We start from the raw sequence: 121,306 nt of genomic DNA on the forward strand, positions 1-121,306 counted from the left end.
GGGGGAGCAGGGGGAAAAAGTAGCTCTACCTTGACCCCACTAACAGTTAGTGAAAAAAGGAAGAGAGAGTAAAAATTGTGCCCAGGCTCCACATTGTCCACAAGCCCCTCCCCCAGGAAGCCTTCTTGGACTCATCCCACCCAGTTCCGCTCCCTCTGAACCCTCTGCACCATTTCTCCTATCTCAAAGCTATGTGTCTGGCTCTAATCTGAGTCATGATGATGATGGTGGTGGTGATGGTGGTAATGGCAGTGGTGATGGTGGTAATGGCAGTGGTGATGGAACTGGTGGTATTGGTTGTGGTAATGGTGGTGGTATTGGTTGTGGTGATGGTGGTGGTGGTATTGGTTGTGGTGATGGTGGTAGTGGTGGTATTGGTTATGGTGATAGTGGTAATATTGGTTGTAGTGATGGTGGTGGTGGTGAGAGTAGTAATGGTAGAGGTGGTAGTGGTACTGATACGGAAGGAAAGTGCTGGGAAGGGAAGAGGGTGGTCCCTTTAAATGATACAGAGGCAGTTAAGGAAAGTGCTGGGTAGAGAAGGGCGTGGTTCCTGGCTAGGGCTCCACCCCCATGGATCTAGGTGAGGACAGATATTCCTGTCCAAATGTTGCATTTCCCAAGACCACCCTGGCCTGCCATGCTCCCACCCTGTGCCTATAAAAACCCCCAAATCCTAGCAGGCACACACACAGGTGGCTGGACATCAAGGGGAGCATGTCAGAGGAGGAGCACACGGGTGGCTGGATGTTGAAAGGAATGCACCGACAGGCCCTGGCATGATGGCAGGTCATAGACCATCGGCCAGCTGAACTAGGCAGAGTTTGGCTGAGGCAAAGTTTGGCTGGGAAATCAGAGGGAAGTGGCCCAACTGCAGGGGAAAACCATTTCCCTTCTGGCTCCCCCATCTGCTGAGGGCTACTTCCACTCAATGAAACCTTGCACTCCTTCTCCAAGCCCATGTGTGATCTGATTCTTCTGGTACACCAAGGAAAGAACCCTGGGATACAGAAAGCCCTCTGTCCTTGCGACAAGGTAGAGGGTCTAATTGAGCTGGTTAACACAAGTCATCTATAGACGGTAAAACTAAAAGAGCACATGGTAACACACGCCCACTAGGGCTTCAGGAACTGTAAGCATTCACCCCTAGACACTGCCATGGGGTCGAAGCCCATCTGTATGTTCCCCTAGAGGTTTGAGTAGCGGGGCAGGGCACTGCCAATCCCCCTGTCACTCCCTGTGACGGGGACAAGGGAACTTTTCCTGTTTCAGTACTCTGGGATGGTCAGAGTTGGATAGGAACTCCTGGATGGAGGGGAGGTTGACGGGTTACTACCTTCCTCTATGTCTCCCCACCAACTCTTTGTTTTTGTTTTGTTTTGCTTTGTTTTGAGACAGGGTCTCGCTCTGTCACCCAGGCTGGAGTGCAGTGGCATGATGATAACTCACTGTAGCCTTGAACTTTTGGGCTCAGGTGATCATCCCACCTCAACATCCCAAGTAGCTAGGACTATAGGCACACACCACCATGCCTGGCTAATGTTTTAATTTTTTGTAGAGATGCGGTCTTGCTGATTACTCAGGCTGGTATCAAACTCCTGGGCTCAAGTGATCTTCCCACCTCAGCCTCCCAAATTGCTGGGATTACAGGTGTGAGTCACCATGCCTGTCTCCTGACCCCAACTCTTTAATAAAAGCTATCTATTGAGCATCACCCATAAAATAGGTACATGCTAAGCACCTTCCATGTAATAACTCACTTAATCCTTCCAACAATCATGAGATAGGTACTAATATTTTAGAGATGAGATAGCAGAGCCACAGAGAGGTTAAATAATGTGCCCAAGGTCATACAGCTCACAAAATAGCAGAACCTTGGCCAGGCACCGTGGCTCACACCTGTAATCCCAGCACTTTGGGAGGCTGAGGTGGGAAGATTGCTTGAGCCCTGGAGTTTGAGACCATCCTGGGCAACATAGCAAGAACACATCTCTATTTTTAAAAAATTAAAAATTGGCTGGGCACAGTGGCTCAGCCTATAATCCCAGCACTTTGGAAGGCTGGGGCAGGTGGATCACGAGGTCAGGAGATCGAGACTGTCCTGGCCAACATGGTGAAACCCCATCTCTACTAAAAATACAAAAGTTAGCTGGGTGTGGTGGCACACGCCTATAATCCCCATTACTCAGGAGGCTAAGGCAGGAGAATCGCTTGAATCTGGGAGGCAGAGATTGCAGTGAGCCAAGATCGCGCCACTGCACTCCAGCCTGGTGACAGAGCAAGACTGCTTCTCAAAAAATAAAAATAAAAAATAAATAAAAATAAAAAATTAGGAGAGCCCAGACTCAGCCACAGCCCAACATCAGAGTCTCAGCTCCATCCCTGCTCTCTCTTCCTGTCTCCTGAGCAGAGCTCCCTCCATGGGGCAGAGCTGGTGGGTAAGTTGGGCGGGAGACTTTCAGGGGCTCCACTGTCTTGGGGTTTCCAGGGCTTGGCAGAGCCATTCTATCTTCCTGCCTCCACACGGGCCTCCATCCCTTAGCAGCTCTGACCAGGGGAGGTGGGATGGTGGATTGAGGGAGATGTTAGGCCACTGAGGGAGATGTTAGGCTCCTAGTGGCGCTAGTAGCAGTGGGGCGGGGCTCCGCCTGGCCCAGCGGGGCATCTCACTCCAGCTCCTCGCTGGGGCTCCCGCCCTTGGGAACTCCATCCTGCCGGCCTCCCTCCCTCCCAGGATCTCATTATATCCCTAAGAGAAACTGACAGCCTCAATATCTTACTTTGCAAATATAGTTTATTCCTTCAATAAAGCCGCCTTCGCAGGGGAATGTTTAAGACCCGCTCTCCCCCGAGAGCCTCATTTGAATTTCTAAAGTCTTCAGTAGGCTTCTCCAATGGGGCAGCTGGGTGAGGAGAACGCAGCAGCCGCTTACAGGGGATTCATTTCCTGTCTGGGTCTCCGCCGCCGCCGCCAATGGGGGAGCTGAACTGACAGAGAGGACTGCTGGCTGCCTGGATGCTGGTGGGCAGAGGACAGGGAGGCCTTGGCCTGAGTTTGTCCTCTGGTTGGGGCGAGGGGGTGCAGACCTGGCTCATGCTCACGTGGGTGAATCTGTGCATTCACTTGGGGGCCTCCAGCCTCCATTCCTGTAGCCCAGGTTCTTCCTCGAGGGCTCAGATCAGGGGCTCCTCCACGGGACCTCTCAGCCCAGGAGCTACTCTATGGGGTCCCCCTGCCCAGGGACCCCTCCGCTGTGTCTCTATACCGAGGGGCCCCCAGACAGTATCTCTCAGAGGCCCAGGCCACCGATCCCTGGGGATGGGGCCTCCTCCCTGACTGGACCCCCTCACTCCAGGGCAGCCCCCATCCCAGGCCCCCGTGGGAGTCTCTAATTAAAGGGCCGGCACGCCCCTTGGGGACTCATTAGGCCTGCTGTGCAGAGAACATTTAATCATTGCTCAGAGCATCGATTGGAAAATCAATTTCTTTGTCTCTCCGCACGCGGCGCTGGAGAAGTGGGGGGAGCGCTGACCTCCTTCTGCTGCCATGTAAAGTGCTGCACATTTAATCAGGGAACAGAAATCAATTAGCCACTTACGAGGCTGGCTTTAGTTACCGAGTCGGCAGGGCCTGCGCTGCAGTTTGACGCTGACAGAAGCGAATCTCAACGCGCTGGGCTGGTCAGCACCGGCCCGTCCCCACAGCTATCCAGGGCCCTCGGCTTCTCTTTCCCACGCACCAGCACCTGCCATCTAGACGGGCCCCCTAGACCCGCCCCACAGAACCCCTGGGAAGGCTCCCAACCCTCCAGCCTCCCTCACTAACCTCCTTTCCGGTGCTCAGTTCTGTCAACCCTGAGAAGCCACCTGGAGACTCAGATGCAAATCTCAGCTGTGCTGCAGAACGCGGAGACTGGTGCCTGTAATCCCAGCACTTTGGGAGGCCAAGCCTGGCGCATTGCTTGAGGTTAGGAGTTCGAGACCAGCCTTGCCAACATGGTGAAACCCCTCTACAAAAAATAAATACAAAAATTAGTCGAGTGTGGTGATGCACACTTGTAATCTCAGCGACTTGGGAAGCTGAGGCACAAGAATCGCTTGAACCCAGGAGGTGAGGTTGCGGTGGGCCGGGATCGGGCCATTGCATTCCAGCCTGGGTGACAGAGCAAGACTCTGTCTCAAAAAAAAAAAAAAAATTATATGGACATGGTGTTGCACACCTGTTGTCCCAGATACTGGGGGAGGGGGGATTGCTGAGCCCAGGAGGTCCAGACCTCAGTGAGCCGTTATTGAGCCACTGCACTCCAGTCTAGGCACCAAAGCAAAACCCTGTCTCAAAAATAAAGAAATAAATTAATTAATTTAATTTAATTATACAAAATAAACACAAACCTCAGCTTTTCTTCCTACTGGCTTCCATGATATCAGTGAAGTTTTGAACTGGACTTTCAAGCACACTTTGCTCATCAGATGGGAATAGTAATAGTTACCTACCTCACCAGCGTGTTCTGGAAATTCAATGTGATCATCTTTATTAAGCTCCTACCAAATCAAGCTCAATTGAAGAGAACTTTGAACTCACATCAGCAGGACCATGCCCTTCCCACCCCACAGTCAGCCAGGGCAGACGAGGGGATGGTGTGCGTGTGAGTGGGAAGGGGGACCTCTGGCCACTGTTCCCCTTCAGCACAAGGACAGGTGGGCCCAGTGTCCCCATTTGCCCACTTTCATTTCCCCACTGCCTCCTGGGGGTTGAGCCGGAAGCCCCTTTGCACCTACTCTCCACCTCCTATTTGTGCACCTCCTATAGCCACGCATGCTGGCTGCTCCCTCACCTGTGACTGTGCCCCCCTTCAGGCTTTCCAGTGATGTCTCACGCACCCAGAGTTACATACACCCAATTACACAGAGTTGGACGCGGTCTGCACGGCCCATTACACACAGTTTCGCAGTTTCTCCCACAGTTGCAGTCCCAGCCTCCTGGTGCTCACATGCAGCTGCGCACACAAGCACCCTCACCCAGTGCCACCCGCATGGGCTCACCTGTGGGCCCCCACCCCAGAGTTGCACACTGGTGGCACACACGCATGCACACACACGCACTCACACTGGTTCTGTAATAATATTAGACATGCCATTTCTTTTTCATGACAGTTCCAGTGGAGATGCTCAGAGCTGTCACTTGGATGAAAAATAATGCATAATCCTCGTCTTCCTTCCTTCCCTTCCTTTTCTTTCTTCCCTGTTTAATGAGCTCCTAAAAATATTCCTTGCCGTCTCGCTGAGGCTGTGGGCTAAGTATGAGTCGGGCCTCCCCCCCTCAACTGTCACCATCCTTGTTGTTTCCCTCAGCCCCCTGAGTGGGATGGGGGATGAAGGGGTACAGTGAGTCCTGGTGGTTGGCCCAGTGGAGGTCAGGCCAAGGGGCTCTCATCCAGGCCTCCCGAAGATCTCGGAGTCCCACTTGTCCCCTCTCCTGGCTAGCCCACTTGAGGTGGGGATGAGAGAAACAGAGACATGGGGGAAGAAAGATAGGCAGGAACCTCCTTTCGGTACCTGACCACCGTCGGCCACTCCCTCTGCAGCGCCTGACCAACTGCACAAGACCAACCTTACCTATCAGCCCTCCACCTCAAGAGGAAAAAGTCCCTCTCCACCCCCTTGCACACCTGGTTCATCCTCCCTCCCAGAACCCGAAGTGAAGGGGAATGGGAGGGACAGTCAGAGCCCCTCTGAACCGCCAGCTTCTCCCAGCACCTTATCTTGGCTCTGTTGGGAAAACTGCAATGCTCAGTTTCCTCCAGTTCATCCTTTAAGCCCTAGATCAAAGTCACCTCCTCCCTGAAGCCTTCCTGATTCACACAGGAGATATTTGTTCACTGCAGGTATCAACACACTTTAATAATAATAAAATTTATCAGCCAGGCATGGTGGCTCATGCCTGTAATCCCAGCACTTTGGGAGGCCAAGAGGGGGGATCACCTGAGGTCAGGAGTTCAAGACCAGCCTGGCCAAGATGGTGAAACCCCCGTCTCTACTAAAAATACAAGAGTAACCGGGAGTGGTGGTGCATGCCTGCAGTCTCAGCTACTCGGGAGGTGGAGATAGAGGCAGGAGAGTTGCTTGAACCCGGGAGGCAGAGGTTGCAGTGAGCCAAGATAGTGCCACTGCACTCCAGCCTGGGCGACAGAGCAAGACTCCATCTCTAAATAAATAAACAAATTAATTAATTAATTTACCAAAGAAAGCTATTGTGTGTGGTACCTGGTGGGAACTCTCTTTATGGGACTCTCGCCCCTATGTGTCATTTCCTTATTTACGTGGGTCACTCTCACTGGATCTGAGTCCCTCCAGGCTGGGGACCTTACTAGCCCACCCAGCTCTGGCTGAGTGAGAACTTGTATGCCCCGAGCTGTTGAAGGGACAGAGTCAGAGGCCTGAATGTTCATCCAGTTCCTGCCAACATTCACTGAGTCTTGGGAAAGGCAAAGCTCTCCCTAGGCCTTGGTTTCTCCATCTGTAATATGAGAGAGCTGGGTCAGGTGGTGTCTGAGAGCTCGGAGGTCTCTTGCAGCTCGGGTAATCTTCATTCTGTGATTCTCTACAGTGTCAAGCACAGTAAGGCTTTCTAATGCTTTTCACATCCCACCTTACTGGGTGCAAGGGGCTGGGTGGTACGACAAACAGGACAAGAAGCTCTCTGCACAGCTATCTGGAGCTTTGTTTTCCCAGCCTTTCCTCTGTCTCTCACTTCTTCCATGCCTGTTTTTTTGTTCTAGTCTCCTTAATTCCACTTGTATGACTTCCTTTCATTCTGTTCCTTTTCTTGCTTTTTCTGGGCCCGCATCCTACCCATTAGAGGCTCATAGCGAGTAACCCCCTCCACCTCCTTTCCTCTGCCTCCCTCCCCCAGCTCCACCTGCTTCAGAAGCCCCTCCCCGTGGCCTCCCCATCTCATCCCAGCAGCTCCAGTCCCGAAAGGTTAAGCTAATAGCAACTCCCTCCCCATCAGCTGCTCTTGTTTGCTCTACATAATTGCAGGAGATGGGGGCTGAGATGGGAGGGCCCTCTCAGTGGTTACGAGGTATAGGGAGGGGACTGTGCAGCTTTGTCCCTGGGAAGCGGGGCTGGGGGAAGGTGGTACTTACAGAAATGGGGTAGTGGGCTGTGTGGGAGCTGATCCAATGGGACAAGAATTGGGCAGAAGGCCATAGATGCCTACAGAAGGGGGAATGGAGTCCAGAGAGGGGCTACAAAAGAGGAAAATAATCATAACAGTGGCCATAGGTGGCATTTATCAAGCATGTACTATTTGCCAGGCACTGTGTCAAGCACTTTACTGGCTTTGTCTCACTGAATCTTCCCAACAGTCCCAGGAGGCAGGTTCAGCTTTTGGGAACATTATTTTTTTTCTTGTGCCCATTTTACAGGAAACTGAAGCTCCAGGAGGCTAAATCATTGCCTGAAGTCATGTGTTGCTAAATGGCAGAGCCTCAAGCAGAGACTGCTGTTAATCGCTCCTGCTCAGAAGGGCTCAGTGCTTGCAGGGACCTGGGAGGCCATTGGGCCTAGCCCATTCATTGTCCAGAGGGACAGAGGGAAATAGACTTGTCTAAATTCACACAGCAAGTTGTTGGCACAACTACGCAGAGAATTCAAGCCTGATACAGAAGGAGCTTGGATCATCTTCTGAGCCTAAGTCCCCCTGGAGACTTCCTGTGGATGGGTGCTTGGGTGAAGGGTGGCGATGTAGATAAGGCCAGCCCCAACTGGAGGAGGCCATGGTGTGCGTGGTGTGCGTGTTATGTGCACAGTAGAGGGGAGGCCCACCTGGAGAGCTCCACCTGTCTGCCAGGGAACAGCAGCCCTGGCCTTCTGCTGGTTTGAGTATCTCCAGTAATTCATCAGAAGCCTAGTGGAGCCCAGAGCAGCACACATAGAAGGTGGGGCAGGCTGTGTCACAGCCAGTGGGAGTGAATTTAGATCAACCCTGAGAATTTGAATCTGGAAGTCAGCATGCCTGGGTCTCAGTCCATCTCAGCTGCAGACTTGGGGCTGTGTTGGCCTCCACATTCCTGCCTCCCATCTCAGGTCCTGTCTCACTGGCACATCTGCTTCAATCAGGACAGCCTGCCTCTTGTTTTCCTCCAAGCAATGGACACTCTCAAGGCAGGTACTGCCTCCCACTTTAGATTTGAGGGCTTCCCAAAGCAAGGACTCTTATCACATTAGAGCTTCCAGGACAGTGATTGAGTCTCCTCCATCAGAGTAAACATTCACCTAAGGCTGAGATTGTGTCTCCCCCATCAGAGGCCCCCTCCAGCCTCTATCCCTGTGATCTGATGGTCACAGCAGCTCCAGCATTGGCTCCATCCTGAAACATCCACCCTACCCCCACTCCATCCCCATCTCACAGCAATGAGTTATCCTGTCCCTTCCCGGCTCCTGCCTGGGGACCCATGAGACTTCCCTTGCAGTGATGTGCTATTGGATGGGTTCAGCTCTGCCCAAGTGGCCCCCTTCCCTCTGCCTGGCCCCTTAGCAATGGTTGTCAGAGCAGCTACCCTCTGTCCTTTCGTAGTGAGCATCCATAGGCCCCTGGCTGGGTATGAACCTTTCCTACCACTCACACCACCAATGGGACCCTCATGACAATATAGTGGCAGGGCTGGGGGAGAGGGGTGCCTCAAAGGCCATCTTTCTTGAGAGGGGGTCTTCTAGGCTCTGCTGGAACACACTGCCTCTTGAAGTAGGGAAGCTCTCTCTTGTGGAGAACGACCTGCTCCTGGAGAAACTGTCCTCAGAGGAAGCCAAAATCCATCTCCCTGTGACTGTCCCATGGAAATCCAATGCTCCCGCTCATCTGTCTGCAACTCTGCTACTTGCCCAGTGCTGGGGTACTCCCACATCTGCAGCTCACCGCATGCCCGGGTGCAGGCCCCCAGCTCTGACCAGCCCTACAGGGGGCAGCTGTGAAGGGCCTGGCAGACGAGCAGGCGATCTCATTTGTATTCTGAGTGGCCAGGCTGGGCCATGGCTTTCTCCAAGATACCCCTATCCTCTCCCTCAGCTCCGTCTTTCAAAACTTCTCCAAGCAGCATCAATAATGGGAATCGATTCATCAATGAGCATCCTGGCCTCGCAGGCCGCATCCCCGCTGCGGAGCTTTGCTGCATCCCTAAGTACTTCAGCTTCTTGCCCACTCCATCCCCCATGTCCCATGCAGCACTTCTAGGGACCTGGCCCTGCCTTCCAGCCTGCCAGGATCCCAGGAGACCAAGCCTCCACCTCTGCCTCCGGACAGCTTTACTTTAGCTGAGCAAGGAGGATAGCCTGAGCCTGGAGGAAGACATGAGGGCAGGGAACCTGGGGCTGAGCTCAGAGCTGCTTGAGCCCTTCAAGCCCCATTCAGAGTGGGAGAGGGGGTGTCATGCCTTAGAGATGTGGGGACTGACCCCCTTATCCCAGCCTCTAAACACTGACGACCCAACATCAACCTCTTAACACTGCCTAGCCAAGACTGATCATCTGCCAAAGTACTGACTACACACTGACCCAACCCAACCTCCTAACAATGATGTCCCAGGCCCAGCCAACAGTGTAATGTCTCCCCAACCATCTACTGATCAGCTTGATAGCCCAACAGTAGTACGGAAGGACAACCAGAACCAACTGCCTGGCATGACCACCCATCACCGAGATCGCTACAACCAACATCCAATAATGACCTTCCCAACAGACCTCCCCTAGTGGACCACCCCAGATTACCTGTCCCTAACCATTCTCCACTGCCTGTCTATCCAACAAGGATCCCCCAATCACTGATCATCATGTCACTTCCTGCTGGACCCTTGTGTGTCACCAGCAGCTCTTCAGTTGGCTGCTGGCTACAGCTAGATTTCCTTGGCACTGGATGGAACTAATCTGAACCTCCTCCAGCTCCTAGGACTTGTCCAGTTGGCCAGTGGTTGAGCTGTTGGGTGTCTAGACCTGTCCCTCTCCTTCTCACCAGACCCTATCGACTCCTACCAGCCAGTACTGCCCAGCTGCACTAGAGTTGGGATGGGAAGAATTTTCTTCACTTCAGAGGAAGGAGGAGAGAGGGGAGGCAGAGGAGGCCTGGAAGGGCAGAGACGAGGCAGAGGCTGGGAGCAAGGGGAGGAGGAAAGAAGGAGTTAAGAAATGGCCAGGGCAGGTCAGGCACGGTGGCTCATGCCTGTAATCCCAGCATTTTGGGAGGCCGAGGTGGGAGGATCACTTGAGGTCGGAGTTCGAGACCAGCCTGGCCAACCTGGTAAAACCCTGTTTCTACTAAAAACACAAAAATTAGCTGGGCGTGGTGGCAGATGCCTGTAATTCCAGCTACTCGGGAAGCTGAGGCTGGAGAATTGCTCGAACCCGGGAGGTGGAGGTTGCAGTGATCCGAGATCACGCCATTGCACTCCAGCCTGGGCCACAAGAGCAAAATTCCATCTCAAAAAAAAAAGAGAGAGAGAGAGAGAGAAAGAAAGAAATGGCCAGGGCAGAAAGGAGGCTGAGAAGTGGGAAGGGGGTGCAGTTCTCAGCATGTAGGCCCTGCGTGCTGCCTCGGCCCCTCCTGACCCCTCCTGGCTGCCCCTACTTAATGGAAAGCTCCACAGAGACTCAGAGACTCAAGCAGAGCAACGGCTCCTGATCCCCCTTCATCAAGGACCGAGGACCAGGGCCATTTATTAGACGAGGGAGCAGCTGCTGTGAGCCCAGGGGCCGAGTGGCAGGAAATCACTCCGTCTCTGGAAGCTGTGGCTTGGCCCCGGCCTCCTGGGTTGGGAGGCTGTCTGTCCACCCTTGTGCTCTGTGGGATCCACCTGGGGATCTGCATGTGCTAACTGTAATCCCTGCCTGCTGCCAACCTTGGAGCCAGGCCCAGGAGATTCCACTCAGGGAGAAACCGGCTCCTGGACTGACTCTGACTTGCCATGGTCAAGTCATGTCCCTTCCCCAGGCCTCAGCTTCCCCATCATTCAATGAGGAGACTCAGTTCTTTCTCTGAGGAAGGATGCTGTCTCCGGCTGCCCTGAGGGGTGATCTCTGGGCTCTCTTTGTCCATAGGCCCCCTGGACTTGTCTGGAGTTGAAACAAGGCTGAGCCCAGTGGCAATGACTTCTGGATTCTGGGTCCTTTATCTGCTCTCTAGCCCCGCTTTGGGAACCCAGGGAGAGTCACCATCTGTTCGGGTGCTGGACTCACATCACCGGCTGAAGCCAGGGGGGCTCAGAAGCTGGAAGGCTGCTCAGGGCTGCTGGCTCAAGACAGAGGGCGAATGTGGGAAGCATGAAGGGCTTGGGGAGCTGAGTAAATTGGAGATGGGGGAGATGGAAGGCAGGCCAGATGTCAAGACGCTCACCCCACTTCCACTGGCCACCTCCAGACGATAGGGCAGAAACTCATAGAGTGATGCAAGGACTGTCCTCTATCATGAGAATGTTCCGAGTTGGTGGGAAGGAGATGAGATGTCCCAGTGGTTGCTCCCAGCTGCCGGAGTCTCTGAGACTTGGAGTCTAATGCTGACCAGGCAGCAGCTGCCTTCTCTGCTGTTTCCTGCAGGGGTGGGGACAAGGGAGATGGATAAGATGTGGCTCCTGATGGATGGGTCCTTTCTCTCCAGTGGAGGAGATGGGACTGTTGTCCAAGAAATCACAAGAGTACAGCATTCATTGAGCCTCTACGTGTAGATACACACACACAGACACAGACACACACACACACACACACACACACAAACACACACACACACTCAAAGACGGCAGGAGTGAGGTTGCTTGGTATAGACCACAGGAGTTTAAGGAAGGAAGAACTCAGGAGGCTTCAGACAGCTTGGAAGGCTTCAGCAGGAGTCAGGAGTTAGTCTGGGTCTTCAGGACTCCCAGGACACGGCTTCATGGAGAGGAGGGAAGGCATTCCAGGCAGAGGGAACAGCCCGGTCGAAGGCACAGAGAAGGGATGGTGGGAACATGGGCGATAGAACCAGCTCCAGGAGCCAAGGGTGCAAGCAGGATATGGAAGAAGTTGAGGAGGAGTGGTGGCTAGGGGACTTCTCAAATGCCCTTTTATTTTATTTTTATGTTTTAATTTTTTGAGACAGAGTCTCCCTTTGTCACCCAGGCTGGAGTGCAGTGGCACAATCTTGGCTCACTGCAGCCTCCGCCTCCTGGGTTCAGGCGATTCTCCTGACTCAGCCTCCCGAGTAGCTGGGACTACCAGCGTGCACCACTATGCTTGGCTAATTTTTGTATTTTTGGTAGAGACGGGGTTTCACCATGTTACTCAGGCTGATCTCGAACTCCTGACCTCAAATGATCCACCTGCTTCGGCCTCCCAAAGTGCTGGGATTACAGGCATGAGTCACCGCGCCTGGCCTCAAATGCCCTTTTAAGGCACAAAGATTATTTTCTGATCCCCACATATGAGCATATGGTATGATTGGTTGTGTGTGCTTAAGGGAGAAATGGGCAAGATGTTTGAAATGTGGGCCATTTTGGAAAAGCAGGCAATTTTGGCAGTGGAATCTTTTTCTTTTGCATTTTCCCAGCCCTTCCTAACTTGCAGGTCATACCGGGTGGAGCTGGGGGCCATCTTCCAGGAACCTGCATCCCCAGAGGTGGATAGAGGAAGGGTACCATTTCCAGAGGACACAGCCAAGGACCTCATACCTACATGAGGTGCAGGGCCCTGGGTGTCCTGCTTCCTGACTTTGCCTGCCTGCCCTAAACTAAGCTGCCCTTCCCACTTTAGTTCAAAACCAATCCTGTTCCTGCTGGTCCCAGGCCTCTGAACAGGATGGAAATCAATGAACAATTTGCTGCTATTTGTAGATCTCATTTCCCTGCTGGTCCCTCAACCCTAGCTGGTCCTGACCAAGTTCAGCCCTGCCCACCCTACTCAGTCAGATGCACTGGCACTGTGCCCATCCACTCGGAGTCCCGTGCTCAGTACTGAGGCTCAGTACCAGGGGAGCCGCAGCCCAGAGGCCCCTGCAAGGGGCCGGGCTCATCCTTTAGCTGGGACTAGAGGGTATGGATCCCTGAGAGCCTAGAGGAGATAAAGACAAAGCACAGACTCAGGAATCTGAATTGTTTTAAAAAAAAAAAAAAAAAAACCCTCCAAGGGATTCAAGGGAAGCTGGTGCAAGAATTGCTGGGAAATGAACAGCATTCCCACCTGCCAGCTGTGTGACTTTACTTACCTTCTCTGTGCCTCAGCATCCTCATCTGTGAAATGACAGCACCAAGAGCTCTGGCCTCAAGCCTCTGCCTGGAGGGTTAACAGAGGAAAAGTAGGCATAGGTCTTAACTGAAAGCCAAGCACTTAACAGGCATTCGTCAATGATTGATAGCAGCAAGTGAGACCAAGGGCCAGGAGCACCAGCACACTGGCCTTCTGCCTGGCCAGCCAGCCCCTCCTGGACATGCTTGGGGTCCCTGGGTGGGTAAGCTTGGTAACCTGTCCCAGAGCAGTGTGCCCATGCTGCACTCGAGGTCCACATTAGTCTCCTGGGTGATGAGTGGGAGAGGCTCCCAGGAGGATGAGCAGGGGTAGGCTGGGCCTGGTGGAGGGAAACAAAACTTTGACTCCCTAGGAGCTCCTGATCTGCCAGTCGGGATGATGCTGTTTGAGGAAGCTGTAAGGTGTCGCCTTTAGGAGGGGTAAGGGAGGAGTCCCAGCAGGAGGCTAGACACTTCCAGGGGTGGTCAGTCCCTCAGGTCAAAGGGAAAACCATAGAGAGCCTGGGGCGGTGGGGCCAGTAAGGCAGAGGGGAGCTGGATGCTTCCTTCCCACCGGGGACAGGTAGTTAATTCCAAATAACCACAATCTTTTCTATTCTTTGATATATCTCTCTCTGTGTTTCCTTGCCTGTATGCATGGTAAAGCTTTCTCTTCTTCAAAGGGGCCCCAGGTGCCCAAGACTCCCTTCCCACTACCTTGAGACACACAGGGCATAACAGTTACAGATGTGATCGAGTTCAGCTCAGCTTGCTTGGTTTCTTTTTTCAACTTTATTGAATATAATTTACATACAATACAATGTACACGTTTTAAGTGTTCAGTTTGATGAGTTTTGACAAATTTATAGACACATAACTACCACTACAATGAAGATATAGAGCATTTGCCTCATCCCAAAAAGCTCCCCTGTGCCTCTTCCCAGTAGTTCCCCACCCTTCCCCCAGCCCCCGGCAACCACTGATCTGCTTTCTGTCACTATAGATTAGATTTGTCTTTTCTGGATTTTCATATAAATGGAATTATGTAATATGCACGCTTGGTTTCTGGCTGCTTTAACTGAGCAGGATGTTGATGAGATTCATCCTTGTTTTTATGGCGGTAGTTTACTCTTTTTGTTGCTCCTAAGTATCCCATTGTTTGCACTAACAATCTGGCCACTTGCTGATGGACATTTGTCTTATTTCCAGGGTTTCAGTTGTTGTGAATAAAGCTACCATGAGCATGTGTGCACATACAAGTCTGAGTAAACATATATTTTCATTTTTCTTGGTTAAATACTTAAAAGTGGGATAACCGAATCTTGTGGTTATTGTATGCTTAACTTTTCAAGAAACTGACAAACTGTTTTCTGAAGTAGTTGTACTATTGTACACTTCTATTATCAGCGTGTGAGAGTTCCAGTTGCTCCACAACCTCATCGACACTTACCATAGTCAGTCTTCCAATGGCTGTGCAGTGTATCTAATTGTGGTTTTAATTTGCATTTCCCTGATAATGAATAATATTGAATATTTTTTCATGAACGCACTGGCCATTCTATCTCTTCTTTTGACCCTTTTACAATGGGATTGTTTGTCTCCTTCCTATTGAATTGTAAGAGTTTGCTGGATACAAGTTCTTTGTCAGATATATGTATTGAAAATATTTTCTCCCAGGATATGGCTTGCTTTATTTTCTTAGTTGTTTAAATCTTGATTCTAGGCTGGGCACAGTGGCTCATGTCTGTAAACCCAGCACTTAAGGAGGCCGAGGCTGGTGGATCACCTGAGGTCAGGAGGTTGAGACCAGCCTGGCCAACATGGTGAAACCCCATCTATACTAAAAATATAAAAATTAGCCGGGTATGGTGGCGCATGCCTGTAATCCCAGCTACTCAGGAGGCTGAGGAGTAGAACCACTGGAGCCCGGGAGGCAGAGTTAGCAGTGAGCCAAGATTGCGCCACTGCACTCCAGCCTGGGCAACAAGAGTGAGACTCTGTCTCAAAAAAAAAAAAGAAAAAAAGAAAAAAAGAATCTTGATTATATTAGTTCCATGTTGTGCATTCTTCAGCAAGTTACTTAGTCTTTCTGACCCTTTGTTTCCTTATCAATAAAATGGGGCTAAAAGTACCTAGCATATAGAAGTGTTATGACATTTAACTCAATTAATATATGTAAAATACCTAAGCCCAGAGGAGGTCCTCAACTCGTAGTGGTTATTACTGCTATTATTAGGCTGGTGCAAAAGTAATTTGCTATTAGTTTCAATGACAAAAACTGCAATAACTTTTGCAACAACCTAATATTTTCAGGCAGTTAATGGCCTCTCTTTCCCGTCTCCTGGATCTGGCCCTGATGGGGTGATATGTCTTTTCTGTCCACCTAGCTCCTGAGGATCCCATGGGCAGGCAAGGCAGGGGCAAGATGGGAATAGGATGATGACCTAAGTCATCCTGTGCCCATTCTGCCCAGACACACAAATTTGGGAACCACAGAGTACTGAGCCCAGGGGCCCACCAACCTGGAGCCTCAGAGAAAAGGAAAATGTCTCTGGGACCCCATACCTTCTACTTGTGGACCCATATGTATGCCACCCCATCACACTCTGCCTGGCACCTGCACAAACTCAGACACTTACATGGGAAGAGAAATGCAGTGATCACTCTACTCCCCAACCCCCACTGCCACTGGTCCGGAAGAGCCGGCTTACTGGCCAGACCATGTATAATTCAGAGGTTTGGCCCAAAATAGTTCTAGTCAGGCCCAGCTTCTCCAGTGGGGGTTAGGGAAGAAGCAGGAGCAGCAAAGGGAGTGGGGAGAGGCATCTCAACTTGGAGAAGATCCTAGAGTCTGCCTCCCGCCCTGGGTTCCTGGGCAGAGCCTGGGGGCCAGGGGAGCTTCAGAGCAGCCTAAAGCACTCACTTCCCAAATTCCCTCTCCCCCACACACATCCCCAAATCCTCCCACCCTGGGGAGACAGGGTCACCTGCAGGCAGCTGGGAGTACCAACAGCTGGCCATTCACATCTGCTGGGGCCTGGAGTCCCCACCTGTGTGTGTCAGGCTCCCCAACACCTCCCTAGAGCCCAGGCTGAGAGGGACACTGCTGAGTTCTCAGGCATCTTTGTCCCAGGTCTCCTGTCTTCACTTCACCAATCAATCAGTTGATAAGTCCACAAATATTTACTGAGCACACGTCTGGGCAAAGCTGGGTCCTAGGACATCAGAGGGCACCTGGCTGTGCATGGAGAGGCTCAGAACTTGCTGAGGAGGCAGGAAATTCACAGAAAGGACAAAGACTGGGTCAGAGAGGGACAGGCCATGGAGCTAGGGATGCAGGCAGGGAAAGGCTTCCAGCTGAAAGCCTGACTTGAGCTGGGCCTGCCCAGGTGAAGGCCTGGATTCAGGGAGATGGAAAGGCAGGTGGGAGGGACAGGGTTGGCTGGATGGGGGCGGAGGGTCTGAGGCTATCTGGATGTTAGTAAGAAGATTGGCTGATGGAACTGGAGTCACATGAGGAAGACATGGGGCAGGCCTGGCATGGCCCACAACCTTTGGTAGTTCAACGAGGATGGGGACTACACCATATACAACCCCCGGGGGTTTCCCAAGATTCTCCAACATGGTGTTAAGTGCTTTGCTTTGGAGTCAGCCTACTGGGATTCAAATCCCAAAATCACTATGTCATTGCCCCATGACTTTGGGCAAGTGACTTAAGGTGTGTTTTCTCATGTGTTAAATGGGGGTAATAACAGTCTGTACCGGCCGGGTGCTGTGGCTCACACCTGCAATCCCAGCACTTTGGGAGGCTAAGGCGGGTAGATCACTTGAGGTCAGAAGTTCAAGACCACCCTGGTCAACATGGTGAAACCCCTTCTCTATTAAAAATACAAAAATTGGCCAGGTGTCACTGCACGCCAACCTGGGTGACAAAGCTAGACTCCATCTCAAAAAAAAAAAAAAAAAAAAAAGTCTGTATCTCTTGCCTTGTTGAAGAGATTAAGTAAGAAGTGAACATATGTTGGGAGACCGAGGTGGGCAGATTACCATAGATCAAGAGTTCGAGCCAACATGGAGAAACCCTGTCTCTACTAAAAATATAAAAACATTTGCTGGGCGTGGTGGCAGATGCTTGTAATCCCAGCTACTCAGGAGGCTGAGGCAGGAGAATCGCTTGAACCCCGGAGGTGGAGGTTGCGGTGAGTCGATATCTTGCCACTGCACTTGGGCCTAGGCGAAAGAGTGACACTCCGTCTCAAAAAATATACAAAAAGAAGTGCACAAATGGTGCTCAGCCTAGCCTCCCACGTTCTTCCCACCTGCGTGGAGAGAGACACAGCAGCACAGAGTGTCTTCAGGACCTGGGTGACTGACCAGGAAAGAGTGTTACTGCCCAACAGTGAAGAGATGGTGTTGGTGAGCTGGGCGCAGTGGCTCACGCCTGTAATCCCAGCACTTTGGGAGGCTGAGGCGGGTGGATCATTTGAGATCAGGAGTTTGAGATTAGCCTGGCCAACATGGCAAAACCCTGTCTTTACCTAAAAATACAAAAATTAGCCAGGTTTGGTGGCACGCACCTGTAGTCCCAGCTACTCAGGAGGCTGAGGCACAGGAATCGCTTGATCCCGTGAGGCAGAGGTTGCAGTGAGCTGAGATCACGCCACTGCCCTCCAGCCTGGGTGACAGAATGAGACTTCATCTTAAAAAAAAAAAAAAAAAAAGGCTGGGCGCGGTGGCTCACGCCTGTAATCCCAGCACTTTGGGAGGCCAAGACAGGCAGATCACGAGGTCAGGAGATCGAGACCATCCTGGCTAACACGGTGAAACCCTGTCTCTACTAAAAATACAAAAAAATTAGCTGGGCATGGTGGCGGGTGCCTGTAGTCCTAGCTACTCGGGAGGCTGAGACAGGAGAATGGCGTGAACCTTGCAGTGAGCCGAGATTGCGCCACTGCACTCCAACCTGGGCGACACAGCAAAACTCCATCTCAAAAAATAAATAAATAAATAAATAAAATAAATAAATAAGACAGATGGTGCTGGTGGACAGAAAGCAAGAGGGCTTCCTGACAGAGGAGGTCTTTGAGCTGTGATTTCAGACAAGGTGCCTGATCCAGAACTCCTAGAGACAATGTGAACTGGTGGGCCCAGTGATATGGGGGCCATGTTATCCATGGGGCACCATACTTCCCATGACACCCTGGGAGTCACGGGAGGGTTTTGGTTTTGCTTTCCTGTGTTTTTTCCCTGCAGAGTCTGCACGAGGGTTGCTTCGACTCTAAGTTCTGAAAGGCTCCTTTCCTCCTCTCCAGTTCGGGCTCCATCCATCTCTTTGGGCCTCTGGCTCAGTCTCTCCATCACTCTGCCTCCACCTCTTTTGGTCTCACTAATTTTGTCTTTCCCTGAGCCCCTTTCTCCCTCTCTTCCTTGTTCCAAGCCTCTACAGGCTCTGATTCCATCTTCCCCACCTCTCCTTTGCGCTCTCTCTCTCTCTCTCTCTCTCTCTCTTTCTTTCATCTCTCCAGGGACCTTTGTAAAACTCTGCACTCTCTTCCTGGAGACTGGGGGCAGCTGGGGAGTGGGGACCAGAGTCCCCGCCTCTAGGGGACCCATGCCCCAGGCCCAGCTCTGTTGATTAGGGCTTTTCTTCAGAGGGCTAGAGACATCAATGACTGTTACAAGCCTCACCAATGCTGCTAATATTAGCCCAGGAAGGCAGCTCACTGATGGATTAGGAGAAATTAAGAATTCAAATTCTGTAATTTGAATTGGAGGGCTGCTGCTTGCTGACAGCTAATACTTCCCCAGAAATTAATGAGTGAAGGAGGGATGGCAGCACTGGTTTTCTTCTTTGACAATACAATTTCCCCCCCACCCCACCCCCGTGATCCACGCCTTTGAAACCCCCATCTCCAGGCAGGCACTTGCCTGAAGGACTGGGGTCCTGTTTGTCTCAGATCTTATTTGTGGATCCCAGAAACTCTTGGGAACTGGCCTCTCATTCCCAGCTGAGCCCTCTGCATCTGCCTGCTGGTGCCTCAGCATGAGGCCAGCTGGCTCTGGGAGAGGCGAGGTGAAGCTGGAGAAAGGACGGGGTCAGGGCACCGGCAGAGCTTGCTTTCAGTTCCCTCCTGGCTGCGTGTGACCCTGACAAAGGTCTGAACCTGTCTGTAAAATGGAAATTATAATTCCCCGCGTTAGGGGATGTTGGAGGCTCAGAGGCAAGCATCTCATGGCTACCTTCCTCTCTCACTGCTTCCCTTTCTCCCTGGGCATTTCTGCTGTTTGGTCCTTCAGAATTCCCACCAACCCCCTCTCAGCCAAACCACACTGAGACCTCCTTGGAACTGCCTCCTCCAGGAAGTCTCCCTGGGCTTTGTTCTATTGGGATTGACTGGCTGCTGAGTGCTCACGGCCTCGTTTCTGAACCATCTCTCCTGCTGTCCCAGAGTTTTAGATGATTTCTAAGAAGAGGGTGTCCTGTCTCCCAAACCAGATTGTTATTCTCCTGGAGGTGGCATTGGCCCTGTGCCTCAAACCCAACAGGTGCTCAATACCTGGCAAATAAATTGAACCAACACCTTCTGTCCTCTTTGTGCCTGCCTCACTGTCCTTCCACCCGTGCCCAGTGATGCATGTTGATGGCAGGTGAGTGCTGGTGCTGGGGTCTGGCCAGTCTTCCCTGCAGTCCCAGTGCCCATGTCTTGGGTGTGTGTGGGGGAGGGGTGGTGGGGAAGACACATTCCTGCTGTGAGTAGCACATTCTCCAAAATGGTACCTTCAAGGCATTATGTATATGTATGTATGTGTGTATATATATACACATACACACACACCTACATATATACACATTTATATATATTTGCCATATATATATATAAGTGGTGCCATCACAGCTCATTGCAGCCTTGACCTCCCAGGCTCAAGTGATCCTCCTACTTTAGCCTCTAGCTGAGACTATAGGCATGGCTGTACCCAACTAAATTTTTTTTTTTTTTGAGATGGAGTCTTGCTCTGTCACCCAGGATGGAGTGCAATGGTGAGATCTCGGCTCATTGCAACCTCTGCCTCCCAGGTTCGAGCGATTCTTCTGCCTCAGCCTCATGAGTAGCTGGGACTACAGGCACGCACCACCACACCCAGCTAATTTTTGTATTTTTAGTAGAGATGGGGTTTCACCATATTAGCCAGGCTGGTCTGGAACTCCTGACCTTGTGATCTGCCCACCTCGGCCTCCCAAAGGGCTGGGATTACAGGCATGAGCCACTGCGCCCGGCCACCCAGCTAAATTTTTAAATTTTTTAACTTTTTGTAGAGACTAGGTCTCCTAACATTGCCCAGGCTGATCTCAAACTCCTGGGCTCAAGTGATCCATCAGCCTCAGCCCCCCAAAGTGCTGAGATTACAGGCATGAGCCACCTAAGTGATTTTTTAAAAAAAGTGTTGACTGAGGCAGGAGGATCACTTAAGCCCAGGAGTTCGAAGTTACAGTGAGCAATGACTGGGCTACTGCACTCCAGCCTGGGTGACAGAGCAAGACTCTATCTCTAAAAAAATAAGAAATATTTAAAAAGTGTTGACTGGGCACTGTGGCTTATACTTGTAATCTCAGCATTTTGGAAGGCTAAGGTGGGAGGATTGCTTGAGCTCAGGAGGTTGAGACTAGCCTGACCAACATAGTAAGACCCCATTTCTTTTTCTTTCTTTTTTTTTTCTTTGAGATGGAGTCTCCCTCTTTCATCCAGGCTGTAGTGCAGTGGCGAGATCTCGGCTCACTGCAAGCTCCGACTCCTGTGTTCACACCATTCTCCTGCCTCAGCCTCCCGAGTAGCTGGGACTACAGGCGCCCGCCAGCACGCCCGGCTAATTTTTTTGTATTTTTAGTAGAGACGGGGTTTCAGCGTGTTAGCCAGGATGGTCTCAAACTCCTGACCTCGTGATCCGCCCATCTTGGCCTTCCAAAGTGCTGGGATTACAGGCGTGAGCCACCGCGCCTGGCCAGTAAGTCTCCATTTCTATGAAAAATTTAAAATATTAACCAGGAACGGTGGTGTGCACCTGTAGTCTCAGCTTCTCATGAGGCTGAAGCAGGAGAATTGCTTGAGCCTGGGAGGTAGAGGCTGCAGTGAACTATGATGGAGCCAATGCACTCCAGCCTGGGTAACAGAGCAAGACCTCATTTCTAAACAAAATAAACAATATTTTAAAAAGTGTTGACATGCTGTCTGTTAAGGTGTTGAGAAAAGGAGTTATAGAGAGCCCTGAGAAAGCCAGACCTCAAGACAATGAAGATGCGTCCTTCCTCCTGGCCCCTCAACTTTTCAGGCATACCTCACCCCTCCCCTCCTGCCCCAATCCCAGGCCCACTCTCACTCCTGGCACCTGGCTGAGCTCTGGCTCGGGGTGGTGAGGGACATCCTTAGCTGCCAGGCAGATGGGCTCTACAAGGCTCGGTGCCTACAAGCCCTTGCAGAATTGGCCACCAAAAAGTTGGTGCTGGACTTTCTAGCCTCATGGAGAGCCAGGGCACAAGGAGAACCAGCGCAAATGGCTTCCTTCGTTCCTGGGAGGGGTCTTGGGGGTCACCTAGGACCCTCTCTTTGACAGATGGGTAAACTAAAGCTCAGAAAGGTTAGCATATGTTCAAACAAACACCAGTCATCTGTCTAGCAGGGAGAAAAGGTGATCCCAGGAGCAGATAAATCCAAATCCCTTTCGAAGGCCCTCCTGGATCCTGGAAAATCAAATGTTCTTTCCAACTCTGCTTCCTCGGGCTAGCGTTTGAGCAAAAGTCTACTCCAGGTGGGCTGGGGGTGGGGTCAGAGAAGGGAAGGAGATTGGCAGAAAAGTAGTTTTCTACGTGGCTGAGGGGTGCTTTGGGCAGGAGACAGGCTTCTAGGAACCTGTCCCCTCCAACCGCCTCCATGACCCACTTGCCTGGGAAGCCTTTCCCCCCACACCCATTTTCTCTTTCCGACTGAGGCTTACCCTGGATGTAGGATGAACGTGGGGGGCCTGGGGAGAGGCAGGGGGCTGGGAAGCAGTCCTGTCTGCCTTTCGAACCTCATGGGCGGGTGGGGGTCCTGCCTGACATTCCCATGCTGCTCCCACCCCCGCGTGGCTCCTCTGATGCCCAAATCGCCTTTTCCCAGATCCAATTAAAACAGCATTTGGAGCAAGGTTGAAATAATCACATAATCATTTTCTCCAGTAAAGTTACTGGCTGGAGCCCGATTTGAAAGCTGAGCTGGTAATTGAATCTGAGGGGCAGCGACAGAAGAGGAGCTGGCGGGGAGCGATGAGGACTCTGTGGGGCCCAGAGGCTCCTGGCTATGATTACCCCTCCTACCACTGGTAATAGAAGGTGTTGAAACTCCCTCCTACTGTCCATCCCCATCTCACTCCCTCCATCTAGTCACAGACATCTCCTGGGGCTATAGAACTCCCAGACTTCAACAGGACAACAGGCCCAGAGCCCATGCCATCACACTTTTTCAGTTCACAGGCCAGATTGGGGAGGCCACCTGCCCATAGTCACCCAGAGAGGTCAAGCAAAGCCAGGAATCCAACCCAGGTCTCGGACTCTCCAGCCACTGCTTTTTTTTTTTTTTTTTTTTCCTACAGAATTTTGCTCTGTCCTCCAGGCTGGAATGCAATGGCACGATCTTGGCTCACTGCAACCTCTGCCTCCCGGGTTCAAGCGATTCTCCTGCCTCAGCTTCCCGAGTAGTTGGAATTACAGGCGTGTACCACCATACCTGGCTAATTTTTGTATTTTAGTAGAGACGGGGTTCCACCATGTTGGCCAGGCTGGTTTCGAACTCCTGATCTCAGGTGATCCACCCGCCTCAGCCTCCCAAAGTGCTGGGATTACAAGAGTGAGCCACCGTGCCCGGCCCAGCCACTGCTTTGATCTCCACTTCAGGTTTCCTGACTCCTGGGCCCTCCCCACCCTCTCCTGCTCTGCCCATCTTCCTCCACAATCTCCCAGGATTTCCTGGTCCCACCCTATCCTCTCTGTAGCGGGGAGGGGAAGGGACTATCTGCATGATATCTGGGCCAGCGGGCTGTGCAGCAGGGGTCCCTGCACATCAACAGCTGACATGCCCAGACTGCGCAGCCCTGCTTGATCCTCCACCATGTCCTTCCTCTCAGCATTCGACTGGGGGCTCAGACTATCTGCCATGTGTGGCTCATTCATTTCTTCCCTCCTTCCTTTCTTTCCTCCACTCTAAATACTCTCTATGTCCCTACTGCCTGTGAGGCCCTGAGCAGGGTCCTCCCACAATCGGGAGGTATAGACGGAGCGGCAGCTGCGCTCACGGGCCCCTGGCAGATATGAGCAAGTTAACACAACAAGAGGGGGCTGTCACCTGCAGCTGGGGGATGGGGCATCCTGGCTGAAGTGACCTCTAAGTTGACATTTCAAAGCTGAAGAGGCATGCATGACTCAAGACAAATGCAAAGGCTTGAAGCAGGAAACGCCCGGGTGTGATCCTGGGCAAGTTGAGGTCTCAGTTTCCTCATCTCTAGAATGAACTCCTGGCTCAGTTTGCCTCGTGAGATTCTGGGGAAGAACAAACATGGAGGTGTCTGTAAGATGGAAAATCCCACTTAACAGATGATTGTTTTTTGTTTTTTTTTTTTTGAGACAAGATTCCACCTTTGTTGAGGCTGGAGTGCAGTGGTATAATCACAGCTCACTGCAGCCTCAAACTCCTGGGCTCAAGCAATCCTCCTGCCTCAGCTTCCCCAGTAGCTGGGATTACAGACGTGAGCAACCTTGCCTGGCTAATTTTCTTTCTTAAAATTTTGTGTAGAGACAGGGGTCCTCCTATGTTGCCTGGGCTGGTCTTGAACTACTGGCCTCAAGGGATCCTCCCACCTCAGCCTCCCAAGGTTGAGGATTAAGGTGTGACTAGGTGCTGGAATTATAGGCGTGACCCATTGTGCCCAGCCAATGATTGTTGCTAATGGAGGGCATCTGTCCCCTATCCCAGACAAGGGACAGAGTCTGGGGGTGGGGCGGGTCAGTGGTCAGGGTGGTGAGGGAGGCTGGAGGTGGGAGGAATGAGAATCGAGGACTTGCTCTGCAGAGTCCTTGCGGCTATTCGAGATTGGAAGCCAGCAGCTGGATGGGGGTATTGTCTCACCACATGGCTGGGAGTTGTGGGAATGGAAGAAACCATAGGATTTGGCCGGGTGCGGTGGTTCACACCTGTAATCCTAGCAATTTGGGAGGCCGAGGCAGGCGGATCACCTGAGGTCAGGAGTTCGAGACCAGCCTGGCCAACATGGTGAAACCCCGTCTCTACTAAAAATAAAAACTAGCTGGGGGTGGTGGTGCGTGCCTGTAATCCCAGCTACTCGGGAGGCTGAGGCAGGAGGATCGCTTGAACCTGGGAGATGGAGGCTGCAGTGAGCCGAGATCGCACCATTGCACTCCAGGGTGGGTGGCAGAGCAAAGAAACCACAGGGTTGGTGGCTGCTGGCAGGGCTAAATCTGGTTCCTCTGGCCAGTGCCCAGCTTCCCCACACTCACTACCCTCTGGGCCTGGGGCACTCTAAGTCCCAGGAGTCAAGGTGGGACTCTGAAGGAATCTAGTCCCCTCCCTGCACCTCTCAGCCAATCAATATCTACTCTGCCCTCCCTGCCTTCAGCAGGGTCAGTGCCAGATGTGCCATCTTGGAACTGCCTGATTAGTTGAGGGAGCAACCCCTCTGCCCACCCCTCACCATGGAGGCTCTTGGAGAGACCTAGACATGGGCAAGCTTTGTGTCCTGCAAATGGCTCAGTGGCACCAACCACTGAGCTACGTGCCCTTGGGCCCTCATAAGACCATGCCTGCAGCCCCAGTGGCCTTCTGGGCACAGCTGGCCTCCTGGTCAGCAGCTGTAGGGGTGAACCACGGTTCTCATTAGAGCTTAATTAATCAATTGAGTTAATCAGACAGCTGTGATGTGCTGTGGTTGCAGATGGGGGTGGGAGAGGGAGAGAGTTGGAGTGTGAGGGACTGGTAAGGTGAGCTAGGGCTGGCAGGGCCTGGGGTGGCAGCAGAACCTGGTGGATTGGCAAGGGAGGAGGGCACTGGAAAGGAGGATGAATGATCCTGACAAAGGCCTGTGACGGGTTGCTCTGAAAGGTGACCTTGGCAAGGTGCCAGTGACCGAGCCTTGGGGAGGAGGAAGTAGGACCTCTCCCACCTCCAGCTTCCTCTCTCATTTTTTATCTTGTCACGTGTGTCTCCAAAGCTTTTTGAAATCCTCCACTGAATGGAGTGGGAAAAGGACACAAAGACAAAAAAAAGGTAGGTCCTTACATTCCCAGTGATCCCAGTCTGAGCAGGGAGGCCAGAGGTCTACTGGCAGCACAGAGAGAGACTCAGACTAAGAGATGGAGACAGAGACACAGTGTCTCTCCAGGTGAGCTGCTCAGGCTTGGACATCTGGACTGGGTGGATGATGGGCAGGAGCCAGAGGGACCAGAGCCAAGGGTGGGCGGGAGTCCAGTAAGAATATTTGGAGGAGGGGAGCGCCTGAGTGGGGTTTACAATATGATGTGCAAAATCTTGTTTCATCTATTTTTTTCTCACGTCCGACCTTGGTGTTACTTTGGGGTGGGGAGTGAGCAGGACCGGAAGTACAATGGTGGGAAGTGGATTCTGAGAGGACTCACGGACGGCCCGGATAGCTCTGCCTTCCAGGGGCTTCCATTTCCAGAGGCTTACCGGGAGTCTGAGGCTGTGAGAGAGAAAGATCCAGGGCCTGGGACATGCAAGGGGCTACGGGAGATGGATCAGAGGAGGGCAGGCATTTCTGATGAGGCTACCTGGCAAGGGTTCCCAGAAGCGGTGGCATTTGAGCCAGGCCTTGCAGAATGGATGGATTTCAATCAGCAGAATTGGGTGTGGAGAGGAAGAAGGATGTTGCAGGAGGAGAAACGGCCCAGGCAAAGGCAGGGAGGCTGGACAGCCTTAGGCAGGGCCAGTTGGCACAGTAAGTTGGGTTGGAAACAAGGTTGTTTCTTGTGTCAGGTGGAAAGAGTTTGATGGTGAAGGGCTCCTAGAATGCCAAACCAAGAAGTTTGAAAGGGAATTTGGTAGACACTAGGAATCACTGTAAGTCTCTAACTGGGAAGAATAGGCTGAAAGTTAGTTGTACAGAGAGGATGTCTACGGAAATAGTTCTTTGTAGAATGGAAACAAGAAGGAAGAAACCTGAAACAAGAGGAAAGAAAGGCCAGGTGTGGTGGCTCATGCCTGTCATCCCAGCACTTTGGGAGGCCGAGGCAGGCAGATCACGACGTCAGGAGTTCAAGACCAGCCTGGCCAACATAGTGAAACCCCGTCTCTACTAAAAATACAAAAATTAGCTGGGCATGGTTGTGCATGCCTGTAGTCCCAGCTACTTAAGAGGCCGAGGCAGGAGAATTGCTTGAACCCGGGAAGCAGAGGTTGTGGTGAGCCGAGATTGTGCCACTGCACTCTAGCCTGGGCAACACAGCGAGACTCCATCTCAAAAAAAAAAAAAAAAGCCGGGCACGGTGATTCAAGCCTATAATCCCAGCACTTTGGGAGGCTGAGACAGGCGGATCACGAGATCAGGAGATCGAGACCATCCTGGCTAACACGGTGAAACCCTGTCTCTACTATAAAACACACACACACCACAAAAAAAAAAAAAAAAAAAAAAAAAAGAAGAAGAAGAAAGAAGAAAGAAAGGCCGGCTGGGCACGGTGGCTGACGTCTGTAATCCCAGCACTTTGGGAGGCCGAGGCGGGTGGATCACTTGAGGTCGGTAGTTCGAGACCAGCCTGACCAACATGGAGAAATGCTCTCTCTACTAAAAAATACAAAATTAGCGGAGCATGGTGCTGCATGTCTGTAATACCTGCTACTTGGGAGGTTGAGGTGGGAGAATCGCTTGAACCTGGGATGGGGAGGTTGCAGTGAGCTGAGATTGTGCCATTGCACTGTAGCCTAGGCAACAAGAGCAAAACTTAGTCTCAAAAAAAAAAAAAGAAAAGAAAAGAAAAGAAAAGCCAAGTGCAGAGGCTCATGCCTGTCATCCCAACACCTTGGGAGGCAGGGGTGGGAGAATTACTTGAGGCCAGGAGTCCGAGTCACCCTGGGCAACATTGCAAGGCCCCATCTGCACAAAAAAAGAAAAAAAATTAGCTGGGTGTGGTGGCATGCAGCTGTAGTCCTAGTTACTTTCGAGGCTGAGGAGGGAGGATCACTTGAGCCCAACAGTTATAGACTGCAGTGAGCTATGATCATGCCACCGCACTCCAACCTGGGTGACAGAGCAAGATGTGGGGTAAAAATAAATAAATAAATAAATAAGAGGCTGGGCCAGGTGGCTCACACCTATAATCCCAGCACTTTGGGAGGCCAAGGCAGGTAGATCATCTGAGCCCAGGAATTTGAGACCAGCCTGGGTAATATGGCGAAATCTGGTCTCTACCAAAAATACAAAAAATTAGCTGGATGTGGTGTTGCATGCCTAGGGTCCCAGCTACTTGGAAGGCTGAGGTGGAAGGATCTCTTGAGCCCAGGAGGTTGAGGCTGCAGTGAGCCATGTTTGTGCCACTGCACTCCAGCCTTGGTGACTGAGGGAGATTCCGTAAAAAAAAAAAAAAAAAAAAAAAGTTAAATCCCAGATCTATTCCTTAGTTGCAGAGTCTGCAGAAGAAATAACTGAGGGGCTGGGCACCTCAAAGTGTAATCCCAGCACTTTTGGAGGCTGAGGCAGGTGGATCACCTGAGGTCAGGAGTTCAAGACCACCCTGGCCAACACGGTGAAACCCTGTCTCTACTAAAAATACAAAAATTAGCCGGGTATGGTGGCAGTGCCTATAATCCAACCAGTCGGAGACTGAAGCAGGAGAATCACTTGAACTTGGGGGGTGGAGGTTGCAGTGAGCCGAGATTGCGCCACTTCACTCCAGCCTGGAAAGAGTGAAACTCAAAAAACAAAACAAAAAAAGATATAACTGAGGGCTCACTGTGGCTCTCGGGACCTGGAAGGTGGGCTGGGGGCTTGGTCCTGGGGTAGCCTGGTGCTTCTCTCCACATTCCTTCCCAGGCAGGGCAATTGTGCAGCTAGGACAGGGAAGACCAGTGGGAAGTAGGGGCTGTGACCACTTGGGCACAAGATCAGCTGGCCCAGGTGTGAGAGATTCAGGTTTCCAGGTCCTCTTCTCTGGCTCCCAGCATCAGTAGAAAATGTCAGACTAGACCCACAAGGGCCTCCCTGCCAGCATTCGGCTGCCCTCGCATTGCCCCAAAATAGCCCTGTCCACTCCATCCCACAAACTCTCACGCCTAGAGCAGCTGAGAAGGAGGGCCTGGGTATCCTGGCCCCAACCCAGCGTGTCCAGCGCACTCACTGCTGGATGTGCTGTGTGGCTCTCAGAAAATCACACCCTCTATGGGCATCCCATCCTACCCTCTTTCTCCAGCCTCCCCCTGAAGTTGGAGGGTCCCTGCAGACTGTGGGAGCACAGCCAGCAATAGCCAACCAAGGGAGAGGCGGCCTTGAAAGGGGCTCCCTCCCTCTCTCTCTCCCTCCTCACTTTCTCTTTTCCTCTCGCACGTTCGTGGCTTATAAGCACGCTGTCTTTGTGCAGGAAACCTTTTTACAGCCTTTAAAGCAGGGTTGATCACAGCTATTCCCATTTGAGTGATGGTGCAGCTCCGAGAGGGGACTTACCTTAGATGCTACAGCCAGACTAGACACTGACTGGGAATGAGAAGTTCCCAAGCCCAGCTGTCAGGCTCTTCCCTGCAAACCAGCTGCTCTAGTTGCCAGGGAACTCCGGAAAGCGGAGTTCAGTGTCTGCCCCAGCCCAGCCCCTATCCTGGCGAACTGGCCATTAGTCAGTCGGCGGCCTCCCCCAGAGAGTCCCTGCTGGGGCACTGTAATGCCTCAGAAGCCAGAAAGTTGCTCCCACCCCCAGCAAAAGGGGGGCTCTGCCTTGTATTTCTCAGGGGTTCACTTCACCTTCCGCCTCCAGAGGTCCCTCCTCACTATCATGGGGGGCAGGGGTCGGGGCAGAAGCTCCTATCCTGCGGGCTTCTCATTCCAGATCTGTGCTGGCCCAATGTGATAGCTCCCGCCACATGTGGCTTCAGGGCACCTGGAATGTGGCTAGTGCCACGTGCTGAAATGATATTTTAGATATATTGGGTTAAGTTAAAAAATATTAAATTGAGGCCGGGTACAGTGGCTCATACCTGTAATCTCAGCACTTTGGGAGGCCGAGGTGGGTGGATCACCTGAGGTCAGGAGTTTGAGACCAGCCTGACTAACATGAAGAAACTCCGTCTCTACTAAAAATACAAAATTAGCCGGGCGTGGTGGTGCATGCCAGCAATCCCAGCTACTCAGGAAGCTGAGGCAGTAGAATCGCTTGAACCTGGGAGGTGGAGGTTGCAGTGAGCCGAAGTTGCGCCACTGCACTCCAGACTGGGCAACAAGAATGAAACTCCATCTCAAAAAAAAAAAAAAATTATATATATATATAATTTTATATATATATATATAATTATATATATATATAATTATATATATATATATATATTTAATTTGAAGTGTTTCTTTTTACTTTTTACTTTTTTTTTTTTAGACAGGTTTTCATTCTGTTGCCCAGAGTGCAGTGGTGCAATCACAGCTCACTGCAGTTTCAACCTCCTGGGCTCGAGTGATCCTCTCAGCTCAGCCTCTCATGTAGCTGAGACTACAGCTATGTGCCACCACTCCTGGCTAATATTTCTGTAGACGCGACGTATCCCTATGTTGCCCAGGCTGGTCTTGAACTGATCCTCCTGCCTCAGCCTCCCAAAGTGTTGGGATTACAGGCATGAACACCATACCTGGCCTGTTTTTACCTTTTAAAATGTGACTATTAGAACATTTAACAGTACATTGGCCAGGCACGGTGGCTCGTGCCCGTATCCCAGCACTTTGGGAGGCCAAGGCAGGCAGATCACCTGAGGTTGGGGGTTCGAGACCAGCCTGACCAATATGGGGAAACCCCATCTCTACAAAAATTACAAAATTAGCCGGGCGTGGTGGCACATGCCTGTAATCCCAGCTACCCGGGAGGCTGACGCAGAACAATTACTTGAACCCAGGAGGCGGAGGTTGTAGTGAGCAGAGATTGCGCCATTGCACTCCAGCCTGGGCAACAAGAGCGAAACTCCATCTCCAAAAAAAAAAAGAACATTTAACAGTACATATATGGGCTGGGTGCAGTGGCTCACTCCTGTAATCTCAACACTTTGGGAGACCGAGGTGGGAGGATCACCTGAGGCCAGGAATTTGAAACCAGTTCGGACAACATAGTGAGACTCCCATCTCTACAAAAAATACAAACAAATAAACTAACAAAAAATCCCCCAAAACTAGCCAGGTGCTCAGGAGGCTAAGGTGAGAGGATCACTTGAGCCCAGGAGGTTGAGGCCGTAATGAGCTGTGATTGTGCCACTGCACTGCAGCCTGGGCCACAGAGGGAGACCTTGTCTCTAAAGCAAATTAATTTAAAAAAAAATTTTTTTAAGTGCATAGGTGGCTCTCAGTATATTTCTACTGGGCAGGGCTCCCCAGATAGCAATAGCCCCTCAGCCCTGTCCAGTGTTTTGTATAATCTCATTTAAAAACTCTGAGACCAGTGGGATGGGGGACGCCTGCCTCTATTTTACAGACAAGGAAGGTGATACTCTATGAGGTCAGATGACTTGGTCAAGGTCATATAGCCAGGAAGGGGTGGAGGCCCAGGTTTTCCTGACTCTAGATCTGAGACAATCCATAGAGATGTACCTGCTTCCCATGGGCATCGACCCACACTGGATCACTCACTACCCCCAGCCCCTGCTGCAGCCACTGCCCCCTCCCCACACTCTAGGAATCTTCCACTAGAAACAGCCCCCTGACAAATTCCATTAAGATGAATGCCTCTTGGGCCTCTGTTGAAGCTGGAGTCTTGATTTGAGTTAGACTCTGTGGCTTACGATTCCCCGTCAAAGCTGGTACCTTTGCCCTGCAACTAAAGGCATGGCTCCTTTGTACCTGCTGCCACTCACACACATCAGGGTAGAAGAAGCAATGGCCACTGCTCCCTGGAACATGCCCATTTCTCTCCCACCCATGCTCCTCCACCTGGGTTCCGCCTTATCTAGCTACTCCTTGAAGATGGGCATATTCAGTGATGCTAGGGGACTGTTTCTTTAATTTCCCCCCGTCTGTCCCTGGAACGTGATAAAAATACCCAGCATTGATCTTTTTTTCTTCCCTTTCTGCCAGGGTAATGTTTACCCAGGTGTCAATCAGGAGAAGAATTTGGCTTCCTAATTTCTCTTCTCCTCCCTGGGGGCCGCACATCTCCCCGCCTCGCATGGACACTGAGCTGGAATCAAGGTTACTAATAATCCCCCAGCACACACAGACACCGAGAGCACATATATTAAAGTCACATATTGATTTATATTTTCGGGTCCCTCTGCCTTTCTGCCCAGCCTCAGCCTTTCTCTCTGCCAAGGAGAAAAAAGAATTACACAGCTATATTTATCGCCAAGATGTTTAGTGTAAAGAGCATTGTGTCCGAAGGTAATTCCCGTCCCCCCACCCTCTTTGGGGGTATTTAAAAAAAATAGTGTGACATTGCCTATCCATAAACATTTATCTTTTTGCTGTTCGTTCTTTCAATTTTCCCTGAGGGAACCAATGAGAGATTTAAGGTAGATTGTCAGAAGGACTTCCTGGCTTGACAAATGGTGGGCTGCCATCCCCAAAGAGGCTGGTGGGGTTGTTTTGCCAGCAGAGATAATCATGTTGCAGGTAGGGGTGGGGTGGGTAAGAGTGAGTGTAGAAGGCAGAGCAATGGATTCAGCAGTCTCTAGAGGTCACCCCAGGCTGGGTGTGGTGGCTCATGCCTATAATCCCAGCATTTTGAGAGGCTGAGGCGGGAGCATCACTTGAGACCAGGAGTTTGAAACCAGCCTGGGCAACATGGTAAGACCCTAAAAGAAAAAGAAAAAATTAGCCATGCATTATGATGGTGCACATCTGTAGTCCTAGCTATTCAGGAGGGTCACTTGGGCCTAGAAGTTCAAGGTTACAGTGAGCTATGATGGCTCTGCTGCACTCTCATTTGGGCGACAGAGTGAGATCCTGTCTCTAAAAAAATAAAAATAATAATAAAAGTTCGGACACCGTGGCTCACACCTGTAATCCCAGCATTTTGGGAGGTCGAGGCAGGCAGATCACGAGGTCAGGATATAAAACCATCTTGGCCAACATGGTGAAACCCTGTCTCTACTAAAATACAAAAAATTAGCCGGGCATGGTGGCACGCGCCTGTAGTCCCAGCTACTCTGGAGGCTGAGGCAGGGCAATTGCTTGAACCCGGGAGGCAGAGGTTACGGTGAGCCAAGATCACGCCACTGCACTCCAGCCTGGCAACAGGGCAAGACTCTGCCTCAAAATAACTAACTAACTAACTAAATAATAAAAGAGATTACACACCAGTTCAAATAGCACCTCATAATTACTGGCTGTGGTCCCATTTCACAGGTGGGAAAATCAAGGAGTGAGTTTGCTTCCCATTGGCAGGGAACTCAGACTCTGGATTCCATGTCAACCTTGCCTTTCCACCTGGACTCAGGATTTGATGGGAAAATAACTTTCCTCCAGGTGGGGCTGACTCCTGCACTGAGATCCTGGGGGCGGGATAGTTGGGGGTAGTGCTGGCGGGGGAGGAGCTTCATTCTTTAAAAACGGCTCTCAAAGCACTAAGCCTGAGGCTCACAGTCTTCCCCTAAACTCTCCTCCCACCCAGAGGCCCTGTCACTCTGGCAGAGCAGACATTTAAAAATGCCAGGCTAGGTAGGCATTTGACTCTAGTTCCCTCAGGGGCTCTTGGGATGGGAGCAGTGTTGAGCATGGGAAAGGAGACTCCCACACAAACTTGGCCCCATCTTCTTCATGCCGGTTGTGAGTTTCCTCCCCTCTCCCATACTTCACTGACTCCTCACAAATGCTCTGGGAGGTAGAGGGTGTCAGCCGCATTTTATACGTGGAAAACTGAGGTTAAGTACTTGACTAGCAACATGCAGCCAGGAGAAGGCAAAGCCTCAACTACAGCCCAGCTGTCCTGATTCCCCCCTGCCACAGGGCTGGCCTCCTGGTACTTAGCTTGGCAAGGGTCAGGAGCCCTTGGTGACCTTCTTCAGATCCCTCCCGCCTGCTTGCCTGGCTGCGGCCTTGGGATCACGGCTCTCTCACTCTCCACCCCTGGTACTGGAAAAGCGGCTTCTCTTTTGGTTGTGCCCAGATGCACTCGGGCTGGGGGTCAGGACTTTCCCTGATGGAACTTGACCAGGGTCCTGGGGCATGTCCAGCCCCTGCCAGGCACTCTGGGGATGCTGACTGCTGCTTTTCCTTTGGTATTTTTCAGTGGCTTGGTTGAGTCGCCTGGAACTCACTGTCCCTCACTTCATTCTAGAGCCTATTTTACCCCGTAGCGGGTGAGAACTAATATCTGTGGAAAGTCACTGTGTGCCAGCTCTGGGCAGGGTGCTGTCCCTCCATGCTGTTGACCCCACAAGGTGAAGTTTGAGCCCACATGTTATGGGGGGACTCCGAGGCTCAGGGAGCATAAGTAACTTACTCAAGGTCACCCAGCGGGTAAGGGGAGTTCCTAGGATAGGGCCTGGTCTTCCTGACCCCAAGTCCTTGCTTTGGAGCTCACTCCACCCATCTGCTGTCTCCATCAGACAAGCCAGGTGGGGACAGGGGCCAGACAGCACAGGGCGCGGCGGGAATCAGCAACGAGGACCCTCCCGGGGAACTTTTCCCATTGAAAATCTGTTCCCTCGCGGCCACGGGTGATGTATGGCTGGAGCTGATGAAAAACGTGCAGCGGAATGGAGGAGGGCGGCGCGGGCGGCCCAGGCGGGGGCAGAGTGGCATTGAGATTCCGCGGGGTGCGTGGGGCGGCGCGGGCCCTGACACCGGCCGGGTAATTGATCTGGAGGTGCCAATTTGCAGCAACTAAATATTTAGTTTCTGCCTTTGCCCGCTCCGCGCTCTGCTCAAACAAACTTCAATTAAAAGCGAAAAGCGAGGGGTGGGAAGGCGACTCGCCCGGGTCCCTGCGGTCCGATCGATGGCGCGGAGCCCGCGGGCTGGCGAGCGCGGCGCTCCGGGCGGGGACACGACGGACGTGGGCTGGGCGGGCGCCCTCTTCCGGATCGCCGAGCACCGGGCGCCCGGCCCGCGGGAGGCAGCGCCCGAGGGAGGGATGGCGGAGGCTGCGCCAGGAGCCCGGGAGCCGCGGCTTCAGCTCAGTTCATCTGAGCGGAGGCGCGGCCACCGTGTGCCGGGGGGGGTCACACACAGGGCCAACCCCAACACCTCCACCGCGGAGTGTGAGCCTGTGTACTAGGCTAGAGAACCCGGGGAAGGAGGGGTCACTGGGCGCTGACCCTGCTCTCCCCATGCACCTCTCCAAACAAACTTGCTTGGAGATTGCCTTGCTGTTAGGTGCAATCACTCAGGTCTTTCCTGAGAGCCACTTGATGCTGGGTGCACTGGGCTCCAAAGCCTGTCTGCTCTCCCATGTCTGTCCACTCCTCTGCTCTTGGGCTGGCCAAAGAGCTGCCAGTGAATCCATCCCAGGACCCACTTGGAGGGGACAGAATGGGAGGGCTCGGAATTGGGAGAAGCGCAGTGAGATCCTGAGGGGTTGGAGAAGGGCCTGGGAGGTGGCCACAGCTTGAAGCAGAGGAGGAGATTATTGGGTCACAGTTGCCTTTTTGGGGGTTCAAGACAAACAGCAACAATAGTTATTCACTGGGTGAAGTTAGCCCACGGGGAAGTTTCTCTTCCTCAAGGATCTTCCAGTCCTTTGAGGGTAGAGGGGAAGGGCTGGGAAGAAAAGCTCACCGTTGTGTGCGAGGCAGAGCATCTCTGGTCAGCGGGGTAGGGCAGCCTGGGGCACAGGAACAGTTCTGGGAGAGATGTGATGGGAGGAGGTGGGGCTGGCAAAGAGGCATCCAGGTTGGCATAGAAGGCAGAGGTAGATTCAGACCCAAGGAAAGAGGAAGGGAGCTGGGGTCCTTTCATCTGAGTGAAATTTTCTTGAGGGTCAGAGGCGGGAGCTGAGGCAGAGGAGCTGGGACAGTGAGGGCGGGGGACCTTGGCCTCTCCCACATTTCTGTGCCCTACCTTTTGGGGTGGAAGACTTACTTCTTCACCAGATGAGGCTGCTGCTAGTTCACTCAGCTGCGGGCTGTAGCCCCTTTCCTCCCCACTCCCTGTTGACCCCTTCCCCTGTCCTCCTAGGTACCCCCTTGGCCCACAGCAGGCTGTGAGAGCACAGGTCTTGCTTGTGTGGACCCCAGCCTCCAGGCCATCAGACGCCCACTCCTCGGTGCACAGGGCTCTGGGAGAGGGTGGTCCCGCTATTTCAGCTTCTATCCCTTTTGACACTAAGATGTCTCGCTTTCCGAACTCTCATCCACACTCAGCTCCCAGCTCAGTCTCTCTTAGTGGCTAGGGCTACCAATCTCCCCATCACAGGGATGGGGAGAAGCTGGATCCAGAGCTCCACATAAGGCTGAGGATGAGCCTAGGGCTGGACTGCCCCCCAGGAGCCTCCCCACCCTCCACCCCTCAGGGGTAGGGGGCTGCAGTACTCCCAGCTTTCTGCCTGAAGCCCGTTCCCAGCCTGCAAGCTGGGCACCTGCTCCCTTGAAATCCCTCCCTCCCTCTCCCTCCCTGAGCACTGAGCTGTGGAGCAGAATGATTTCCTGTAATTGGCCAGCAATCCGGCCGCCCGACTTGTTCTATCGACATGCTGGTTAGCTGGAAATTGTATTGGAATCTGAGTGACTGGGAGGGGAAGGAAAGGTGGGGAGCAAAGAAAGGTGGTTTGGGTCCCAGCTGGGTGCAGCCTCAGCTCTGCAGGTGGGATGAGGAACCACCAGCCACGTCTCTCCTGGAGGGAGCAGGAAAGCAACCTATAGCACCACATCACCTCCTTCCTTTTGCTCCTTCTCTCTCACCATGTCCGGGGGTCTCCCTGCCCACTCCTATATGCCCCCATGGCCTTAAGTCATCACTGCCATCGCATTCCCCCTTCTGCTCTGAGACTGTTTCCTTCTGACCTAAAGTGCCTTTGCGAGAACTAAGGGTGCTCTGCAGCACGCCTATCCTGCTCCCATTCAATTTCTAGCCATGGAGGCTCATCATGGAATGCCCCAAACCTTCCCCTGCCTCTGCCCTGCCTCCCATGAGGAGAGAGAGAGAGAGAATGAACATTTGAAGAAGAGTTGTCAATTACTAAAGAGCCAAAGTGTATAACAGGGGCAGTGCAGATAGCCGGACGGGCACTGTACCGGGAGTCCAGAAGCTTGGTAGTTATACCTGTTGGCTACTTGGGCCCCTTGGCTCAACCTCTGAGCCTCTGTAAAATTCTGGACCTGTCTCCCTCACACAGCTGGGAGATTTCAAGGGGATAACCGGAACATGCTTTGTAAACTGTGAAACTGCGAATGACCCTCGGACCAGGGGGTGTTTTAGAGGACTGCCTGTGCCCTTTGTCCCCCGCCAGAAGGTGTGTGCGTCTGCACCCTCGCTGGTGTCCTGACTGCTCCGCGCCAGGTGCTAAGGCCCAAAGTGAGGGAACGGAACGCGGAGGCTGCAGCGTCCCGTGGCCTTCGCGGTGGGTGGGCAGAGGGGACACATTCTTTGGCATCCGGGGCCCGCGGCCCAGGCTCAGAGTACTTGGGGGAACAACTCAGCTTTTAAGTTAGCGCCTGCAGTCAGGCAGAGCCTCCGCGCCCACCCGGCCCGCGCTCCCGCGGCCGCAGCTCGGCAGGAGTCTGAGGCCGCCCGCGGCCCGGGAGGACGACAGTTAGGCGGTTCGGCGAGGGCCCGCCGCGGAGGCCCGGCCCAGCCTGGGAGCGTGCTGCCACCTGCCGGCCTAACGGCAAGCCGCCGGCTCGGGCGCGGGCCTGGGTACCGGTGGCCCGACCTCTGAGGTTGCTGAGCCGCCTCAACCTCGTCCCCTTCGGAGAAAGTAGGCCTTGTTTTAAGGCCGCCTTGGACCCCCAAGGCCAGCAAGGGGACCCCAAGGCAGGGAGGCAAGAGGAGCTGGAGAGGGAGCTGTGGCGAGGCCCGGACAGGGAAGGGTCGAATCAGAGGTTTCTCCACACCTGCCATGCTCTGACATTCCTGCTTCAAGCTCAGCTCACTGGGTCAGGGAAGAAGTTAATTCTCTGGAACTTTACAGTTTGCTAAGGGTTTTCAGTGTCCTCCACTATGAAGCCTTACGATGTTTGAGTAGAAACTAAAGGCGGGGCCGGGTGCGGTGGCTCACGCCTGTAATCCCAGCAGTTTGGGAACCAAGGCGGGCGGATTACGAGATCAGGAGATCGAGACTATCCTGGCTAACACGGTGAAACCCCGTCTCTACTAAAAAAAAAAAATATATATATATATATATATATATATACACACACACACACACACACACACACATACATACATACATACATATACATACACAAAAAATTGGCTGGGCGTGATGGCGGGCGCCTGTAGTCCCAGCTACTCGGGAGGCTGAGGCAGGAGAATGGCATGAACCCGGGAGGCGGAGCTTGCAGTGAGCAGAGATGGCACCACTGCACTCCAGCCTGGGCGACAGGGCGAGACTCCCTCTCAACAACAAAAAAACCCTAAAGGCAGGAGGTCACATGGCAAGCGGAGCCAGAACCCCAGCCCGAGCCCCAACCCCAGGCTCCAGCTCCTCCTGACAAGAGGCTCAGGGCACAGAAGCGAGTTCAGAAGCCTGGCTCTGCAACCTGGACCAAATCCAGCTTTCTGAGCCTGGGATGGAAATAATCTGTGTTATGTTAACTATAGGGCCTTACACATCCAGCAGTGCCTGGCATACTGTGGATACAAGGAAGTGCCATTTCCTCAATTATTGGGGTGACAGGGCACTGCAGGGGTCCATACCTTCCCTCTCCTTTCCCCCTCCTGTAGGATCGCACCAAACGGAGGGAGCGGCAGGCTCCTGCCACCCGCATCCTGCCTGGCCACCCATCTGGCAGCCCACCACTGCCTTACCTGGCCCTTCTTTGCCCCTTAGGGGTTTGCAGGAAGTTAATGAGCTAGACTCAGCACAAGCAGCTCTGGGAAAGGGGGCACTAAGTATGGCCACCACAGCATTAGCATCCGTCACACTCATTTCTAGCCTTAATAGGCTTCTGGCTGCAGGATCAACACATCAGCAGGTCTGCAGGCCCTGGCAGGGAAGGCTGATGTCTGCGCTGGTCTAATTGGGATGGGGAAGGCAGATGGGGAGGCAGGGCAAGGTGTGAAGCTGCCCCAGCCCCTCTATCCACGTCTCACAAAGGTACCTTGGGCCTGGCTGCAGTCCTACTGGGACCCAGGGAGAAGCCTGATGGTGAGTGTACCTCCTGGGGCCCTCCCTCCCGCTGGGCTCTGGGAGGACTCCAGTCCGGTGTGGGAAGAAGCCAAGTCTGGGAACCTTGGTTGGTCTGGGGCATTTCAGATCACACACTTTATTAAACAACAGCGGGCCAGGCTGTGCACTAAGAACACAGAGATGAGTAAGACACTGTCCCTGTCCCCTGAGGGCTTACAGTCTAGTAGGAAAAACCAGGCAACTTTTGGCTAATTACCGTACTGTTGGATTAAGGTGAAACGTTGAGGGGGAGTTGGTATCCTAGACCACCTAACCCAGCCTGGGGCTTCAGACAGTGCCTGAACTGAGAGTTAGTTGTATGTTAAAAAAAAAAAAAGAGAGAGAGAGAGAAAAAAAGAAATAAAGAAAATAAAAGGTATCCCAGACCAGGAGCAGCAGGTTGAAGGCACAGAGGCAAGAAATAGCAAGCATGGTGCACATGGAGTACCAAGAGGTCCAGGTGAGGAGCAGGTGGGAGGCAATGAGCAGGATGTGAGAGCACTACACAAACCCTACATGGGGAGAGGGGTCTCCCAGAAGAGGCTGACCCTGCCTGCTACAGCGTTACCCACGAGAGAATCCTTGCTGGGTGCTGGCCGGGAGCTCAACCTAGGGGAGGGCCTTGTTGACTCTGTTTGAACATGGAAACCCTTGGTCCAACATGATTTTCCGTGGTCCACTGAGGAGGTTTAAGCCATAATGGGTTAGGTGCTCAGAGAGGGTTCAAGCCCAGTGAACCCTTTGCCTCCCAGCTCTGAGGAGGGCCACAGAGCCAGTACTCCCTACCCCCGCCCACAGAAATGTATAGCAGTCTCTGACTGCTGCTTTCACACACCATCACAGCTGCTGTTCTGTAGGTGGTGCTTGGGGAAGGTGGGAAGGAGAGCAGGCTGTTTCTTGACCTCAAACAGGATACACTCCAGAGAAAGGATGGCCTGGTACAGAGGCCCAGCCCCAGTTCAGAGGGTCCGTGTGTGTGTGTGTGTGTGGGTGGGTGGGTGTGGGTGTGGAGGGAGCTGGGAGGAAACAGGATGTGTACCTGCCTTCAGCCTCCAAGGAGACAGATGGAGGCCTGGGGCTCCCTGCCTTGAGTGCCTCGCTAGGCGTAAGGCAGAAGGTAGCGGGTGAGCAGGTAGAAGAGGCTGGCAATGGCAGCGAGCCCTGTGAGGACCCCGAGCCTCAGAGGCAGGTATTCCAGGGAGCGTTCCAACTCAGCGTGCAAGAGGATGACCTGGCGTTTGGTGACGCTCCACTCGCCCGAGTTGTCTAGGACATGGCGGGCCATGCGGGCCTTGTCTGTCAGGGGCAGCTGGGCATTGATGCGGGCCTCTGCGTCCTTGCGGTTCAGGCTGTTCCGCCGCATCAGCCGTGCCAGCTGTGTGTCCCGGTCACTAAGGACAGGGCAAAAGGGCACTGTAGGTCCTGCCTCCCTCTCACCCCAAGTTACAGGGCTAGGCAGCCCTGCCAGGCCCAGCCTGGAGCAGAGAGTATGGAGACTGGATCTTCCCTCCAGCCCTACCCTGCTCTGGGCTACTCAGGGTCCCACAGCCAGGGAGGGAGGCCTGGAAGCTCTCTGGCTGCCGCCCACCCCACTCCACTCACTGTGAGGACTCCAGAGCTCTATGGGCTACCAAAACCCCTTAATACAAACAAGGAGGGGAACTCTGGCCACAGGTTGTTTTGTTTTTGTTTTTGTTTTGCCATCTGGGGTCTTTTTGCTTTGCTACTAGACCTGAGATTCCCCAGTCATAAAGTGGGAAGATTTCATCACCTGGAACCGGCTACATCCTGGATCCCTGGATGGGTGACCTTTACTGAAAGGCCTATGCCTGTGAGCTAGACGCTTCCTGTGGTTCCCCTGGGGGCCTGGGCCTGCAGTATCAAAAATATCTCCTTGGGCCATCACAAAGACCCCTCTCCTTGCTGCTACACCCCTCCCCTGAACATTTAGAGTAAAAGGACTGTGCTGAGATGGTATCTGTTGTGCTTAATGCCACTGATCTTGTGGGACAGACAAGCCCAAGGTGCTTCAAAGAGGATCAAGGACATGAGAATTAGTCCCCTTAGTAGTGGGACAGGATTCAGCACTGCAGATTAGGTTGGACAATACCAAGTCTCCCAACTCCAAGAGAAATTTAAAGAATACCTCCTTCACCCACCCTGAGGTCACCATCTGGGTCCTTCCTCAGGAAACTCCCTCTCTTGCCTTGGGCTACAGTCAGTCGTCCGAGCGGGGTTATCTCTAACACCCCTCTAGCTCTAAGAGCTACTTCAGCCCCTCAATCAGGAGAAGAGCAGAAAGGGTTGCAGCAGCTGTTTTCTACCATTTGGGGTCTTTCTGCCGTGTCACTAGGCCTGAGTTTTCCCAGTTATAAAATGGAAGGGTTTGATCACTACAGTTTGGTTCCTTCTTTTTTTTTTTTTCTGAGACAGAATCTCACTCTGTCGCCCAGGCTGGAGTGTAGTGGCATGATCTTGGCTCACTGCAACCTCTACCTTCTGGGTTCAAATGAGTCTCCTGCCTCAGCCTCCTGAGTAGCAGGGATTACCAGCATGTGCCACCACGCCCAGCTAATTTTTGTATTTTATTTTTTTGTTTTTGAGATGGAGTCTCGCCTGCCCAGGCTGGAGTGCAGTGGCACAATCTCTGCTCACTGTAGCCTCTGCCTCCTGGGTTCAAGAGATCTTCCTGCCTCAGCCTCCCAAGTAGCTGGGATTACATGCGTGCAACACCATGCCTGGCTAATTTTTGCATTTTTAGTAGAGATGGGCTTTCACCATGTTGGCCATCCTGACCTCAGGTGATCCACCTGCATCGGCCTCCCAAAGTGCTGGGATTACAGGCGTGAGCCACTGCGCGTGGTGTTTTTTTTTTTTTTAATAAATATAGAGACGACGTCTTGCTGTGTTGCCTACACTGGTCTCAAACTCCTGGGCTCAAGCGATCCTCCCACCTCGGCAGTTTGGTCCCTTCTTAGGGATTCTGGGAAGCAGACCAAGTGAGGCCAGAAACAAGTGCAGCCACTCGCCATGAAAATGAACTACACAAGCTATAGATTTCCTCTGTTATGGATTCAGTGTACTGTTGCCATTGTGGGGCCAATACCTGCCTGGCTGAGAACAACTAAATCCAGCCTTCATCAGGGAGACCACATATCTGTGGGTTGGAGAATCTGGTGTGAGAATGGAGATGGCCTGGGGCTCCCAGTAGGTGTACGTCCTCCTGAAAGTGTGGCCCAGACCACAGAGCCTCCTGGATGTGGGGCAGCACCTCCAACAGCCCTTCCTGGGGCTCAGAAATGGTCCCATCCTAGTTAGTCTAAGGCTTGGTACAATTTGTGGTAATAGGATTTTTGCCCACTTATTCCACAATCGACAAATTTTTCAAAAACATGAAATTGGCTGGGCACAGTGGCTCATGCCTATAATCCCAGCACTTTGGGAGCCCAAGGAGGAGGATCACTGAACTCAGGAGCTTGAGACCAGCCTGGGCCACACAGCAAGACCCAATCTCTACAAAAAATAAAAAATTAGTCAAGTGTGATGATGCATGCTTGCAATCCTAGCTACTCAAGAGGCTGAGGTGGGAGGACTTCTTGAGCCCAGGAGGTTGAGGCTGTAGTAAGCTGTGGTCGTGCCACTGCACTCCAGCCTGAGTGACAAAGTGACACTCTGTCTTAAAAAAAAAAGAAAACAGGCCGGGCGCGGTGGCTCAAGCCTGTAATCCCAGCACTTTGGGAGGCCGAGACGGGCGGATCACAAGGTCAGGAGATCGAGACCATCCTGGTTAACACGGTGAAACCCCGTCTCTACTACAAAATACAAAAAAAACCTAGCCGGGCGAGGTGGCGGGCGCCTGTAGTCCCAGCTACTCGGGAGGCTGAGGCAGGAGAATGGCATAAACCCGGGAGGCGGAGCTTGCAGTGAGCCGAGATCCGGTCACTGTACTCCAGCCTGGGCGACAGAGCTAGACTCCGTCTCAAAAAAAAAAAAAAAAAAAAAAAGAAAACAGCATGAAATAATGTTTTGGTACAATCACACTTTGGGAGATGTCCTAAGTAACTTCAAATGCATCAGGGGTAGTCTCTCAGTTGAAGAAATCCACAAGGGAGTCCTTATTTTTGTAAAGCCTAGATCCCTTTGGTGAAAAGCATCACCACCTCTCTGGCATCTCTCGAGTTATACACCCATACCCACGAAAGCAGGGCATGAGTGGCACCCAGGACCCTGGCAAAGGCTCCTCTGGCTGGTGAGTGGGGCTGAAGGTTTCCTGGAGAGCACACATGATCAACAAAGCCCCACTCACCCACCAAAACCGATGGCCACCTCTGCTCTTGGCAAACAGACCAACCTCAAAGAAAAGCACAGGAAGGGTCGAGCACAGTGGCTTATGCCTGTAATCCCAGCACTTTGGGAGGCTGAGGCAGGAGGATCACAAGGACAGGAGTTCAAGACCAGCCTGACCAACATGGTGAAACCCCGTCTCTACTAAAAATACAAAACTTAGCCGGGCATGGTGGCGTGTGCCTGTAATCCCAGCTACTCAGGAGGCTGAGGCAGGAGAATCACTTGAACCTGGGAGGCAGAGATTGCAGTGAGCTGAGATCACGCCACTGTACTCCAGCCTGGGTGACAGAGTGAGACTCCAACTCAAAAAAAAAAAAAAAAAAAAAAAAGCAAAGCACAGGAAGGACAAACAGCCAGAGGTGGGCGCAGGGTCATCTGGCAACTGCACATGCAGGTGTCGGCCCCTGCTCTGTCTGTCTTCTCCTCTACACTCTAAGATCCTTTTTCTTTTATTTTTTTGAGACGGAGTCTCGCTCTGTCGCCCAGACTGGAGTGCAGTGGTGCAATCTCAGCTCACTGCAAGCTCCGCCTCCAGGGTTCACGTCATTCTCCTGCCTCATCCTCCTGAATAGCTGGGACTACAGGCACCCGCCACCATGCTCAGCTAATTCTTTTTTGTATTTTTAGTAGAGACGGGGTTTCACTGTGTTAGCCAGGATGGCCATGATCTCCTGACCTCATGATACCCACCTTGGCCTCCCAAAGTGCTGGGATTACAGGCGTGAGCCACCGCGCTCGGCCTTTGTGTTTTTTTTCTTTTTTTTTTTTTGAGACAGGGTTTCATTCTTGTTGCCCAGGCTGGAGTGCAATGGCGCGATCTTGGCTCACTGCAACCTCCATCTCCTGGGTTCAAGCGATTCTCCTACCTCAGCCTCCCGAGTAGCTGGGATTACAGGCACGCACCACCATGCCTGGCTAATTTTTGTATTTTTAGTAGAGAAGGGGTTTCTCCATGTTGGTCAGGCTGGTCTTGAACTCCTGACCTCAGGTGATCCACCCGCCTTGGCCTCCCAAAGTGCTGGGATTACAGGTGTGAGCCACTGCACTCGGCCTTTTTTTTGAGATGGAGTTTTGCTTGCTTTTGTCATGCAGGCTGGAGTGCAATAGTGCAATCTCTGTTCACTGCAACCTCCACCTCCTGGGTTCAAGCGATTCTCTGGCCTCAGCCTCCCAAGCAGCTGGGATTACAGGTACCTGCCACAACGTCTGGCTAGTTTTTGTATTTTTAGTAGAGACGGGGTTTCACCATGTTGGCCAGGCTGGTCTCGAACTCCTGACCTCAGGTGATTCACCCACGTCGGCCTCCCAAAGTGGTGGGATTACAGTCGTGAGCCACTGCACCTGGCCTCTAAGATCCTTTAAGAAAAAAAATGTTTTTATCCCTAGGTACAAAGTTCCAATTGTGCTACTAAGGCGAAGAGAATTTCAGGTCTTCGTGGGGTCTGCCTGACCTTAGGTGACAGCCTCACAAACAGGGAATGAAGAACCCAAAGAGGCTGCGGGTTTACTCACGTGAGGCAGCACGGCCCGGTGGGGGAGCTGAGAGGATGCCTATGTCCCTGCATTGGGCTCAAGGGATTCAGACTGGGCTTTCAATGAGAGCCCATGGGGACCCAGGGGGAAAGGCAAGGGAATTTTCAGGGCACTGAGTACTCCAGGCTACGCCTCCAGTGTGCTGGGAGCCTCCTATGCCTTAAGCTCCTGAGAGTCAACCTATGCCTGAAATACCGGCAGAGCCAAGTGCCCACCTGTGTGTCTCCTGTCCTTGTGGGTGGCATCCAGGAAGTTTCTGGGTGGCAGAGATAACCTGCAGACTCATCTCCTCTCTCACCCCACTGGGACAGGGACTCATTTTCCCTCACAGGTTGATCCTCCTCTGTTTGTCAAACCTGGATTCTGGTTGGCTCCATGTCCTGGGGAATTCTGAGAACAAAGCTCCTTCCTTAGCTGGGCTGTGACAGTCCCTTCCACGAAACCTTCTGCTCATAACAGGTGTTGCCAAAGGGTAACCCTGGACACATTCCGTAACTACCCCCTCTCTAATTTTATCTTCAGTAACTCAGGAATATCAACACCTGTCCTGACCACCTCCCACTGACAGGCAAACTGTGCAAAGTAATAAAAGTGCTACAGGAGGAAGAAGGAGCCACTAAGTAACAGTGTCCCAGGGCGAGGCCAGGCATCTGGGCTGAAGTACCTGCAATGGCCAGCAGGGGGAGCGCTCCCCAAACACTAGAGAAGCCCGGGGGCCATCCCTTTCCATACCTGCCCCCAGGATTATCTGCATGAGGCACAAAGGTTGGTTTGTGCCTGGGCACTGCGGCCCAAACCCCCATGCCTCCTGGCCGCCCCATGGGGAAAGGGCAAAGTGCAAAATGATGTGGGCTGTTTCCCAGATGCCCCAGTGGTCACTCACCAGTATACTACCACGGTGTGCTTCATATACTTGAGCAACTTCTTGGTCTCAAACAGCAGGGGGATATCCAGAATCACGTAGCGGTATCCTGGGGAGAGGTTGGAAAACCCCCAAGTTCAATTCTGCAAGCACATGCTGGGGACTGATGATATCCTGGGCCCTACCGTCCAAGGGGCCTTCCAAGGACACACATACCCTGACACTAGCCGGTTCCAATGCCGTGCAGAGCAGAAGACTGCAAAAAATCATTTCTGGATGGCTGATCAGGGAAGACCTTGTAGAAGGGCTGTCATTTGTGCTGGCCTTGAAAAGTAGGGGGCAGGTCTTTTGATACTTGAAAATGAGAAGGTGAAGATGAGGATTCCATGAATGAGGACCAGCACAGCACAAGAAGACGGAGATTCTACTGTGCGGGCTGAAGCAGAGGCCTCAGGCCATGTGAGGCAAGGAGGTGATCAGGGAAGGCACTAAGGGTTTAGTTCACCTTGATCTTAAATCTCAAGTTGTTATTTCTCAGAAAAAACAAACAAACAAAACACCCAAAAGATAGGTTCTCCCCAAAAAGCCGGTTGCAGGCCCAGCTCTGCTGACAAGAGCCAAGGTGGGCTGTCTCTACCAACTCTCCATGAGAGGCTCACATGGGGGCAGCACCAGCAGAAGGAAGCTGCTTCTCCCATCAGAGGCAGACCTACAGCCAGGGTAAGGCCTGGATCTGGAGGCAGAGGGGGCAGTTATGACTAATACTGTATAACACTCCCGCAGGGTAAAAGGCACTGGCTGGACCTCCTACTTTAAGCCAAGGCCAGTCAAGGGAGGCACCCCCACCCACTGTGAATGAGCACATCCCTAGGCTGCTGTGGGCTACACGCTCCTCGTTCTTTTTAGGTCAGTGACCCCTGTGCATGGGTACAAAGCTGGGAGGGCTCCAGGATAGCAAGGAGGGTAACGGACAGGGAAATGCTTCTCTGCCCAGAGACCCCTGGCCTGGCTGGGGCAGGAGACTGCACCCTTGGAGCATCCCACTCCAAACACTTCCAAGCACAGAACCAGACACACATCACATCAATTCCAGGGGTGTCACGGGCAACTGGCACTCAAAGTGATGCAAGGACAATAGGGGTAGGGGGTGGCAATCTCAGCTGCTTGGTTTCCTGTTCCCCAGGACCTGCTGCTCAGTAAGCCCAAGAGAAGCCCACAGTTGAACAAAGGGGTTAAAACCATGGGCTCTGATGATACACCTTGGTTGGTAGTCCCCCGCTTCCCCACCATGTGACCTTGGGCCCCCTTCTGTATAAACCTCATCTGTGTAAATGAGTAAAAAGAATACCTACTTCACAGGATGATAGTAAAGATGAAATGAGCCTTGAATACATGTGAACCACGCAGCACTCTTCACCAGTTCCTCGCTAGGTGCCCCAAAATGATAGTTACTGCTGCAGGGGGAGGCCAGCAGTGCGGTGCGCCCCCCAACTTGGAGCAGAAGCCAAGACAGACCAGATCCTCTCTGGGCCTCTTATCTCCCTTTCCTGCTTAGCTCCCATCACTTTCCTCTCCCCTCGCCGTCCTTTCTCCGGCCCCTCTGGGGAGTACATGGTCAGCTCTTTGGTTCACCAGCAAAGGGCTATTCAGCTGTCACATCCCTCCTGCTTGATAAGCTCTGCAAACCATCCTGACTCTATTAAGACATCCGTCTGCCTACACAGAGAAGTCCCCAACAGCTGGTGATCTTATCTGACGTTTGATTATACCAACTTTGACAGTTGTATTTGTTATACTCATCAGGGAAAAACTGGGACTGTGGAAGCCACAGCTGTCGTCCCCATTTTTCACCTTATCGAGCTGAAAAGGGCTCTCTGGCTTTTATTTAAGTGGTGGTGGTTGGGGAGGCGGGAGGCTGGGTGGATGACACAGTGAAAGAGCTTTGGAGCGGGTGACATTATCCGATGTTTAATTTCAGAAGGGGAGAGCCAGTGCCGCCTGGAAGCCCTGCAGATGCACCGCTAACTGGCCTGGGAGAGAATGCAGAAAGGGCAGGAATGAAAGGCAGACGACTTCACTCTGGGTGGGGGACAGGAAGGATACTGGTGCAGCATAGGAGGCAGCACAAAGAGTCCAGAGGGAGGACTCTCCTTGAGGGAGGCAGGGAGGAGGCCTGTGGCGCAGTGCTGAGAAGGAGCATACACATTGGTTCAGCAGGCAAGATGTGGGAGCCAGCTCCAGCCCGGCCGGGAGGGGGTTGGGGTCAGCATCATGGATGTCTGTTGAGTCATCCCTCATTTGGAGGCAGGTACTGGCCAGAGAGGGATGAGGGTGGGGGAGGTTGCCCACTCAAGGCATGACAGAATAAGGGGCTTGGCCATGGTCACAGTGTAAAAAGCTCCCCCAGCCAGGAACAGTGGCTCAAGCTTATAATCCCAGAACTTTGGGAGGGCGAGGCAGGCAGATCATGAGGTCAGGAGTTTGAGACCAGCCTGGCCAATAGAGTGAAACCCCATCTCTACTAAAAATACAAAAATTAACCAGGTGTGGCGGTGTGTGCCTGTAGTCCCAGCCACTCGGGAGGCTGGGGGCAGAAGAATCGCTTGAACCTGGGAAGGGAGGTTGCAGTGAGCCGAGATCGTGCCACTGCACTCCAGCCTGGGTGACAGAGTGAGACTCCATCTCAAAAAATAAAAATAAAAAAAAAACCCTCCCCCATACTCTTGTGGAAGTAAAGTCTCAGTGTAATGACTGAGAGTGGGGAGACAGGCAGCCAGGCCTTCAACTCGGAGGACCAGGCTGGAGGCCACATGTGCCAAAGGCTGGCAGGCAAATCTCCAGCAGCCCTAGGCCAGCCTTTTGCCAGTTTCCAAGCCACCACCCTCTATCCTCCCTCCCACTTCTCCTGGTGATTGACCCCATCCTGGAAAGTAAGCATCAGGCCACCCCTGTGCAATGCTGTCCTGAAGAACACGGCTTAGGCCAGGTGCTGTGGCTCATGCCTGTAATCCCAGCACTTTGGGAGGACAAGGTGGGAGGATTGCTTGAGGTCAGGAGTTTGAGACCACTCTGGCCAGCATAGTGAGACCTCATCTCTAAAAATAAAATAAAATAAAATAAAAAAGAACAGGGCTTGAACCGTGGCATATAGCTTGGAAGAAGGTTCTTGCCAACTGGCCCCAGGCCCCTCCTTTTCAAATACTCCCCTCTTTTCCATCTGGGCACTGCCTGGCTGTCCCCACACCTGCACCTAACTCTCTATGGAGCCCAAGCTGCAGAGGATAGTCCCCACATAGCACCCTTTCCCCACCCACCCTGGCCATCTTGGTCCCTCCCCAATTTGCAGTCTACAAACTTGCTTTCCCAGATGGCTCAGCCAGACCCGAACCTGCCCCTGACTGCAGTTTACATGTGTGATAACTGACAGTCACTGACCTGGACCCTCAGTCTTCCTAACATGCTCACGTTGGAATTTTTCTTTTTCTTTTCTTTTTTTGAGATGGAGTCTTGCTCTGTTGCCCAGACAGTCTGAGTACAGGGTGCAATCTCGGTTCACTGCAACCTCCACCTCTCAGGTTAAAGCGATTCTCCTGCCTCAACCTCCCAAGTAGCTGGGATTACAGGTGCACACCACCATGCCCAGCTAATTTTTGTATTTTTATTAGAGACAGGGTTTCACCACGTTGGCCAGGCTGGTCTTGAACTCCTGACTGCAAGTGATCTGCCTACCTCAGCCTCCCAAAGTGCTGGGATTACAGGCACGAGCCACTGTGCCCAGCCTCATGTTAGATTATTATCCCCGCTGCACAGATGAAAAAGTGAGCTGAGGGCTAGATCACTCAATGAGGTCACACAGCTAGAAACTGTCAGGGTTGGGATTTGAACTCAGATCTATGGCTCCATTATTCACCAGCTCTTATTACTCCCATCCCTACTGGAAAAACCAACTTACTTCCTGGGCTCATGGCTCGAAAGCCTCATGTGTCTCTTCTCTTTAAACTGCCATCCTCCTTAAGAGCTGAGGGCACGTGCTTCTTTCCTCTGGGGCTGGTACGGGGCTCTGCGTGGAGGGGGTGCCAGTAAGCAGTATGAACTCATCAGCTGGGATAACCAGCTCCCCTACCCTGGCCAAACTTTCTGCAGAGGAGAAGGGCCCTGGCCCTGGAAGGAGAGGGCGTTGCCCCCAACCCTGCCCCAGGCCCCAGCACTCACCCCGGAGGAAGTACTTGAAGGTCTCCTTCATCATCTCCTTGCGGATCTCAGGGTGGGTGATGGCGTTGAGCAGCTGCCGCCGGTCAGGTTGGTTAAAGATCAGATCCCCCAGGACCTTGCGATTTATGTCGCCGTTCTCCAGCAAGACCTCAGTGCCGAAGGCCTCTACGATGCGCCGGTGGGCAGGGTATCCTGGCTGCACAACTGTGGCAGGAGGAAAAAGCTGGGTCACTCCCTGGAGACTCAGGGCCAGCCAGAGGACCTCAGTGACCAGGGGCAAAATGATAGGGGAACTTGGGTGCTTCTTTCAGGTGGAGCAAAAGCAAAATGAGGGGAGAGAAAGCAGTGAAGGAAGAGCAGAGTGCACACGATCCCTTGTGCTGGTAATGGGGCAGAGCTGGGGGGTTTCTAAAAAGGGAAAAGTAAATAGAAGAGCAAAGATGGCAAACATGGGGCAGGGACAGAAGTCAGACCAGGGTTGACAGGAGCCTTCCCCTCCTCTGAGACTTATAAAAAGGGAGGTGTGGCAGAAGGCCGGAAGCACGGGGAGCTGCTGTGCATGGACCCCCAACCTGCCCCTCCAACTCACCATGCCGGGCCATGACGTCCACGTCAATCACTGCACAGCCCAGCTGCTGGAACACCTGGATCACTGAGCTCTTGCCTGAGGCAATGCCCCCTGTCAGGCCCACCAGGAACATCTTCCCAGGAAAGATAGCTGTCCGCGAGACTATGGAGCCAGGAGCCACAGAATCACTGGAGAGCAGGGCAAGCGTGGCCGATGGGGGCAGTCCACCAGAGGAGTGCCAGAAGAACCTGCCTGGGAGAGGCCAGAGGCCCTGATCAGTTTGGGCCAATAATTGGGAGAGACGAGGCAAAGGAAGTAAAAGGAGATAGCTTGGCTGGGCAGGGACATGTCCTGAGCGTGGGGTGCTCTGGAGCCATCTGGAGAGGAGAAACTCTCCAGGAAAGGTCTCCAGTATTCTTTTAAAACACTCACAAAGAAGGCAAATCCCAGCACTTTGGGAGGCCGAGGTGGGTGGATCACCTGAGGTCAGGAGTTTGAGACCAGCCTGGCCAACATGGTGAAACCCCATCTCTACAAAAAATAAAAAATTTACAAAAAAAATTAGCGGCCTGGTGCGGCAGCTCAAGCCTGTAATCCCAGCACATTGGGAGGCTGAGACGGGTGGATCACGAGGTCAGGAGATCAAGACCATCCTGGCTAACATGGTGAAACCGGTCTCTACTAAAAAACACAAAAAACTGGCCGGGCGAGGTGGCGGGCGCCTGTAGTCCCAGCTACTCGGGAGGCTGAGGCAGGAGAATGGCGTAAACCCAGGAGGCAGAGCTTGCAGTGAGCTGAGATCGGGCCACTGCACTCCAGACTGGGCAACAGAGCGAGACTCTGTCTCAAAAAAAATTATTTTTATTAATAAATTAGCTGGGCATAGTGGCAGGCACCTGTAGTCCCAGCTACTTGGGAGGCTGAGTTAGGAGAATGGTGTGAACCCAGGAGGCGGAGCTTGCAGTGAGCTGAGATTGAGCCACTGCACTCCAGCCTGGGCGACTGAGCGAGACTCCGCCTCAAAAAAACCAAAAAATACAAAAATACAAAACTTAGCTGGGTGTGGTGGCGTGCACCTAGAATTCTAGTTACTCAGAAGGCTGAGGCAAGAGGATCGCTTGAACCTCGGAGGTGGAAGTTGCAGTAAGTTGAGTTCCTGCCACTGCACTCCAGCCTGGGTGACAGAGCCAGATTTCTTCTCAAAAAAAAAAAAAAAAAAAAAAAAAGGCAAACGAACAGTATCAATTCAGCAATCAAAATGCTGAACAGGCAGGGCAAGTTCGGATGCTGTTAGGCAGCATGCTTTCTGGACAAGGCAGGAACTCGTTGGAGGCCAACTTCCTAGAGGAAGGAGACACCTGTCTCTCTCTGCGATGGACCCATGGCACTCTTCAGATACCCACAGGTCCCCTTGACCTTTACTTTCTAGTCTACGAGACTGAGGCTCAAAGGGAAGAAATGGCCTGCCTGCAGCCATCCACGGAAGTTGCAGGAGAGACCACAAAAGAGTCCAGGTGCTTGGGCCCTCTTTTGCTCCAAAGCCTCCTCCCCACAGAAGGTCCCATGGATCACTTCCCCTTCAATGCCAGCACAAGGACTGCCTGGGTGGCTGGTCTAGGTGGAGACGCACAATCCTCTTCTTCAACCAATAAGTGGCCCAGATGGGGAACTGAGCCGCAAGTAGTGGCTCGGCAGCCACTAAGACTGAGGTTTAGAAAAGTACCAGTCTTGCCAAGAAGGAATGTGAGGGAAAGGCCTGGAGGCTGGGCGATGCTGGGGGTGTGACTTTGAGCTGGCGTCGTGGTTTGTGGCTCCCTCAAACCAAGAAGCAGCAGCACAGCACAAAGGTTGGGGCACGGCTTCTTCACACCCAGCTCCTCCACTCACATGTGCTGCAACCCCAGGCAAGCCGCTTGCCTCCCTGAACCTTAGTTTTCTCATCCATAAAATGAGGTTTTATGGATCATAAGACTGCCTTGGCTGGGCGCGGTGGCTCACGCCTGTAATCCCAGCACTTCAGGAGGCCGAGGCAGGCAGATCACGAGGTCAGGAGATGGAGACCATCCTGGCTAACATGGTGAAATCCTGTCTCTACTAAAAATACAAAAAGTTAACCGGGCGTGGTGGCACGCGCCTGTAGTCCCAGCTGCCCGGGAGGCTGACACAGGAGAATCGCTCGAACCCAGGAGGTGGAGGTTGCAGTAAGCTGAGATCGTGTCATTGCACTCCAGCCTGGGCAACAGAGCAAGACTCCGTCTCAAAAAAAAAAAAAAAAAGAAAGATAGAAAAAAAACCAGGCACAGTGGCTCAAGCCTGTAATCCCAACACTTTGGGAGGCCGAGATGGGCGATCGCTTGAGCTCAGGAGTTTGAGACCAGCCTGGGTAACGTGGTGAAACCTCATCTCTACTAACCATAGAAAAATTAGCTGGGTGTGGTGGTAGGTGCCTGTAATCCCAGCTACTCGAGAGGCTGAGGCAGGAGAACTGCTTGAACCCAGGAGGCAGAGGTTGCAGTAAGCGGAGATCTCGCCCTTGCACTCAAGCCTGGGTGACAGAGCGAGACTCTGTCAAAAAAAAAAAAAAAGGCTCGGAGTGGTAGCTCAAGTCTATAATCCCAGCACTTTGGGAGGCCAACGCGGGCAGATTACCTGAGGTCAGGAGTCTGAGACCAGCCTGGCCAACATGGCGAAACCCCATCTCTACTAAAAATACAAAAATTAGCTGACTGTGGTGGCACGCACCTGAAATCCCAGCTACTTGGGAGGCTGAGGCAGGAGAATCGCTTGAACCTGGGAGGCGGAGGTTGCAGTGAGCCGACATCACTCCCCTGCGCTCCAGCCTGGGTGACAGAGACTCTATCTCAAAAAAAATAAAGACTGCCTCATAGGGTTGTTGTGCAGACTGAATGAGAAAATGCATATGCAGGCCGGGCACGGTGGCTCACGCCTGTAATCTCAGCACTTCGGGAGGCCACAGTGGGTGGATCACCTGAGGTCAGGAGTTCAAGACCAGCCTGGCCAAGATGGTGAAACCCCATCTCTACTAAAAATACAAAAATTAGCTGGGCATGGTAGCGGGCGCCTGTAATCCCAGCTACTCAAGAGCCTGAGGCACGAGAATCGCTTGAACCTGGGAGGTGGAGGGTGCAGTGAGCCGAGATCACGCCCCTGCACTCCAGCCTGGGTGACAGAGCGAGACTCTGTCTCAGAGAAAAAAAAAAGAAAAAGAAAATGCATCTGCAGTCCATGGAATGTTGCTTGATAAATGCTAAATGTTCCAAAAATGGAAGTGAGGATAGTGATACAGGGTGAAAAGTAGGAGTTACAGTTCCATTGCAAGGCATAGAAAGAAAAAAAAAAAAAGACTTTCATGAAATCATGTCCCTATTCCTCCAACCTCAGACTATCACACCGTAGACTTTTAAAAAGTCATGGTGCATTTTCTGGAGTAAATGAGGTTACCATGTTGTGGACTTTGTTCCCAGGCTGGAAGCAATTAAATCAAAGGGCAGGTCTCTCCCACCCTTCCTTCAGCCTCAAATCACTTCTCCAGGACTGTGAAATCTGTCATAGGACTTTTTTTGTTGCTGTTAAGCAGCAGACTTACTGTCCTAATTACACTTTGCTTGAGCTTACACTGAAATGAGTTTGCCTCCCGTGAGGACGCACCAAATGACAGGGGAGGCAGCTGCTTGGATGTGGCTGAGTTGGTGCTTGGCTTGGGGCAGCAGGGGACCAACCTAGAAATTGAAATCTGCCACTGCTCATTCTCACCCCGGAAAGCCAGAGGTGGAAAGAGGAAACTATCCACCACGGAGTCATCATCCAAATGGACAGACCTAGCTACATTATTCAACTATTTAACAATCATTTCTAGGCCACGCACGGTGCTCACGCCTGTAATCCCAGTGCTTTGGGAGGCTGAGGCAGGAGGATTGCTTGAGACCAGGAGTTCGAGGCCAGCCTGGGCAACATAGCAAGGCTCTCTCTATTAAAAACAATAATTTCTCCTCAATCTCTCTGAGGCTGGTGATCTCCCTCCGGGTCACAAAAAGGACAGGGTTCAGTTGTAAAAACAAACAAACAAAACAAACAAACAAAATGTCAGCCACTCAGCTGAAGTTTTCAAATAGAAAATCTAGAAAGAACTTTTTTTTTTTTTTGAGATGGAATTTCACTCTTGCTGTTGCCCACGTTGGAGTGCAATGGTGCATCTCAGCTCACTGCAACCTCTGCCTCCCGGGTACAAGCGATTCTCCTGCCTCAGACTCCCAAGTAGTTGGGATTACAGGCAGCTGCCACCATGCCCAGTTAGTTTTTCTATTTTTAGTAGAGATGGGGTTTCACCATGTTGGCCATGGCTGGTCTCGAACTCCTGACCTCAGGTGATCCACCCACCTCAGCCTCCCAAAGTACTGGGATTACAAGCGTAAACCACCACATCCAGCCTCAAGAGCCTTTTTTTTTTTTTTTTTTGAGACGGAGTCTTGCTCTGTTGCCCAGCGGCGCAATCTCAGTTCATTGTAAGCTCCGCCTCCCAGGTTCACCCCATTCTCCTGCCTCAACCTCCTGACTAACTGGGACTACAGGCACCGCCACCATGCTCGGCAATTTTTTTTTGTATTTTTAGTAGAGACAGGGTTTCACCGGGTTAGCCAGGATGGTCTTGATCTCCTGACCTTGTGATCCGCCCGCCTCGGCCTCCCAAAGTGCTGGGATTACAGGCGTGAGCCACCGTGCCCAGCCCGCAAAAGCTTTTTTAATTCGCACCCTACTATTGTCCCTAAAGTAATGACAGTCTGTTTCTCTCCACCAAAGCCCAGTCTGGAGGAATGGGAATGGGACTTCAGACTAGGCCAGGACTAGCGAACGGGCAAGGGCCAGGTTTCCACAGGGCCCTGATCTCCCGTCTCTGCAAGCAAGCGACAGTTACTAGGTCATCCAACCTTGCCAGGTTCAGCTGAAGGAGCTGGAAGACCATCCATCCCCCTGTACACAGATGCCCAGGTCCCTCCTGATACCTATTAAATCTGAATCTCTGGGGATGGAGCTGCCTGGACAGTTCTTTTTTTTCTTCTTTTCTTGAGACAAGAGTCTCTCTCTGGTCCCCAGATTGGCGGTGCAATCTGGGCTCACTGCAACCTCTGCCTCTTGGGTTCAAGAGATTGTCCTGCCTCAGCCTCCCGAGTAGCTAGGATTACAGGCATGCGCCACTATGCCTGGCTGACTTTTTTGTATTTTTAATAGAGACGAGGTTTCACCATGTTGGCCTGGCTGGCTCGAACTCCTGACCTCAGGTGATCCGTCTGCCCAGGCAGTTCTGATGTGTAACAGGGCTCAGGATAAATTCTAACTCTTCTTTTACAGCAGTGGAGACTGAGGACCAGAGAAGGGAGGGAACTTCCCACCAACAGCTATTAGCAAAGGCTGGATGGAATTCAGGGCTCCTAACCCCTAGTCTAGACCCCTGCCTTTAAAGTACTCAAGGAATGAAAAATTAATTTACCTTTAGACTAATGAGACAAAGTAAGGAAGATGAATCTGTTTGTAGGCAAATCAATTCAGAGCCAAAGATAAATAATTTCTTGATTATCATACTGTTTTCTTCCTGCAGAATGGGGGGTGAGGGGATGTGTGGACAATGGCCAGAGCACAGATGTAAATTCCAGCCTCCTGGGTTACCTATTGAGTATCTTCCCTTCTCAGTGCCTTGACCGAGCATCTGTGGAAACAGACCAACAGCTGTTTGGCCTCTGTCAGGAAGGCCAAGGGGATGAAGGAGCACACGCCCCGGGAGGCTCCGGGTCCCCAACTTCAAGGGCCTCGACAAGTAACAGCTGTTCCTGTCCAACGAGCCCCTCTGTAGCTCATTCCTTCACTAACCATCCACCGAGCTCCTCTGGGCTCTGCAGGAACGGTGCCAGGGACCTCTTGGATAACCAGAGGAAAATAAAAGTCTTGCCCCTTGGGAAAACTGGAGCGCTAGATAGTACCAGATGAAAACATCTAAGAACAGAGCGCTGACAGGTGAGCAGGAATGGTCACGTGGTGCTGGCCCTGGGCCTGCTGTATGAGTGCCTTCCCACTCACTTGGCTGCGCACAGATCTGCTGGGATCTGCCAGGGAGGAAGCTGCAGCCCACGGTCCTCCCAAAGCTCAGCAAGGAGGAAATGGAGGCTTAGGTACCCAGCGGCCTCCAAGTCCCACCTAGACCTGCCGGCAGCTCCCTTGTCAAGCCCACATGAACAAACGACCACCTTTGATCACCTGTGTTCATGACCCTCTTCCTGCTCTGGTCAAGTCATCATTCTACAGAATCCGATCTGGCTTCCCACATTCCACTGCCGCTTACACAGAGGCAGTACATTCCTCACAGCAAGTGCTAAACCTGGCTATAATCTGAATTTAATGTGAAACTTACAAAAGATACAGACACCCAGGTTCCATCTACCCCAGCCCACTGAATCTGAATCAGTTAGGCCTAGAACCACGGCTAAAATGAAAGGCTGTGGACTGGAGTGGAAAGTCCTGGGTCCTCGTCTCTGAATTCTGTCACTGCAGGAAGTCTTCTCTCCAGCCTGGCCCGGGGTGGTAAGGACTCCACACAAGAAACAGGTGAGCCCCGGGTGCCTTCCTTCCTCTGAGCCTCAGTCCCCACACTTGTGAGTGAGAGGGGCTGGACTTTCAGCACCAAGAACGGCGCGGCTCCCCGGGGAGGCTGGGAGTCACACTGGTGACTTCTTCCTCCTCTTCAGTGGTTCAGAGCTCTCCTGGGAGCGGTCAATAAATGCTCCCCTGGGGCCGGGCGCAGTGGCCTGTAATCTCAGCACTTTGGGAGGCCAGGGTGGGTGGATCACTTGAGACCAGGAGTTTGAGACCAGCCTGGCCAACATGGCGAAACCCTGTCTCTACTAAAAATACAAAAATTAGCTAGGTGTGGTGGCACACGCCTGTAATCCCAGCTATTAGGGAGGCTGAAGCAGGAGAATTGCTTGAACCCAGGAAGCGGAGGTTGCAGTGAGCCAAGATCATGCCACTCTGGACTCCAGCCTGGGCAACAGAGTGAGACTCCATCTCAAAAAAAAAAAAAAAAAGAAAGAAAAGGCCGGGTGCGGCGGCTCACGCCTGTAATCCCAGCACTTTGGGAGGCCGAGGTGGGCGATCACCTGAGGTCGGGAGTTCGAGACCAGCCTGACCAACACGGTGAAACCCCATCTCTACTAAAAATACAAAATTAGCCAGGCATGGTGGTGCATGCCTGTAATCCCAGCTATTCAGGAGGCTGAGGCAGGGGAATCGCTTGAACCCAGGAGGCGGAGGTTGCGGTCAGCTGAGATTGCGCCACTGCACTCCAGCCTGGGCAACAAGAGTGAAACTCCATCTCAAAAAAAAAAAAAAAAAAGCTCCCCTGGCAAACCAAGGGATGACATTACTGTTGGCGGCTGGGAATCTTCCTCCTCAACACCAAAAGCTGTTCACAGAGCTGGCTTGGCTGGAAGAGGAAGGACAACACCAAGCCACAGTAACAGAGAAGGAGCCAATGCCCTGTGCAGGAGAAATGGAAGCTGGATTCTGGAACCAATCCCAGGTATGGGATTCATCAGCCAAGGAGGAGCCAGAAGGAAAAGCAGGCCTCGGATCCCAGGGAAGCCACACCCTATCCTTTCTTTTCCTCATTCTCCATGTCAGTGAAAGGCAGCAGGGTGCAAAGAAAAGGGCAAGGAGTTTGGGTTAGAGCTGGTGCCTGCGCCCCAAATCTGCAGTGAAGCTCTAAGGCCTGTGAAATGACGATCAGATTCTATTGTGCTCCATAATGGTGGGCTCTTCCGCATCAGGTGTCTCCAGATTGCCTTTCAGTTTTTACTTCTTGGGCCCAGTAGCCCCGAGAAGAGTAAGTATATTCAGAGAATGGTCTGTCTTAGAATCTCCCCGGCAGTGTTTCTCTTAGGGAAAAATTAATGGGCTAAATAAAGCTCTACTGCTCTGGGAGGTCTGGCCAAGTTCTAATCCCACTAGGCCCATTCTGTTAGCCTAAGCCACCAGCACCTGTGCCCGGACCACTCCAGTAGCCTCATGACCTGGTCCCTGCCTGGCTTCTCCCCAAGGTAGCCAGGGTCATGGTTTAAAGGAGTCATCTGATCATGTCACTCCCATCTGAAACCTTCACTGCCTTCTCCCGCCTCCTCCTGGCCCTTTACAGGGGTCTCCAGGCCCTGTATGACTCCCTCATTCACTCCCTGTCCATGCCTGGTGCCTGTCACACTGATCTTCCTTCTGTCCCTGAACATGCGGGCTCTTTTTGACCCCAAAGGCTCTATGGCGGTGTTCCCTCTGCCAGACTCACCTCAGGGCTAACTCCTCTTCCGTCACCCTGTACTGACTGTGTCAACCAATCAGACACCAGGCACGGGAAGGAGTGGGGGGAGGTGGGAGAGAATGGGGGGAATGGGTAAAACAATATTAACTCACAGTACCAGTAAGTGTGGTGGTGGTAAGTGGGTAAGGGTATCAAGAGCAGTGGTGGGCTGTGCATGGTGGCTCACGCCTGCAATCACAGCACTTTGGGAGGCCAAGGTGGGAGGATCACTGGAGCCCAGAAGTTAGAGGCCAGCCTGGGCAACAAAGCAAGATCTTGTCTCTTAAAATAAAGAAAAAAATTAGCTGGGCATGATGGCATGTGTCTGTAGTCCCAGCTACTCGAGAGGCTGAGGTGGGAGAATTGCTTGAGCCCAGGAGTTGGAGGCTGCAGTAAGCCATGACTGTACCATTGCACTCCAGCCTGGGTGCAGAACAAGACCCTGACTTCAAAAAAAAAAAAAAAAAAAGAAAGAAAAAGAGTGACAGGCACATCATTGAGCCAGGACCTGAAGCAAGTCACATCCCCTGGAGCAGCCTCATCCAATCCCCCAACCCAAATGAGGCCCCTGCCATCTCTCATCACTCCATTTACTTTCCCTCCTTTAGACTCGTCATGCTTTGGACTTTTATTTCTGTTCATATGACTTTTTTTTCTCTTCTTTGAGACAGGGTCTCGCTCTGTCACCTTTTTCCTTTGCGAGAGCTCAGGAGTTATGTTGGAGGCAAATTCTGTTGCTTCTCATCTCCCATTCAACAGTCCCACTCCTGCATGTGCCGGGCCAGGACCTGGCTCCCTTGGTTTGCAGCCCCTGTCCTCCTCCCCTTGCCGCCTCTCAGGATTTCACACTGGGCCCGCCTGACCAGCCAGAGAGAACTGCTCTCCTAAGGGGGTGTATCTGTTTTGCACCAATGATCAATATAATCATTCATGAAAATGAGTCATTCCCTGCCTTGGGACCCAATTATTTCTCGAGGAACCAGTAGTTGCAAAAATAAATTGTTTGCCAGTTAACTATTAAGTGCTATTTTTATATACGGCTTCCCCACTCCTAATCTTTCATTATTGGTGAGAGGTTGTTGTTTAAACCTTCAAGTCCAAGTTCTCTTCATGGGCTAGGCCCATTAAGCCACCACCTCCTCCAGGCTGCTAGTTACCTGGAGAGAGCCACAAAGAAAGGAGCTGGCATCTGCCTCCCTCTGCCTCCTCCCTGCTCCCTTTGCCAACACCAAGGGCAGGGAGGGGACAGGTCTCTCTTCACTACTTGAGCACTCTCCAGGCACAAACCGGCACTCCAGCTTTCATGAATGGGCAGGGAGGCTGTTTGGACTGGACTACTTTGTTGCCATTTATGCAAAAAAAGGATCACAGTGACTGCACATTCTCAGAGGGTTCAGAATCAAAGGGACCTTGGTTGGGATTAGCTCTGTCCCTTAACTAGCTGTATGGCTGTAGGCAATTTATTTCCGCATTCTGAGCTTCTCTTTCCTTGAGTATAAAATAGGATTTGCGCTTGAACCTGGGAGGCAGAGGTTGCAGTGAGCTGAGATTGTGCCACTGCACTCCAGCCTGGGTGACAGAGTGAGACTCTTGTCTCAAAAAAAAAAAAAGATTTGTAATGACTACTCATGGGGTCGTGTCAGGAATAAATGAGGTGACATAGGTCACAGTCACCTCATCTTCCCCAACTCACTGTGTGACATGTCACAGCCACTGCAGTCTACTCCATTTGTAGTGTGATGGGTTACTTACGGGTGTATGTGCGCTGTTTGAACCCTGCAGGCTGGGCGGTAAGCCAAGGCCATGGTGCCCAGCCGAGAAGCAGGTGTCCCTGAGAACCCAAACATCCTAGGGCATAGCTGGGCACATAGCAAAGAAAACAGTCTCATCACACACACAGGAGGCAAAGAGCCAGAAAATTAGCTTAAAGGCAGCCCGGAGATGGGAGGCGGCACAGATGCCCAGAGCTGTCCTGCTGTCACCGAGGAGTGCCGTGCATTTAAGTCCTAATCCGCTCACCTACTCGCCACGCTGGACTCGTTCGAATCATTCTTTGGTCTCTCGGCTCCCTCCCGATTTGGGGGAATGTTTTTCTATACTATTCTGGGTTTTTCTCATAACACTGTTTCCCTAAAGAGCACCTCCCTCCTTCCACTTGTATAGGCCAAAAGCCTTGGAGTACTCCTGGCCTCTCTCATACCCTTCATCCAACCCGCAGTGCCCAGCCAGCGCTACTTCCCACCTGCACAGCCCACCCAGAAGCCCTCTGGTGCATGAGTGCCACCATCTCGCTGCTGAATCCCTACAGCAGCCTCTGAGCCACTTCCTGCTGCACCTTTGCTCCCCAATAGTCTGTTCCTAACAAAGCAGCTAGTGTGACCCTTTGAAATGCAAGTTGCATCATGTCAGGCCTCTGCTCACAGCCCTCTAACAGTTCCCATCTCCGGGGCTACAAGCCAAGTCCATGGAGAGTCCTACAGGAGCCTCAAGAAAGACGCTGCTATGTCCTCCCAGCATCTCCAACCACTCCCCTCTAGATCACTGCCCTCAGGCCTGTGTCTCAATGTCCCCACAGTCCCAGACAAGGCTCTTCCCCAGAGGACTGCCCCATTCACTCCCCTCTCTGCCCAATCTTCCCCCATCAGAGACTGTCAGGTCCTGTCCCGCTGAACCCAACCCCTGTCTGGAACTGGCTGGAATCCACTTAAAAGCTGTGGCAAGTGGCCGGGTGCAGTGGCTCACACCTGTAATCCCAGCACTTTGGGAGGCTGAGGCGGGCGGATCACCTGAGGTCAGGAGTTTGGGACCAGCCTGGCCAACATAGTGAAATCCTGTCTCTACTAAAAATACAAAAATTAGCCAGGTGTGGCATGTGCCTGTAGTCCCAGCTACTCAGGAGGCTGAGGCAGGAGAATCACTTAAACCCAGGAAGGGGAGGCTGCAGTGAGCAAAGATTGCACCACTGCACTCCAGCCTGGGCAACAGAGCAAGACTCCGTCTCAAAAAAAAAAAAGATACTTGTTGAATTAATACATAAACCATGCAGCAAAATATTCAGCTCATGGGCAAGCTGGAACTCAACAGTAACTTTTGTTTTGTTTTTTTAGACGGAGTCTCGCTCTGTTACCCAGGCTGGAAGGCAGTGGCGTGATTTCAGCTCACTGTAACCTCTACCTCCTGGGTTCAACCTCTACCTGCCTTAGCCTCCCGAGTAGCTGGGATTACAGGCACCTGCCACCATACCCGGCTAATTTGTTTTGTATTTTTTTTTTTTTTTTTTTTTTGAGACGGAGTCTCGCTCTGTAGCCCAGGCTGGAGTGCAGTGGCCGGATTTCAGCTCACTGCAAGCTCCGCCTCCCGGGTTCACGCCATTCTCCGGCCTCAGCCTCCAGAGTAGCTGGGACTACAGGCGCCCGCCACCTTGCCCGGCTAGTTTTTTGTATTTCTTTAGTAGAGACGGGGTTTCACCGTGTTCGCCAGGATGGTCTCGATCTCCTGACCTCGTGATCCGCCCGTCTCGGCCTCCCAAAGTGCTGGGATTACAGGCTTGAGCCACCGCGCCCGGCCTGTTTTGTGTTTTTAGTAGAGACGGGGTTTCACCATGTTGGCCAGGCTGGTTTTGAACTCCTGACCTCAAGTGATCCACTCGCCTCAGCCTCCCAAAGTGCTAGGATTACAGGCGTGAGCCACTGTGCCAGGCAACATCAACTATTTTAAAATAAGAATCACAAAACCTTTCCACATTACTTCCCACCTCCACATTCCTGGACTGACAATATATTGAGCTAAAAGATGAGGAAACTGTGAGAGAGAATGCCTAGGAAGCTGAGTTTCCCAGCAGGCAGGAACTAGAGTGTAAGAGCAGCACTTTCTCAAAGTGAGGAAATGAAAGTTATAAGAAGTTCTGGCCCGGCGCGGTGGCTCACACCTGTAATCCCAGCACTTTGGGAGGCCGAGGAGGATGGATCACAAGGTCAGGAGTTCAAGACCAGTCTGGCCAATATAGTGAAACCCTATCTCTACCAAAAATACAAAAATTAGCCAGGTGTGGTGGTGCGTGCCTGTAGTCCCAGCTACTCGGGAGGCTGAGGCAGGAGAATTGCTTGAACCCAGGAGGTAGAGGTTGCAGTGAGCCGAGGTTGTGCCATTGCATTCCAGCCTGTGTGACAGAGCAAGATTCCGTCTCAAAAAAAAAAGAAAAAGAAAAAGAAGCTCTATGTTTGCCCACAGTAGTGCCAGGTGGCCTACACACAGGAGAATGGGAACACCTAGGGGAAGCATGAAGATTTTCCAAGGGGCACAAAGGCAGAGTTTCAGTGTCATAAATTTCCAACTCAATTCCCACTGGCTCTCCTACCCAGCTCCTCCTTCACACTCACCCATCTCCCATGTTTCAGAGAAAGGCATAACCACCCACCCATGCTAAATCATACTGAGGTGCGTGGTCCCACACGGTGAAAATCCCCTAGGCACCAGAAAGGGCAATTCAAAAGGTCAGTATTCATGCTAAGAAAGTGACTGCCTACAGTGACTAAGGAAAAATCCTTGCATGAGTCAGGTGGTTTCTAAACCTTGGCCTTCAAGAAAGTTAAAGGAGGACCTAAAAGAACTGGGGACTGACAGATTAATAATCGGATGTGATTTTTCAGCCCACAATTCAGAAGGTGTTCAAAGAACTGAGTGATATTGCTGAAACAAAACGCCTTCAACTCCTGTGTATTTAATTTACATGAAGAAACTTTTTCAATGGTTACAGCCAAAGAAAAAAAAAGCACTCTGCTCATTCTAGTAAATATACAAATAAACATGGATAGACACGTGAGTTTAAAAAAGCTCCACCCAGCTTATTTTTTTTTTTAAGACAGAGTCTCACTCCATTGTCTAGGCTGGAATGCAGTGGTGTGATCACAGCTCAGTGAAGTTTCAACCCTCCTGGGCTCAGGTGATTCTCCCACTTCAGCCTCCCAAGTAGCTGGGACTACAGGCATGTACCAACATGCCCAGCTAATTTTTAAAAATTTTTTGTAGAGATGAGGTTTTGCTGTGTTGCCCTGGCTAGTCTCTGTCTTTATTTTTCTTTCTTTTTTTTTTTTGAGACGGAGTCTCACCCTGTCGCCCAGGCTGGAATGCAGTGGCGCGATCTCGGCTCACTGCAACCTCTGCCTCCCGGGTTCAAATGATTCTCCTGCCTCAGCCTCCCCAGTAGCTGGGATTACAGGCACACGCCACCACACCCGCCTAACTTTTGTATCTTTAGTAGAGACGGGGCTTCACCATGTTGGTCAGGCTGGTCTTGAACTCCTAAACTTGTGATCCGCCCACCTTGGCCTCCCAAAGTGCTGGGATTACAGGTGTGAGCCACCACGCCTGGCCCCTGGCTAGTCTCAAACACCTGAGCTGAAGCAATCTGCCTGCCCTGGCCTCCCAAAGTGTTGAGATTACAAGCATGAGCCACCATGCCCGGCCCACTTAGCTTATTAAGAGAAATACTCAAAACTTTGTTTACGTTGTTTTTATCAATTGTGTATTTTATAATTGTGACAACTCAATCAAAAAGAAACATTTAATACTCATAACACAATTTTTAAAAAGTTTAATTTTGTATGTATTTTTGTTGCAGAGAAATAGGATGATAAACCAAAGGCTTTCAGGCATAAAATGTATTATTACATGGTCAGGCACAGTGTCTCATGCATATAATCCCAGCACTTTGGGAAGTCAAGGCAGGAGGATCACTTGAGCCCAGGAGTTCAAGACCAGCCTGGGCAACATAGTGAGACTCTGTCTCTACAAAAAAACTGAAAAAAAAAAAAAAAAAAAAAATTAGCTGGAATCCCAGCACTCTGGGAGGCTGATGTAGGCAGATCACTTGAGGCCAGGAGTTTGAGACCAGCCTGCCTGGCCAATATGGCGAAAGCCCATCTCTACTAAAAATACAAAAATTAGGCCAGGCGCGGTGGTCACGCCTGTAATCCCAGCACTTTGGCAGTCCAAGGCGGGCGGATCACGAGGTCGGGAGTTTGAGACCTGCCTGGTCAATATGATGAAACCCCGTCTCTACTAAAAATACAAAAATTAGCCGGGCATGGTGGTGCATGCCTGTAGTCCCAGCTATTTGGGAGGCTGAGGCAGAAGAATTGCTTGAACCCGGGAGGCGGAGGTTGTAGTGAGCCAAGATTGTGCCACTGCACTCCAGCCTGGGTGACAGAGCAAGACTCTATCTCAAAAAAAAACAAAACAAAAATTAGCCAGGTGTGGTGGCGTGCACCTGTAATCCCAGCTACTCAGGAGGCTGAGGCTTGAGAAGCATTTGAACCTGGGAGGTAGAGGCTGCAGTGAGCCAAGACTGTACCACTGCACTCCAGCCTGGTGACACAGTGAGACAGACTCTGTCTCAGAAAGAAAGAAAGAACCATAAAAATAGCCAGCCAGCAGCCCTCAGGGGTGTTCTGCCTATGGCGTAGCCATTCTTTATTCCATTACTTATCTAATAATCTTGCTTTCATTTGAAAAAAAAAAAAAATTGGCCAAGCATGGTGGCGAAAACCGCAGTCCCAGCTACTGGGGAAGCTAAGGTGGGAGTATTGCTTGAGCCCAAGAGGTCAAGACTGCAGTGAGCTGTGATCCCGCCACTGCACTCCAGCCTGGGTGACAGATGGAGACCCTGTCTCAAAAAACCAAAAACTATTACATTAGAAAAAACTTCTGTGAGGAAACAAAGTGGAAATACGAGTTCAAGAAGGAAAAAGGGCCAAGCATGGTGGCTCACACCTCTAATCCCAGCACTTTTGGAGGCTGAAATGGGATGATCACTTGAGACCAGGAGTCAGCCTGTGCAACATAGCAAGACCTCGTCTCTACTAAAAATAAAAAGAATAATCAGCCATACGTGGTGACAGACACCTGTAGTCTTAGCTACTTTGGCAGCTGAGGTGGGAGGATTGAGCTCAGCAGGTCAAGGTTGCAGTAACTGGTGTATGCCACTGCACTCCAGCTTGAACAACATAGCAAGATCCCATCTCAGAAAAAAAAAAAAAAAAGGAAAAAAGAAAGATTTGAAATTTCGATGGTTAAATAAAAAGTGGTTCTTTTTTTTTTTCAAAAGATGAGGGGAAATCAAATCAAATGGTACGTAGACTTCCCTGCAAGTTTAAATGAGGATTTTAACAGCTTTATTTTAAAATATCAACATTCACAATTAACCAGAAATTTTATCCTCTGTAACCTTCAAAATAAAAATTTGAAAGTTTCAATCTAAAGCTGTCAATTTAAAACTGTGCCAGCAGGTAATTTTCTTTCTATTTTCCGTTTTTTGTTTGTTCGTTTTTGAAACAGAGTCTTGTTCTTGTCACCCAGGCTGGAGTGCAGTGGCATGATCTTGGCTCACTGCGACCTCTGCTTCCCGAGTTCAAGTAATTCTCCTGCCTCGACCTCCTGAGTAGCTGGGATTGCAGGCACTTGCCAACACGCCCAGGTAATTTTTTTGTATTTTTAGTAGAGACGGAGTTTCACCATGTTGGCCAGGCTGGTCTCAAACTCCTGACCTCAGGTGATCTGCCTGCCTTGGCCTCCCAAAGTACTGGGATTACCAGGCATGAGCCACCGCGCTCGGCCTCCCAGCAGGTAATTTTCTTTTCTTTCTTTTTTTTTTTTTTTGAGACGGAGTCTCGCTCTGTTGCCCAGGTTGGAGTGCAGTGGCACGATCTCAGCTCACTACAACCTCCGCCTCCCGGGTTCAAGTGATTCTTCTGCCTCAGCCTCCCGAGTAGCTGGGACTACAGGCATGCACCACCACGTCTGGCTAATTTTTTTGTATTTTTAGTTAGATGGAGTTTTAGTTAGAACTCCTAACCTCAGGTGATCCACCCTCCTCTGTCTCCCAAAGCGCTGGGATTGCAGGCGTGAGCCACCATGCCCGGCCCATCGGGTAATTTTCAAAACAAAGCTAAGCTCGTGGCTTGCCTGCCTTCAGCTATGAGCCCTCTTCTTTTCTCCTTAAGGTACAGGCACCAAGAGAGGCTCGGAGACCCTGTAAAGGTTATTTACCAGCGGGACAGATTCAGACCTTGGTGAAGACAGACAGAAGAGGATTTGGTGGGAATTTAGGGCCTTGTTGAGACAAAAACCACCCGAACCCGCCTGTCCACTTTCTATCCATCCACCAGATCTCTAGCATTTCACCCCTTTCCACAGGCTTATGCCAGCACTGCGCCACACCAACTCAATCTTGATTTATTTAGGTAAAATGAGTACTCTCCCTCCCGCAAAAACAAACACGTTTTAGACATAAAACATATTCAAAGGCTTCCATTTCTTCACTTTTAGAATTGAGACTTAATGTCAAAGTTCACTCGGGTAGTTTGAATCATTTTCCCGTAACTCAGGGACAGAGTGAAAAATCTTTGAAAACTCTGTAAGCAAACACCTGAGATGCCAACACCTCCTTTGCGGAGCTGGGGAAGGAAGAGACGGGTGGCCCGACGGCCTCCCTTACTAGTGGGTGGGCGGGAGATCCACGCCGCCCCAGTCCCTGGGGTCTTCACTAAAACGTTAACTGTCCGGCCTCCCGGGGGAGAGGGAAGCGGAGAAGAGAGGTCTGAAAATTGGGGATGATCATTCAGCTCAACAGCAAAGCACTTTACACCCACCCTCTGAGACAGATACCGTAGCTTTATTCCCATTTTTCAGATGAGCAAACTTGGGGTCGGAAAGATACCCCAAAGTTACACAACTGAAGTGGCAGAAGCTAGATTCAAGAATTAATCGGCCCGCAAAGCTCTAAAGGGCAGTGTCTTTGGTCTGATCCTGAGTTTGAATCCACAATCTCCAGCCCTTTCTAGCTGTAAACCTTCCTGAGCGTCCTCAGCCCTAAAACAGAAAATAACACCTTGCTTGGCAGGGTTGCTGTCAAGACAATGGGCCATGGATATAAAAGCGCTTGCTTGCCTTAGTGCTGGCCGCACACGATGCGCTCAATACATCGTAACTCAGGCTTTCCAAAGAGGCGCCTACGCCCCACTAGGCAGCGAAACTGGGGCGCCCGGGGCTATGGCAGCCCCGCGTAGAAGCCTCGGCCAGGGCCCGCCCCCTCCCCGGGGCCCGACTGGCTCCCACCGGCCCGCGCGGCGCGCTACGTACCCAGCGCCTCTGACCCGGCCCAGGCCTCCGCCTCTAGCCCAATTTCCGCGGCGCTTACAGGCCAGCTCAGCGGGCGAGGCGGGACCTCGGGGGCGAGGACCGGACGTCCGCCCAGCAGGCGCGGCAGGGAGAGGTTGGGCGCGCAGGCGGGCGCGCAGGCGGGCGGGGCCGGGCGAGGGAGGTTGGGAGGGAGGTTGGGAGGGAGGGGGGGAGGTTGGGCGGGCGAGAGGGAGGGAGGGCGGGCGAGAGGGAGGGAGGGCGGGCGGGCGAGAGGGAGGGAGGGCGGGCGGGCGAGAGGGAGGGAGGGCGGGCGGGCGAGAGGGAGGGAGGGCGGGCGGGCGAGAGGGAGGGAGGGCGGGCGGGCGAGAGGGAGGGAGGGCGGGCGGGCGAGAGGGAGGGAGGGCGGGCGGGAGAGCGGGGCCGGGAGAGGCGGGGCGGGCGGACGCGGGAGGGGCGGGCGGACGCGGGAGGGGCCCCGGAACGCGGTACAGAGGTACCCCAACCCCCGACCTGGAGCCGTAACTTTTCCTTTCCCCGGAGCGGGGAAGGAGAGAGAGGAGAGGGGTAAAACTGCAGGGTCCTAACTTCAGATATAAAGCTCGGCCACTCAGTACTTATGCAGCCTTGGCAGTGGTGATCATGAGCACTTTGTGGGATTATCTCAGGCCGCACAGCCTGGACAACATGGCCAAATCCCGTCTCTACTATAAATACAAAAATTAGCTGGCCATGGTGGCAGGCACCTGTAATCCCCAGCTACACGGGAGGCTGAGGCAGGAGAATTGCTTGAACCCGGGAGGTGCAGGTTGCAGTGAGCCAAAGAAACAAAAAATCTATAGTTACCTAGTTATGCCTCACATAGAGCAGGAAGTTGGGGTTTTTTGTTTGTTTGTTTGTTTTTTGAGACAAAGTTTCGCTCTATCGCCCAGGCTGGGTGCAGTGGCGGGATCTTGGCTCACTGCAGCCTCTGCCTCCCAGGTTCAAGTGATTCTCCTGCCACAGCTTCCCGAGTTGGGACTACAGGAGTGTGCCACCACACCCGGCTTTTTTTTTCTTTTTTCTTTTGCTTTTGAGATGGAGTTTTGCTCTTGTTGCCCAGGCTGGAGTGCAATGGCACGATCTTGGCCCACCGCAACCTCTACCTCCCGGGTTCAAGCGATTCTCCCGCCTCAGCCTCCCAAGTAGCTGGAATTACAAGCATGCACCACCATGCCTGGCTAATTTTTGTATTTTTAGTAGAGATGGGGTTTCTCCTTGTTGGTCAGGCTGGTCTCGAACTCCCGACCTCAGGTGATCCGCCCACCTCGGCCTACCAAACTGCTGGGATTACAGGCGAGCCACCACGCCTGGCCCAATTTTGTATTTTTAGTAGAGATAGGGTTTCACCATGTTGGCCAGGCTGGTCTGGAACTCCTGACCTAGGTGATCCACCCACCTCAGCCTCCCAAAGTGCTAGGATTACAGGCGTCAGCCACCATGCCGAGCACATCAGGCTAATTTTTGTATTTTTAGTAGAGATGGGGTTTCACCATGTTAGCCAGGCTGGTCTCGAACTCCTGACCTCAGGTGATCCACCCCGGCCTCCCAAAGTGCTGGGATTACTGGCATGAGCCCCCGCACCTGGCCTGGCTTTATTATTATTATTCTTATCTCTGACCCCCTCTTCACTGCAGCTGCAAATAGGACAATCACATTGAACAGCAGTCTTGGACCCCAGAGAGTTGAGTGTGATGACCGTTCTCAGACTGAGTGGGCATCTTTGCCTTCCAAAGTCAAATATAGATGACAGGATTATCTGCCGCTTTGGATCATAATTACTTACGTTTATGCCACTGATATATAAACAGAGTTGACTATATTTAGTTCTGTGTTTTGTGTTTTCTTTTTTTTTTTTTTTTTTTTTTTGAGAGGGAGTCTCGCTCTGTCGCCTGGGCTGGAGTGCAGTGGCCGGATATCAGCTCACTGCAAGCTCCGCCTCCCGGGTTTACACCATTCTCCTGCCTCAGCGTCCCGAGTAGCTGGGACTACAGGCGCCCGCCACCTCACCCGGCTAGTTTTTTGTATTTTTTAGTAGAGACGGGGTTTCACCGTGTTAGCCAGGATGGTCTCGATCTCCTGACCTCGTGATCCGCCCGTCTCGGCCTCCCAAAGTGCTGGGATTACAGGCTTGAGCCACCGCGCCCGGCCTTATTTGTGTTTTCTTTCCCTGAGTCAGATGGGAACTGTTTCTTACCGCCCTGCCATTCTTCCCAGGTTGAGATCTTTCCCAAAGGCAAAGATCATTTCCCTTTTTGGCCATGGAGCGCTCTGATGGTAAGAATTAGTCCTCTCATCACCCACCACACTCAACCCAAATAGGAAATTTCAACTAATGGGAACCATGTCTTTGGGTGCTCTTCTCGGGATTCAGGTGAGATTACTCAATCACAAGAGTGAGACTCAGGGACTGAAACATTCAATCAAGGGTAAAAACAGATTAAAATATTGCAGTTACCTTTTTTCCCCTGACATAGAATACACACTGGAGTCACAGTTACCTTTTAGTAACCGATTTCCTTGAGTGAATAGTGTATCAGAAAATGGGACTTTTATGGTGGCAAAGAATTCAGAGGGTCTAGGGGCACACAGATCCGGATTTGTATACCAATCTGCCACTTAACCAGCTATGTGATTGTGCAATTTACCAACCTCTCAGGGCCACATTTTTTCATCGTCAAAAAGGTGAATATGGCCAGGCACGGTGGCTCACTCCTCTAATCCCAGCACTTTGGGAGGCCGAAGTGGGCAGATCACGAGGTCAGGAGTTCAAGACCAGCCTAACTAACATGGTGAAACCCTGTCTCTACTAAAATTACAAAAATTAGTCAGGTGTGGTGGCGTGCACCTTTAATCCCAGCTACTCAGGAGGCAGAGGCAAGAGAATTGCTTGAACCCGGGAGGCGGGGGTTGCAGTGAGCCGAGATTGCACCACTGCACTCCAGCCTGGGCGTCAGAGCGAGACTCTGTCTCAAAATAAAACAAAACAAAAAAGGTGAATAATAATAATAGGACCTATATTGTAGACTTGTTGAGAGGATTAAATGAGATAAGGTACGAAAGGCCTTACTACAGAATCTGGCATATCAGTACTTATTAAAGAAAGAGTCGATGTGGGCTGGGTGCCCCGGCTCACGTCTGTAATGCCAGCACTTTGAGGGGTTGGGGTAGGAAGATACCCCAGGAGTACCCCAGGAGTTCGAGACCAGCCTGGGCAACAAGGCGAGACCCTCGTCTCTACAAAAAATACAAAAATTAGCCGGGTGTCGTGGCTCACGCCTGTAGTCCTAGGTACTCGGGAGCCTGAGGTGGGAGGATAGCTTGATTGCAGTGAAGCGTGATCTTGAGCCACTGCACTCCAGCCTGGGCGACAGAGGGCAACCCTATTTAAATTAAAAAAAAAAAAAAAAAAAAAAGTCGTTGTGGAAGATTCTTGTGGGGAATTAAAGGGACCATGTGTGCGCGAAAGAGCTTGGCGAAGATCAGTACCTGGAGGCCAAGATGCGGCGAGCCCTGCCTCCCTAGCAGTGGGGTCTCCTGGCTTAGGGTCAGTGCATCGCACACAAAAATCCACTGCCTCTCATAAGACCTTGAACTGCCAATGACCGGGGGTTGCCCAGACTCCCGAGTGAGGAAGGCGGCCGGGAGTCAACTCGGCTTCTTGCAGAAAAGCCCACTCCAAGAAGGCCTGGGGCATTCTGGCTCCAGGCGGGTCACACCCGCTGGCCTCAGGCCCTTTCACTTACCCGGGAAAGGTAACGGTCCTTAACGGCAGTCAATAACGGCTCCCAGCGGCCCAGGCACTGGCCAGGGCAGGCTGAAATCAAACCTTGGATTTTGGAACCTCCACGCCTGAAACCCTAAACCAGCATCGAACTATAACTCCCAGCATGCCACGCGGCCGCCCGGTTCCGAAGGGTCGGTCCCACCAACCTTGCGCCCCTTCTTTCCTCAAAGCGTGGCCGAATGCCTAGGCTTCCGGGTATTAGTGGCCCCGCCCCTTGACCCTACCGGAGCCGTCCCTGGTGATTCCTGGGTATTGCAGTCAGTTTCCTGGGAAAGAGTCGCTCCTAGTGGCAGCTCCCCTCGCCAGAAAAACTACAAAACCCAGAATGCAGCGCAAATCCCCCTTGTCCAATAGGAACCCCCCATGTAGCGGGGCGCGGAGCCCCGCTCTCGCAACTCAAGATGGCGGACGAGAGTGAGACAGCAGTGAAGCCGCTGGCATCTCCGCTGCTGCAGATGATGGAAGGGAACGGGAACGGCCATGAGCACTGCAGCGATTGCGAGAATGAGGAGGACAACAGCTACAACCGGGGGTAACGAAATCCTCGGAGTCCAATTCCCGTCCAGCCTCCCACAACCTGGGTCTCTGGGGTGCGGGGAAGTCACCGGGAGCTTAGTCTAGCACCACCCTCATATTCTTATTGGCTAAGTCACTAGGATCCTGCCTGGCGATTGGTTACTACCTTTGTCATTTACCAAGGGTGGGTGCTCTGGATATTAAGGGCCGGAGACGTTCAGTACTTTTATTATGTAAAAGTTCTATGCAATGTTCCACTCGTGTGCTTCAGGCCAGTCCTGGGAAAAGAGCATGTTGGACGATGGTTTTCGATGGTACAACACAGGACAGTCTAGTAACAGTACAGTTCAAAGGGAACGTTACTTATAGACGTGTTGTTTGAGCAACGTGACTAGCAATAAACGAATAATAAAACATTTCGCAGCAGTTCACTCTCAGTGGGGAAATTCATCAGACTATACAAACTGCATATATAATTATATTGTAAAATATCACTACGAGAGAATCCCAAAATATAAACTCACCTTATAAACCCTATGTAATTAACGATATGATAATGCTTTGATTTACATGGTTTCCATTGCTCCAGTCATAAGTATCCTGAACAATATATTAATATAATTAGATCTTCGAACATCTTTGCCTTGTTAACTTTGCAGAGTAGCCCCAGGCTTCAAGAAATGAGCGATGTTGCTTCTTGGAGAGTATTTGGAATCCTCGGGCTCCATACTGCCTATCCTGTACTTTAGGGTCTTGCCATTAGTTACTATTTGTTCCTAGGGATGAAGAAACGTACCAGGCATTTGAATGTTGAATTCTTTTTCCAAATTAGTTTTTACTTCTGTAAGCCACAGCTTATCCATCTTTCTTCACATGGTTAGTGCCTGGCACTGGCACTCACGCTGTCTCTCCCTATCTTCCTGTCTATATTTGTAGATATATTTTTAAACTGAAAGTCGTGAGAGATTTTTGGGTGTATAGCTTGCTGAGTTTGAGGTAGTCTGATTTTCATAGCCAGCTTGTTGTTTGCAGTATTGGTGGTAGTCCAGATATAAAGGTAGAAGATTGAGGTCTTTGTAGAAACTTAAAAAAAAAGAAAAAATCTGATACCTTGTATAGAGGGGAGAACAAAGTATTACAGTCATGTGCTGCCCAAGGATTGTGTAGAAGATATGGTCCCACAAAATTATAGTACATATATTGTATCCTTTCTATGTTTAGGTATGCTTAGATACACAAATACTTACCACTGTGTTATAGTTGCCTGCAGTACTCAGTAACATGCGGTAGCCTATTGCTCCTAGGCTACAAACCTGTATAGCGTGTTACTGTAATGTATACCGTTTAGCCTAGGCACTTAGTAGGCTATACCATCTAGGTTTGTGTAAGTACACCCTATGATGTCTGCAAGACAAAAATCACCTAACCATGCATTTCCCAGCACATATCCCTGACGTTCAGTGAAGGATGACTGTATTTAAGTGGTTTATAACCTGCTTGTGGTGAATCTTAGGTTAAAAGATCTACCTAGCTTTTATGTTCTTCAACCAGTATTAAAAATCACAGGAAGGGCTGGGCGCAGTGGCTCATGCCTGTAATCCCAGCACTTTGGGAGGCAGAGGCGGGCAGATCACGAGGTCAGGAGATCGAGACCATCCTGGCTAACACTGTGAAACCCTGTCCCTCCTAAAAATACAAAAAATTTAGCCGCGCGTGGTGGTGGGTGTCTGTGGTCCCAGCTACTCAGGAGGCTGAGGCAGGAGAATGGCGTGAACCCAGGAGGCAGAGCTTGCAGTGAGCTGAGATCACGCCACTGCACTCCAGCCTGGGCTACAGAGCGAGACTCTGTCTCAAAAAAAAAAAAAAAAAAAAAGTCACAGGAAGAATGTAGAGGAATAGGAAGGTTGCCAAATTTAGTTTTTATTGCTATAACTCACAACAGATCTAATGTAATAAAAGTCTTGTTTTGAAGTTTGATGTTCCTAAAAATGGAAGAGCTGAGAAAGAGGAAGTAGGAACAGGAAGAAGGGAAAGTGAAGCTCTCCTGAGTAGAGATCTGAATCACAGATGAGAGTTGGTGAATGTGAAAGTCATTCCAGAAGTGAAAGTGTGGCATTTTCTTTGCTCTTTTTATAGTTGCTTTTATTTTTCTCCTTTTAACTGTTGTCCTGACCAGTGTCCTTAGGTTTGTGCCCTGTAACCTGTGAATCACTTTGCAAAACTGTGTGCCGGAAAATTATTTTATTGGCCTGGTATGGTAGCTCACATCTGTAATCCCAGCACTTTGGGAGGCTGAGGCAGGCGGATCACTTGAGGTCAGGAGTTCGAGACCAGCCTGACCAACATGGTGAAACCCCGTCTCCACTAAAAATACAAAGTTTAGCTGGACGTGGTGGTGCACGCCTGTAGTCTCAGCTACTCGGGAGGCTGAAGCAGGAGAATCCCTTGAACCTGGGAGGTGGAGGCTGCAGTGAACTGAGATTGCGCCACTGCACTCCAGCCTGGGCAACAGAGCAAGAACCTGTCTCAAAAAAAAAGGGTGGTGTGCAGTGGCTCATGCCTGTAATCCCATCACTTTGGGAGGCTGAGACGGGTGGATCATGAGGTCAAGAGATTGAGACCATCCTGGCCACCATGGTGAAATCCAGTCTCTATTAATAATAGAAAAATTAGCTGGGCATGGTGGTGCATACCTGTAGCCCCAGCTACTCTGGAGGCTGAAGCAGGAGAATCGCCTGAATCTGGGAGGCGGAGGTTGCAGTGAGCTGAGATCGCGCCACTGCACACCAGCTTCGCAACAGAGCAAGACTCCATCTCCAAAAAAAAAAAAAAAAAACCAAATAAAATTATTTTATTTGTAGCAGAAATAAGTAATAACCTTAAAAAAACGTTGACAGTTTGCAGTGGTGTTTCTGTGCATGGTTATGGTCTGGGTGAAAAAATTATGTTTATTAGCATCCCAAATCTAAAGGTCTGTGAAAATGAGTTTGGAGGTAGCCGGTGAAAAACCAAGGGCCTAGTCTGGAGGAGAGAGTCTAATTCTGGCACTAAGAATCCGGGGGAGAGTCAACATTTTTACATGAACTTTAAGAGGAAATGGTTTTGGGGAGAAGCAGCAATTTGGGAAAATGTAGCACGGCACAGTGGAAAAGCATGGACTTTGGAATCATTTAAATCTGGTCTCAGGCCAGGCGCGGTGGCTCACGCCTGTAATCCAAGCACTTTGGGAGGCTGAGGTGGGCAGATCACTTGTGGTCAGGAGTTTGAGACCAGCCTGGTCAGCATAGTGAAACCTCATCTGTACTAAAAATACAAAAATTAGCTGGGCGTAGTGGCAGGCACCTGTAATCCCAGCTACTCGGGAGGCTGAGGCAGGAGAATCGCTTGAAACCAGGGAGCAGAGGTTGCAGTGAGCTGAGATCTCTCCACTGCACTCCAGCCTGGGCAACAGAGCAAGCCTCTGATCTGAAAATCTCATCTCAAAGCTTGGCTCTGACGCTTAATAGTCCTGTGACCTTGGGAAAGGTACTTAACTCAGAGTTATAGGGATTAAATGAGATAACATCTGGAATGCACTCCTCTTCCTCCCTCCTCCTCTTTCTTCACATCTTCCCTAACCTCCCAGCTTGTCCCTCTGCTCTTATTATGTGCTGTATTGTAGCTTTTATCATAACAATAAATGTAACTACATATTTGGTAATGTTTCTTAATGTGTCTTGTACCTGTCTCATCTGACAGTAAGGTGCATGTAAACAGGATTGTGTCTTCAAAATGCCTAGCACTTAGTGGGCATTAGTGAATATTTGCTGTATGAATGAATGGCAGATATTAAAGTACCTAGCTTAATATTAGTGGAGTTTTATCTCCCCTCACCAAGTGAGAGGATGTCAGATTTTTCTTACATACATGTTTTCTCTCCCCAAATAATTCTCATTGTAAGCCTTACTACAATTTTTATGAAATACCTACAGAGGCTGGGCGCGGTGGCTCACGCCTGTAATCCCAGAACTTTGGGAGGCCAAGGCGGGTGGATCACGAGGTCAGGAGATCAAGACCATCCTGGCTAACACAGTGAAACCCCATCTCTACTAAAAATACAAAAAATTAGCTAGGCATGATGGCGGGTGCCTGTAGTCCCAGCTATTCGGGAGGCTGAGGCAGGAGAGTGGCGTGAACCTGGGAGGCAGAGCTTACAGTGAGCCGAGATTGCGCCACTGTACTCCAGCCTGGGTGACAGAGTGAGACTCCATCTCAAAAAAAAAAAAAAAAGAAATACCTACAGAAATCAAGAAGCTCCAATTTGTTGTGGAAGCTTTCCACTGTGTTTTGCTTCTTGAAATGTTTTTTGTCTTTACTTAATATTATTTAAAATCTTCTCAAAAATCATGTAAAAGTTGACAGAGAAGTTTTCCTTTCAATGCTAGAGAGTCTAAAATGTGTAATATACAATAAAGGTTAATCATAGTTCAAGCTAACCTTTATTCTCTTAGGCCCTTTTTTTTTTTCTTTTTTTGAGACGGAGTCTCGCTCTGTTGCCCAGGCTGGAGTGCAGTGGCATGATCTCTGCTCACTGCAAACTCTGCCTGCCGGGTACACACCATTCTCCTGCCTCAGTCTCCCAAGTAGCTGGGACTACAGGTGCCTGCCACCACGCCCGGCTAATTTTTTTGTACTTTTAGTAGAGACGGCGTTTCATCGAGTTAGTCAGGATGGTCTCGATCTTCTGACCTTGTGATCTGTCCACCTCGGCCTCCCAAAGTGCTGGTATTACAGACATGGGCCACCATGCCCAGCCATTAAAAAAAATTTTTTTTTAAAGAGACTGTGTCTCACTATGTTGCCCAGGCTAGTCTCAAACTCCTGGGTTCAAGTGATCCTCCTGCTTTAGCCTCCCAAAGTGCTGAGATTGTAAGCATGAGCCACCACACCCAGCTTCCTGGGCTCTTTTTCAGGAACTAAAGTCACAGTGCTCTATGCTAATAAAATGAGCTAAATTCATGTACTGGATTCATGGGAAATGCGGTTGTATTATTTCCTTTTTTTTTTTTTTGGAGACAGAGTCTCACTCTGTTGCCCAGGCTGGAGTGCCGTGGCATCATCTCGGCTCACTGCAACCTCTGCCTCCCAGGTTCAAGAAATTCTCCTGCCTCAGCCTCCTGAGTAGCTGGGACTACAGGAGCACACTGCCACGCCCAGCTAATTATTCGTATTTTAGTAGAGACGAGGTTTCACCATGTTGCCCAGGCTGGTCTCGAACTCCTAAGCTCAGGCAGTCTGCCTGCCTTAGCCTCCCAAAGTGCTAGGATTACAGGTGTGAGCCACCACGCCCAGCCAGTTGTATTAGTTTCTTATGTCTCTTTGTATATGAGTTTAGTTCTTGATTTTTCTAGTCTTGTGTTTCCTCCATAATTAAATCAGCATAAACATTTGATGAATATAAAACTTCATGTAGTTGTGTGTAGTGGCTCACGCCTGTAACCTCAGCACATTGGGAGGCTGAGGCGGAAAAATCACTTGAGCCCAGGAGTTCGAGACAAGCCTGGGCAACACGGTGAGACCCCATCTCTATAAATAAAAACAAAAAACCCCAAACCCTTCATGTATACATATATACGTATATATGTATACATGCATACATATGTAATGTGTATGGATGCATCTCTTCAGTTTTTCTATTTAAAAAATTTTTAATTTAATTTTTTTTTTTTTTTGAGATGGAGTCTCACTCTGTTGCCCAGGCTGGAGTGCAGTGGCGTGATCTCGGTTCACTGCAGGCTCTGCCTCCCGGGTTCATGCCATTCTCCTGCCTCAGCCTCCTGAGTAGCTGGAACTACAGGTGCCCGCCACCACGCCCAACTAATTTTTTGTATTTTTAATAGAGACAGAGTTTCACCATGTTAACCAGGATGGTCTTGATCTCCTGACCTCATGATCTGCCCGCCTCGGCCTCTCAAAGTTCTGGGATTACAGGCATGAGCCACTGCGCCTGGCCTAATTTTTAAGTTATTGTTATTACTTTGGAAGCAGGGCCTCGCTCTGTTGCCCAGTACAGTGGTGTGATCATGGCTTACTGCGGCCTTTGACCTGGACTCTAGCAATCCTCCCACCTCAGCCTCCCAAGTAGCTAGGACTGTAGACATGCACCATCGTTCCTGGCTAATTTTCTTTTTAAAAATTTTCTGTAGAGATGGGGTTGCACTATTTAGCCCAGGCTGGTCTCAAACTACTGGCCTCAAGTGATGCTCCCACCTTGGCCTCCCAAACGGCTGGGATTGTGGGCATAAGCTCCTGCGCCCAGCCAGTTTTGTTTGTTTTTTACTGCACTCAATTTCCCCCAGTTACGTGCCTAGCATAATTATCCTGACCAATTTAGAGGACAGTCAGACTAAGATCATCTTTATGCAGCATCCCCCTGTAGTTCGTGATTCATCTATATGGTTTAATTTGATTTTTTTTTTTTAATGAGAGTCTTTCCAAGAAGTGTTGCCAAAGAATAAATCTCATCAGTTGGCAGATTTTAATTTGGGGATAATAAGTGAAGTTTGTCTGAATGTTTTGGAACAAAAAAGAACTTTTAGACTATTATGTTCCAGGAGTCTTTCAGAATTTATTTTGCAGTGTCTTCAGTATCATTGAGATCCTAGTAAGCATGGGTCAAGAGCCCTCCGACAAGAGGTGTCTCATCTCCATCCGGCTCTCTTACTCCTTGGGACAGGTTAACATGGATTCTTTATAAGTTCTCTTCACTTCCTGGTTACAAGATATTATCCCTTATGAAAACTTAGGAGGAAAGAAAAGTCTTTCTGAAAATACATTCCTTAAAGCTAGCCTTACTTGCTTTTGTTTTTTTCTTCAGCTTCTCCAAGAGTCATTCTTTCCATATTTATTTGATGGTTTATAGCTGCAGCTAGCTCTTGGAAAGAAGAAATCTTTTTAGTTCCTTTTTAATTTCTCCCTTCAACTTTTGGTTTTTCAAAACTAGATCAAAGCAGAATGGAAAGAGAAACCTCATCACTGATATCAAATAAGTGTTCTAATTTTGTTTCCCAATTAAGTGGCAATTAAAAAGAAACTAATCAAGAGCTGCTTCAAAGAGAAGAGACTGGAAAGCAGAAGAAATGGAAAGTAAATGAGAGCCTATTTCAGGGACTCGCTGCTCATGGCAAAGCAGTTTTGCTGATTTTTCACATTGTTCAACTAATATGCTCATGTTAAAATTCCCCAGCTTTACTAAGTTGGCAGTTAACCCTTTCCCTATAGAGCCCATAGATTCATGAGCCATACATTTAGTAACTTCAGGAGGATGCTACTTTAACTCTTTCTCTTTAGCTTTTTATCTGAAATCTACCCTTCAAGCCTCTCTTCTAATTCCTCAAAGATGTCGTCCTTGTGATTGTTACATTTAAGGGACACAAAATATGGTGTTCTCTATTGAGAGCGCCAAAAGTACTAAACCGGAATTCCTCCACAGGCTCAGTATTAGCCTCAAAAATGTCCCAGCACTTTGAGAGGCTGAGATGGGCAGATCACTTGAGGTCAGGAGTTCGAGACCAGCTGGGCCAACATGGCAAAACCCCATCTGTACTAAAAATACAAAAATTAGCTGGGCGTGGTGGTGTAGCCCTGTAGTGCCAGCTATATGGGAGGCTGAGACAGGAGAATCACTTGAACCTGGGAGGCAGAGGTAGCAGTGAGCCTATATGGCGCCACTGCACTTCAGTCTGGGCGAGAGAGAGAGACTCCATCTCAAAAAAATAGACAAAAAAAAAAAAAAAAAACAACTTTCTAGAGCTGCTCTGAGAGGCAACTGAGGAGTCACTATGGTTAAGTGTTTAGTAAAAGTTACTATTATCACTATGTAGTGGGCATTGTGCTAAGCCCTTTACGTGGATTATATCCTCCATGATTTCACTTATGAAGACTTTAGGGTTTTTGTTTGTTTGTTTGTTTCTTTTTTTGAGACAGAAAAAATGGTCTCTGAACAGCATTTGATTTTACCTTGGAGTTGCAAAGTCAAAGTCTTAACTTGCCAAACAAACTCAATGTGGAATTTACACATTTGTCTCATTCCAGTTTTAAGCAGTTTAGTATAGCAGAGCTTTTGTGACCTCTGAAAAACAGTTATCGTCCATGACAAGAATTGGCTTGTTCACCCTCAGTACTCTCAAAAAAAGACTGTCGCCCAAGCTGGAGTGCAGTGGCATGATCTTAACTCACTGCAACCTCCGCCTTCCAAGTTGAAGCAATTCTTGTGTCTTAATCTCCCAAGTAGCTGGGATCACAGACATGCACCACCATACCCGGCTAACTTTTGTAGTTTTAGTAGAGACGGGGTTTCACCATCTTGGCCAGGCTGGTCTTGAACTCCTGACCTTGTGATCCATCTGCCTTCACCTCCCAAAGTGCTGACATTAGAGGCGTGAGCCATCGTGCCTGGCCAGACTTATTTATTTATTTATTTATTTATTTATTTATTTATTTATTTCAGACAGAGTCTTGCTCTGTTGCCCAGGCTGGAGTGCAGTGGTGTGATCTCAGCTCACCACAACCTCCACCTTCCAGGTTCTAGCGATTCTCCTGCCTCAGCCTCCTGGGTAGCTGGGACTACAGGCGTGCACCACCCTGCCCAGCTAATTTTTGTATTTTTAGTAGAGACGGAGTTTCACTATGTTGGCCAGGCTGGTCTTGGAACTCCTAACCTCGTGATCTGCCCGCCTCAGCCTCTCAAAGTGCTGGCATTACAGGCATGAGCCACCACCGTGCCCAGCCAGACTTCAGTTTTTATAGTGAGGCTTGAGATTTGCATCTCCGCTGGTCTCTTTGACACCTCAGAGGATCCATTCTGAACTTGCTAGATTTCTTTCCCCTGCTGAATTGACTTCTGCATCTTGAATCTGCAGCAGTGTGAATCCTATCTTTGGATCCATTTAACAGCCTATGGATGTTCCCAAACTTGGGAACCAGTTTGTCTCTCCATGATAGACAAATATTTTTTTCAGAAGTCATTCTAATCACGCCACTGCACTCCAGCCTGGGCAACAAAGTGAGACGCCGTCTCAGAAAAAAAAAAAAGAAGTCATTCTAGTGGGTGAGATTTCTGCCAGCATTGAGCCACTGCTCAAAACATTCTTGATAATGGTCTCTGAACAGCATTTGATTTTACCTTGGAGTTGCAAAGTCAAAGTCTTAACTTGCCAAACAGACTCAATGTGGAATTTACACATTTGTCTCATTCCAGTTTTAAGCAGTTTACTATAGCAGAGTTTTTGTGACCTCTGAAAAGCAGTTATCGTCCATGACAAGAATTGGCTCGTTCACCCTCAGTACTCTGGCTTACTATCCCAGGGAGGGCCGAGGGTGGCAGCGAAAGTGGTCTTTTGTAATCCCTTCTTACAACTTGCTGTTCTTTTCACAGACCTCCCAGGGTACCTTTTTGTGTGTGTGTGTGAGATGGAGTCTCACTCTGTCACTCAGGCTGGAGTGTGGTGGCGTGATCTCGGCTCACTGCAACCTCTGCCTCCTGGGTTCAAACGATTCTCCCGCCTCAGCCTCCCAAGTAGCTGGGATTACAGGCACCTGCCACCATGCCCAGCTAATTTTTGTATTTTTTAGTAGAGACGGGGTTTCGCTATGTTGGCCAGGCTTGTCTTGAGCTCCAGACGTTAGGTGATCTACCCGCCTTGGCCTCCCAAAGTGCTGGGATTACAGGCATGAGCCACTGTGCCCAGCCCCAGGGTACCTTGATGGCAGTACTAAAGTGTTTTTATTTTCCCCATCATTTGGGATTCACAAGCAGTTTTTGATATGACTAATTGGTGGGAATGTGCAGAGTCGGGGGCAGAAGTACAGGGACTAGACAGCTGATACTGATTCATGCCATGTCGTTTCCTTCTGGGCATCTTTGCCATTTCTTTCACCTCTCTTTGGGCTTTCTGAGTACTAATAGGATTACTAGTGAACTTACCATACTTCAAGAGTTAATTGATTTGCAAAAGGATTTCCTGATGTCTAAAAGTAGAATCAAAAGGATATTAGAGGTTAGGGTTTATTTTAACAAGTTTCTCTGGAAAATTTGTATTTCAGCCCAAAAAATTCACTTTTTTTTTTTTTTTTTTTTTTTTTGAGACAAGGTTTCACTCTGTCACCCCGGTCGTAGTGCCGTGGTGCAGTCCTCCTACGTCAACCTCCCAGGTGACCGGGACTACAGGCTAATTTTTTGGTCTCTGTATATAGAGACAAGGTCTCACTATATTGCACAGGCTGGTCTCCAACTCCTGTCTTTTTTTTTCAGAGGTAGAAAACACATGGCGATTGGTCCAAGTGCAGTGGTGTCTACGACTAATTTGTCATAACCAGTTATAGATTTCTTTGTTTCTTTTCCACTCCCCCTGCTTCACTTGACTAGCATTTAAAAAATACAAGTAAAAAACAAGTGGCCATGAGATCTGAGAGCTACAGTGAAAAAAAAAAAAAGTGGCCAAATTTTGTGAATTTTATTTCCCAAACTTTTTTTTTCTTATGTTGTAAACCTGTGGTCTGTGTTTAAGACATTGAAACCATTAGAAATAGTTAGAGTGGAGCTTTTTTGTTTGTGTTTTATTTACTTATTAGAGATGGGGTCTCACTTTGTCACCCAGGGTGGAGTACAGTGGCTGTTCACAAGCGTGGTCGTGGTGCACTGCTACGTCATCAGACTCGGGCTCAAGAGATCCTCCCGCCTCAGCTTCCTGAGTAGCTGGGACTACAAATTCACGCCACCACACCTGGCTGGACCTGTTTTAACTTTTCAAGGAGTAGGACAGAGCCTAAGAAGAGAGAAGACAATGAATAAGAAAATTAGGGCTGGACATGGTAGCTCACATCTGTAATCCCAGCATTTTGGGAAGCTGAGGCAGGTGGATAGCTTGAGCCCAGGAATTCAAGACCAGCCTGGGCAACATAGTGAAACCCTGTCTCTACAAAACGTATAAAAATTAGCCAAGTATGGTGGCGTACGCCCGTAGTCCCAGCTACTCAGGAGGCTGAGGTGAGACGATTGCTTGAACCTGGGAGGTTGAGGCTGCAGTGAGCCACGATTGTGCCACTGCACTCCAGCCTGGGTGACAGAGCAAGAACCTGTCAAAAAAAAAAAATTCATTATATTTTTATTTGAGATGGAGTCTCACTCAGGCTGAGTGCAGTGGTGTGATCTTAGCTCACTGCAACCTCCCTCTCCCAGGTTCAAGCAATTCTCCTGCCTCAGCCTCCCAAGTAGCTGGGATTACAGGTGTGCACCACCACACCTGGCTAATGTTTCTATTTTTTTTTGGTAGAGATGGGGTTTCACCATGTTGGCCAGACTGGTCCCAAACTCCTGACCTCAGGTGATCCACCCACTTTGGCCTCGCAAAGTGCGGGGATTACAGGTGTGAGCCACTGCGCCTGGCCTATTTTTTTTTAATTAAAAAACAAAGTTGAGAATTTAAAATCTCAATCAGTAGCTCAAGAGCACAGCATTTCCATTGCTCTCATGGAATATTAACACAGCTGTCCTGTGCAAACAGTACTAAAGATGTTTTGCTGACCCTCTTTTGGGCTCTAGCTTTTCAAGGTCTTATTTTAGTCTATTATGCCTGTAAAGCATCAGTCAGGCATATAACTGTTGAACTGTTAACTGTGTGCTCAGCACAACTAGAGGTGCTGTTGGAAACAGCTGTATAAGATGTAGTCTGGCCGGGTGCAGTGACTCACGCCTGTAATCCCAGCGCTGTAGGAGGCTGAGGCAGATCACTTGAGGCCAGGAGTTCGAGACCAGCCTGGCCAACATGGTGAAACTCCGTCTCTGCTAAAAATACAAAAATTAGCCGGGCATGGTGGCACATGCCTGAAATCCCAGCTTCTCAGGAGGCTGAGGAAGAGAATCGCTTGAACCCAGGAGGCGGAGATTGCAGTGAGCCAAGATCACGCCACTGCACGCCAGCCTGGGCAACAGAGCAAGACTCTGTCTCAAAAATAAAAAAGATGTAGTCCTTGTTCTTAGGAAATTTTTAACGTCATTGGGAAGCCAAAAAAGCAATATAGTATTATATGTAAAAGTGTTTTAGGAGATTATAGTTTTAAAACAGGCAGACATCAGAGAACTAGAGTAGTCAGAACTTTCTGGATAAAACATGGCTCACTTTCCTCATTACTTCTAATGCTTACTCCTCTCAAACACCAAAACTGTGTTCTATAGCTTAGTGTGAGGAAACAATATTCTCTTGGCTTTGGAGGATTCTCAAGTCAGTTCTTATAGGGAACGAAGCCATAGGCTTTGAGGGGAAATGGCCCCAAGTCTTTAGAGATTGATGGCTCCTCCCTAGATGCTAGTTGGTTAGTTGATAACCAATTTGCCTCACATTTCTGGGCTTTGGTTTCCTCATCTATAAACAACAAGTTAAGCCAGATGGTTCTGAGATTCCAGTGTTGGAGGCTCAGCTTCCCCTCCCCTGTGATAGAGCTTTTTCTTCCCAGGCATGCAGTTTTGAGCGGATTGCATCATCCAGTTAGACTGAGAGGAGGCCCCACATATGGACCCTCGCTGCTCGTGTTGTCTGGAAGTTCCTCTTCTCTTGCCGTTCATCTGCCAGCTTGCCCTTACCTCCCACCCGCTTACATACCCAGCACTGCGTTCTATTTCTAGAAATAAGTACTGAAGTTCGTTTTCCATCTCCTCCCCAAGGTCTGAATTTATACAAGAGAGTCCTTAGGATGTCTTACATCTTTGAACTTGGAATATTTTGGCCTTCATTAAAAGATGACATTTCTTGATTGCTTTTCTGCTCTGTTCCTGGACCTTTTATTCTAATTCACCCTGTATTTGCTGGGTTGGTCATTGATGAATTGATCAACTTTAGAATATAAGTCTCATAATTTTTCTATGAACTGCCATCTCCCTTCTTGAGGAGGAGGCGCTTCTGTCACTGCACCAAAGCAAACTTGACTTAATTCTCTACTCTGTTTTGGAACCAAGTGAAACAAGTTGGACTTTGATTTGCTATATTCTAAGATTCTGGTTCTGGCCAATCTCAGTTTGAATTAAGGTGAGTGACAGCTTAGATCTCTGAGAGATTTCTGTTTCAGTGTGCTGAATCGTAGCATGCCCTAGGATTCCCATCCAGTGGGTGTGGACTTCAAATCTCTTTAAAAAGGATGCCAGCCAGACACGGTGGCTCATGCCTGTAATCCCAGCACTTTGGGAGGCCAAGGCAGGAGGATTGCTTGAGCCCAGGAGTTTGAGCCCAGCCTAAAATTAGCCAGGCATGGTGATGCACGCCTGTAGTCGCAATTACTCAGGATGCTGAAGCAGGAGGATTGCTTGAGCCCAGGAGTTGGAGGCAGGAGTTGGAGGCTGCAGTGAGCCATGATCGTGCCACTGCACTCCAGCCTGGGTGACAAAGCAAGACCTTGTCTCAAAAATGAACAAACAGGCAGGTGTAGTGGCTCATGCCTGTAATCCCAGCATGTTGGGAGGCTGAGGTGGGTGGATCACTTGAGGTCAGGAGTCCAAGACCAGACTGGCCAACATGGTGAAACCCTGTCTCTACTAAAAATACAAAAATTAGCTGGGCCTGATGGTGGGTGCCTGTAATTGCAGCTACTAAGGAGGCCGAGGTATGAGAATTGCTTGAACCTGGGAGGTGGAGGTTGCAGTGAGCCGAGATCACACCACTGCACTACAGCCTGGGCAACAGAGCGAGACTCAGTCTTTAAAAAAAATAAAAATGGCCGGGCGAGGTGGCTCACGCCTGTAATCCCTGCACTTTGGGAGGCCAAGGCTGGCAGATCATGAGGTCAGGAGTTCGAGACCAGCCTGGCCAACATGGTGAAACTTTTGTCTCTACTAAAAGTACAAAAAATTAGCCGGGCATTGTGGTGCGTGCCTGTAGTCCCAGCTACTCGGAAGGCTGAGGCAGGAGAATCACTGAACCCAGGAGGCGGAGGTTGCAGTTAGCTGAGAACACGCCACTGCACTCCAGTCTGGCAACAGAGCAAGACTCTGTCTCAAAAAAAAAAAAAAAAAAAAAAGGCCAGGCATGGCGCTCACAGCCTGTAATCTAATCTTAGCACTTTGGGAGGCCGAGGTGGGCAGATCACCTGAGGTCAGAAGTTCAAGACCAGCCTGACCAACACGGTGAAACTCCATCTCTGCTAAAAATACAAAAATTAGCCGGGCATGGTGTTGTGTGCCTGTAATCCCAGCTACCCAGAAGGCTGAGGCAGAAGAATCGTTGGAATCTGCGATGAGGAGGCCGCAGTGAGCCGAGATTGTGCTGTTGCACTCCAGCCTGGGTGACAAGGCGAGCCTCCATCTCAAAAACAAAAAAACATGAATCAACAAACAAACAAAAAACGATGCCAGATTCCTGGAGAAGGATTAGCCTGGCTTCTGTGGGGTCCTCTAGTTTTGTTTTCCCTTAGTCCAAATTGAGGCCATTCTTCTGTGAAATGGCATTGGCTTGCTAGGATGCTTTTTGAAGTCCTACTTTCAAGGCCTCTGAGCTTGGTTTCCTATGAATAATTAAAATTATTATAATTACCATGAAAGCTAACTGTAGCAGACTCCTTGCAAATCTGGTTTTGCTGAATTGGTTGTCCTCTGTTTGGGGGTGTTGACTGTAAGACTATGTGAACTCATAGTGTGTCCTCATGGATGGGGCTCAATACTTGGTAGCTCAGTGAAAATGACTGATTAAAGGAAAAAAAAATGCAGCTAGAAGCAGGGGCTCACGCCTGTAATCCCAGCACTTTGGGAGACTGAGACAGGTGAATCACCTGAGGTCAGGAGTTTGAGACCAGACTGACCAACATGGTGAAACCCCGTCTCTACTAAAAATACAAAAATTAGCTGGGCGTGGTGGCACATGCTTGTAATCCCAACTACTTGGTAGGCTGCGGCAGGAGAATCCCTTGAACCTGGGAGGCGGAAGCTGCAATGAGCTGAGATTGTGCCATTGCACTCCAGCCTGGGCAACAAGAGTGAAACTGTGTCTCAAAACAACAACAACAACAACAACAAGACTTCCCTTGTTAGCCATGTACTTGATATACAAGTTGAAACAGGATTGTTGCTCAGTGACTGGCTGCGTGTACAAATTCAAGCCAATATAAAGACAATGAAATTTGCTCTCTGATTTTATTTTCAGTCTTGGAGATTTCTAGACATTTGTATTGGCAATGCATAAAGCAGAACAAGAGTTCAGCCCAAGATCCGTACACAAAAAGTGGATTCATGAGGTGATAGCTACATGGAAGTATCTCCACACAATAGCAAGAACAAAGGCAGGAAGGTAGTTTTTACAGTGATTTTGCATATTTGTAAAGACTTTTAAAGTTGAAAGAAGTAATTTCTTCTATTTTCCCTGTGTGAAATTAATGTTTAGTAAGTATCCAGTTGGTTAATCTACAGCAGTTCTTCACCTTACCTTTTTGATTCTTTCTTTTCTAGAATTATAAAAAGTTACTCGTATGGTAATTCATATGCTGGGACCAGATAATTTGTTCCATAAGCTGATATGAATAAGAATTTATATTATAAATTGTATCCAACAGTGGTACACTGCTTTGTGTCCAACAGTGGTACACTGCTTTGTCTCCTAATGTCAGGCAGGGTTTTTTTGTTTGTTTGTTTGTTTGTTTGTTTTTTTGAGACGGAGTTTTGCTCTTGTTGCCCAGGCTGGAGTGCAGTGGTGCAGTCTTGGCTCACCACAACCTCTACCTCCCAGGTTCAAATGATTCTCCTGCCACAGCCTCCCGAGTAGCAGGGATTACAGGCATGCACCACCACGCCTGGCTAATTTTATATTTTTAGTAGAGATGGGATTTCTCCGTGTTGGTCAGGCTAGTCTCGAACTCCTGATCTTAGGTGATCTGCCTGCCTTGGCCTCCCAAAGTGCTGGGATTACAGGCGTGAGCCACCACACCTGGCCTATGAGCAAGTTTTTAAACCTTTTTTTTTTTTTTTTGAGATGGAGTTTCACTCTTTTGCCCAGGCTGGAGTGCAATGGCGTGATCTCAGCTCACTGCAACCTCCGCCTCCCGGGTTCAAGCGATTCTCTTGCCTCAGCCTCTCGAGTAGCTGGGATTACAGGCATGCGCCACCATGCCTGGCTAATTTTTGTGTTTTTAGTAGAGACAGGGTTTCTCCATGTTGGTCAGGCTGGTCTTGAACTCCCGACCTTGGGTGATCTACCCACCTCAGCCTCCCAAAGTGCTGGGATTACAGGCGTGAGCCACCGCGCCAGGCCAAGTTTTTAAATCTTATAATACTGCACATAATCCTGAGACTGATGTGAAAATATCTGGAGTAGGAAAACCACAGAGTTGTCCTAGGCTGCAGATGGTCCTGTGTGCGATAACAAAATTGAGTTATTAAGAAGAAGAAGTTATCTTTAGGCCATAAATGACTCTATGGTTTCTGTTCTTTGCCATGGCCTTGGGGGTTTTGCTGAGCATCTGGTTTTAAGGAAGTTACCTTATTTCCCCTTTGAATGTTCTCAGTCTTCCTTCTATGTTAATGCCTTCTGGGTCTCATTAAATATCATACCAAGTAGGTGCACTTGTATCTAGACTTCATTACCTTATGCTTGGACCAAAGGAACCTCCAGAGTTATCTGGATCTCTCCCTGTCACAGTCTTTCTGCATCAGGGACATTGAGAGGCCCAGCCAGATGGAAGCTGTGGGAGGCAAGGGTGGACAGCCTAAGTGGGAACTGAGGGTGATGGGCCTAGGGAAAAATTGGGCTTGACACCTTCCAAGTTAAGAAGCTGCCGTCAGTCTAGGATTTCAAGCATGAGAGAGACACATGGAAAGCCGTTTTCACAGAGGTGAGTCCCACAGCTATATAGAGTTCAGGTGATACAGAACGATTGTGAAAGCAGAGAGATCCAGAAAAGGCTGGAGGTAACTCCAGGGGTAAGGTCATGAAGTCTGGATGTGAGCCTTTCTCCCAGGAACAGGAAGAGATAGGAGAATCTGAAGACGTTCTATGATGGGAAATGGCAGCATGTGATTTCAGATCATTGTCTCCCTGTATATATGCATATATACAGTATCTCTCTGTGAGATGAGAGTAGTATTTATAATAACTCCCAGGCATTTTGAGACCCTGAAGTCTTTCTGAATTATAAATGGTATTTACCATAATGTTAATGGAAAAATGTATTTTACGTTGTTTTAATTCTTGGGGTTTTGGGGTGGTTTTTTTTTGTTTTTTTTTTTGTTTTTTTTTTTTTGAGACAGTGTCTGGCTCTATTGCCCAGGCTAGAGCATAGTTGTGTGATTTTGGCTCACTGCAGCCTCCTTCTCCCAGGCTTCAAGCCACCCTCTCAACTTAGCCTCCCAAGTAGTTGGGACTACAGGTGTGCACCACCACACCTGGCTAATTTTTGGATTTGTGGTAGAGACAGGGTTTCATCACCATGTTGCCCAGGCTGGTCTCAGACTCCTGAGCTCAAGTGATCTGCCTGCCTCGGCCTCCCAAAGTTTTGGGATTGTGGGCATAACCCACCATGCCAGACCTTTCAATTCTTTGAGAATTGGTTATCTAGAATATACAGTTAAAATTATCCCTGCATTTAGCTGATCCTACAGATTAGGATTCACTGTACTCAGGTTGGACTCCTAATTTTGACTTTTCTTTTTTTTTTCCTTTGCTTTTTCTTTTTCTTTTCTTTTTTTTTTTGAGACGGAGTCTCGCTCTGTCACTCAGGCTGGAGTGCAGTGGCCGGATCTCAGCTCACTGCAAGCTCCGCCTCCCAGGTTTACGCCATTCTCCTGCCTCAGCCTCCCGAGTAGCTGGGACTACAGGCGCCCACCACCTCTCCCGGCTAGTTTTTTGTACTTTTTTTTAGTAGAGATGGGGTTTCACCGTGTTAGCCAGGATGGTCTCGATCTCCTGACCTCGTGATCCGCCCATCTCGGCCTCCCAGAGTGCTGGTATTACAGGTATGAGCCACCGCGCCTGGCCTTTTTTTTTTTCTGAGATGGAGTCTTGCTCTGTCGCCCAGTGCTGGAGTGCAATGGCACGACATTGGCTCACTGCAACTGCTGCCTCCCGGGCTCAAGCAATTCTCCTGCCTCAGCCTCCCAAGTAGCTGGGATTACAGGCACGTGCCACCACACCTGGCTAATTTTGTATTTTTAGTCGAGACGGGGTTTCACCATGTTGGTCAGACTGGTCTTGAACTCCTGACCTCATGACCTGCCCACTGTGGCTTCCCAAAGTGCTGGGATTACAGGCATAAACCACCACGCCCAGCCAGTTTTGACTTTTCAATGTAGCTAAGAGGCTGAGCATGGTGGCTCACACATGTAATCCCAGCACTTTGGGAGTTCAAGGCAGGAGGATCACTCAAACCTAGAGTTTGAGACCAGCCTGGGTAACATAGGGAGACCCTATTTTTTTTTTTTTCTTTTTTTTTTTTTTTTTGAGACGGAGTCTTGCTCTGTCGCCCGGGCTGGAGTGCAGTGGCTGGATCTCAGCTCACTGCAAGCTCCAACTCCCAGGTTTATGCCATTCTCCTGCCTCAGCCTCCCGTGTAGCTGGGACTACAGGCGCCCGCCACCACGTCCGGCTAGTTTTTTGTATTTTTTTAGTAGAGACACGGTTTCACTGTATTAGCCAGGATGGTGTCGATCTCCTGACCTCGTGATCCACCCGTCTCGGCCTCCCAAAGTGCTGGGATTACAGGCTTGAGCCACTGCGCCCGGCCGGGAGACCCTATTTTTTAAATTAAAAACAAAATTAATGAGGCTAAGAAACTATTTGCTTCATTGATTGGGTGTGTCATGTAGGGAAAAGCAGCATAAGGAAGTCCCCTTGATCACATGCACACATGTACACTTGCATACACACATACATGTTTCTTGTGATCTCTCTATGGCAGGAGTAACTGGGTGCTATTGTTGTTTTAGTTTCCCAAGATTCTTAATGCTGTGTTTTGCCAGTGGTGATCCCTCAGTCTGAGCTTGCCAACAGTTGTCCTCAATTCTGCAGACCTGATTTAGGCATTTCTTTTTTTTCCCTTTTTTTTTTTTTTTTTGAGATGGTGTTCCACTCTTGTTTCCCAGGCTGCAGTGCAGTGGCGCGATCTCGGCTCACAGCAACCTCCGCCTCCCGGGTTCAAGCGATTCTCCTGCCTTAGCCTCCCGAGTAGCTGGGATTACAGGCATGCACCACCACGCCCAGCTTATTTTGTATTTTTAATAGAGACAAACTTTCTCCATGTTGGTCAGGCTGGTCTTGAACTCCAGGCCTCAGGTGATCCGCCTGCCTCGGCCTCCCAAAGTGCTGGGATTACAAATGTGAGCCACCTCGCCCAGCCTTTTCCTTTTTTTTTTGAGACAGAGTCTCTCTGTCTGTTGCCCAGGCTGGAGTGCAGTGGCATGATCTCGGCCCACTGCAAGCTCCACCTCCTGTGTTCACACGATTCTCCTGCCTCAGCCTCCCGAGTAGCTGGGACTACAGGCGCCCACCACCACGCCCGGCTACTTTTTTATATTTTAAGTAGAAACAGGGTTTCACCGTCTTAGCCAGGATGGTCTTGATCTCCTGACCTCGTGATCCGCCCGCCTTGGCCTCCCAAAGTGCTGGGATTATAGGCGTGGGCCACTGCACCCAGCCACCTTTTCCTTTTTTTTGAGACAGGGTCTGTCTCTGTCATCCAGGCTGGGGTGCAGTGACGTGATCTCAACTCACTGCAGCCTCCACCTCCCGGGTTCAAGCGGTTCTCCTGCCTCAGCCTCCTGAGTAGCTGGGAGTACAGGCATGTGCCACCAGGCCCCAGCTAGTTTTTGTATTTCTAGTAGAAACAGGGTTTTGCCATGTTGGCCAGTCTGGCCTCAAACTCCTGACCTCAAGTGATCCACCTGCCTCAGCCTCCCAAAGTGTTGGAATTACAGGTTTAAGCTACTGCACCTGGCCAATTTAGGCATTTCTCATGATTGACCAGTTTGGACACAAATTGCGGCAATGTTAATGTGCCTTTTTCCTCATCCCTCACTCCCTTTTCGTACTGTCTTGTGCTCCAGATCCAACTGGGGAAAATCATGAAACCTAATACATTTGGGAGGTGGAGGAAGGAAGGGCAACGCATTCCAGAAAGCCCACCACTGCCTTTTGGCTGTCATCCTTTTACATTCAGAGTTCAAGGAAGTATTGTGGTATGAATGCCTTGTTAACAATTATCATTTGTGGCCGGGCGCGGTGGCTCAAGCCTGTAATCCCAGCACTTTGGGAGGCCAAGGCGGGTGGATCACGAGGTCAGGAGATCGAGACCATCCTGGCTAACACGGTGAAACCCCGTCTCTACTACAAAATACAAAAACCTAGCCGGGCGTGGTGGCGGGTGCCTGTAGTCCCAGCTACTCGGAGGCTGAGGCAGGAGAATGGCGTGAACCTGGGAGGCAGAGTTTGCAGTGAGCCGAGATCGCGCCACTGCACTCCAGCCTGGGTGACACAGCGAGACTCCGTCTAAAAAAAAAAAAAAAAATTATCATTTGCGTTTGGTGCCATTACCCTGGCAATCTAAAGAAAATAAGCAACATAAAAGCAAGAACGGAAAAGGCCCTTTCACACAAATAGGACATCCCTTGCCCAGCACTCCCTCCCTGAAAGCCGAGGGGGCGCGAGTCAGGAGGAGTGCTGGTGTCCTCCAAATGCCCTTTCTGGACCTGGGTTCTTCAGCCTGCTTCTGAAGCCAAAGGCTTGATTAAGGAAGGTCTGAGTCCACAGAAAGCTCTTTGTCATGGGTAGCACAAAACAGATTTTTTTTTTTAAATCCTGCATCAGTATTTACTTTTTGTTACAGTGGTTTGAGTCCAGCCAATGACACTGGAGCCAAAAAGAAGAAAAAGAAACAAAAAAAGAAGAAAGAAAAAGGCAGTGAGACAGATTCAACCCAGGATCAGCCTGTAAAGGTAACAAGGAGGCTCTGTTTTTTGTGACTGAGTCACTTTTTCACATGAGAGAGTTTTGAGGTGAATGTATGGGAACAACTTCGATTGACATTCTCCACTGGTATTACTTCAAGATGGAAGAGTTGGATCCCACTGCTGTCCTCTGCTGCCCTAGACCTAGGTGATGAAACTGCTCTCAGTACCCTAAAAGACACGGCAAGTCAGACACTGACTCCCAATCATGGTGCCTATCAGAATGGACAGGTGCATACTGCATGTGCTGCTGTGCCAGTGCCCCGGGGAGCTACGTGTGACAGCTCCTGGTGCCTAGAGCAGTGGTTCTCTGTCTTAAGTCCCCACCGCTCTGACAATGAAAGGCCCCCCTTTCTTTTTGAGACAGGGTCTTACTCTGTTGCCCAAGCTAGAGTGCAGAGCATGATTATAGCTCACTACAGCCTCCACTCCTGGGCTCAAGTGATCCTCCCACCTCAGCCTCCCAAGTAGCTGGAACTGCAGGTGCATGCCACCACACCTGTCCAATTTTTTTTTTTTTAATTTTTTGTAGAGATGGAGTCTCACTGTGTTACCCAAGCTGAGTCTTGAACTCCTGGGCTCAAGCAGTCCTCCTGCCTCAGCCTCCCAGAGTGCTGGGATTACAGGCATGAGCTGCTGCGCTCAGCCACAGACCTCTTCTTAACACCTTCATATATTTGCAAACATTCTCTTAATGCCATAGTCCTTATAATGAAAACCATGAGTCCCACAGAGTCTTTCTGAGTTCTACTCCATGAGAACCACTGGCCTAAGGCTTACAACCCGAGAGTGATGCACTGGCATGAAACCCAGAGATATGGGAAAGGATCGTTTTGTTTCTTAAATAAAACATCATTACAAAATAAAACAATTTCAGGTAAGTCTTGTCTTCCTCAAAGTAGCTGACAGGGGCAAGGGGACAACTCAAACATATTCATAATTCACCTTTTAAAACTGTCTCTGAGACCAGGCACGGTGGCTCATGCCTATAATCCCAGCACTTTGGGAGGCCGAGGCGGGTGGATCACCTGAGGTCAGGAGTTCAAGACCAGCCTGGCCAACATGGTGAAACCCCATCTCTACTAAAAATACAAAAAATTAGCTGGGCGTGGTGGCAGGCGCCTGTAATACCAGCTACTTGGGGGCTGAGGCAGGAGAATCGCTTGAAAACCCAGGAGGCGGAGGTTGCAGTGAGCTGAGATCATGCCACTGCACTCCAGCCTGGGCAACACAGTGGGACTCTGCCTCAGAAAATAAAAATTAAGTGGCCAGTCACGGTGGCTCACACCTGTAATCCCAGCATGTTGGGAGGCCAGGGCGGGTGGATCACGAGGTCAGGAGTTTGAGACCAGCCCGGCCAACGTGGTGAAACCCCACCTCTACTAAAGATACAAAAAAAAAATTAGCCAGGCGTGGTGGCGCGTGCCTGTAATCCCAGCTACTCAAGAGGCTGAGGCAGGAGAATCGCTTGAACCCAGGAGGTAGAGGTTGCAGTGAGCCGAGATTGCACCATTGCACTTCAGCCTGGGCAATAGGGCGAGATTCCATCTCAAATAAATAAATAAATAAATAAATAAATAAATAAAATTTTTAACAACAACAACAAAAAAGAACTGCCTCTGAAACAGTTTATAAGCCTCGCAAAAGTCCATTCTCATTCCGGTATACCCACGTTTTGCTTTCTGCCTCAAATGTTATGCTTCAACTTGAATCTACTACTTTATTGAGATATGACTTCAAGTAATTTTTTGCTATTTCAAATATAAAACCCACTATGAAAAAAATACCATTATTATTTAATATCATGTTGCACTTCATTTAAATTAGCTCCAAACCAACCATCACCATCCCTACAAGGTAGGTGGGGGTCTTCCCTTTTTTTTTTTTTTTTTTTTTTTTGAGATGGAGTCTTTCTCTGTCGCCCAGGCTGGAGTGCAGTGGCGCAATCTCGGCTCACTGCGAGCTCCACCTCCCGGGTTCATGCCATTCTCCTGCCTCAGCCTCCCGAGTAGCTGGGACTACAGGCGCCCGCCAACATCCCCGGCTAATATTTTGTGTTTTTAGTAGAGATGGGGTTTCACCGTGTTAGCCAGGATGGTCTCGATCTCCTGACCTCTTGATCTGCCCGCCTTGGCCTCCCAAAGTACTGGGATTACAGGCGTGAGCCACCGTGCCCAGCCTGGGTCTTCCCTTTTTATTTATTTAGTTTATTTTTGAGACTCTGTCGTTCAGGTTGGAGTGCAGCAGTACGAACATGGCTGACCACAGCCTCATCCTCCTGGGCTCAAGCAGTCTTCCCACCTCAGCCTCCCAAGTAGCCAGGACTACAGGTACACACCACAACACCCGGCTCATTTTTTGATTGATTGTAGACACAGGGTCTCCCCACGTTGCCCAGGTTGATCTCTAACTCAGGCTCAAGCTGCCATGGGTCCTAAGTTGGTGAGATTACAGGAGTGAGCCACTATACATGGCCGATAATTTATTTAATAAACAGCAAGGGGAAGAAAATTAAAATGCCACCTCCCAGGACTAAGCAATATGAACATACTAGTTTATATTGTTGCTTTCCTTTATAACCTAAGTGAAAAATAGAAAAGTAAATAAAAGTATTAGAAGAAAATGTATGTATTTTTATTAACCTAAGTCTGACATAGGACCCAGAAGCCATAAAACAGAAATTGACAAATATAAAACTTTGTAGAAGTCAAAAGATAAACAACAATCTGGGAAAATATTTGCAACATACGTATTAGTTTAAAATGATTGAATAGGCAGTTCAAAAAGAAAAAAATGTTTAATCAGTGAATAAGATGGTTAAAGTCATAATGGAAGAAATGACCATTAAAGCAATAGTTTTTTCTCTTAGATTGGTATAGATTAAGGCTTGGTAAACTTTTTTTTTTTTTTAATCGGGACAACGGTCTCACTATATTGCCCAGACTGGCCTTGAACTCCCGGGCTTAAGCAGTCCTCCTGCCTCAGCCTCCCAAAGTCCTGGGGTTACAGGTGTGAGCCACCACGCTCAACTGAGGCTTGGTAAATGTAACGGTGAGGGTCTAGAGCTACTCTCTTACACTGTTCATTGGATTATTGATAGTCTCTTTTTAGAGAGCAAATTGATGATAAATAATTTCAAAAGTACGTACCTTTTGACCCAGCAAGCCTCTTTCTTAACTTCATCCTACAGAAATATATATCCCAGTGGGTAAAAATAGATGTATAAGAAAATTTATGCCGGGTGTGGTGGCCTATAATCCCAGCATTTTGGGAGGCTGAGGTGGGCAGATTGCTTGAGCCCAGGAGTTCGAGGCCAGCCTGGGCAACATATTGAGACCCCCATCTCAACAAAAAAACAAAGAAAAAAATTATCTGGGCCTGGTGGCCCATGCCTATAGGCCCAGCTACTCAAGAAGCTGAAGTGGGAGGATCCCTTCAGCCCATGAGGTTGAGGCCACAGTGAGCCATAATTGTGCCACTGCACTCCAGCCTGGGCGACAGAGTGAGACCCTGTCTCGAAAAGAAATTCACTGCAACATTGTTGTATTACTGAAGAACAAAATCACTAAAATGCCTATGAGCAGGGGGCTGGCTAAATATACTGTGGTCCATACATACAGTGGATACAGCAGATTTAGTTGGTAGAATGGGTAGGTCCATGTGTTTTCACCTGGAAAAGTCTCTAAGACATAGCTTTAAAGAGCAGTTTGTACGATAATATTATATGATCCACTTTTAGTTTTTGAAAAGTGTGTGTGTGCATTTGGAACTTGCATGCAAAAAAGTCTGGAATTATATTTGCCTCTTCTCACCTTCCCAAGTGAAGACTGTTGATGACAAGCATTATATTTGGGGGATGGGATTGTTGGGTGTTTACTTTCTGTGTGTCTTACACATTTCTGCATTATTTGAAATTTATATTGAGCATGTATTACTTTTGCCATCAAACAACATAAGACTAGTAAGGAGAGAAACCCTGCAGGCAGCACCCACCCATCATACAGCTCATTGTCAACCACTTTTTCTTCGGTTGTAATGACCTCTGGGATTAGGACAGAGGAACCAAACCCCTTCTTTGAGTTGTACCTCATAACTCTTTTTTTTTTTTTTGAGATAGAGTCTTGCTCTGTCACCCAGGCTGGAGTGCAGTGGTGCAATCTTGACTCACTGCAACATCTGCCTCCCAGGTTCAAGCAATTCTGTCTCAGCCTCCTGAGTAGCTGGGATTACAGGGACATGCCGCCATGCCTGGCTAATTTTTTGTATTTTAGTAGAGACAGGGTTTCACCGTGTTGCCAAGGCTGGTCTTGAACTACTGAACTCAGGCAGTCCACCTCCCTCAGCCTCCCAAAGTGCTAGGATTATATACCACCGCGCCCAGCACTCTTTTTTTTTTTTTTTTTTTTTTTTTTTGAGACAGAGTCTAGCTTTGTCACCCAGGCTGGAGTGCAATGGCACTATCTCGGCTCACTGCATCCTCCACCTACCAGTTTGAAGTAATTCTTCTGCCTCAGCCTCCCCAAATCGCTGGGATTACAGGTGCCTGCCACCATACCTGGCTAATTTTTGTATTTTTAGTAGAGACAGGGTTTCACCATGTTGGTCGGGTGGGTCTTGAACTCCTAACCTCAAGTGATCCACCTGCCTTGGCCTCCGAAAGTGCTAGGATTACAGGCATGAGCCACTGCACCCAGCCCCCCTTAACTCTTGAACTCATAATTAATCAAAAGTCATACTAATATAATGCGCCTTTTCTCTCCTCAACTTTGTCTTGTCCAGATGAACTCTTTGCCAGCAGAGAGGATCCAGGAAATACAGAAGGCCATTGAGCTGTTCTCAGTGGGTCAGGGACCTGCCAAAACCATGGAGGAGGCTAGCAAGCGAAGCTACCAGTTCTGGGATACGCAGCCCGTCCCCAAGCTGGGTATGTATATGCTCGCTTTCTTTGCCAGGTCGGGGTGATGGATTTGCCTCAGCTGTGCCTTCATGAGGGTTTCATGCTGAATTATTGTAGGGAGGGCAGTAGAGTCCTGGAATTCCTTGGTAGTTTTTCAGAGGGTGGTCTTTAAAAATGCAGCATAAAGACTATCATTCAAAGACCTTAACATTTTATAGCAGCACACATTGAGAACAAATAATGATTCTTGCCAACAGCAGTGGCTCACACCTATAATCTCAGCACTTTGGGAGACTGAGGTGGGAGAATTGTTTGAGCCCAAAAGTTCGAGACTAGCCTGGGCAACATAGTGAGAACCTTGTTTCCACAAAAAGTGAAAAAAAAAAAAAAAATGCACCTGTAGTCCCAGCTACTCAGGAGGCTGAGGTGGGAAGATCGCTTGAACCTGGGAGGTCAAGGCAGCAGTGAGCTGAGATCACACCACCGCACTCCAGCCTACATGACAGGAGTGAGACCCCCAACTCAAAAAATGAACAAACCAAAAACCCCCCCAAAAAACAGAACTGTTGGCACATGAAGAGTGGAAATGTCTGCCCAGAGGTCTTTTTTCCATTTAGGTTTATAGAGAGTTTGTCTTGTTTGTCTGGGCACATGTTTATTCCTGGAATGGGCAAAGTCCCCAGCCTCTTCCCCTTTGTCTCCTAGCCAATGCATGCTTACTAAATGCAAAGTGGTTTGCGATGTTGCTTAGCAGTGATGGTTCAACACCGGGAATGTCATATATAGGTTTCATCAACACCCCTTAAAAAGCTATAATGAACTGCTAAAGGGGTGGAATAAGCAGATTGTCTAAAAGGATTCTAGAAGGGACTGGATCCTGTTAGACGTGCCTGCCAAGACTGAGCCAAGCCAACCTTGATGGCTAACTTCAGGACTCAGCTGACAAAGTTTCTGAAGTGGTTGTATCATGATTCTGGACCCATTGGTGGCCTAGTTCCTGTTTTCTTTGTGACTGGGAAAGTAAGTATGTTGAAAAAAAAACATGTTCCAACACCAAATGTAAATGACTTTCAGCTCGTCCACATTACTACTTCTCTCCAGAAACACAATGAGACTTGACTAGTGTGTTCAGTGCAGAGGAGGAGGTTAGGGCAGGGCCAGGCAGGGTAGGGCCAAAGACTGGTGAGGGGAAGAAGGCAGCTGTGCCCAAGGAGATTTGTCTGCTGCGGAGGTTGGGAGCAGCTACTCCATGAGGCCTGCAGGCCTGCAGGATAGGCATTGCCTAATTGCTAGTAGAAATGCAGTTTGTCAGGCCCGACCCCAAAGCTGCAGAATCAGAACTGCCAGAGGATTTCTGTCCACTTTGAAAGTTTGAGAAGCTCTGCTCTAGAGCGGATGCAGTTCTCAAGCTTCTTCACAACAGAAGCAAGCTGAGTAGGTGCATCCTCACAGGTGAAGGAGAGCAGAGCACTGCCCGGGTGGACAAGAGGGGTGCCGATTCCCCCATCACCTTGTGTGTTTGGCTGCCCTAATCGGCCAGGTCCCAGGCCCACTGGCTAAGCCCTCCAGCAAGGCTTTGGGCCATAGGGTGGGGTCCCAGTGACCAGGTTCTCGCTGAGGAGCAGGAACGATGTAGAGAGCCACACATCTTATCTCCAAATGAAATCCCTGATGAGGTATTATGTGGTGGCTGCCATATATCTTGGCTGTGTTTTCAGATGGCATTTTGGAGTTTTGGTTTGATTTTATTTTTCCTGAGGAATCTGCAAATGAGTAACCTTGCTACATTCTTCACAGATAGTGTCTCCTGGTAAAGAGGCAGATTGAGGCCAGGCGCAGTGGCTCATGCCTGTAATCCCAGCACTTTGGGAGGCCGAGGCGGGCGGATCACCTGAGGTCAGGAGTTTGAGACCAGCCTGGCCAACATGGTAAAACCTTGTCTCTACTAAAAATACAAAAACTAGCTGGGCGTGGTGGCACGGGCCTGCGGTCCCAGCTACTCGAGAGTCTGAGGCTGGAGAATTGCTTGAACCTGGGGAGACGGAGGTTGCAGTGAGCTGAGATCGCACCACTACACTCCAGCCTGGGCAGCAGAGCAAGACTGCATCTCAAAAATAAATTAAAAAAAGAAAGAAAAAAAAGAGGCAGATTGGGATTAATTTGCTTCTGTTCCTCTTCAGCCCAGCAATACTTTGTTTTCCTCTCACCTGTAAATGTAGAAAGTGCTTCAGTTTAGTTCTCAGAAAGCTCAAGAGAAAACCACACAGTTGCTCATACGGGCCCTGACACTTTGAGGAAGGAGGAACAAGGTCTGGGTTTATTTCTTCTGGTTTTGCCTCCTGTGCAGTGTATGGTGTGGGACTCTGTGGAAGAGTGGTTGCCCTGAGCATCTGACTAGTCTGTCTTTGAGGTCCAGGGTCAGTCAAGCCCCAGTTAGGTTCCTTTGTTTGTGTCAGCCTGTAGAAAGTGCCACCTTGGCAGGCGTGTTAGCCTGCATGGCTGAGGCATCACCCTAGTTCTGAGTTTTCCCAGGGGTGGTGTTATCTACAGCTTCTTGCCCTAATTTTTTTTCACTTAAATGGAGGACTAATGATTATAAATCTCATGCATTGTGTTTTTACAGCACTCCCTACCTTCTTGGGAGAGTTTTAATTAGATGGTATTCCACTAAAGAGACCTACGAGTCTCTTTGTATCTCTTATTTATTTATTTATTTATTTATTTTTGAGACAGAGTCTCACTCACTCTGTCACCCAGGCCGGAGTGCAGTGGCGCGATCTCGGCTCACTGCAACCTCTGCCTTCCGGGTTCAAGCTATTCTCTGCCTCAGCTTCCCAAGTAGCTGGGATTATAGGCGCCCGCCACCACGCCTGGCTAATTTTTGTATTTTTAGTAGATGTGTTTCACCATCTTGGCCAGGCTGGTCTTGAACTCCTGACCTCGTGATCCACCTGCCTCAGCCTCCCAAAGTGCTAGGATTACAGGCGTGAGCCACTGCACCCGGCCCTCTTTTATTTTCTTGAGACAGGATCTCGTTCTGCTGCCCAGGCTGGAGTGCAGTGGCATGATATGGCTTTCTACAGCCTTGATCTCCTGGGCTCAAGCAGTCCTCCTACCTTAGCCTCCTGAGCAGCTGGGACTACAGCTGCCTGCCACCATGCCTGGATAATTTTTAAATTTTTTGTGGAGATAGGGTTTCACTCTGTTACCCAGGCTGGTCTCAAACTCTTAGGCTCAAGCTGTCCTCCTGTCTCAGCCTCCCAAAGTGCTGGGATTACAGGCGTAAGCTACTGCACCTGGCTGAGACCTGCAATTCTTTAGAAGCTTAAAATTATCCTAGGTTTTTTATTTTAAGCTTGGAAAGGCCTTCTTAGGCCAGGTGTCATGGCTCAATGCCTGTAATCCCAGCACTTTGGGAGGCCAAAGCAGGAGGATTGCTTGAGCCCAGCAGCTAAAGTCCAGCCTGGACAACAGGGTAAGACCTCGTCTCTACAGAAAAATTTTAGAATTAGCCAGACAGACCGGGCGCGGTGGCTCAAGCCTGTAATCCCAGCACTTTGGGAGGCCGAGACGAGCGGATCACGAGGTCAGGAGATCGAGACCATCCTGGCTAACACGGTGAAACTAAAAAAAATACAAAAAACTAGCCGGGCGAGGTGGCGGGCACCTGTAGTCCCAGCTACTTGGGAGGCTAAGGCAGGAGAATGGCGCAAACCCGGGAGGCGGAGCTTGCAGAAGCTGAGATCTGGCCACTGCACTCCAGCCTGGGCGACAGAGCGAGATTCCGTCTCAAAAGAAAAAAAAGAAAATTAGCCAGACATGGTAGCACATGCCTGTGGTCCCAGTTTCTCAGGAGGCTGAGGTGGGAGGATCGCTTGAGTCCTGGAGGTCGAGGCTGGAGTGAACCATGATTGTGCCACTGCCCTCCAGCCTGGGTGACAGAGCGAGTCCCTGTCTCAAAGATTAAAAAATAAATAAAAATGAAAGGCCTGGCCGGGCGCGGTGGCTCAAGCCTGTAATCCCAGCACTTTGGGAGGCCGAGACGGGTGGATCACCAGGTCAGGAGATCGAGACCATCCTGGCTAACACGGTGAAACCCCGTCTCTACTAAAAAATACAAAAAACTAGCCGGGCGAGGTGGCGGGCACCTGTAGTCCCAGCTACTTGGGAGGCTGAGGCAGGAGAATGGCGTGAACCCGGGAGGCGGAGCTTGCAGTGAGCCGAGATCCGGCCACTGCACTCCAGCCCGGGCGACAGAGCGAGACTCCGTCTCAAAAAAAAAAAAAAAATGAAAGGCCTTAGCAGAACTGTTTTAGTCTGTATAACAACTGTAAGAGCCCTCAGATGAACTTTTGATCTCCCCCTTCAGATCATGTCATTCTTCTTTTTAAAGTCACCCCTTTCCCACTCATGTCAATGGATATAGTATCCTTTTCTGTCTTTGGTCAGTGTAATGCAGTGTGGCCACTCTGTTTTAAACAGTAACTGTCACAGGGGAGGATGTGCACTCACCTGGTTTCCATGGGTCCCAGAGGGAAGCTTCCCCTCTCTTTTCCCTCTCCCTGGTTTTTATTTGGTTTAATGTTTTCATTAAAGCATCTCAGACATTCTCATTTATCTGAAGTCCTTCACAATTGCACCGCATTGCTTAGTTTGGGGTCTTTGATGTTTGATGTCACAGAAGGAATTTTGGGGGAAGAGTGTGCAGAAAGAAACCCATTGAAAGCTCAGGGTTTTCTTTAAACTTCCAGATTCTTTTAAAGCAAGTTCGAAGTGTCATCCTTAGTCATTTATTTGTTCATGTCGGCCTTGAGAGAATTGGCTGCATTCTTGCTGTGCTCTGCAGAGCAGCCTTCCACCCCTGCTCAGCAGGAGGTACTCAAAGGCTGTTGTAAGGGAGAGGGCAGGCTGCTCCCCACAGAGCAGGACAAGCAGAGGCCATGATGCTGGCACCAGACCAAGGACAGCACAGGAGCCTTGGGCTGCTTCTTGGCATCAAGGGCACTCCACAGTGGGAGTCTAGTAAAAGTGGCTGCTCCCTTCTCAGTGTTTCCTGTAGCTCTACTTTTTCACACCCACCCTGCCCCACATAGTCCACCTGCAGCCTGACTGACTCCTAATTATCCTCGAGGCCTTGCCTTTACATATTTCCTCTGAGAGGTCTTTCCTGACACACACAGACACAGGTCTTGCCATGCCGGGTGGGACGTGCCTCCTCGCTCGTCTCTTTGGTGTTCATGATGGTGAGGACCTGTGTCTGTTGCATTCGCCAGCCCCTGCCACAGAACTGGCACATTCTAGGATTCAGTGAACACTTGGTGAAGGAGTGAGGGAATGGAAGCGCCTATTGCGTGCAGGACCTAGTAGCCAGCCTAAATGAGAAAATTTAGCCTCGAGGTTATTTTAGTACAGTAGGGAAGACCATCAGTATTTTTGGCCATGGAAATAATTAAGGGGGGAGAAAAGGTTCTAAAGTATATAGGAAAAGTATAAATTCAATACAAGTTGGGAAATCAGCACCTAGATAAGACTAGAGGGTCTGGCCCTCAGCTTTGTAGGCTCAAAAATGTTTTTTTAATATACATAGCTGTCAGTTGGAAGCAGATTGACTTAAATTCACAAGAGCTACTTTATGAATAATCAAATGGTGGGTTTTGGCTGGGTGTGGTGGCTCATGCTATAATCCCAGCATTTTGGGAGGCCAAGGCAGGAGGATCACTTGAGTCTAGGAGTTCGAGACCAGCCTGGGCAACAGTAAGACCTCATCCCCCCTCTATGAAAAGTAAAATTAGCCAGGCGTGGTGGCGCATGCTGTAGTCCCAACCCCTCGAGAGGCTGAGATGGGTGGATCGTTTGGGCCTAGGAGGTTGAGGCTATAAGTGAACCAGGGTTACGCCACTGCATTCCAGCCTGGGCAACAGCAAGACCCCGTCTCACCTGGTCATGAGCTTCCTGACTGGGGAAGAAAAATATGACCTCTCTCCCAAGCAAACCTGTTGGGAAGCCTGATTACCAATAGAGCAGGCTGCTTCCCTGCTGTGTGTCCCTGCCCTTTCCAGATCCTGACCCTCAGCACGTGGATAATGACTCATTTATTTACTTTTCCCCAGAAATTGGTATGTCTTGTGAGGACAGGGACTTGGTCCTTTTTCCTGCTGTACACTAGGGACTGCATGGTCACTGAGTCACTGGTGCATGGTTGGTGCTCAGTAATGTGTCTGATGAAGAGGGTGAGATGATCAGTGCTGGTGGTGGTGTCGTGCACTGTGGCCTCATGCAGCTCTTTCCACCACCCTTGCCCCACAGATTCATTCTGGGAAGGTCTAGAGCTGCCTGTTACTTGTTAGAATGAAATGTTTGGACTTTGGGTGGCCGAGGCTGGTGGATCACTTGAGGCCAGGGGTTTGAAACCAGCCTGGCCAACATGGTGAAACCCCATCTCTACTAAAAAAAAAACCTCCAAAATTAGCCAGCACGGTAGTGGGCACCTGCAATTCCAGCCACTCGGGAGGCTGAGGCAGGAATCTCTTGAACCAAGGAGGTAAAGGTTGCAGTGAGCCAAGATCGCACTGCTGCACTCCAACCTGGGCGACAGAATGAGACTCCGTCTCAAAAAAAAAAAAAAAAAAAATTGGATCAGGAGTCTGTAAGTCAGTAAAAGCATGAATTGAGTGCCTAGTATATACTGAGGCCTTTGCTAAGAACACTGTTACTGAGTTGGTCCCTTTTGAAGACTCGTTTTCCAAAATGCACTAAACATTGCGTTCTTCCCAGTGTAAACATGAGTGAGCCCAGTGTGGAACCGAAATCATCCCAAGGATGACAATTCAGTGTGAATCTCTCAGCATTTATGAGTCTGATTGAGCTCTGATAGGAATGAGGGCTGTGTCTTTGGAGCACTCCCGCAGAGGAGGGGCCTATGCTGCTCAGGGAGGGGATGTTGTGTCACGGTGACTTCCCGGCAACACTGTGTAGACTTGGTGATTCAGCCCAAAGGCACTTGCAGGACTCTAAACACTGAGGGCCTGAGTTGGCAGGAGCAGTTAACTGGCTCACACTGCTGAAAGCCAAGGCTGGCAGGGCCACGATTGAGCCTGGCGCCTAGAAGCCATCATCTGGTTCAGAAATGGGCCCAGTACATTGTTGTTGCTGTTGACACAAAAGCAGCCTTGTTGTGACTCCTTACAAACCCATCCAGATTGATGGGCCTGGGCCAGGGCCCTGACAGCAGCACTCTTTACACCAACCAGGAGGCAGGAAGCCAAATTACTAAAGATAAATGTTTGTCATTCAGTGACCCAAGGGAGATTTAAATGGATTTCCCAAACACGAACCACCTTGGATCCTAGTGATTGTCCTGAGGTTTTGCCATGAATTGGCCCTCAGTTAGGGGCTAAGGGTAGCTGGAAAGACGGTTTGCAGTTGCCAAGCACAGAATGTTCTTCAGATGGAGGGCTCCTAGGGACAGGAGGAATTTGCTCTGGTTGAGTTTTGAGCTGAGCCATTTACTGCCCTGAGGGGGCAAAGGGTGAGGCTCACAGCTGTGTTCTTCTTTCAGGCGAAGTGGTGAACACCCATGGCCCGGTGGAGCCTGACAAGGACAATATCCGCCAGGAGCCCTACACCCTGCCCCAGGGCTTCACCTGGGATGCCTTGGACCTGGGCGACCGTGGTGTGGTGAGTGGGCCCTCAGAAAGTTACACCTGCGGGTAGGAGCCACTTTCACAGTAAGCCCTGCAGTCTCACCGAGACCACGTCTCCTCGAGCCGTAGAGAGCTGAGCCAAGGAGGTCTGAATAGACCCCCTTCTGTAATTTCCTGGGGTAAGGCCAAGACTCCACATAGATAGCTCTTAGCTTTTCTGGCAGGTTGAAAGTTAACCTCTATAGCTCCCCAGCGTGGATACCTGTTTTTCATTTATTCTTTTTTGTTCATTCATTTATTTCCTTGTTTTCTTTCTAGTCTGTCTCCTGATTAGAGCAGCTGGGGCTGCTAAATGAGGCCCTGTCCTCCCCTTTCCACCCCGGCCACCCAGAGCCCCTTGTTTTGACCTGAGGGATTTATTTCCCTTGTAAAGAATGATGAAAATGTCGCCTGGCAAATCCCACCACTTTGAGAGGCCGAGGCAGGTGGACCATGAGGTCAGGAGTTTGAGACCAGTCTGACCAACATAATAAAAGCCCGTCTCTACTAAAAATACAAACAATTAGCCAGGTGTGGTGGTGCACGCCTGTAATCCCAGCTACTCGGGAGGCTGAGGCAGGAGAATCATGTGAACCTGGGAGGGGGAGGTTGCAGTGAACTGAGATTGCACCACTGCACTCCAGCCCAGGCGACAGTGCGAGACTCTTTGTCTCAAAAAAAAAAAAATTTCTGTTGACATTTTCTTTTTTTTTTTTTTTTTTGAGACGGAGTCTTGCTCTGTTGCCTGGGCTGGAGTGGCAGTGGCATCCTCTCAGCTCACTGCAGTCTCCACCTCCTGGGTTCAAGCGATTCTCCTGCCTCAACCTTCCGAGTAGCTGGGAATACAAGTGAGTGCCACCACACCCAGCTAATTTTTATATTTTTAGAAGAGGCGGTGTTTCACCATGTTGGCCAGGCTGATTTTGAACTCCTGACCTCAGATGATCCTCCCGCCTCGGCCTCCCAAAATGCTGGGATTACAGGCATGAGCCACTGTGCCTGGCCTTTTATTTATTTATTTATTTTGAGACAGAGTCTGGTTCTGTTGCCCAGGCTGGAGTGCAGTGGCACGATCTTGGCTCACCCCAACCTCTGCCTGCCGGGTTCAAGCGATTCTCCTGCCTCAGCCTCCCGAGTAGCTGAGATTACAAGCATCTGTCACCGTGCCTGGCTAGTTTTTGTGTTTTTAGTAGAGACGGGGTTTCACTATGTTGACCAGTCTGGTCTCTAACTCTTGACCTCGTGATCTGCCCGTCTGGGCCTCCCAAAGTGCTGGGATTACAGGCGTGAGCCACTACGCCCAGCCTTTTGTTTTTTTTTGTTTTTTTTGAGGTGCAGTCTTGCTGTCTTTCAGGCTGGAGTGCAATGGCACCATCTCGGCTCATGCAACCTCCGACTCCTGGGTTCAAGCAATTCTCCTGCCTCAGCCTCCCCAGTGGCTGGGATTACAGGCGTCTGCCACCACACCCAGCTAATTTTTTTATTTCTTAGTAGAGATGGGGTTTCATTTCATTGGCCAGGCTGGTCTTGAACTTCTGACCTCAGGTGATCTGCCCACCTCAACCTCCCGAAGTGCTGGGATTACAGACTTGAGCCACCACACCTGGCCAACAGAATTTTTTAGTACCAAAGTTGGGCCAGCAGATGGAGATAGCTGAGAAGGCAGAAAAAGGCCTTTGTGGCTAGGTGTGGTGGCTCACACCTGTAATCCCAACAATTTGGGAGTCTAAGGTGGGAAGATCGCTTGAGCCCAGGAGTTCAAAATCAATCAGCCTGGTCAATATAGTGAGACTGCCCCCCCTACAAAAGAAAAAATAATAATAATTAGCCTGGCATGGTAGTATGCACCAGTAGTCTCAGCTACCCAGGAGGCTGAAGTAGGAGGATCGCTTGATCCCAGGAGTTGGAGGCTGCAGTGAGCCATGATCACACCAGTGCACTCTGGCCTGAGTAACAGAGTGAGACCATATCTCGAAAAGAAAGGAAAAAAAGGCCTTTGTTTGAGCCAGATGGTAAAAATGAGACAATATGGGAAATAGCAGTGACTCTCCGTGGAGTAATTTCTTGACTAGCTTTGAGAGTCATCCCTGCACAGCACTTCACAGAAGTCGAGACCAGTGGCTCTCCCCTGTTGATGGCGCAGAATGATGAAGTGGTTGGTTAGGTGGCATTCTCGGTCTGCCACTCTGCTACGTGATGGCTCCGTTTTCTACTCTAACTAGGGTGCTTGCTCCAAGAGTTCCTACCATGCCAGGGGGCAGAGGGATTTGTGAGACTCCACGTCGTTTTTGGTGGTTTGCTTCATCTTTCTGAAAAGCCTAGAGCCCCAGGGTATTGGAGTGGGTCTCCTTCCTGGCAGAATACCTCCAAGTGAGCTGCTTATTTCTTCACAGCTGAAAGAACTATACACCCTCCTGAATGAGAACTATGTGGAAGATGATGACAACATGTTCCGGTTTGATTATTCCCCAGAGTTTCTTTTGTGGTAAGTTGTAGGGGCTTTCTTGAGGTTCTTGAGGGCAAGGTGTAGAGCAGAACCACCACAGGGCACCAGAGTTTTCATCCCTGCCAGGGGCCAACCTTTGAATGGCAAATGAGTGTGTCATTTTTGAGTTCCTGCATCTGAAGGAGACTTGCTTTCACTGGCGCTTAGAATTGCAGCCTTGTTTAAGACAATTGACTGGGTGAGGGAGACCTTCGTAGAGTTGGTACCCAGGGAAGAGGTATTCATTGTCTGGTGACTTTATATAAGAAAGGAAAGCGCATGAGACCTACTAAGACTGAAAGAAAAGAAGGCACATTTTCTATCTAGTTCCTGAGCATGCTCAGTTGTATAGCCTTTCCTGGCTGAGCCATCCACCTGCCCAGGCCACGTTTAATATCCAGGAAGAGAGAGGCATGGGCCGAAATAGAGAGGGACTACCTGAAAGGGAAGGAAGAATTTGCACCAGAAGGAGGGAGACGGAGACCAGAGCTCCCGGGTTGCCACAATCAGCTCTCAACCATGGGACCCACCGTCCTTTGAACCAAAGATGCCAGTCCCTTGGTTCAAGCTGTCATAATGAACACACAGAAATTGGATCAGGCATGAAATCCTCAGTATGATAACCTTGGGTTGGATGAGTAACTAGGCCAAGTGGGATGAGTAGCCAGAAATGGTGATGGCTCGATTCTGTGTGTCCAGGAGGGCTTGGCCCTAAAGAGAATTCAGCTGTTAACCCCCAGGGAGGTGGTAGCACCAGGTCAAAACTAAATTTGACTGTGGAACCCAAACAGCTTGTCCAGCCTGCTGGCAAGCAGCACAACAACCCCAGCCTCTCTTTTCCAGGGCTCTCCGGCCACCCGGCTGGCTCCCCCAGTGGCACTGCGGGGTTCGAGTGGTCTCAAGTCGGAAATTGGTTGGGTTTATTAGCGCCATCCCAGCAAACATCCATATCTATGACACGTAAGCACCAGCACCTACCCCCAACCCCCACAACACCGCCATCCTGCTTGGTCTGGGAGGGAGGAGAAAAAGGCTGAACAATGTGCCTCATTAAAGAAAGAGGGACAGTCTCAGGAAGGGAGGACGCCCAGCTGCTGGGACTGCAGATTCATCTTAGGAACCACCTGTTCTGCTCAGAGTCCCAGTTGGCTCCCTTGTTCGTGGCCCAGGTTGGAAGGAGCCCAGCCTGAGACCTGGTGTGCCTGCTCAGCAGAGGCTTGTTTTTATTATTTTGTAAATTTTATAGAGGCAAGGTCTTGCTATGTTGCCCGCGCTGGTCTCAAACTCCTGAGCTCAAGCGATCCACTCACCTCTCTCTCCCAAGAGTGCTGGGATTATAGGCGTGAGCCACCGTGCCTGGCCAGAGGCTTTTTTTAGTCTCACTGTGTTGCCCAGGCTGGAGTGCAGTGGTGCAAATCTTGGTTCACTGCAACCTCCACCTCCAGGGTTCAAAGAATTCTCCTGCCTCAGCCTCCCAAGTAGCTGGGATTACAGGCATGCACCACCATACTTGGCTAATCAGAGGCTCATTTTTGAATGCCTGTACCAGTCACACATGGAAGCACTTGAACAGCAGCAGAAATGGGCCAGAGCCAGTGTGACCCAGATTCAGATAGTCCTTGGGGCCTGTGATCTCTGCTCTTCATTTTCCCTGGAAGTGTCCAAACCATCTGCCTGCCACAGTCTTCAGGGCTTATCAGCTGTGTTATTGAGGGAATCAGAACCTTGAAACCCTAGAATTGCCTTGACCTGCCCCACGGGTTCCCTGTGCTGCTTCCCTGCATGCTAACGGTGGGATTCCCCAGCCGACTCCTAGGGATTCGTCAGGGAGATGCTGGTGGTGCCTTCAAATAAAGGCGTTTGCTTGAGTCCCACCTTCCTTTGGAAATAGACTCTGTTGAAGTGAGGCAGGCTCCTGGCCTGGTGGAGCGTGGTGGGGAGTCCCAGTACTGAGTGCAGGTGGCAGCTAAAAGCACACCTGTGCTGCAGACCTGGTCCTTCCAGGTGTGGCTGCACGTGCTTGAGGGGATCACCATTCCCTTCCCTGTTAAAAACCTTGTCACCTGGATGTTTCCCCTCTTAGAGAGAAGAAGATGGTGGAGATCAACTTCCTGTGTGTCCACAAGAAGCTGCGTTCCAAGAGGGTGGCTCCAGTCCTGATCCGCGAGATTACCAGGCGGGTTCACCTGGAGGGCATCTTCCAAGCTGTTTACACTGCCGGGGTGGTACTACCAAAGCCCGTTGGCACCTGCAGGTAAAACTGTCTTCCTGTAAGTCCTTTAAAATACTGGTGTCTGCACTCTACTTGAGGAGCATGGGCCACTGTGAGTCACAGCTCCGCCTTTAGCGTCCCACCTCTGGAGTATCTGGTAAGGCGGGCACCTGGTGCCTGCAGGAGCCAGATTGGGAGTGTGGAGAGGGCAGGAGGGTTGTAGGGATGGCAGACTGGCAAGTCTGTCCCTACCTTGTCTGGAGGGCTCTTGGTGTCTGCTGGCTGCTGCTATTTGGAGATGGTGGGGGGCGGTACTGATGGTTTGTGTTTGTTTTTAGGGATGAGCTCAAATCTGGATTTTTATGGGAAATGTCCTAAAATTTTACATGGTTGGCTCAATTTGTTTTGAATATTGTGTGCACCAAATAGAGCAAGTCTGCTATGTGATCTAAGGGCAACCTCTGCCTTAGAAAGTTGTTTGAAACAATTGAATAATCTCTCCCTAGAGAACTTTAAAAGTAAAAACACCAGGTGTGAAGGCAGAAGAGTAGGGAGGAGGGTGAGTGCCTCTGCCATCATCTTCTGGGCATGACTATAGCCCTTTTCCGTTGACTTGATTCTAGGAGTGAGGATTGCTCTCTCCAGACAACCGCTGTAGCAAAGGAATAGTTTTGGAAATTGAGCAAGAAAAATAGGGAGAAAGAAGATCTAGGAGGAGCTTTGGCAGCACTCACTGGGGGGAGGCTGGAGAGCAGGGTGACACCACTGGCTCCGGAGGCACCTGATGTGTCTCTCACGCCACCTGCTGGCCAGCTGGGGTCTCCCTGCCATTGTCCTTGTAATAGGGATTGGCCAGAACCCTGAGGACAGGACATTTGTGTCCCCACAGGTATTGGCATCGGTCCCTAAACCCACGGAAGCTGATTGAAGTGAAGTTCTCCCACCTGAGCAGAAATATGACCATGCAGCGCACCATGAAGCTCTACCGACTGCCAGAGGCCAGTGGTGCCCCGGGTGGTGGACAGAGAACAGAGAGAGGGCAAGGAGAGCCTGGCTGTCAGCAGGAGAGAAGGGCTCTGGGTGGAGAGGGGCTTTCTCCTACCGGAAAAGTGAACCAGCCCATAGTCTTCAGATTTCCTGGACTTTCTATTTCTGTTATCTGCAGCAGGATTTTATTTTAGTTTAACTTTCTCAGTTCCTCTGAGCCTGTGCCTGGACTAGCTTCTCTGCCATCTGTTGAAAGGCTCAGAGAACACCTATTCCCTGTAATTTTAGCCTAAGTAAAGCTTAAATAGAATGATGGATCCACTTAGTGAACCTTCACACACATGGCAGCGTGTTCCAAAGCCCTGCACAGATGCACTCGAGGGTCTGTGGCACCCCTCTGCCAGGCCAGGTGAGGGGTGACCTGAGCTTGTGAGGGAAGCCCTGATTTCTAATCCCAATTTCCCTACCCAGATTTGGCACTGAAGGACTGGGCAGCTTTAAAGTGAGCTGCTTTTCTCTTCTGGGTCTCAGTTTTCCTAGTTTCCCAAAGAAACAAATGCTCCAACTGTGGCTGGCTTCAGGTAGGGAGTCTTTTTTTTTTTTTTGAGACAGGGTCTCTCTCTGTTGCCCAGGCTGGAGTGCAGTGGCAGTCACAGCTCACTGCAGCCTTGACCTCCCAGACTCAAGTGATTCTCCCACCTCAGCCTCCCAAGTAGCTGGGACTACAGGCGTTCGCCACCATGCCCAGCTAATTTTTGTTTCTATAGAAACGGGGTTTTGCTGCTGGGCACGGTGGCTCACGCCTGTAATCCCAGCACTTTGGGATGCTGAGGTGGGCAGATCACAAGGTCAGGAGAGCGAGACCATCCTGGCTAACACGGTGAAACTCCATCTCTAGTAAAAATACAAAAAATTAGCCGGTCATGGGGTGGCAGGCGCCTGTAGTCCCAGCTACTCAGGAGGCTGAGGCAGGAGAATGGCATGAACCGAGGTGGTGGAGCTTGTAGTGAGCCGAGAACGCACCACTGCACTCCAGCCTAGGCGACAGAGCGGGATTCCGTCTCAAAACAAAAGAAAACAAAGAAACAGGGTTTTGCCATATTGCCCAGGCTCATCTGAACTCCTGGGCTCAAGTGATCCACCTACCTCCAGCCTCTCAAAGTGCTGGGATTCCAGGTGTGAGCCACCTTGCCCATCCCAGTAGGGATTCTTAAAATCCCTTCTCCGGCCGGGCGGTGGCTCACGCCTGGAATCCCAGTACTTTGGGAGGCTGAGGCGGGCAGATCATGAGGTCAAGAGATTCACTGCCAACATGGTGAAACCCTGTCTCTACTAAAAACAAAAATTAGCTGGGTGTGGTACGTGCCTGTAGTCCCAGCTACTTGAGAGGCTGAGGCAGGAGAATCACTTGAACCTGGGAGGCAGAGGTTGCAGTGAGCCGAGATCGCACCACTGCACTCCAGCCCAGCGACAGAGCAAGACTCCGTCTCAAAAAAAAAAAAAAAAGAGGAAAATCCCTTCTTTTTCCTCGAAGTGCTTCTGGTTGGCCATCAGTCCACACAGTTACTGAGTTCCTGCTGACGTGAGGGCTGCCTGCCTGGACTTCTCAGCCTCTAAACAGGATTGATCGCTCTGAAATCAGGCTAATCCACCAACGGATTGAGGTCATTAGTGTCCCATCTTGAGAGGCTGCTGCAGTACCGTCAGACACTGCCAAAAGCACAGGTTTGGGGGACTGTGGTATGTGTCTTCTGCCTTCTGTTCTCATGACAAATCTGCCCTGCGTTCTAGGCCGGTGGGCAGGCGGGCAGAGAGCATTCTTAGAGTGCTGCGGCAGCCAGAAGACTGCCTCACCCATATTGGGGTGGAAACCCCAGCATGGCTGTGTTTTCAGTCCAGGATTTGAGGTATCATTATGGGAGCTGCCATGTAGAATGAGGTCAGTGAGTGTTCCCTAGAGAGACGAGGATTTAGCAAGGAATTTTAGAGGCTGGAGGTTCTAGAACTGAAGTTTTAAAAGCAATTCCTGCACTGGGAAGCATTGTGTCAGGCACTGACTGAGGCCTGTAAACTGTGACACCACCCTGTTTGCAGATTGCCCCAAGCCCACCTTTGTGTATCTGAGCCTCTGGGGATGTTCTACCAGCCCGGTATTTGCACCACAGCATCATATGGTTTCATTCCACTGAAGCATTTTTCTAGCAAAAGCAGCTGCCGGGTGGGACGCTGACTGGGGATGAAATCCTGGGAGTATGCTGCTTTTCTTCTGCATTTAACTTGCAGCCATGGCTCTCTGGGAAGTACTGGTGTAACAGTGTCTGGGCGGGCAGACCCTGGCTAGGCCCTGGGGTCTGTGAAGTGCTCTAAGTCTAGCAGAGAGCGAGCAGTGAGTATGGGATGGCATCAGTCACAGTTCAGTAAGAAAGAAGCCTGTGAGGACCGCTGGGCTGCATGGGCAGAAGGTACAGCTAGAAAGGCCACCCTGGCCCAAGGGTAGAAAGTCTTGTGCTCTGGGGCGGGGAGTTTGAAACAAGGGTGGAGCATGAAGGGTTGTGTTTTCTTAGGAAGTCAGTCTGGGGCCATGTGGATGATTGATTGATGCAGCAGCCTGAGTCCTCCTGGACTAGGAGGGAAAGGGCCAGAAGATATGGAAGAGGCAGGCCCTGTGCCTGAGGAGAGATGCACGGGGGTGCAGGGAGCCTCCAAATGACCAGGGATTCTCTCTTGAGGGCCTGATCTATCCTCACCATGGATAGACCCAGGGTGATCAGCTCATCTCACTCCATCTCTTCTGTCTTGCTTCCAGACTCCCAAGACAGCTGGGCTGCGACCAATGGAAACAAAGGACATTCCAGTAGTGCACCAGCTCCTCACCAGGTACTTGAAGCAATTTCACCTTACGCCCGTCATGAGCCAGGAGGAGGTGGAGCACTGGTTCTACCCCCAGGAGAATATCATCGACACTTTCGTGGTGGAGGTGAGTCAGGGAGTGGTGTTCCAGGCCTCTAATGCGTTCCCAGAGAGGCATCCCCCTGAGTGGCCGGGTTCCCAGGGCTTGAGTGTTGGCACCCTAGACTTCCTTGACCATCCGTGTTTGGTCCTCCCTAAAAACAAGGAGTTGGTGCTTGAATTTGCTGAAAAGATACCTTTGGATCTGGCTTGAGCCCTTCTCCCCCTCTGCCCCACTTTGATAACACAGAATAGAGAGAACTGAGCCCCGCTTAATCCTTCAGGAAAGCCTGCAATTCCCTGCCTGTCCCAACTTAACCCAGTGCTGACCAGACGTAGGAGACACAGTCTAGGGGGGATGTGAACTGCAAGAAGAGGTCCCTGGTGGTGCCCCTGCTGGGAAAGAGGTTTGGCAGTTTCAGTCTACGATCACGGCTCTGTCCTCAAGTGCCCTGAGCCAACATCCCTCCTCCTCCCCACATGTCCTGTTGCAGTTTCCACCTGTTTATCTAGAGGGGCAGAGCTGCCTGAAGGCAGAGCAAAAGAAAACATTTTGTTCCTGGGCCACAGTGCCACTGTACATGCTTGACATTGCCTCTTTATTGCCTTCCCTTCAGAACTCAAACGGAGAGGTGACGGATTTCCTGAGCTTTTATACGCTGCCCTCCACCATCATGAACCATCCAACCCACAAGAGTCTCAAAGCTGCTTATTCTTTCTACAATGTTCACACCCAGACCCCTCTTCTAGACCTCATGAGCGACGCCCTTGTCCTCGCCAAAATGGTGAGGAGCAGACCAGGGGCTCTCTGGAGATGTGCGGGGAAGGGGCAGTGGAGCCATGGTGAGCACAGCTCCCGGGACGCAGCCTCCCATGGGCTGGGAGGCTCCGAGTCCTCCTCACCTCCTGTTCTGCTTAGGCAGGGTTCCTGCAGTTTTTAGCCAGAAACTCAAAACTCGGAAGGAGCAAGGAGCATCCGAAGTGAAGGCATTGAACTCCTCCTGATTCATTTCAGTGAGTTTCATTCTCACAGGAGGCACCACCAAGGAGCCTGAATAGCCAGGCCTGCCCTGGGAGGACACGGGTTCTCCTCACAGCTTTCCCAGCGTGGGAAAGGGGTGATTGCTCTCTGTCGTGGTGAGTCATCGGAGTGTCTGACTGCCAGCAGCGGGTGGAGAGCCCGTCGGTCAGTGCTTCGCTGTGGGTTCTGGTGACCTCCTGCACCCAGCCCAGCCTGCTGTGGGCAAGCTGGTCCCTGCCCTGTGAGAGCTTCTGCTCCAGTTGGTGAGGTTTAGGAAGCATCTTCACAGTCTCCAAGCGACACAGCAGGTGTCACATAACATGAGGTGCACTGAGGGCCTGAGAGTTGGAGTATACATGGAGTAAGGAAGCAACACAAACCCCAGGTAGCTGATGGGAGCCAGCTTCTCAGAGGAAGGGCCTCAGGGCTTGGACTCCAGAGAGGACTGTGGAAATGACTAGAGTTTCAGGGAGGCATAACCAGGAATAGCAAGAGCCCCAGTCTGGACACTGAGTACCTATGTGTATACTCAGAGGGAGACTGGGCAGAGGCCAGGCTGGAGGGGGCGCCCAGAGTGTCCTGAGAACCGCCTGGAGAGCGGGGAGTAATGCAGAAGCAGCAGAGCTTCTGAGGGAACCTTGTTCTTGTGGCTGCCCACAGGACAGCTTTGAAATGGCAGCAAAGGGTTAGGAAGGAGGCCATCCCCACCTGTCCTCACCTGTTCTTGTTCCTCCCTGCTGCTTTGCAGAAAGGGTTTGATGTGTTCAATGCACTGGATCTCATGGAGAACAAAACCTTCCTGGAGAAGCTCAAGTTTGGCATAGGGGACGGCAACCTGCAGTATTACCTTTACAATTGGAAATGCCCCAGCATGGGGGCAGAGAAGGTGGGCACCATGCAGCCAGAGTCCAGGCTGCCCAACCCAGGGAATCAGTGTCTCCAGCAGAAACCGGGCCATGGGTTGGGGAGACAGCTGCAGTCTGGGTCCTTGTTAGCTGGAGTTGAGCCTTTGAAAATGCCCTCCCTCCCATCCTGGCTAACACTGTGAAACCCCTTCTCTACTACAAAAAAAAATTAGCCAGGCGTGGTGGCAGGCACCTGTAGTCCCAGCTACTCGGGAGGCTGAGGCAGGAGAATGGCGTTAACCCGGGAGGCGGAGCTTGCAGTGAGCCGAGATCGCGCCACTTCACTCCAGCCTGGGCGACAGAGCGAGACTCCGTCTGAAAAAAAAAAAAAAAAGAAAGAAAAGAAAATGCCCTCCCTCTGCCCTCTGCTGGCCAGACCAGCAGGTCAGCGTTCCCCTCTCAGCAACTGGTGTGAGGATGGCAGAGGGGACAGAGCCACACAGGAGCAGGAAGGCCTTCCCACCTGAGGGAACCGTGGAAGTTGAGTTGCCCACAGTTTGCCAGGAGGGTAGGGCTGCGGGGTCTCTGAGGAGGTTTCCTCTCCCGAGCTGCTGCCCTCTTCCTGGCATGACACTTTCTTAGCCCTTCCTCCCCCAGCGCCACAGGGGACATGGGGGTGAGCTGGAGCGTGGACCAGTTTTCCCTGGGAGGTCTGATGGACATGTGAACCCTGGTGTGGAGGTTGAGCACGGGGCCAGCTGGGTGTGAGTCTGCTCCCACAGCACAAGCGGTGGACCCCGGGCCCAGCCAGTCGGAACTTCGGGGATGGGGGGTGTGGGAGAGTCTTTGGACCACTGTCGACTCAGCTCTGCCTCTCCCTGTTGGCTCTCCTAGGTTGGACTGGTGTTACAATAACCAGTCACCACTGAGATTCTGGATAAAGCCACTGAAAATTCGAACCAGGAAATGGAACCCCACCACTGTTGGTCCAATTTTCACACACGTGAGAATCCCTGGCAAAGGGAGCAGAACTGAACCGGCTTTACCAAACCGCCAGCGAACTTGACAATTGTATTGCGATGGCGTGGGCTGCGTGACGTCACCTCCGGTCGTGTCTCTGGTCTCCGTGTTTTCCAGTTAATTACATCTTCATGCAGCCGTGATCAAGGGAATGTAACTGCTGAAAACTAGCTCGTGATTGGCATATAATGGAGTTAACGGGTGAATAATAAAAGTATATATATATATTATATATATATAAATATTTTAAATATCTTTCATGTTCCAAATGTGCAAGGATGTTTGGTCTTTAATGAAAAGCTGAATCCAGATCATTCCTCAGAATGAGGACCCGAGGACAGTGGCAGACAGACGCGTTGGCACAGTCATGGTTTCCTCCAGAGGAGACATTGACTTATCTTGGGGAAAAAGAGGATCTGGAGAACCGCATCCAGCTCCCCTTCTGAATCAGCTGGGATGACTGGCTTTGAGAAGGAAGGGAAGGTGGAACAGGCTCAGATCTCACTGGATGGCACATGGAGCTCTTGGCTGGGGCTGACGCTGGGCAGGGACTTTCCTGCAGGGCCAGACCTGCCTGCATTTTGAGACACAGCAATGGGACGGTCCGCAGCAGCAGACCTCATTGATCGAGTCCCTTCTTCCATCCCCTTGACCTGCTCCCTGTAGGAAGTCATCCTGCCAACTGATTCAAAAGGGCTCTTTAGCCAGCTGTTGCCAACCTTATAGGGATGAGTCCCCTGTAAGATTTTGCTTTTCCACTGCCTGGGATGACTGGCAGTTTGAAGAGGCCCTTGGACCTCCTTGTAGCATCAGGGACCTTTGGAGACCATATCAGTGTAAGCCCTGCTTAGCTCATCTTAGAGCAAAGAGCCAGCACCCTGATGTCCCCAGGGTGGCTGGGCAGGAGTGGCATGGGGCCAATACCCAGACCCCTTCAGCCACCAGCCCCTGGCCTGTGCCTTCCAACCCATTAGCCATTTCTTGTTGTGCCCCTTTCCAAGATACAGCCTGCAAGTGGCAGCAAGAAGTGGTGATTAGAGGCAGATCTGGACTTGGCAACAGAAATGGTTTCCCATCACCATTGTCTGAGTCTGACTTTTGCTGATGCTGTTTTGTGGATTTTTATGGTAGTGATGGTTGTTGATGCTGCCAGTTTCCCAAAAAATAATCAAGCCTCTGGCCGCATGTCTGTCGATGTAGGCATTCTTGAGTGGTGTTCAGCCACGCGGCCTGGGCAGAATTGGGCTGTGGAATTGTCAGGAACCCACTTCCAGGCTTGGATGTGATTTTTGCTCTAGAGAGAAGCAAGTGGTGGGGAGGAGGTAGCATGACGTGTGGCGTGTGGGGCTTCCTTGCTGCCGTCACCTCTCCACTCATACGGGAATGAAGCCTTAGCCAGGAGGCCAGGCTGAGCCCTGTGCCACTCACCGAAGCCACACTCTGCAGGCCAGCAGGGGCTTGTTTCAGGTTGTGGGTTTTGGTGTGGTTTGTCAGAGGCTAATTCTGCAGAGTTGCCAAAACCAGAAGACGTCGTATGCTTGGGATGGGGGCCGTGCCACCTGTGGGAATGCTGCCCGCTCTGCAGATTGCTGCTAGAGCCAGCAACTTCACTAAGGTGGATTTTCGTCAGAGGCCTGCAGGGGCCTCCCTTTTCCCATTGTTCCTGTGCTGCAAACTGTAGGCCCCAGCAATCATGACTGACGTTGACTCCTTGACTCCAAGAAACCGAGACCAAAGAAGCTGCTGTTCTTAGCAAGATGCGCACTGCATTCCGCAGACGGGAGGAGTCGGAGAGGCAGGGGGCTTGCTTTCAGCCTCACAGACAACAGTTGCACAGCGCCTCAAGTCCCAGAGTGACTCACCCTGTCCAGACCTTTGAGGATATCAAAGAATAAAGTGCCCAAGTCTTTCCTACCTTGGGGGAACCTGGAACTTGGAAAGGCTCCCTGTCCTAGTCTTGGCCTGTTCTGGGCCAGGTCCCAGCTTGAGCTGCCTCTGAGATTTGGGCTGTGCGGATCTCTGGAGTGAGCTCTGTTTCGGTTGACCCAGGTCATGGAATGGAAACGGTGAGGCCCCAGTGGCTGTTCTGGAAGAAACAGATCTCCTGGCAAAGGCCCAGGCATCTCCCTCACTGAAATCAGGTTCCCTGCTCCTTGGACTCTGCTTTATCTCACGGTGAGAACCCTGCCCAGGTGTGCAGGGGATGGCTTGGGGGCTGCTTGCTGCTCATCTGATTTTTGTCCCAGTAGTCCCTGTGTTCTTCATTCAAACCCTTCTGGGACTTCAGGTCAGAGAGCACCATCCCAGGGGTCAGGGCCTCCCCACAGAAGCCCTGCAGTGTGGTGGCATCATGGCTGGCTTGAACCAAGCAAAGGAAGGACCCTGAAGCCTTCACGCTAACCCTCCTTGAGCAGCCGCTGTTGGAAGGCCCCCTGGGCCTGGCCCCGCCCCGCCACCCAGTCCTCGCAGCTGCCATGTTTCAAAGACGCCTTTACCTCCTGCCTTTGGATTGACTGCATTTGACCATGGACTCCAGTCTGTGTAGGGAGAGAGCTGAGTAGGAGGCCTCCGCTCCGGATCGAGGTTTGTACAGGGCTCGTTTCCCCACACATGCCTGTTTCTGAAGAGGCTCCTGTCTTATTTGAAGGCCGGCCCACACCCAGCTACTTTAACATCAGGTTTATGGAAAATGTCAGGCCTTCCCCACAACTCCCGTGTAACTGGTATCACTCCCCTACTTGCTGGCTCTCGGAAGCCCAGGGGAGTCCCTGTGCTCCTGAATTCTTTCCCCAGAGATGACCAGCATTTAACCAACCTAAGGGCCCAAAGGCCTTGGATAGCTGCATGGAGCTGTGGTCTAGGAGAGGGAGGGGCACCAGATGCTAGGTCAGGGGAGGGGGCAGGAGTGTCCCTCCCGTCAGTGCCTACCCACCTGTGAGGCAGCCTTCTGACGGCCTGGCCCACATTCCCCAGAACCAGGGGAGGCCTGAGGCTTCAGTTTTGCTCTGCTGCAAAATGAAGGCAGGCCCACAAGCCGACTAGGGAGGCTGTTGAGGACAATTTCATTCCATTAAATTAAAAAATACTGACTGGCTGGCAGGCAGGTGCCACATCTGGGAACAGGGACGGGGGAGCTTCACCTTTTTGTCTTGGCTTTTCATTGGGCTGTGGGGGGGGCATCCATTCCCAGGGTGGGGGAGGAAATACCAAATGCATTGTTGTTCTGCTCAATACATCTCACTTGTTTCTAATAAAGAAAGCAGCTGAACAAACCCTTTTGTCCTGGTATTCCTGGTCAGCAGGTGACAGTGGAAGAAACGGAGTGCTGAGGCCTAGGCTGGAGCCAGGACGACAGGGCTCGGCCACAGAGGCCCTCAAGCCCACAGCATCAGGGCAGCTTCCAAAGGCCTTCCTTTAAGGCTGCCCTTCTTCCAGGGCAAAGTTGGTGTTGTCAGACCTTTCCCACCCGCCAGAGACGAGCTGGTATTGACTCAGGTTCACTCCAAGTTAGAGCAGCAGCTGGGCTCTCAACCAGCACCTGAGCACCTCAGTGCAGGAGTCAGCCCAGGCGTCCCCAGCTGAGCACAGAGCAGCCCCCTTGGTCCAGGTCAGCAGTGGCTCCTCCGGTGGAGGTGCAGGCCCCGCGCCTTCCCACTATGCCCAGCTGTCATGTCTCTCCTCCTGCGCCATTGGCCAGGTGGTTCTTTGAGTCACTAGGGGTGCATTTTAACATGGCAAGTTGCTGGGCCCCAGTAGCTGTGTTTAAGACTTCCCATTCCCCCTGTTCTCATCCTCTGGAACTTACCCTTTCCCTGACCCCCTGATCCTTTCAGGTCCATGGCTGGTGCCTCCAAGCCCCTTTCCAGGGAAGCTGACAAGACACAGGACCTGCATGACCCCTCTAAAGCCCCCCAACCCTCCTGTCCCAAACCAAGTCACTCAGGCTCCTATGGCCCACGCCTTCTTTCCTGCCCTTAGCTTTGGACTGAGAACATAGCCCTATGTGTGGTTTCCACCCATGGGCCTCTGGGGTAAAAAGCTGTGATTTCGGGCTGGGCGCGGTGGCTCATGCCTGTAATCCCAGCACTTTGGGGAGGCCAAGGCAGGCAGATCACGAGGTCAGGAGATTGAGACCATCCTGGCTAACACGGTGAAACCCTG

The 121,306-nt window shown here is 50.5% G+C and overlaps 2 protein-coding genes across 25 annotated transcripts; one reads left to right on the top strand and one right to left on the bottom strand.

The window, feature by feature from the left end:
• Positions 1-2,780: 2,780 nt before the first annotated feature.
• Positions 2,781-71,771, bottom strand: DCAKD (dephospho-CoA kinase domain containing). 22 transcript variants are annotated; one of them, XR_012425943.1, is made up of 7 exons: positions 71,541-71,771; positions 50,286-50,516; positions 49,697-49,900; positions 45,506-45,593; positions 13,226-13,293; positions 11,387-11,580; positions 2,781-4,010 (listed from the first exon to the last, which is right to left on the bottom strand). XR_012425943.1 is itself a non-coding variant. In XM_074019907.1 (6 exons), exons 2-5 carry the CDS (start codon positions 50,395-50,397, stop codon positions 35,221-35,223), a joined length of 471 nt encoding a protein of 156 aa, XP_073876008.1. In that variant the 5' UTR covers positions 50,398-50,516; positions 67,759-67,798; the 3' UTR covers positions 31,711-32,266; positions 35,193-35,220. The 22 variants fall into 22 exon arrangements, 15 of the variants coding, with proteins under 15 accessions (XP_073876008.1, XP_073876013.1, XP_073876012.1 ...); XR_012425942.1 differs by lacking the exon at positions 71,541-71,771 and adding an exon at positions 67,759-67,798; XR_012425946.1 differs by lacking the exons at positions 2,781-4,010; positions 11,387-11,580; positions 13,226-13,293 and adding exons at positions 31,711-32,266; positions 35,193-35,257 and having other exon boundaries at positions 50,286-50,512.
• Positions 71,772-71,956: 185 nt separating this feature from the next.
• Positions 71,957-120,417, top strand: NMT1 (N-myristoyltransferase 1). 3 transcript variants are annotated; one of them, XM_074019896.1, is made up of 13 exons: positions 71,957-72,113; positions 87,262-87,405; positions 92,927-93,035; positions 97,827-97,971; positions 105,503-105,621; positions 108,020-108,111; positions 108,955-109,071; positions 110,195-110,365; positions 111,213-111,321; positions 114,117-114,287; positions 114,877-115,044; positions 116,029-116,166; positions 117,020-120,417. In XM_074019896.1, exons 2-13 carry the CDS (start codon positions 87,293-87,295, stop codon positions 117,038-117,040), a joined length of 1,473 nt encoding a protein of 490 aa, XP_073875997.1. In that variant the 5' UTR covers positions 71,957-72,113; positions 87,262-87,292; the 3' UTR covers positions 117,041-120,417. The 3 variants fall into 3 exon arrangements, with proteins under 3 accessions (XP_073875997.1, XP_015294108.1, XP_045230585.1); XM_015438622.4 differs by lacking the exon at positions 87,262-87,405; XM_045374650.3 differs by lacking the exons at positions 87,262-87,405; positions 116,029-116,166 and having other exon boundaries at positions 117,020-117,373.
• Positions 120,418-121,306: the final 889 nt, after the last annotated feature.

Source organism: Macaca fascicularis, chromosome 16 (genome assembly GCF_037993035.2).
Source record: "Macaca fascicularis isolate 582-1 chromosome 16, T2T-MFA8v1.1".
In the NCBI taxonomy this organism is placed as follows: domain Eukaryota; kingdom Metazoa; phylum Chordata; class Mammalia; order Primates; family Cercopithecidae; genus Macaca; species Macaca fascicularis.

Coding starts and splice junctions, on each gene's coding strand:
- DCAKD (XM_045374656.2), bottom strand. CDS start 50,397: ATGTTCCTGGTGGGCCTGACAGGGGGCATTGCCTCAGGCAAGAGCTCA. Junction 45,594..49,696: donor CTTCAAGTACTTCCTCCGGG/GTGAGTGCTGGG, acceptor ACCTCTCCCCAG/GATACCGCTACGTGATTCTG. Junction 40,134..45,505: donor CACACCGTGGTAGTATACTG/GTGAGTGACCAC, acceptor CCCTGTCCTTAG/TGACCGGGACACACAGCTGG.
- NMT1 (XM_015438622.4), top strand. CDS start 71,983: ATGGCGGACGAGAGTGAGACAGCAGTGAAGCCGCTGGCATCTCCGCTG. Junction 114,288..114,876: donor TCGACACTTTCGTGGTGGAG/GTGAGTCAGGGA, acceptor CCTTCCCTTCAG/AACTCAAACGGAGAGGTGAC. Junction 115,045..116,028: donor CCCTTGTCCTCGCCAAAATG/GTGAGGAGCAGA, acceptor GCTGCTTTGCAG/AAAGGGTTTGATGTGTTCAA.